The sequence below is a fragment of the Notechis scutatus genome, chromosome 1 (assembly GCF_049901735.1).
Source record: "Notechis scutatus isolate UNSWTSFEM ecotype Mainland chromosome 1, rNotScu1.2, whole genome shotgun sequence".
Classification (NCBI taxonomy): domain Eukaryota; kingdom Metazoa; phylum Chordata; class Lepidosauria; order Squamata; family Elapidae; genus Notechis; species Notechis scutatus.
Window position 1 is genome coordinate 23,079,071 of NC_142009.1, and position 116,190 is coordinate 23,195,260.

The window sequence follows — 116,190 nt, forward strand, 5'->3', positions numbered from 1 at the left end:
TCCTCTTGAGTGATTAAATCAATCCCAGCGCTACCGGCTGTGGCTGGGGAGGAGTGAGAGAGACTGCTGGAAGAGTCAGAGTGATGGGAAAGGCACGCTTTGGATTCTGGGTGGGTGCCACACCCATTGGCAAGTTTCCCAACCGAAACCGACATTGATTGGCCCAATGAAATCCGTTTTTACAAATTGGGCACTTCTTAGAAGGACGATTCTGAGGCATAGAAGGTGTAGAACGACAGTCCTTCTGAAAGTGGCCAGGCTTCTTACACTTAAAACAGTTACCAATTGGTCGCTGTCCTTTCTGAATAGCAGCTGCTAACATATGCATTTTATAACTTTGTGATCCAATATCCTGGCAGACTCGCAGCATATCTGCCAGTGTAATGAGCAGTAGTCTTTAACGGCTGTAAAGCTCTACAATCTGCATTAGCATTTTCAATAGCTAACTGGTGAAGAAGTTCACCAGCAGCTTCCTGATGATCAAACTGCTGTCTAATTGCTTTGGACAGACGCTCAACAAAGTCAGCATAAGGCTCACTGGCATTCTGTTGAATGTTTGAAAAATTTGCTCTAGGTTCTCCAGCTTGGGGTACCTTAAGAAAAGCACGAAAGGCACATTCAGAAACAATAGTTAACGTAGCTGGAGGAAGAACAACTTGAGTAGGAATTGTACCAAATGGTCCAGAACCAAATAGCTGCTCAACTGTATATGCTCCTCCTCCTCCTAAAGCAGCAGCTTGAGCATGTCTCATATATTCACTCTCCCAAACCACATATTGCATGGATGTTAAAATCATGCGAAATATTTGCTTCCAATCTTCAGGGATCATTGTATAACCATTTTTTATTCCTTCTACAAGTCCTCTTGTAAAATTACCACTAACCCCATAGTCTGTAACTGCCTTTTTTTAACTCTCTTAAGATCTGATAAGGCAGACCCTCCCATTCTGCTACTTGCAGTCCAAGCTGTGGCCCCTGACCAGGACGATATTGTACTGGACAAACAGACGGTAATTCTGCAAGTTCTGTTCCTGAGACAGAGGCATCCCTTTTACAAGTCTCAACCATTTTCTGAAAAGAAGACTGAACAATAGAGTCAGGAAGCTTTTGGCCTGTATCTGCAGGAGCTGAGGGAATTGAAGACATATATTCAGGTGAAGAAGGGGGACAAATGACAGCATTAGTATAACATGAAGGTGGAGGTGTTAAAAGAGAAAGTTCATTGTGACCAAATGTTTCAATTGCATGCCTACATAAATGCCACACATGCAAAACTTCTATTTTTGCTTGAGGTTCAGTATGCAATGTTTTCCCAATACGTTCCCAATCAGTTAATTTTAAAGACCCCTTTTCTGGGTACCATAGCCACTGAGCTGCAATCTCCTGGACCAGCCTTAAGAGATTTCTCTGTGGTACCTTGATATTATTTTTCTTCAACAAATAGCCTAATTCATCTACATGCTTCCTTTGTTCCTCAGAAAGCGAAGACCCCATACTTACAGAAACCAAAAGGTTGAAGAAACCACAAAGGGTTGAAGGTGCACCAAATCCTTGCTGGATAAAGTAAGAGGGTCCCTGTTCAGGTGCCACTTGTAATGACGAGGCAGTCGAGTTGTTTGATCATGAATAACTGAATTATGATTATCTTTATTGGAGTATAGTCTTGCATTTATATACATTTTTAATTATCCTCCATCATTGGTTAACTTTGGTTACTGCTTAACTTTCGTTACTGTTTAGTACAGTAATCCATACAATTAATTATCTCTAGTTAAAGTCTAACATATGTCTACTTCCCCTCTGTTATCCTCCTTTATCCATAGATTAGTGACTTTGTTTGCCTGAGTTGTATTTGCTTGGAAACATTCTTTATCTGAGGTTTGCCATCCGAGATTGGAACATTCCTGCAATTACAACTCTACAACTGATTAATTGTCCTCACTATGGGAAGTTTCTCCTTAATTCCAGGTTGCTTCTCTCCTTGATTAAGTTTCCATCCATTGTTTCTTGTCCTGCCCTCTGGTGCTTTGGAGAATAAATTGACTCCTTCCTCTTTGTGGCAGCCTCTCAAATACTAGAATACTGCTATCATGTCCCCTTAGTCCAGGCTTGTCCAACCCGCGGCCCGCGGGCCGCATGCGGCCCAGGTTGCCTCGTAATGCGGCCCAGTGCCGCTTCTGCCCCCCCGCCGCCGCTGCTTCTGCCCCCGCCGCCGCCCCCCCACCCCACCGCCACTGCCGCCGCCGCTGCCGCTTCTGCCCCGCCGCCACCACCGCCGCTTCTGCCCCCGCCGCCGCCCCCCCCCGCCGCCACCGCCGCCGCCCTCCCACCCCGCAAAATTTGGCCGGAAAATTAATAAAAAATTAATAATTTTTAATAAATAATTAATAATAAATAATAAAAATAATTTATAATTTATTATATAATTTTATAATATAATTATTTTATAATAATTTATTATATGTGCGGCCCAAACCAAATTTTCATCTTCTAATGTGGCCCAGGGAAGGTGAAAGGTTGGACACCCCTGCCTTAGTCCTTCTTTTTTCTAGTCTAGCCATACCCAAATCCTGCAACTGTTCTTCATATGTTTTTAGTCTCCAGGTCTTTAATTATCTTAGTTGTTCTTCTTTGCACTTTTTCGAAAGTCTCAACATCTTTTTTGTAATGTGGTAACCAAAACTGAATGTATTTATTTATTTATTTATTTATTTTTTGATTTGATTTGTCAATTGTTTACAAGATAATAAGTATAAGTGTATACATAGTTATGAATACATGAAATGGGTACATATAAGAAAAAGAAAAGAAAAATAAAAGAACCAATAGGACAGGGACGGTAGGCACGTTGGTGCGCTTATGCACGCCCCCTAGAGACCTCTTAGGAAAGGGGTGAGGTCAATAGTAGACAGTCTAAGGTTAAAGTTTTTGGGGTTTGGGGAAGAAACTACAGAGTCAGGTAGAGTATTCCAGACATTGACCACTCTGTTGCTGAAGTCGTATTTCCTGCAATCAAGTTTGGTGTGGTTAACCTTGAGTTTGTATCTATTGTGTGCTCTTGTGTTGTTATGGTTGAAGCTGAAGTATTCATTGGCAGGTAGGACATTGCAATGTATGATTTTATATACCATGCTTAAATCAGACCGAAGACGGCGTAATTCAAGATTTTCTAGTTCTAGAATTTCAAGTCTGGTGGCATAAGGTATTCTACAACGAGTAGAGGAGTGGAGGACTCTTCTTGTGAAATATTTCTGGACTTTCTCAATTGTGCTAATATCAGATACGTAATGTGGGTTCCAGACTGATGAGCTGTATTCGAGTATTGGTCTAGCAAATGTTTTGTATGCTCTAGTTCAGGGGTCCCCAACCACCGGTCCGCGAACCGGTACCGGTCCGTGGATCACTTTGCACCGGGCCGCAAAGAAAATAAAAATAAAAAATAAAATAAAAATGGCGGCTTTCTTCGCCTTCGGTGAATGCTGCTGGGATCAGGGATCAAGGACACAAATGAAAGAAGGGGAGGGAGGAAGCAACCAAAGCCTGTCCTACTCTCTGGCTCAGTGGCTTCGGTTTCCTCCCGCCTCGTTCCTCTCTCAGTCGCTCCCTCGCTCCTCCACCAGCCCAGGAAGAAACTGCTTCAAAGAAGCCGGAAGGGTGGCTTTTCCTGTCGGCGCAGCTCCCCCGAAGCGCCCGTTCACCCCCACCCCGCCACCAATCAATCCAGGTTCAATCCAGTGCTCCGTTCTGCCTGCCTGCCTGCCTTCGTTTCTGGTTGTTTTGGAGCAGCTTCGGCTGAGAATAATAACTATTCGCCTCTTTTACTCAGCCGAAGCTGCTCCGAAACAACCAGAAACGAAGGCAGGCAGGCAGAACGGAGCACTGGATTGAACCGTGGGCGGCGGGGTGGGGGTGAACGGGTGCTTCGGAGGAGCTGTGCCAACAGGAAAAGCCACCCTGCCGGCTTCTTTGAAGCAGTTTCTTCCTGGGCTGGTGGAGGAGCGAGAGAGCGACTGAGAGAGGAACGAGGCAGACATCTGAGGGATGAGGCTGAGGGAGGGAGGGAGACACCTGAGGGATGAGGCTGAGGGAGGCAGGGGCGAGAGGCGGGGCTTCTCAGCCGTCCTGCAGGGACTTGTCCTGAGCCGCGGAGACAGCCGTGGGTCGCCACCGCCCAGCACTCAGTTTTGAAGGCGCTCCTCAGCCAGGCGCAGTTCCTGAATCTGCAGCTGAAACCCTCCGTTTTAAATGTCCCAATAGAAGAGAATATCTGTCGCTCAGGGTTGCAATGAGGCGGCACTGGCGCTCCCTGAACTTGGTGGTTTGCTGGCAGACGTTTTATTACCTGACTAGGTAACAACATCAGATGTTACCTAGTCAGGTAATGAAACGTCTGCAAGCAAATCACCAAACTCGGACTCCTCCCCGGTCCTTGAAAAAGTGTTTCTGCGTGAAACTGGTCCCTGGTACAAAAAAGGCTGGGGACCACTGCTCTAGTTAGTAGTGTGATATTACCAGAGAAGAAGCTACGTAGGATTAGGTTAACAACTCTTAATGCCTTTTTGGCTATGTAGTTGCAGTGGGCTCTAGCACTTAGATCATTAGAGGTGAGTATTCCAAGGTCCTTTACAGAGCTTGGATCATCAACAAGATCTTGACTATTCAGCTTGTATTTTGTTTTCTGGTTTGTTTGTTTTTTGCCAATATGTAAGACAGAGCATTTATTTGTTGAGATTTGAAGTTGCCATTTGTTTGACCATTCTGATACATAGTCAAGATCTTTTTGAAGGGTAGCAGTATTATCTGTGGTATTGAACAGCTTTACATCATCAGCGAAAAGAACGCAGTTGCTCTTAATATGATCACAGAGGTCATTTATGTAGAGTATGAAGAGAGTTGGTCCTAGAACACTGCCTTGGGGGACACCACTATTGATAGGTACAGAATTTGATAGGACACTCCCAATTTTGACCATTTGTTGTCTGTTTGACAGGAATGCTTCTATCCAGTTATGCAGTTGTCCAGAGATACCATAGGATTTTATTTTTAGGAGTAGTTTGTCGTGTACCACTGAATCAAAGGCTTTACATAAGTCTATGTAGATTGCGTCTATTACTTTGCCCTGATCGAGTTGTGTCGTCCATATGTTTTTGCAGTGTAAGAGTTGCAGATTACAGGATAGCTTTTTTCTGAAACCAAATTGTTTATTGGAGAGTGGGTTGTTTGTCTCTAAGTGGAGGATGATGGATTGGTTAATAATTGATTCCATGACTTTACAGGTGATGCAGCATAAGGAGATTGGTCTGTAATTTTCAACTAGGCTGGGTTCTCCCTTTTTGAAGATGGGGATGACCATAGCTTGTGACCATAGGTTAGGCAAGGAGCTGGTCCTAAAAGATTTTTCAAAGATTATGCTTAGAGGTTTGGCTATGGCAGTGGGTAGCTTTTTAAAGAAGTAGACACATATTCCATCCGGTCCAATAGATAGAGATGGTTTTAGATTGCGAAGTGCTTTTTCAACATTGTCTTCTGTAAAATCGATATGTATTAGATCATTGTAGTTTCCAAGTCTGACCTTACTAAGGATTTATAAAGTGCTACTTCATGTGATTTTGATTCTGTGCCTGTTTATACAACCAAGGATTATATGAACTGAGCCGCTATGATTTTTACTTCTACATCCTCTTAAACTAAAAAACTTGGATTAAAGTACCCAGGCTATGTCCTATCTTTACATAAAGCATTATGTAAGACTTAGCAGAATTCTGTTTATGGATTTAGGCTGCAGATTTATTTTTCAGGAAAGAAGTTTCCTTAAACCCAAGAGACTTCAGTGTGGGCATATATGGATGCACTTTAAAAATATACTGATCCTGAATGTTGTTAAATACCTTCTGAATATGTTTCATATGTTTTTAAAGCTAAAGATTTCAGTTTAAGAATACAGGTAATCCTTGCTTAAGTATCACTTGTTCAAAGACTACTCAAAGGTATGACAGTGCTGAACTAGAATTACAACAGGTCTTCCACATTACAGCCATCAGTGTCCCCATGATTGCACTTGGCAACTTGGCTCACAGTTGCAATGGTCAGTATCCCACAGTCATGTGATTACTATTTATGACCTTCAATGCTGGTTTCTGACAAAGTCCATGGCAGAGCTGGCAGGTCGCAAACAGCAAGTGCATGACATTGTGCTTAACAGCCATGCAGAATTCACTTAACTGGAACTGCCAGATCTGCTGTCGTAGTCAATGCGATCCCCTATATCATATTTTATGACTGCATCGCTTTGTGAGAGATGCTGGTAATACCATCATTTACTAAGGATTACCTGTTTTGGCTCGCTTAAACGGTTACTTCATGAAGCCCTTCTTCAGGTCTTGGGGAACATCAAGAATATTCTTCACATCTCCCCTCTCTCCCAAATACACATTTATGGACACCAAATTACTGGCTGGCTTTCGTCATAACTGTACTGCATGATTTTATTCTTACATTTCTGCCCCTAGAATGTTGGCTTTAAAAAAATGTAGTACCAGGCAGATTGTTTTAATTCCAGCTCTGTGGAATTGGTCAGATTTAAAAAGATCACTGAAAATTAGATTAGGTAATGAGATAATTTATTGCACAATACTGACACAACGTATTTCAATACAGTTTACACATGAGGAGTTTGGAAGAATCATATTTTGTTTTAGCATTGTTTGCCATTTTGACATAAAGAGCAACATCCACATTCCAATTACATTTCACTCATTTTTTTCTTCCAGATGACATTTTGGCTGCAATTTTATACACATTTATTGAAACCCGCATTTATATATCGGACTGCACAAAAAGGTACCAATGCATCTGACTAAAATTATTTAACTGTCTAAACAATAATTATAACAGAAATTACTAAATTGATTTATTACACATTATTTATGTAAAGCATTTATATCCAGATTATATTTTTCTGCACGGTAATTTATTTGCATTGAAGGGCAGAGTGAGGAGAGGCTTTAAATTCACAAATCAACATAGTTTTAAGAAAATAATAATCCTATGTTTTCAAAAGTAAGTGTTCCACAGTGATGATTCTGTGCTTTTAGGATTGCAGCCTAAATAATTTCTGAGGATCGTGTTTTTCTGAATAATTCCTAATTGTAGCAATGTGCAGCATCCCACCTGTAAACACTGCATTGATTGTGGTATCAGTAATTTTAATAAGTATATTAAGATTCTTCTTAACAAATTTTAGATTGCTACATTGTCCAGCAGCTACCTAGGGTTGTTGCACCAACTACCTGGGAGGCCCAATACATCAGAAGATCATTAATCTCCCAGGAAACTGACTCCAAGCAAAAGATAGGCAGCTAGCATATTAACCCCTAACCATTAGCCTCACAGGTTTTATATATGTGCTACTTGTGCTATTGCTGGTACCCTATTCAATCTCTGCTCTAGAACTATGCACTGCATGGGAGCCCTTGCAATTAGCAACTGACAGTCACCCAAAGTGACAATAAAAATGTCAGAAAAGAAATACCTAATGGGACTATGTAAGTTTGATAGGGACTCATCCAATATTTGATGAACATCAGGATTCAAGAGACAGAAAAGCACATTTTTCTAAGTTTAATTATTCCTTTTTCTGAAAATTCTTCAGCCACTATATTTTCCTCCATGGTTCTCTGAAAGGATCCTTCCACCATCTATTTTCTATACTGTGCCCTTCGGTTAGATCAAATGGCACATTATACCAGAATAATTTTTGAATAAAGGTAAATCTGCTAAATTAAGGAGCGTATAAAATATGTGGGACCCATTAGTCCTGTGGAATTGAAATTTACCCATTGTTTATACCTGTCAGGCAAAAGCAATTGGAATCACTCATGAATAGGCCCAAGTAGAGTTTATTGTTGATCATCTATATTACAAGAATCTCACCAAACTCTTCTTTCCTTTGGGAAATGGCAACTACAGACCTAAGGGATTGACCTCACACATTTCCTCCTCCGGATTCTAAGTTGAAATGTCTCTTCACTCCTCTTAGAGGGCCCCTCTCCAATTCCACCAATGGTTCCACGACATTACCAGTTTTAGTTCCAAATTTCTGGCTGTTGTAGCATCCATGCAGTCATATCATGTACTCTTGAGATAATGATGATGGTGGGAACATCCAGCATGGGAATAAAATAAATATGGTTTAGCCTAATTATGGTGTGTGGAAAGAGGATATTAGGGTCAAGAGATGACACCAAATATCAGGAAACGGTAAAGGAGAACACAAATCAGATGGGAAAATCTACTGTTCATTCCGGCTACATCAGACTGCACTATCTTTCTTTCAAAAAATGACCCAACAGATAATAGGTTGTCTAATAGATCTCCAAAAGGATGGCAACTATTGGTCCAATCGAATACCTTAAGACCAATGTGAGACTTCACCTGTCAATCAAGAAGAAAGTGAGCATATGTGAGTGAGCAGTACATCCATCTTAATTTGGGTTAACCTAATGTATTATCTTACCATTACTGAAATTATGCATTCTGCTAAGCCACACTTTAATTATCACCTTTGAGTAAGCTGTGATTGGCTGAATTAGTGCAACATACTGATCCAAAACTGTCGTTTACAAACCATGGTAACTGAATCCACATTACAATAAGCCAAACTCAACAAATCGCACTGTAGCTCAGCAGTTGAAGAAGCAGACAGTATACTATCGGACCAGGAGATTTGAACTATTTTTCATGCCTCCTCTTCATCTTACCTTTATATTGGGACATAAACTACTCTGATTGGCTCAGTTTCAGAAAATAAACTGCAGACCCATCTCTGCAAGGAAACATGTATTTAAAAATTATCAACAGGTAAAGCTGTCGGTATAAAGAGCAGGCACAATTCGTTTTCGTAATAATTTCTTTTCATTTTTTATGAAGAATGCAATCCAGATAGTTTGAAGAAACCATGACACATCCAACAAATGAAATTATCATTCCTTAACAGAAAGGTGGAAATAAATTAATTTTCAACAGATCTATACATACATACCCCAGCACAGATTTAGAGTTAAAACAATAACTTTAAACACAGATTTAAGGAATTTTTCAGCCATTTTCTTCTTTAAAAAAACATCACAGTATTCAGATATACTTCATTCTTTTGATCTAAATGTTGTAACAATGAAATCATGAGCAGCAGAAATGGAAGTTGTACAAAATAAAGTGCTGCTATATTCTGCCACCAGATGGCTACTTCAACAGCCAACTGAGTCTCTGCAGAAAGAACCCTTTGTAACATTTCACCCCAGCAAGATCCATTTTTGCAAAGCAGTGCAAAGCAAGTGAGGCAGTTGGACAGTGGAGGTCAGCTGTGTGTAAGAGCCCTTTAAACACCTCTGCAAGCTGTGTAAGCAACATGACCCTCCATTCTTATCTATGGCTGTGACTTCTCTAGTATCCACATTAACATGCTTCCTTTTAGCAGGATTTTTCTTCTTTGAAGCAAAGAAGCATAGGGCATATTCCGGTGAGCTTTCACAGCTAGCTTTGGAGGACAAATTCTCCTGCAAGATAGACACATTCCAACACGTATCAGCAATACCACAGTTCACAGAACCCAGACTGGTAATACACAAAAAAGGTTACACACCAGCCTGCTCTCTTTCATGCTCCTTGTGCTAAGGGCCTACCACCACGTGATCTTGAATTCATAGATTGGGCGCTTGCAGTAGTAATGGTTAATCAAGTGTTTGTCACACACACCAATACATTGGTGGTCCACTGTGATGCCCCTATCGGAAAGGTCTGTCACAATGCAATGGAGGAGGTCGTACACATCTGCCACAGCTTCCCATGGCCCAAAGGACACATCCACCTCACAGTGGTGCTCAAAAAGCTTGGCCTCTCCTTCACTCCTCTCAAAACGGAGGGAGTTGAAAAGTGGGCACTCGTAGGGTGTGATGGGCATCTCTTCTTTGAAGACGCAGATCTTTAGCTTAGCAAATCGAGCTTTCCTTTGCATTGCCCGCAGCTTGGCTATTTCAATGATTCGTTCTAGATGCTCTAAAAAGCAAAAGAGAAACAATGACTGAAATGTGGTGAGAATGCCTTCCCAGACACAGTTTTGTCATTAAATAACTTATTTAAAGTGAAACAAAACAAAAACAAAATCCTCTTGCAATTGGTAGTGGGGAGAAACAAGATAATTATACAGTCAAACCACTGTCTTGATTCTTAAATGAACACCTCACCTAAATCCTTAGCACATCTTAGCACCTGGCCTAGCTTAAAATGGGGTTTACTGCATTTAGTAACTCATCTCTTCCTTGTGTCTCATTTAAAGTGCTATCCACCTATCCTTGAGCCCACAAGGAACTATTGGCATAAGCCTTGCTGCCAACCCCAATCCCATCCTGCCGCAAGTGTGCTATTACTGAATACTGATATCCTCATTCACTATGTTCAGCCCAGATTAAGGCAAGAGACTGAGTTGTTTCCTTTCCCTCTATCCAAAAGTCAACTACCTCTTTAAAATGGGCTGGAATAGGAAAGGTGGTAAGCTTTGACGGATGATGAGTAATCCATCTCCCTGCCCACCCCACCTGTAATTGGATGTTAATATTTGGTTTTATCTTATTTGTGTGTGTATACAATAGGTAACTAATCAATGGAATAGCAACTTAATTGTTTGATTTCTCTAGCCACCCATCTCAGCAAATGACTGTGGGCGGCTCATAATTCAAAACATGTTACAATTAACATCTTTAAAACATTTTAAAATAAGAAAAAAGAATACAAAACAGTAAACAGTAAAAAAACATTAACACATCTAATTCAAAATACACACCAAGCAACTCCATCACTGAGGTTTTCAAAAATAGACTGGAGAGCCATTTTGGCCTGGATGGTCTAAGACTCCTGTCTTGAGCAGGGAATTGGCCTAGAAGACCTCTGAGGTCCCTTCTAGCCTTATGATCCTGGACTAAGATACTTTAGTGTTAGGAAGACTGCAAAACAAAGCAGGAAGGAGTGTTGCCAATGTAGCACACAACTCCTTCCTCCATACAATATTTGTAATGAGTACAATACACCTGTTACAATAGTTTTAAACATGGGTTGAGCTTTCTTGCAGTAGAACACTAAACCTGTGGTTAAAAATAGCTTCTGCTAACAGTTGACAAGGACGCAGGAGAGTTGCCCATTGCAGTAGGAGTTACACAGCACACACCACTGTACATGCTTCTTAACTATAAGGAGGTACACACAAGTGTGCAGTGTGGCGAACAGAAGACTATCACTGCATCATAGGGTATCCCTCCATAATACCTGTCAACTGCTCTGAAGATGGATTTTTTAATATTGACTTTATGGCACTAAACACCTAAAACTTTATTGAACTGCACATGATAGGCTAGGAAGTGGCAGTGTGAAAGCCAGTTTGTACTCCTATTCTATACACAGTCACTACCAGCAGCAGCCAGCTGTCATTCAACCAATCCAAGTGTCTGAACAAGATCCTACCAAGCTAAAGGGGAAAGCACAATTTGAAAGAATTGAACTCTTACTGCCTACCAGGTAAACCAGACAGGAAACATGAGCAGATGAGCTAATTTTACTTTATCATAAGGCTACATTGAGTTTTGTAAGTCTGAAGGTACAAATCTCCTCTATGTATTCCTTCCTAAGTTTCTTCCTCTGACCCATTAAGCCACTGGGGGCTCCTCCCTAGCTTGTATGAAATTTCCTAGGCAGCATCTCTTCCTCTCATCACTTGAGATCATTCTCATACCATTACACTGCTGAAAGCAGAATGGTCCTTGGGGAACAGTGCCCTAGGATAGGGAGACACAGGTCTTCTCCAACCTAAAGGGGCCAATAGTTGCTGGGTTGATTCTACTCCCTACACTCATTTGACAGAACGATTACTTAAACATATCAGTTTGGACAATAAAGCTACTGTGGCTTGTTGCCTCCTTTAACGGCAATATACTACTTTGAAGCTTAAAGCCGTTTTAGGTCTGGATTTGGGATAAGATGAAACCAGAATCACGATACTGCAGAAAGCAAAGGGTATGTCTGAGATATGTACCATGACTAGGTACAAGTAGGGAAAGTTCCTAAATTCACTAAAATGAGCAAGAGCCAGAGAACAGATAAAATAATGTGTAAAAAACTACCTCAGTATGTATTGATTTTTCATTTTTAAACTTCTAAAATGGTGACTTGGCAGAAGGCAATAAACCACTACAATTGCTATATTCTCAATTTACCTTTGTAATAAGGCATTAAGCCCAGGAACGCCTGCCGGACTTTCTCTCCTTTGAGGGGCTGGAGCTCTTCTAGACTGTCTAGCAATGGTCCTATAGAATAATACTGAGCTTCCTTGTAAACAGACCTCACTCGTTCTCTTGGAGGTAAGTCACCAGATCGTAAAAAATTAAGTACATCACTAAAAACAAAAAGGAAACAAACAGAACCGCTGAAATAGTGGCCACCTCTTCTCTTGTGAGAGATGTTATTGAGTGTAGTGATTTTTTATTATTATTTTAAAAATGCAATACATTATTCAGGTAACTAAGAACTATAGAGTTTCATGAGAATAAATTGCATTGAAAGTTGCAGCCTAGCGTTGAATAAATAACCTGAACTGAAACTACAGCAATTGCACTTACTTAGACACCGCTTTATAGTGCTTTACAACCCTTTCTAAGCAGTTTTACAGAGTCAGCATATTACCCCCAACAATCTGGGCCTTGTTTTACTGACCTCAGAAGGATGGAAGGCTGAGTCAACCTTGAGCCTGGTGGGATTTGAACAGCCAATAGTCAGCAGAAGTGGCCTGCAGTACAGCACTGCGCCACTGAGGCTCTAGCAACTAGCAATATTAAGGAGCAAAAAATGGATTAGTGGAAATATATCTAAAACACTACTTTCTAAACACAATACCTGTTGCAACATGGATGTTACTTAATGAAGTAGCAATCCTTGGCATTCTACTTATTTTCTGTGTGCCTCTCTCTGAAGAAAATACGAGTGCAAAGGAAGAAGAGCTATAAGGACAGGATATGAACTTAACCTATTGGTCCAAGTACTTTATGAAAAAAATAGCACATTGTCAAATATTATGTACCCAAAATATGTTCCATCTCTGTCAATAAAATATCTGCCCTCAGCATCTGTTGGGATGTAATGCCGACCACTGAACATGGCTGACAACATGGTGTCTTCATGACGTCTCAGTGTTGACAGCCTGGTCATGAAATGGGTGCCTCCAACATTTAGTGGAACTACTTCAGGGAACTGGAAATAATAAATGGTGTTGAAAATTAGACATAGCATGGAAAAAATAGAAAAGTGTTTTCATTCTCACATAAAACCAGAATTTGGATCATTTAATGAACTAGAGGTAGTCCTCAACTTATAAAAGTTTGTTTAATGACCATTCAAAGTTACAACAGGCATTGAAAAAAATGACATGGCCATTTTTCCCACAACTGTTGCGGCATTCCCCAAGGTCATGTGATCAAAATTCAGGCACTTGGCAACTGACTCATATTTATGACTATTGCAATTCCCAGGGTCGTGTGATCACCTTTTGCAACCTGTTGACAAGCAAAGTCAATGGGGAAACCTGATTCATTTGACAGCCATGTTACTAACTTAACAACTATAGTGATTCACTTAACAAATATGGCCCCAAGGAAAATGAGGCAACGTTCACTTAACAAATGCCTCACCTAGCAACAGAAATATTGTGCTCAAATATGGTCGTAAGTTGAGGAGTCTCTAAATAAAGCCATCCAAGAAAAGTATATCTAACTCCAACGTTTTCTCTTAGACAATTGTGGATATACCTGCTTATCCATTCATAGGACATCAATATTTTTAGTGAGCAGGCTATTTCTTATGAATTTGTTGTTTTTCTCTTTTGAAAACAAATGTTGATTTAAAATTTTTATTTAAGGATTACAGATTTCATGATTGGACTGACCTTTGGAGGAAGAGTGTTATAGAAATTACTAATAACAATTGACAATAGAGGCAAGACTGCAATAAGAAGGTCCTTCTTAGGTGATTTCAAAAATAATTAGAGACAATTTTAGAGGGTTTCAATAATTACAAGTCAAACAGCTATATTTTATTTGAGATCATTTGTGGAATGTCTATTTTAATCACAATGCTGGAATAAACATTGTTGGCAGAGGTGGTATTCAGGAGGTTCTGATCAGTTCTGGAGAACCGGTAGCAGAAATTTTGAGTAGTTCGGAGAACCAGCAAATCCCACCTCTGACTGGCCCTGCCCCCATCTATACTCTACCTCCCAAGTCCCAGCTGATTGGCTGGGTCTTCTTTGGTTGCCCTGCACAGAGCTGGAAAGCAGTTTAGTGGGGTGGGGAGGGAATGGGATTTTACAGTAACCTTCCCCTGGAGTGGGGTGGGAATGGAGATCTTACAGTATCCTTGCTCTGCCACATCCACCAAGCCAAGCCCACCACGCCACGCCAACAGAACTGGTAGTAACATTTTTTGAATCCCACCGATTGTTGGAAACAAAAAGATAGGGAGTTCCTAATAAATCCTATTTCTATCACTCTTAGAAGCAAGTAGGCAGGCTGATGTGAGAAGAGATAATTGTTTAGGCAACTTGTGCCCAAACCATTTAATAAAATCATCACAATTTTGAATTGTGCTGAAACCAAACTGGTAATTAGTGCAGCTGCGGTACAGTTAATGCAAAATCAATCATGTCAATGTCTATTACTACCCATGCTGATGCAATATGGATAAATGATGTTTCTAGATAATTGGGGTCAAACTCGCCACATCATGTTGCCGTCACTTGACTTTCGTGACTTTTTCCCATTCATGGAGCTGGGATGGGTGTTGCTTGCGCGTGATGCATCTGGCCCAAGGGCCACCAGTTTAACACCCATTCTAGATAGTCCTCAAAATAGGTCCTTTATACAGCATTCTGCAGCAAAAACATCCACGTAACATATGTTTAACATGTTTCACCAAGGGCAGGTCTGACATTCCCAAGAGCCTAAGCAGGGTAAAAACATACTGTAATTGGGCAGTTGCTAACTGCATGAACGTTGAAACTTAACTCACAACCAATCCCTGGGTGACTGTAAACAGAAGAGACAGAGAAAGGGTACATACAGAAAGACCTTTACTAGGAACGACCAGTATACTCAAGCCAGACTGTCTATCTGCAATAGCAAACTTATCTGTGAATTTTAGGAATTTTCACCCATTCCAAATACTAATAAAATAGATTTGGTATTCACACCTTTCGAACTACTAAGAAAACTGATTAGGTCTGTAAACTGGTCTACTAAAGTTTGTACAGGCCTCCATCTGTGGCTTTTCTTGGATTCCAAATCCAAGAATATTGTTCAACATGTGGTAGGCTGGCAGCCATTCAGCTAAAATCAACTTCCTTGAAAACTCAGCTTAGCTTAGAACATACATTTAGAAGAATTATTCTTACATGCAAAGAGGCAGTGTAGCACAGTGGTTACACTGTTGGACTGGAACTAAGGAATTCACTCTCAGCCAAAGAAACTTATTTGGTGATTTTGAACCACTTATTTTCTGTCACCTCAGTGGACTGTTGTTGGAAAAAATGGAGTGCTATGTAAGTGCCTGGAGCTTCTGAACAAAAGGCAGGATAAAAGTTTAATTAAATAAAAATAAATACATTTGAAACCTAGATATGGATAACTTGAAAAATTCTTAATTGTCAGAATATTTAAAAGCCAGGACAAACATATTCTAAGGATTTGAATTTATTTTAAAGTATTGCTTTAGTGGAGTATTGTTATGCTAGCACAAACAGAATAATGCACAAGGATACAGCATGTATTAAATCACTCACCTGCTGAGGAAGCAGGGCCAGGGAGTGCTCTGCCTGGGTTGCTGTTGGAGTGGCAGGCTCTTGAAAATCATCCTCTGCATCTGAGCTCGACATGGCATCGCCCAGGTGTCCACAAGCTTTGGTCTGCCCTGTGACTACAACCATCCCTCTGACTGTTGTAACTGGGTTTGCTTGGCAGGCAGCTGTGGCAAGGCTAATGGGAAGTTAAAAGCCATGTTCATTCAAGAGCCTTTTTAAAAGAAATCTAATAAGAATGAACCACTATGGGGCAGCAGGCACTCAGAGATGCTCCACATTGGCTGTTTACAGGTGTCACTGCTATTCTCAGGAAGTGAATCACAATCAGTATAGTTATTGCATCTGCAATTATCTACAAGCTCTGAGGGACATGCTGTGCGAGGGCCCCCATTTGCACAAGAGCACTAGGAAACCTTCCTGTCGGATTTAATAGCCAACCAAATCCCCAGTGGAAATATGCTTCACTGACCGGTTGTTCAACTTGCTTTTAGTTGCAGGACTGTTATTTGCTTTTCCAAATTCAACTTGTTGGGAATACCTGGTGCTCAGTAGCCATTTGGTAATCCCCAAAGCTGTCAACCACATCTGCTCTCAGACTGGGCAGCCTGTTTTTGGACACTCCCCTTGCTGAAAGTGGTCCCAAAATCACAGTACACAAAAGGAAATATTCCTCAGCCAGTTTTTGCAATAATCAGCAATTCACAGAAATCAACTACCATTAAATAGAATTTTACTATCATAGTTTGACAGAAAATATTCCCCGGGAAGTTGCGGGGGGGTGTTTGTCATAACACCATGTATAAAAATGTGGGCTGCCAAATTTATGTAGCCGATTTCTCCAGTAGTGAGCAAGAAATGGAAACAGGAAAATAAAGGTGATTTTTTTTTAACCTGAATTTTTATCCCTTTCAGGGATTGGTGACATTGCTTTTAATTAGCGTTTCATTTTCCTGGTCACTTCAAACATCATGGCACACAGTGGAGAATAACATCTGGACTGCAAGTAAGCAGCCCTGGGGGGAAGGAGATTGTTCATGTTTGAAATAAAAAATAAATTAGCTTTATTTTGAAGATATATTTCTTGGACTAGGAATAATCTATGCTACAGAACACACTTTTTAAAGCTCTGATGCCTATAGAAACAATTTTTGTTCCTATTCTATAGCATCAAGGAATTATATACTCATCCTGAATAGCAGCATGAAAGAAAACCTAATGCAACTTTATTCTTACCCTAGGAGCAAGATAGATAGTACCTAAATTTGATTAAATAAATATACATAAATATAATGGGTAAAAGATACAGGAAGTTTACTCTTAGTACACATTTTCAGATTTTGGTCCAAATTTTATAGAAATGCAAAACATTTCATCAGCAGTGTTTTGGTAGTGTATTCTCCCATTTGATATTTGTCACAAAATATTTCTATTTACCATTTTCTAACTTCATCTCATTTTATTTTTTTGTAGATTTTTTGTACAATATTTTATATTGTAAATTGTAGACAAGCATACATCTGACACACCCTTTAATTACAAATTGTTCTAAACTGATTTTAAAATTATCTCATCTAATTACATGAAAAAAATGTTCTCCCAATTTGCAAGCCACATACCTATTTGCTTTGTCATATATTTTTTGACTGGTGCTTCATAATTTGTGTAAATGAATAAATCTGTCTGTATAATTTGCAAAGTGGATAGTCATATTAGTAGGAGAAACAGCAGAGTCTTTTGGCATTTCAAACTGTCTTATATTTACTATGACAGCAGCTTTAATGGGCTCAGCCAAGATCCTCTTTTCCTTTTTGCTCTTACTCAATCTTATTCAATTAGACAGAACTTACAAATCTCTTTTCCAATTCACAAAAAGATCTTCAAAAATCCATCCTACAATAAGCCCACTCCTATTCTTAATCTTATTGAATTAACCCAAAAGTATTAAGGGATTAAGAACTAAAATACAAAGACTGAATTTGTACCACCTTTTTCCATCTGGTAGATCTTCATCCTCTTTTGCTGCTTAAGGAAAGGCAAATGCAGAGCATAACACCCCTGCTGCTTTATCCTTAGGGACTTGAGCGCAGGTGGGCCTTTTTATCTTGTTGATGAGAAGAAGCCTAATGCTATTTCTCAACTGATGCTGCGTGAGGTGCAAATTACAATTACTGTAAGGCACAGCTTTCATGGTAGAATGGCACCCAAACTAAACCATAGGAGAAAAAAAAAGTATCTGAGCTGCAACCTTGTCTTTAGACCAGGCGTGTCCAACTCCAGGCCAATAAATCACATGCAGCCCTGGACAGCTAGCAATGCAACCTCACAAGATCCTAAACTTTTAACATTGATGTGCATTCATGTACATTATTATATGCTGTCCAAGATAATGCCTCTTCACTCATTGCTGCCCAGGCAAGCCAAAAGGTTGGACACACCTGCTTTAGACTCAAGTTCAAATTTCATACGAAAGCTAAACAAAAATTAAAAGCAGTGCAGCCAAATAAAGACAATTACCCTTTACAACAATTACCCATCCACACAGACAGGCCTCAACTTTACTGCTCCTTGTCCATTATACTGAAGTCCTAATAACAACAGAAACAGCCACCAGCTAGTCTGGCTCCAAGCTGGCCTTTCCCTGCCTGGAGCCCACTAGATATGGGGCTCTCTACAGCAGCCAACGAAGGTCAGGCTGCTTATAGTCGATGAGGATTGTAATCTGAAATATCTGGAAGGTTACAAAAGATCCCGCCAAAGAGAAGGGGCTTCCCTTTTCCTCTCTCGTCCTCCGTTCTCCCACCCGAATAAACAAAATAAGCTTTGCTTGGCAGAAAGCAATCAAAAAGAAAAAAGAATGGGCAAAACGTGACCCTTGCTAAGGGACCACACCCCAAAGGGAAAGGTCTGCCACTTCCACGCTCCCAAAGGGCCCAGAAAGAAACTGGACTTCTTCACCTGCTCCCCCCGCCCCGCATTTTGTTTTGGCCACGCTCCGAAAAGGGGCGGGGCATCAGGATCACTTAGTGATCGGGGCGGAGCCAAGCCGTAGGAGCTTCTAAGACTGGCCTCCCATCTGCTCACCTGTTGGTCTATTCGCCGATGGAAAATGGCGGCGATATTTGCCGTCGCCGAAGCTGCTCCTCGCTGCCTCCTGGATGAACTGGAATGATATATCGGCGCTCTTCAATCAAAGCCCGGCTCCCCAACCGCCTTTCCTTGCTCCGCAGGCCTCCGCCATCCGGGTACTTTGGGATTGACGAGAACAAGGCAGATTGTAGGCTGCCCAGTGGACGGAGTGAGGCCAAAAAAGCTCCGCCCCCCTTCTCTGCTACATCCTCTAACTGGCTCGAGCCGTTCTCCGTCTCCCATGGCGACGAGATGCAGCAACGGAAGGTCTCAGCTCTGACTCTCGCGCTTCTTCTAGTTGCCAGGGAGACGGAGGTTCACAAAGAGCAGCCGAAGTGATGTATGGAAAATTTAACTTGCTCCACCAATAAATAATGAATATGCTTTGTCTCTGTTGTTTGCTACCTCATATTATCATATCTCCCCCTTGAAATGAAGTAGAGCAATTGTCCTGTGGGGGAAAGGGAGATAAACGTTCCCAAGTGATGGATGTGTTCACACAATGCACTTGATTGTTGAATTAACCCATTTTCTGGATTTGCACAATATGCTGAATTTTTTTTTTTGAGGGGAGCAACTGGTAGTGGCTGCAGTCTGTCCACTGAAATGTAATTTAGTATTTGAAATTGCATTATTCAAAAAGTAATAGAATAACATAGTAGAAAGGGATCTTGGAGGTCTTCTTTTCCCCTTGCTCAAGCAGGAGATCCTATACAAATGGCTGTCCAGTCTCTTCTTAAAAGCCTCCAGAGATGGAGCACCCACACTTTCTGAAGGCAAGCTGTTCCATTGGTTGATTGTTCTCACTGTCAGAAAGTTTCTCCTGATTTCCAGGTTAACTCCTTCAGTTTCCATCCATTATTCCTTGTCTGGCCTTCAGGTGCCTTGGAAAATAGCTTGACCCCTTCCTCTCTGTGGCAGCCCCTCAAATATTGGAATACTGCTATGTCACTCCAGTCCTTTTCACTAGACTAGACAAACCCAATTCCTGCACTTCATAAGTACAAAAGTGGATAGTTAAAATGTCATCTTACTTCATTATTTCAAAGTACCTCAATAGACAAAACCAATAAAAAGAAATTGGACTTGACAACAGATCTATTTTAGAGATAATTGGGACTTTTCAAAAGAACTTGGTGCAGTCTGTTTTAAAAAGGCCTTGGCTTGAAACCATACATTTTCCTAATAAGTTGGGCTTGCACAACATATTAAACCACAAAAATAGTGAAGTTAAAAGTACAATGTTTAACACTGCTGTGTATATGCATCCGCTAAGACTTTATCAGACATAAAGGAAAAGGATAAACTAGGATATAGAGGTACTCTACTTCTATGAAATGAAATTATAAGCCAAAATGACAAACTAAAAAGAACCAAATGCTTGGTATAGATGATATCTACCCAAGTGGCCTTATAACAAGGATTTTTACTATTAAGCAAACATCAGGAATATGGAGCATAACCTCAAAGTGACAGGAGGGAAGTTCAAAAGCAATGTTAGAAAGTATTACTTCCTAGGAGGAGGAGTAGAGGCCTGGAACCAATTTCCAGTGGAGATAGTCGGCCAGTCATCACTAATTAAATTTAAATATGGTAGGGATAAACACTTGTCCATCATCTAACAAAAATATAAAAAGAAAAGAAAAACTCAAGGGTAGATGTGATGTATCACTTGGTCTTTTTTTTGCATTTTTCTATGTTTCTATGAGCATGCAAACATGAACAAGACCTGGATTTTCAAATAGAATGAAAGAATAAAAAACATTTGATGGCAATTAATTTTACTTCTATTTCAGGAATATTGTTGAAAATACTGTATTGTTAAAAAGAAAATAATCGTATAGAATAAAAAATTTCCTGAAATGGAACAACCATGGATTTCACAGAGGCAACTTTCATTAACTTTCTAAAACAACTCACCTCCCTGGAATAAATTGCAGTTGCTCTTGCAGATTGGCAACAGATTAAAAGACAGAAAGCAGTGGGATTAAATGGACTTTTTTTTCAAATGGGAGAGATACACATAGTAAAATTTCCTCTGTGAATAGTGATAGTACAATGTTTTTGAGCAGTGTATCACTAAAATTTATCACTTAAATTGTTCAGGGGATACCATTAGAAAGAAATACTGCAAAATAATCTTTCCAAACTGGGTAAATAGGCTTCAAAATGACAAATGCAGTTCAATATAAATACATGTAGTACTTGACTTACAACAGTTCATTTAGTGACCATTCAAAGTTACATTGGCACTGAAAAAAATGACTTATGACTGTTTTTTATACTTATGACCATTGTGGCAACCCCCTGGTCACATGATCAAAATTCAGACGCTTGGCAACTGTCTCATGTTTCTGATGGTTGCAGTGTCCCAGGATCATGTGATCATCTTTTGCAACCTTCTGACAAGCAAAGTCAATGGGGAAGCCAGATTCACTTATCATGTTACTAAATTAACAACTACAGTTATTCACTTAACCACCATGACAAGAAAGGTCCTAAAATGGGACAAAACTCACTTAACCATCTCAATTAGCAACAAAAATTTTGTGCTCAATTATGATCATAGGTCAAGGACTACCTATATCTATTAGCACAAAGAATCCATTTCTATATTAATGGAAAGGGATGCTAACTGATCAGGAATAGATATGACAGCCAAAGAAAGCTGTCAGTAGCCTTTTGGATAGTTCAATGAAAATATCAACACAGATTGTAGCTGCTGTAAAAAAGAAAAGAAAAACTAAGCAATTTCCATGCTTGGTGTCACTAAGAAAGAACCTGAAAATAGAAAGGTGCATAGGATTGAGATATTGGTCACTCTTGTGCATAACCTTTTTTGAAACTTGGATAGAAGTCCTGCACCTTTTCTAGTCCTTCTAAATCTTTCAGCCTTATTTAGTGCTAATGACAACAGTAGGTCTCTCAACTGCCTGCAAGGGCTGGGGATTAGCAACACTGTTAGTGCTGAAGGTCATGTATTGAAACTAAATTAACAGGGATCAAGCTGTCAGTAGGAAAAAAAAGACCAGGCTTTCACCTTACACCTGAAAACGGAGTCTGATCCAGATATTTTTCAGATAATGAATTCAATACTAGAAAGGTCACCTTAAAAGGGCATTCAAAGGGCGTTCAAACACAGGTAAACAATTTGTTCTCACAGGAAAGCCTTCTTTTTTATGTGCCAGACAGATTTATGGGCACACGGTTTTTGAAAAAAGTAAAAAAGTCATTTTCTTCTCGAGTTTTATTTATTTTTAAGTTTGTATAAATTTAATTAATAAATTTAATAATTTATTTATAAAACTTGTTGCTATTACTATTTTAATGTTAAATAGCCATATTTTAAATATGATTTTCATGAGTTGATTGGCAGAATAACTAACACACACACACATATATCCTCAAATTGCTTTTTCTTCCCTTTTTCCAACCTGTAAATCATTTTAATTCAGAAATCCAGATTCAAAAAATTGCCACATTTAAAGCTTTTATTTTGAAAAATAAAATACAAAAGGCTGTTGGATTGTAAATCTTCAAGTTCTTGCTTGCATCTCAGAAACCATTTTTAAATAATTAAAACATAATTTCATAAATCAGCTAAATTGGGTGTGGTGACAACAGGAACAAGCACCATTTTCCACAAATTAAAAATTGATTGCCTAAGAAAGGAAAAATAATACACAGAGAAACTGTCTTCTGTATGGTAATCTAATGATGGATATGAACTACGTGTGGAGAAAACAGTTCAAAGAAAGGTGTATTTAAAAATTAACATAGACATTCTGTGCAATGGTTCATTTCCTGTATTTTGTGAAGGAAAGCAAAGTCTAAACAGGCCATTCCTCATTTTTTCATCCTTGTGAAGCCATGACTGCCAATCATCCCTTTGGAAGATATGCACACAAAGGAACCAGCATGCATCAAAATAGACACACCCTGCAATTCACGCATGAGGACTAATGTGTTAAATTAGCAGTCTTATGGAAAGTATCTCAAAAGTTATATCTCACATCCTAAATCAATACTGAATTCAGTTTCTTCTGAGGTTTTTAAAACAATTGTGTAAATGGGAATAAATGCAATTTCTAATGGTTGAGATACAATCTGGCAATGTATCTTCTGTGTATTAGTGTCACAGAGACTAATAGGAGGCATACCACAACTGCATGACTCTTACAACTCCAAAATGTTTTATACAGGAGAAATTCCCACCTGGAGTCCTCCCACTTTAATGACTTGATCCCAGAACCATTTCCTATAAACACCTACAACATTTCAGTACAGCTGCTGTTGGAAGAAAGATAGAAATTTACATGTCATTATGAAATGGGGACATATTCTGAGGAAACAGATCTTTGTAGATTTTGCCATCGTGCTTTCTTTAAAATGACTCCAACATTCCTAGTCAAAATAGAAAACATAAGATTTCAGTACATCTCTTCAGGATAGGGCAATGTCCATAGTAGACGTACACTAATTTATGTAGTCTCCCAATCTTAGTACAGTACATAGTCATATGGAACATACGTATTTTGAATTAGGCCCAAGACTGTGTCCAAGGTAAAGAATCTAAACAAAACTTCCATGTATGCCAAGTCTAAGAATGTGCAAATTAATAATCTTATCTGTTTCACTGTCCTCAGGGCAGATTTGCACTAATAATTAATGTCTGAATGTTTATTAAATATTATTGCTCTGATTTCGAACTGATTACATTTTTTGCTAATTTCTGGAATTCTTAGGTGGCTGTGACTGTTGGCTTTTTATTTCTTTTAAGAGCATTAATTTCCACCTGGCCACTAAAGTGAGGCTCTTCTAGGAGGCCATTTTATCTTTATAGCTACTTATAGGACTGGTCCTGTAATTTGTCCAATTTACATGGCTAGTCCAGAAGATGATGCAAAGCAGAATCAGTCATAGAAGATACCGACTGAGTGGAGAGGATAGTTTTACTTCTCCAAAGAACCAAGACATTCAACCATCACCTATTTTCCAAAGTTAATAATATTTTGTTTCCGGGAAAGGAGAAATGCTATTGTGCTGTTGCACTTTTCAACCACCTTTGCCCCCAAAGAGCCTGATTGCTGCCTACAAAGCAGATCAATCTGCCATTAATAGCAATACAAACTAGTATTTTAACCAAATTATTTTATTTATCTTCCTTGCCTAGTAGTGATCCTCCAATTGTGGCAAGTAAGAACCCAAATAAGAGAGGTTCCACTTCAAAGGGTGTCAAAGCCTTTAACCAACTCACAATTTAGAAAGAGGGATTCTCACAAATTCAGAGTAGGAAGATTTATTGCAATGAGTAAAGGATTAGGTTGCAGAATCTTGAAAACTGGTTTTGTACACTTTGGCTCCCATTCATTAACATGAATGTCTATTATGCTTTATCTTTTTTCGAACTGACTCATTTATAGGGAAGGATTCTAATTATTTGATACCATTATTAATAATGGTATAATAATATTATTATTATACCATTATTAGTTCTTGTTTCTTAGATCCGGAAACAACTAGCATGTATGTGCGAGGGGAACCTTTTTACCTAATAATGATAATGATATCAATAATATATAACTGCTCTTATTCTGCAATATTTTGGAAATTTCCATTTTCATTGCCAGAGCCAGAAAATTCCACTGAAAAGGGTTTCCATCCAAGAAAGGCCACCATATTCAGCTTCCAAATAAATCAACATTCAAGGGTCTCTTCTTCACCAGCAAAGTTATGCTAGAATTCACATGTATTTGTGCACCCATTTCAAGAGGCCTTGTGACAGACCATTTCTAAATAGATTATGCTCAAAGAGCGAGAATAAGGTTGTGCTCAAAGTAAGTTACTCTAGTGATTATAGGTGGCGTATAAATTTAATAATTTAATTTAATAAATATTATATACACTATGAAATTGTTGCTAAATTAAAGTAAAGAGGATGATGAAACAATTACATACATTAAGTCACATCCATTCTTCTAGTTCACCGCATCAGTCTATGAAAAAAAGAGAGGAGGATAAAGTGTTATTTTTCAAATGTACATTTAAACTATACTTGAAATCAAAATATTTGTATCAACTTCTAATACTGGAACACCATTACATCACCTTGTGGAAATTAATGGTAGTACAGTGAACTCAGGATAAAGTAAACTACTTTCTACAATGCAAACAGACTTTCTCCACACATCAGGGTAATGCTAGTGCAGATGATTTTTAAAAAGGGGTAAGATAAATTCATGGAACATGAATCTGTGCCTACTTGTTCAGACACCTAAAGAAACTACAGTTCCATTTCCATTCCCATCTGTTCAAAGGCAGAATATCTTGGAATTTTAGGTCACTGGGACCAAAGAAACCTGCTTCAGCAGAGCAAGGGCCTATCTAACTTAGTTTTGGCTAGAATCAGACTTCAATTGTAACAGAACATTTATGGAAACCCGCCCCCCCCCTCCCCCAACTCTGCTCACATGAGGCAAGGGCAACTCCCTGGCCTTTTGGCAACTTATCCAAACTTAGTTGTTATGGATAGTTTTTGGAACTTTAGCACTTTAGAGTTGCCCCTACCATAATTATGTAGTTATGCAATTCAGTTATTGTACCTTATTGCAAATAATTGTTACTGCAATGGCTGCACATGTAATCTGCTTTGAGCTAAACTTAGCTAAACAGTTTAAAATCTTTGAAATGAAATTCATTACAAGGCAAAAACAAGTTTGCCAAAATGCCAACTTGGGTTGAGATAACACTAGCAATAAAGACCTGGTTGATGGCAATAAAGTACAAAGGACTCATAGTCGTATATCATATGTAAATATCAATACATGATACTACACTGCATTGTGGTATAAGGCTGTTTATATCTGAATGTTTAATTTGTGGTGGATTAAAAACTAAACATGAGGATTAGAGGGAAAAATCCATGGAATGTGGCATTCTATTTTCAACAGTGGTCAGCCATATTTCTAGGAATGTCACAGACCTGAAGAAGATGAGCCTTCCTTGGTAGCTCTCATCCTTTTGACATAAGAGGCTCTTTTGCTAATGCTTTCTGATTCCTTCAATTAATGGAACATGTAGAGCTTGTGGCCAAAGGTTGTAAGGTGAAAGTCTCTTCAGAGTGCCTGTCAAGCAACAATGCCTTTATCCAAATATTCTACCCCTTCATATTCTTTTTTTAATTCCATAATCAACATTCTACAGAGGCTGAGCATATTCAGGTTTTCACTGAATTGTTCAGCATCTGAATTTTTATTTTATTCTTGCCCCATGTTTTTTTTTCCAATCACTGTTTCCCAGAAATAATTAGTACTCTTACAACTTTTCTAATCAAACACAACAAATAATGGAAATAATCTCTTTTAACTGGTTGGCAACTTAAAATGCAAAATTTGTAGAACATTTTGGGGGGGTATGAGACACAAGAATTCAGAATTAAGCATTGGAGAGAAGGAACACCACACAAACCCGAGCAGGAATAAATCCTTTACAACTGCAAATTAGTCAAGCACTGGCCAGCCAAGCCAAAGCATAAATTGATCAAAAAGAATTGAAGAGCTAAGGCAAATAGCTCTTTTGCACATGAGACAGAACAGATGCAGGTCCATACGCAACAGCAGCTTATCAGTAGGAATTCTGGTGCCTGCAGCCAAGAAAGCGGCTGTGTTCTAAAAAAAGACAAATAGCACATACTACTCTACTTTATCAACTCCTTCTTCACTTTAGCTTGATATGGGATTTCCTTTCTACTGTCTTCCTTAGCTGCAATGAGAAGAAAGTCAATATTCACTGGGGATAAAATTGTTCTCTCATTGATTGTTTCAGAGGCTATTCCCCCCACTGATGAAACTAGTGTGTTATTCCACAAAATGTGGGTGTATAATCTGAGTTTTCAAAGCCACATGTGGTCCTCATGTTTTCTACCAAAGTTGCCAATGAAAGCTAACTTAATATTTTTTTCTTTGGCCACACTAAAAGGCTTCAACTCCCCTTTAGCCATGCCAGCTGGAGATTATTGACAATTGCAGTCCAACATTTTTGGACTATGACATATATCTTAATACACTAAAATAGTTCAATAAATCTGGTGGGTACCAGCTTGGGGGAAGATGAAATAAATGGTAACTGGACTTCCGGTTTGAGTTCCTTCGCCGACAGACCGAAACCGCGATTGTGCGCGGTTTCGATCCATTCTCGCCACCAGAGCAGCCCGAGCTGGCTGGTTTTGGGGCTAAGCCACCCCACAGAGGTGGTGAAGAGGGGGGAGACCGCCAGCAGGGTTGAGGAGAGCCGCATCTCTCCTCCTCAGCTGGCCATTACTTCCTTTCCCGAAGGCAATTGCAGCGATGGTCAGAAATGGCCACCCTCAAAGAAGAACTCGACCAGAAAAGAATGTGCAGGAGGAAGATAAGAAGTGAAAGTTTTGGTTGACTGGGTTAAACTGCAAAAGCAACAATGTAAGGTATCCTGGAATTTAAACTATAAAAAAAATAACATTGTTCCCAAAGAAGATTTTGAAGCAGTGAAGGAGAGAGGGAAGGGAAAGGATTTGGTTTTTTTTTTCTTCCCTTCCCTATACTGACAGCTAAGAGACTTAAGCAAGAAATTGAAAAAAAATCCACTTTGACATCAATAGGCATTTAAGCTGAAAATAAAATGTCAAAGGGATAATAAATATTTCTGGATACTTAAAAGCTTTTAAAAGCAGGAAAGGAGAGAAAAAGAATAAAAGGGCAGGATCTGGAAAAATGGAGGAGACTGCGTGGAACTAAAAGGAATTTACAGTGAAACCTCAACAAGATTCAAAAAAGATACATTTTAACTGAAACTTGACAACAAAATAGTAGAACCCCAGGAAGAGAAAGTGGAAAAAAGAAGCAAGAAGAAACAGCTTTGGATTATTTGGATTACTTGGTGATCTTTGGATTTTTTGGTTATTGCATTTAAATGACTAAAATCAATCGGGTGGTTGTTTAAAAGTGTTTAAAATGGCACCACTTTTAGAAGAACTGAAAATGGAACTTTAAAAGTATAAAGAAGATGCACAAGAAGGGAGAGGTTCTTTTGGCTTCGTATTTCAACTCTTAGAAATGGAGATCTGGAAACTATGAGAAACAACAAGAAACGCTTGCAGAACAAGAAGATTGGGACAAAGAAGAAGCCATCTTTAATGATCAAGTAATTTTATGTGGGGGGAAGGAAAGGGGGGAAAGAGAATGAAAAGTTTAAGATTTGAAAAAACGACCAAAAAAAAAGAATAGTTTGAAAAATAAGTATAATATTAGAAAGCAACAGAAGAGGGGATTACAGAAGAGAGAATTAAAAGTAGAGAGACAAGGGGGTAAAAAGGGGAGGGAGAAGAAGAGGGGGAAGAAGGAAAGGAAATGAAGTTATAAAGGACAGAAACAAGATATAGAAAAACAGGGAAAAGGTATAAGAATTGAAAGTATAAGCCTGTTTAGAGATAATGGGTGAAAACTTAATTGTAAAAGGGATTCTGCAAAGGTACATAAGATAGTATTGTTATATTACAAATAGAAATAATTTTAGAAAATATGATTAAAATGATGGATAAAATATTTATCGTAATCTAGTGGAATGTTTGTTAATAAATAAATGAAATAAAGTGAATGAGAGAATTAAATTAGGAAAAGATGGGAACATTTTATATTAATGATTTATAAAATATAAGTGAAGAGAAATATGGGGGGAGAATTAATTATGGAAAGTTTATAAGTGTTCCCAATGACGTATGATATTTAATTGAAAAGAAATGTTAAAGATGTTAAGATTTTAATGAATATTAATGATAGAATTGAATTGGAATGGAATGAGTGCTATATATATATATATATATAAGACCAGAAAGACCAGAAAAGACCAGAAAGCATGAATAGAAGAGATGATTCCACCAGGCTGTCAATCATTTGGAAGCCTGCACTCACAAACAAAAAAATCTCCACACCACAAGCCAGGCAAACACCTGGGCACAAACAGATCCCCCTGATACCTCCAGCTCAAACACATCCCAACCAGGCACCCAGATGAAACCCAGCTTCCTAACTAATGATAGCCGTCCATTTATATCTATATCTATATCTATATCTATATCTATATCTATATCTATATCTATATCTATATATATATATATATATATATATATGGCATTCAGCTTAGTTCGGTATTTTCCCACGTCATTGTAGTTGTGTTTTTAAAGTTGTAGCAACGTTTTGGCAGAATCTCATCTGCCATCATCAGGCTTCTGTATAGTGTTCATCTGTGAGTCAGACTTTTACAGTGGTTTCAGATTTAAATTTGGGGCAGCCTATTGCTGTGCCAGAACTCATACCACTTCTTGGAAATGATCAAAGATCTACATGTGGAGCAAGAAGATCTGCTTGTAAGTTTCGACGTGGTTTCACTATTCACTCAAGTCCCGATAAAAGAGACCCTTGAAATCATCAAAAATAAATACCAACCAGCTAAACACCTCGTGGAACTAACAGAACACTGCTTAACCAACACATATTTCATATACAAAGGACAAAGATACAAACAAATTGAAGGAGCCCCTATGGGATCACCACTGTCACCCGTCATTGCAAACCTGTTCATGGAAGAATTCGAATCCAGAGCCCTGGCCAATGCCATCCACAAACCCAAACTATGGTTAAGATACATCGATGACACATTTGTGATTTGGCCCCATGGAAAAGAAAACCTAAACAATTTCCTAACACACCTAAACAGCACACACCCCAAAATCAAGTTCACCATGGAAACGGAAACAAACAAACAACTACCATTCCTAGATGTACTAATCTACAAAAAAACAGATGGCACACTAGGACACACCGTATACCAGAAGAAAACACACACTAACCGCTACCTCAACGCCCAATCCCACCACCACCCAGCACAGATAAACTCCGTGGCTAAAACACTAATTACTAGAACCAAATGCCTGGCAGACAAGACACACATTAAGACTGAACTATGCACCCTGACTAAAGTACTGACAGCCAACGGCTTCCACAAAAGCAAAATCACCGGCTTGATCCACAAAAACACACTGAGACATAATAGAGACCCAGAAGATGAACAGACCTATGGAACAGCTGTCCTGCCTTACATAAGAGGTATTACAGACAAAATTAGTAAGATACTACACAGACATCACATCAAGACTGCCTTCAAAACAGACAGAAAAATAGCAGCCATCCTTAGAAACCCCAAAGATAAAATTGACCTGGAAAACCAAGGCATATACGAAGTCCCCTGTGCATCATGCCCGGCCACATACATTGGACAGACCAATAGAAGAATAAGTACCCGCCTGGATGAACACAAAAATGCAGTAAAAAGCTGGAACACACTTCCTCACTAGTCCAATACATGGAAGCCACAGGTCATAGCATCAACTTCAATGGCACCAAAACGCTAGCCACTATAGAAAACCCCAGCCACAGAATCATCAGAGAAGCCATAGAGATTGAAAAAAGACCAGAAAGCATGAATAGAAGAGATGATTCAACCAGACTGTCAATCATTTGGAAGCCTGCACTCACAAACAAAAAAATCTCCACACCACAAGCCAGGCAAACACCTGGGCACAAACAGATCCCCCTGATACCTCCGGCTCAAACACACCCCAACCAGGCACCCAGATGAAACCTAGCTTCCTAACTAATGATAGCCGTCCATTTACCGGAGCCAAGCTGCACTAAAGGCCTCCAATAAAGTAACACAATGTTGCCAGCCAATCAAGATACAAAAAGAGCCCAAAAAACAGACAGAAGATATTAGAAACACCAATCAAGCAGAACACAGCAAACTCCAAGACCAATAAACACAGACCAAGACTCCCAACCAATCAGGATGAAGAAAAAACCATTCTGGCACAGCAATAGGCTGCCCCAAATTTAAATCTGAAACTACTGTAAAAGTCTGACTCACAGATGAACACTATACAGAAGCCTGATGATGGCAGATGAGATTCTGCCGAAATGTTGCTACAACTTTAAAAGCACAACTACAATGACGTGGGAAAATACCCGAACAAAGCTGAATGCCATACATGTAAGTACCCGCGAAAACTTAAGAAAACATATATATACATACATACATACATACATACATACATACATACATATATATATAAAATCTTTTTTTAAGAATATAGTGTGTATTTTAAGAATGTACCAAGCAGAATTCAATTGGAAGTTATGTATTATATTGAATATTATAATCTTAAAGGTATACATTGAAGCTTAAATAAGAGTTGAATGGATAAAATTAAAGATATAAAGGTGTCATACTCCAATTAGTAACTACAGGGGAAAATTTGTTTAATGAGAAAAGATAATATGAAATTGAAACAGGACAGACAAAAGTATAAATATAATGATTTGAATTGAGATGAGAAAATCCAAATAAAGTTGAGAAAATTAAAAGAGGGGAAAAACTATGTAGAAAATGTAAAACAATAAGATATGGAACAAAACACAAAAATGAACATGAAATTGAGTTTGTGTCTGTATGAAGAAGTGATAACCCAGGACCATGCTATTTTCAAAAAGATGTTTTATTTGTATTATGATTTTTTTTTTTGTGAAAACCCAAATAAAATTTTCAAAAAAAAAAGAAATAAATGGTAACTGAGTAATATACAAAAGGAGTGCTTGTTAAATATTTTTGTACATTTATAAAAACAAACTTGGGTGTGAAAACAATTCAATCCTGCAAGTTGAGGCAGAACCTGCTAGAGATCATTGTTTCTTATAACTCAACATTACTTCACAGGTGAATTCAACTTACAATTCTGACTGTATTCATCTGCATGGCCTTGACTTACTTAGAAGGTCATTGATGTCAATATTACCCTAGATCCTTCCTGAGATGAGGGCTCCAAGAATCCTTACCTGTGATATTTCTTTTAGGAAGTCAGGAAGTTGAAATTCACCTTTATAAACCTGGGAGGAAAGAAAACAAACTTTGAAACAGAAATCATGCTCCAAATATTAATACTTTTCCAGGGCCCATTATACTCAATACCTGGTTGTGATCCAAAATATCTAATAGAAATCTGATTATTGTATTGCACTGAGTATTAAGCTGATACAGAGAGGCTGTAGGAAAAGAGAACAGCCTACATATATGATTCAAACCACCTCACATGCTTTCTATTGGTCTTTTGAAGTTCAGGAGAGGCTTTTATAAAGAAGGAAGTCCTACAAAGAGTTGTTTTTAAGGAAAAATAAAGTATCATCAAGCTGGGGGGAGAGAGGGAGTCAATAGATGTAGAGATTCTAGCAAGGGAAAGGAGGAAAGCTGCCATGAGTAAACCAGTCATCCAATTTCTATAGAGTGGTAACAGCACATCATGGCCTCTGAGTGAACTAAGATGGATAGCCCAAAAGACTTCCTAAAAAGCTAAAGCAGACCACTACCTTGTGGTTACCAGAGTAACACCTGAGATGGATATATTTATAAAGTCACTAAGAGCTGAGCTCAACTCATTTTTCTTAACTACAGGAGAGATGCTGTTACAAAACCAGGCAGAGTACTTTTACTTGCATATTTCATTCATTCTCTTTCCAGGTTAATGCCCAACTGTTGGATAAGCCAAAATATTTTGTGCATTGCATGTAATTTTTACAATGCATTTACAGTACATTACTGTTACTTCTGATACTGTTTGAAATATTGCATTTATCATGGTTCTTTTAGTTGCAAGACCATAGAGGAAACACAGAGGACATATCCAACCTCTAAAGAATTGGATCTTAAATCCCAGAACAGTTAGGCAGCAAGGCAAAAGAGAGTTAATATCCCAATGCACATCATATAGAGCAGGGGTATCAAACTCACGTCATAGCAGTGTCACATGACATATCTGGACTTTTTCCCCTTTGCTAAATTGGGCATGGGTGTGGCCAGCAGGTGAGGCATCTGGCCCACTGGCCGCGAGTTTGATAGAGGGGAAAACTGTGCTATGCCAGACCTATTTGAATGGGAGGGTGCTAAAAAGACCTTTATCAAATGCACTCCTTTGAAGGACATAGCAGTGGCTTGCACATTGTTACCTTCTTGACTTTAATCCCCAACCCCTAGATTATATATTTCCAAAAACAGTTGTCTTTTTTTTTGCCCACATTCTATAAAGCACCTGCCTCATTTTTTCAATGAAAATGAGATACACATACACATGCGTACACAAATATAACTTAGCAATTTACCCTTCTGGTGTTTTCAAGGACTTTCTGATCCGGTTTCCCATAATTGGGTGGGTTGGCATAGGGGTCGTAGCCAAGCTTCCCCAACATTGGTGCGATCACTGGCATATCCTGAAGGACGTCTGTGGGGATCTTTCCAACCCATTTTGACAAGGCTTCCACATTAACTGGCTTAATAACTTGGTCTGTAGATCTTTCAACTCTGCTCCAAAATATATGCATGAATATATTAATTGATATAGTTGCATGAAAGTTATCCTCACAAAACAATGGGATGCAAGCTCTACCTGCTTTTTTGTTAATCTTTGTATTTTGATATGTTCATGCATCTTTGAGTTGGAGAAAACTGAACCAGCCTGTATAGAATCTATGATCCCCATTGCTATTTATTTTATTGCTTTTGTTTCCAGTCATTGCCAATCCCCAGCATAGCTCTATAAATTATGTGAAGTTTGAAAAGTCTTTGGATAAGTTCAGAATGGGGGAGAAGAAATCCTATGATGACCTGAAGCCATCGCATTCATGGACTGGACATGAGAAGAAAGCAATGTCATTGGGTCACAACAGAAGAAGGATGTTGCCAGAATGGGCGTTGGTAGAAGTTACCCTGAATGCCCTTTCTATCTATGCTGCGAGAGAGCCCAGGATGGGTTGACTCCTTCCTATGACGTCATTTAGCTAAGTCTGTACTAAGATATAAAAGCCAGCCCCCGGAAGAGACCCCAGCTTTGGCGAAGGTACTTGACAGACTGAAAGGTGTCTCTGAAAGCACAAATGAATACAGAAATATGACTTACCCTCTCCAGGCGAATCAAGGGAGGGGCTGGGCTCCCTCGCAGCATAGATAGAAAGGGCGTTCAGGGTAACTTCTACCAATGCCCATTTTCCTCCATGCTGCTTCGAGAGCCCAGGATGGGACATACCAAAGCTTGCATGTCCACAGGTGGGTCCTTGTCCGGCTCATCACACTGACTGTTGAACCACTCGTTGAAGCACCCGTCTGCCGAAGGCTGCAGTTGCTGAGGCAAAGACATCCAGACGGTAGTATCTGATGAAAGGAGACGGAGATGTCCATGTGGCCGCACGACAGATCTCCTCCAAGGGTGCTTGGGTCGCCCAGGCAGCCGAAGTGGCCGCATTTCTGGTAGAGTGCGCCGTCAGACCTTGAGGAACCGGAAAGGCGGCAGCTTTGTAGGCCTGCTCAATGCAAGATCTGACCCACCTGCTAATAGGAGAAGAGGCCTTGTGCCCCAAGTGAGAAGGGAAAAGGAAACAAAATGGCTTCAGACTTCCTGAAGGAGGAAGTGCGCTTAATGTATATTCTAAGAGCCCTACCTACGTCTAGCGAGTGCCACTGCTGCTCTAAGTCATGGTGCGGGAGGGGGCAGAAGCCAGGCAACATAATGTCCTGGGACCTGTGAAACAGGTGTTAACCCTTGGAATAAATGAGGGGCCCAGACTGAGGACAACCCTATCATCGTGAAAGGAACAAAGGTCCTGTCTGATAGAAAGAGCAGCGAGCTCAGATACCCGCCTGGCTGAAGTGATGGAAATGGGGAACACTACCTTCAGAGTCAGGAAACGGAGAGACAATGTTCTAAGGGGTTCAAAAGGGGGCTTTGTAAGGGCAAAGGCTGCCAATTTCTGAGCCATAACAGTCTTCTTGCTGCTACTGAAGATGCCATGGCCCTAGATGCAAATTTGGCGGAATTGAGAGTGGCATCTGCAGTGAATTCCGCCGCTGCGATAATCTTATTAAGGCCTTGGTGAGACCGAAGGTAGGCAATCTAATCTGGAGTTGGTGCAGCTACCGTATGGATGCCCACGTGAGAGTGCCAGAAAATGGAAATGAGGCCAGAACCGGAATGTCAACAGAAGGCACTGCCAGGGAATTGTCCAGGGCTACACTGACGTTGTAGAAATGCTTATCCAGAGAAGATGGGCGAGGACCTGCCGAAGGGGAAGCACACTGTTCCTTGACCATGTCCAGGAACAAAGTGGAGAAGGCAAAACCCCTGCATGCACTACAGGCTTGCAGAAGAATGAGTCTCCCTGGCTAGAAGGAATTCCTTGTGGTTCAGGAGCCACTTCCTCTGGTGACAGCTTGGCAGTGACCAAGGCCATGCTGAGTAATGGCCTGAAGAAAGAAGGATTGAAGACCAATGCAGAGGATGTCTGCTCTGGGCGAGAGTCCTCTTCCTCTGAAAAATTTTGGTCAAAGGTCTCGCCCTCTTCACGTTCTGAACGAGAGGAGTAACTGTGTTCAGATGGTGAAGCCCTTCCCTCCTCATCAACCTCCTCCCATTCTGGTAGAGAAGAATGGACCCTGAGGTCCTGGGGCCTGTGTAAATCAGAGTGATGAGGCAACTTATAGATTGAGAAGGGAGAAGGGCCTGAACCCTTTCCGGAGGTTGAAGGATTTGCTTGAAGCCTTCAGCCAATCCCTGCCTAATGGCCAAAGAAACATCTTGGATATCCCCTGGTCTATGCTGAAAGGTAGGGGCAGAAGGCCAAAGGCCCGCTGCTGAGGGAGTGAAGGTGGCTTCAGGCCTAGATTGAGAAGAGGTTCGAGGCCTGGAGGGAGGGGGAGGAGCATAGGGCCCAGAAGCCTGTTGGAAATAAGGCCCAGATCTGCTTAGATCCTGAAGATCATTGTACTGCAAAAGCCTCAGGAGACTAGGATGGAGGATGGAAAGGCTCATAGATAACTTCTCCTCCCCTGGGAGGGCTTGGCTGGGGCCCACAGGTATCACCTGAAACGTGCTGTAGTTGCACTCCCTTCTGTTGAATAGTTCTGTTGAACTGCCTCTCTAGGGCTGCATGTCTGAGCTTTTCTGCCCTCAACTCAGCCTGAGTTGCCTGAGTTGCCTTCTTAGGGGCTAGAGCCTTAGCTCTGATTTTAGCAGCCACTTCCCTCTGGACTGATTGGGTGCATTGCCTACAACTTTTTCTCTTATTGGCTTAAGAGATTGTTCCACTGGCGGGGGGGACACACCTCTGCCTGACCCTTATCTTGCTCCATTTGAAGAATAAAGGCTCTTACGATGGAAAGAAATTGTTTGTAAATTTTTTGTATTAAGCCCCTTAGGGTATAAATTGGCCCCTGGGCTTACAAAATGGCTGCTCACCTCGTGGTGGAAGGCTTCAATCCAAGATGGCCACTGACTATGGGAAACAGGCTCCGAGATCGAAGAATTTTTCCTTAGGCTATAAAGAGCCCCGAGTGAAGTCAGCAAAGGAAAGGGCAGCCGCTGGCCACACGATCAGCTGGCTGACACTGGTATCGGTTTTTACGACTGCTCAAACCGCAGGCATGGGGGAGGTCTACAGATGCTGCCCAACTTGCCTGAACAGCACTCTGGCAACGCTGCTCCCAAGGCTGCAGGAGAGAGAGAGCCCTGCTCTCCTGGAAGAGCAGCTGCCCAGATCCAGGAGCTGCCGAAGCGAGGAAAAAAGATACTGAAGATCGCTGGTGAGTTCTATCTACAGAACCTCAGCTGGCTGAAGCTGTTATCGGTTTGCCAATCGCTTTTTACAACCGCTCAAACCGCAGGCGTGGGGGGAGGTCTACAGACGCTGCCCAACTTGCCTGAATAGCACTCTGGCAACGCTGCTCCCAAGGCTGCAGGAGAGAGAGAGCCCTGCTCTCCTGGAAGAGCAGCTGCCCAGATCCAGGAGCTGCCGAAGCGAGGAAAAAAGATACTGAAGATCGCTGGTGAGTTCTATCTACAGAACCTCAGCTGGCTGAAGCTGTTATCGGTTTGCCGATCACTTTTTACAACCGCTCAAACCGCAGGCGTGGGGGAGGTCTACAGGCGCTGCCCAACTTGCCTGAACAGCGTTCTGGCAACGCTGCTCACAACCTTGCTTGAAACGAGGAAAAACGGCACTGAAGATCGCTGGTGAATGTTATCTAACAGAAGCTTTCAGAGACACAGCTACTGACTGAAAGGAGCTGAGTCAAAAGCTGGGGTCTCTTCCCGGGGCTGGCTTTTATATCTTAGTACAGACTCAGCTAAATGACATCATAGGAAGGAGTCAACCCATCCTGGGCTCTCGATGCAGCATGGAGGAGAACATGTTTGTTACATGTTGTTTGCAATATGTGCACCATGTTAAGTGCAAGTCAAGAAAGGCCTTTAGATTTAAAAAAGGACCTTCCAGATCAGAGCATGTCACATATGTATATTGAGGGAAATTAATGTATTTTCCCCCACGTAGAATAATGAAGTTTTATAGGATAAAAATGGCATAAAAATGAAAAAAAAATGCTTGGAGTTTATTCGTACTTTTTCTCCCTTTGTTTCCCCACCCCCCAAGGAATAAAAGTCTTTTAAAAAACCTTAATGAAATATTTTCTTTTAAAATATTTATGCAGTAAAACAATGCTTATTGATAACTACAGGTAGTCCTCAACTTATGACCACAATTGAGCCCAAAATTTCGGTTGTTAAATGAGGTATTTGTTAAATGAGTTTTGCCTCATTTTACGACCTTTCTTGCCACGGATGTTAAATGAATCCTTGCAGCTGATAGGTTAACAACCTGGTTGTTAAGTGAATCTAGCAGGTTAATAACCCAGTTGTTAAGTGAATCTAGGTTAATAACCCGGTTAAGTGAATCTAGCAGGTTAATAACCCGGTTGTTAAGTGAATCTAGCTTTCTTATTGCCTTTGCTTCTCAGATCGCAAAAGGTGAACACGTGACCTTGGGACACAGCAATGGTCATAAGTATGAACCACTTGCCAAGCTTCTGAATTTTGATCATATGGCATGGGGATACTACAAAGGTTGTAACTGTGAAAAATGATCATAAGACACATTTTTCAATGCCATTGTAACTTTGAACGGTCACTAAATAAACTGTCGTAAGTCAAGGACTACCTGTGCTCTATATTTTGCTCCAGACCTAATACTTGTAATTTACCTACAGAAGCAAACAATTATAATTATGATGCATAAATGACTACAGATAGTCCCCTTAATGAATGTATCTTTTCTTTTATGTATACTGAGAGTATTTGCACCAAGACAAATTCCTTGTGTGTCCAACCACACTTGGCCAATAAAGAATTCTATTCTATTGTATTCTATTGTATTGTATTCTATTCTATTCTATTCTATTCTATTAACTTACTAACACAATGTAGCCCAACATTTCAGTTGCTAAGCAAGACAGTTAAGTGTGTTGTGCCTCATTTTACAGCCTTTGGGGCCACAGTTGTCAACAATTAACAAGTAGTTAAGTGAATCATGCTGTTGTTAAGTGAATCTGGCTTCCCCCATTGACTTTGCTTGTCAGAAGTCAGCTGGGAAAGTTACAAATGGTGATCATCACTTGACTCCAGGATACTGCAACTGTCATAAATTCCCGTCCACTGCCAAATGTCCGGATTTTGATCATGTGACTATGGGGATGCTGCAATGGTTGTGAAGTATGAAAAACAGTCATAAGTCACTTTTCTGAATAGTTGTAAGTTGAGGAACCACCTGTAGCAAATAAAAGAGTATGAAGATTGCCACCTCTTATTTTAAGAATTTGAAGGCCATCAGGAGGGTAGCTCAGAAACTAGAAATAATAGCTCAGAAACTAAAAGCAACATGTTTATGTGAAGTATCTTTTTCCTGACTTCCACAGCTGTTTTTCTAAAATGTAAACCCATGAAAAATGTAAGAGAATATATAATCCTATTTAAATGTTGTGTTGTTCTTGTTTTCTCTTCTCAGTCTTATTTATGTGACCAAATCAAACTGAAAAAATTAAGTTCCCAGCTTTCTTAAGAGTTCAGTAGTTTATACCTTCATTTGTAACAAAGATTTTAAAAAAATTAAAACTGAATAAATGTACATTATTGTGCAATTAGAATTTTACATTTAATAAATATGCAGAAATGGTAGTTTCTAATGAGTAAAGCAAGATATACATAAGACAGTTTATATTCCTAAAGCAGATATGTTTAGGATAAAATGGATACAATTATTGCACATATTTCCATTTTTCTTCCAGAAAAAAATGAGAAAAATTGTCTTTTTTACAGCAACAAATCCAGAAATTTTATATCTCTACTGCATTACCTCTAAATGATCTTATCTCTATTTAGCAGGAGAGTGTAACCTGAGGCCTCAGCAGGTCATTTCAGCATCAAGAATATGGCTCCAGGGGTACAATTCAACCGGTGTAATAACTGGTTCGGTGAGAGTGCACTTCGCATGCGCATAGTGTTTGAAAAACACTGCTTTTTCCGTTCTAAACTTACCTTCTGCTGCAGTCCCAGTGAATAAATTAGCTGAGGAGCAGCAATCTGCTGTGCCATGCCGAACAGCTGAACGGAAACCCCAGAAATAAAGGACAGAATAGGGCAGGGGTGGGTGGGCAGGGCCAAATCATCGCTGTAACTAGAATCCCACCCCTGCATGGCTCTTACTTCATCTCAAAATCATCATTAATTGTAATTTTTGAAGCAATAGGAGGACAAAATTATTAAATCATTAAAGAATGATCCTGTTAATTGGATTGGCCAACATGATTTTAACTACATTTTAAATAATTTTGTTTTGTTCAATTTAGATATCAAGCCTTTTTTTAAGAAGTTGAAGGCAACCTACAAGGACTGTCCATTTTATTCCCTGACCATCAACTCTGTGAGATGGGCTGAGATGAAAGAAAGCAACCAGGGTTACTTAATGAGTTTCCATGGCAGAGCATGGATTTGAACAGGATCCAATATTTTAACTGTAAACATTGGTCCATATTAACTTCAGTTAACAGTAATCAAATGCAGCTTGTTGCACAATGCATGCTAAGTCTTTAATTGACCTGGTGACAGAAGTTACGTAAACATACTCTGGCTTGTCATTGAGAAAGGACAGACTAATGGCCTGATTGAATCTGCATCAATATACCAAATATTCAGGATTACCTAATGAAATAAATTGTCATATGTTTTGGACAGATGGAAGAAAACTCTTCATCTCAGTGTTTCATTACACCCTGGAAGTTAACCACCAAAAGTTTTTAATGGACCACCAACCTCGACAATTTTAATGGACAATGAGGCATGTTCACAATAAAAGAAAGAAAAATATGTAACTATGGCCAATAGCCATGATGGACTAATTAAACCTCCATGTTTAGAGGCAGTTTTATTTCTGAATACAGCTCCCACAGTATCTGGTATGCTGGCTATAGAAGCAGAGGTGCCTGGTATTTGGATCCAAAGAAAGATTCTTCAGATTCAGCAGCTCATTAAAAAAAAGACCATGGAAACTCTGGAAAAAACACAACATCTTGAAGGAGGCTCCAACAAGCACATCACAGCATCTTTCCAGCTTCAGATCCACACCTGAGTTAGCTGAATTTCAGATTCTCTGCTGCCAGCAAGGAGGAAAAGACCAATCAAGCATCAAGTAAGGCTGGGAAAAATTCTATCTGAAATCCAGGAAGTCTACAGCCAAATCCCTGATTTTGAGCCAGGCAAGCCAAAAACATGACTTGGCATTAAGCTTCTTTCTCGAAGAAGCCTTCACTCTCTCGACTTCAAACACAGGACAGCAACTAATATTCTCTCCCACCTCACAAAAAAACCCACCCTCTACATTCATCTTCAAATTGCTCGTCTGAGGCTCTGCTGACAATAATAAAGGGGGAAAAATCCGGTGCTGGCTGCTTCCTTTAAAAAAATGATGTTCTCCCCACTAGCTCCAGCTGTTTTTTATTAAGAAGAGGGCAAATGCCAGAGTTACAGTGCTAGTTATGGCAAGACTCCATGCACCCAGCCTCTCCGCCAAAAGCCACGTTGGCAATGTGTTTCAGCCACAGCGCATCTCGAGGTATCTTGAGTTATTGCCAGATTAGGCAGCCTCTTTCCACATCAATGTCAATCCAGATTTGTTTTCTGGGGGGCGGGGGCTTTGGAGGGGTTGAAATGAAATTGTACAGGACTGGCCTCGTCACCCAAACCATAATAAACGGAAGCTAGGCAGCAGGGATCCACTGTGGAGGTTCAAAACTCCTTTGAGTAAGGCTTGGACAATCTCTGGGTACTACTCTAAGTAAATATTGCTCCATAAGAGTGTGGGGGGAGCAACTGAGTCCAATGAAACGAGAGGATAAACCAATTGGACTACTAAGTTTATGAAACATTTCTCCTTACCCTATGTGTGCACGTATACACACCCACAGCACAACGAGGGTGCAAACAATTTTCATTTGCTAAGCATTCTTTTTAATGGTCTGCACAGCAAGCTTTAAATCAGTAGATTAATTGAGTTTATCAATTTTTCTCTTTTCATCTAAAAAGAGGGGGAAACATATCCAGGGAGGCCTAATTTTAGGGAAAAGGGAAAGAGAAAGGGGAGGATTATGTGTTACAAACTTGCACATAGAAATATGTATGCAACCAATAAGAATTCCAGCTAAAAGGATAATGGCTTAGAACAGTCACACACGATACAGCGCTACCATGATACAGCGCTGTAGGGAGTTCTGGTGCCTTTCAGATCATGAATAATTGAATTATCCAAATAGAGCTAATGACATTGAAAAATTACTCCTACCCAGAAGAACTTGATCAACACAGAGTAACCAATTACACAGAGCTACAATTTTCCTGCGTGTCTGACTGAATGATCCAATTAGACTCAATCAAGAAATCTGTAGCCCTAGAGCTGCAGGCTGCCCCTAGACATTCTTTCTGTAGCCCTTAGGGTTCCCTGATACCATGACTGGTTGCACCTGGTGGTCTAATTGCCTGCTGTTGTGCAAAACACCCAAACAAAAAAATCACTGTAGTGACACATACAGAGATGCAGCAGGAATTCCCTTTGCCATTTTGGTCGAGTATACACATTCCTTATGACCAGCTGTTATTTTCTTCTCACCAGTACCACATTGTGGCATGTAAGTTGGGACTGATCAGTGGCTTCAATGCCATAAACAGTATTTACAGTTAGCATCTAAACCAGCAGTAAACCACCAGGATCAATTTTTACCAATAGGGCAAACTCTTCCTACCTCTCTAAGAAAATCAATCAAAATACTCTTGTTTGGTCCAGCAATATAGATTAATGATTTTAAGGATTTTTTAAAAGGATTTAAATTGTTTTGTGTTTTCTTTTCTTTTTACTGTGAGCTGCCAAGTACTAATTAGGTAGGAAAAAAACCAAGGAGCAATTCCTCTGTTAGACTAATTCAAATTTCACAAAATCCCTGCAAGTTTTCATGCTTCAAACTTGAAATGATTTTGTAAAATTTTAGTTTGTTTAACAGAAGGAATTTTGTTTTCCTTGTGATTGATGTTATTATTATTACTGCTATTATTTTCTATAAGTAAAACCGTTGATGTGAATGTTTAAAACTACTCCCCATCTCCTTTTAAAAAGCAGCACTGTGAAGAGGAGAAATAACGTTTGAGATCCACTACTTTGGTACTTAACTATCAGGATGTCTCTCCTGTTTTCTTTTGCTCTAGTCTGCTGCATATTTGCACTGCTGAAGACAAATAACTACAAAGAAATCAAAATGTTCTCTCTCTCTTTCTGCACAGCACCAGCATTTCATATTCTGTTTTAGGACTGCATATAAAAATCAGAAAGTAAAAGGAGGCTTGTTTGTCCTTCAGTCTTGATCCGACTATTGAAAAAATGATTCTGCTGGTTTATCTTACCAACAATAAATATTTATAGACTTGAAGCCAGTCATCCCAACCTGCATGCTACAGGGTGGTAATTGTTGATCATAAGGAATGTCATGCACTGAAATGATGAAAAGCCCCATGAGTTTCATCTACATCTCTGCTACATCTCTGCCTGAATTACTGCCCTTGTTCTTCTATTTAGCTTCCACTCGGGCAGGAGAACAGTAGGCAATTTTCAAATTGCTAAGCCCAAGTCTCAAGGGAGCCAATTCCATAACAACAACCATTCCTTTCCTTCAAGAGCTCAAGGCAGTCTCTCCTCCATTCTTCTCCCCCCACCCCCACATACACACCAACCCTGTGAAGAAGGTTGGACTAATGGGTACCCTTTTACCTAATTTGTATATAATTTTAAAATAATGCCATTTGAGAAACAGAGAATTTTTCCGCAATTGAAAATGTAACAACAGAAAAATGTTCCATCCCACATCCCTATCCTTTCTGCAGTGAAGGGTAATTCCTGGCATCTGTACATGAGAATTTTTCATGTACAGATTTCAGAAATGTTTGGTAATGACCATAATTGGGGGGGTGGGGGGATGGCTGAAAAGTATTTGTATTTCTCTGAATTTTTCAGGATGCATTTTTGTTATTGTTATCTGTAACCCTGACTATAAACAAAATATACCAATCCTTATTGAGTATTTTAGAGGAAACAAACAGCTGGACAAACTATGTCCAACTCAAGACTTTCTAAAAACCACACTCAGGAAGAAGCAGACTCACTTTGATAGGGACACTCCCCCAGCTTTCCCAATCATTTCTTCATGATGCAAAACTGCAGGATTCCACGGGATGTGGAGGAACTTGAAGAGCCTCCTGAGCCACTGCTCGGGGTGCAAGACCAGCTGCTCATAATACACCAACATGCAATGGTCAAGGCCAGCCTCCAAGCACTGGTTATACATGATCTCAATGGCACGATTCCATTTGGTCAGGCAATCCCTGTAGCTACTCAGATCAAAGCCAGCAATGGTGACCTTCCTGGAGATCATGGAATGAACGGAGGCTCGACCATCTCTGATCATCAAAATAAACTTGGCATTGGGGAAAATCCTGGCAAGGTAAGTTAAAGACTTGAGGGAAAAGGGGTCCTTGTTGCACAGGTAAGGTGCTGGCTCCCCGTGCTTCACGATAATTTCCAAGAGGAAGGCCTGCATGGCTGAGTCCAACACCTCGTCTGTGACACCTGCTTCATTGAGCCGCATTTTCTCTTTGCTTGACCGGGCCCACATCTGCTTGAGAGCCAAAATCCGAGGGATGACCCGTGTCTCTTCTCCACAGCGGATGTCCGGGTGAGCATCTAGCATCGCCCGCATCAAGGTGGTGCCACTCCGGGGTACTCCCCCAATAAATATTAAAGGCATATCTTTGTTATAAGCCAGTGTGGCATTTTTCTTCGTGCTCTGGCTGGTTCTTGTGGTTGCTTTGGCTGGCTCTAGTCGGGTCTGTTGGCTTCGCTCCTCTATTTGGTGATGGCATTCCATAGCATGTTGCCCCAAGTAGAAGACAGTCACTGAACTAATCACCAGACACACCAACAAGAGGTTCTGCTTGAGTTTCCCTACCATCTTTTGTAGAGAAGCCACTTCATGCGGTTAGAGGTGGCTGGCTGGCCCAAGTCACTGCCTGTGTTTCATGCCATAGAGAATGTGGTCCCAAGAGATCAAGACTTGCTGGAACAGAGAAACAAATAAAGGAGACAAAATGACTCAGAGTACTGTGATTAAATTTAAAGAGCTTCTCTCCTCCCAAGCAACATTCCAGCTATTAAAAATGATAACACTTGCAATCATCAATGATCGAGAGTTAATGGGATCCAGTAGTTACAACACAAGATCGTAATTTTGAATGTCTATGGAGATTCTCAGTCATCCAGGTCATGGTTGCCGCAAAGGTGCTTTTCCAAGACACAACTGGACTTTGTTTTTCCTTGAGGACCTTTCGCTTCTCATTCAAGAAGCTTCCTCAGTTCTTGGATGAGAAGCGAAACGTCTTCAAGGAAAAACAAAGAAGGTCCAGTTTGCCTTTTGGAAAAGCGCCTTTGTAATTGTAATTGGGAAGACCCCGATTCAAGCACACATACACACACACACAAAACCATGAAAAGACCCAACCCAGTCATGAGGTTGTTGTGGGAATAAAAATGAAAGGCAGGGGGGATATAGAGGAAACATTTACATATTATCTTGAGCTTGTTGGAAAAGTCAGAATACAAAGACAAGAATAAACATTTACAGTGGTATCTCTAGGTACTCGGCTGCTTCAAAAGTTGTCAAATTTGGTACTCAACACATTTTGACATAAAAATGTCCCGGTACTCATTGTTTGCTTGGTCTTGATGCACTGTGACAAGAAAAGGCGGACTGCCATGGAGCATAGACAGGAAATTGGCCATGTAGGGAAGGTCACTGCAGAGAGCGGATAGGAAGTCAGCCATGCTGGGAAGGTCACCGACACAGGAAAAGAGACAGACAGAATGTCCTTTCTGGCCAAAACAAAGGATCATGTGTAAATCACATAGTTTGTTTGGCATTCATCGTTTTTAATACTCATCATGTCTCCCAGAATCAATTAATGAGAAGTACCGACGTACCACAGTAAATAATTTTCAGGAAGTTCTGGACAATAAGAGATGATCACAGCTCAAGGGCACAGCATGTGGTTTAAAATGAGGTCAAGGAACCTATACCCCAACAAAGTTCATAGAGCTACAATCCTCATCATTGCAATTAGGACATGCTGGCTAAGCATTCTGGAAAGAGAATCTCATCTATTTTTCTCAAGACAAGAAAGCCACAAGTTTCTACATTCTGGTAGCAAGAACTGTAAGAGTAGAGAATGCTGGCTTAGATCATGATCCAATTCAATATACGCAGGACCACAATTTAACCAAATAATAAGGGTACACAATTTAATTAGAACTACAATTTAACCAAATAATATGGGTATACACAATAGAATGAACCACAACAAACATAATCAAGCTTAATACCAATTAAATTTAGCATGTTATTGAATATCACCCTAAAATTCTCTGCAGTTGAATCTATGGAGATAGTTTAGTGCATCTACATAACCTGTGTGTCAGGACACTAATATATCTCTGAGTTGATAAGATACAGGCAACAATATGTTGATTTGCAAGATATTCTGTAGATTACCATTCTTATCCACTTACAGAGGATAACATAAACATGATTGGAGTAAAACTTGTTGCACTTGTAGTTCACCAGCCCAAATTGACAGACTAGAACATTGTTCCATATCTAACAAAATGAAATTCAATGTAGAGAAAAGTAAAGTCCTACACTTAGGCAAGAAAAACCCAAAGTACACATATAGACTGGGTGAAACCAGGCTCAATAGCAGTAACTGTGAGAGGGATCTTGGAGTCTTAGTGGACAACCAGCTAAATATGAGCCAGCAGTGTGTAGCAGCAGCCAAAAAAAACTAATGCAATCCTAAATTGTATTAACAGAGGGATACAATCAAGATCAATACTAATACCATTCTATAAAGCCTTAGTAAGACCACACCTAGAGTACTGCATCCAGTTTTGGTCACCACATTATAAAAAAGATGTTGAGACTAGGAAAAGTACAGAGAAGAGTAACCAGGATGATTAGGGGACTGGAGGCTAAAACATACAACGAACAGTTGCAGGAACTGGGCTTGGCTAGTCTAGTAAAGAGAAGGATCAGGGGAGACATGATAGCAGTCTTCTAATATTTGAGGGGCTGCCACAGGGAGGAAGGGGTCAAGCTGTTTTCTAAAGCACCTATAGGCCAGACAAGGAATAATGGATGGAAACTGAACAAGGAGAGATTTAATCTGGAAATAAGGAGAAACTTTCTGATAGTGAGAACAATCAACCAATGGAACAGCTTGCCCTCGGAAGTTGTGGGAGCGTCATCACTTGAGACTTTCAAGAAGAGATTGGACTGCCATTTGTCAAAAATGGTGTAGGGTCTCTCGCTTGGGCGGGGGGTTGGACTAGATGACCTACAAGGGCCCTTCCAACTCTGATTATCTGTTATCTGTAAGGAAAGTCATAAAATGGGCAAAATTCACTTAACAAATGTCTTGCTTTGCAACAGAAATTTTGGGCTCAATTGAGGTTGTAAGTCAAGGACTACCTGTACATGTCCTTTGGTATGTATGTGATATTGCTTTGTTGGATGAAACTGAATTATCTACAGCTTATGCTAACTAATTATACAATGCAATGAGGGAAAAATGGATCTGAAAAGTACTGTATCAGATCAAAATTGCTGCATTTACCACAGGTAATGTAGGGGGGTGTGATTGCAAGTAAATGACAACAAACTACAGCAAGTGGATGAATTTGTGTATCTCCTCAAAATGTTTATTAAATGTGGGAAATAGATAGGGAAAAGTGTATATGTACCCAAATGATGGGCAGCACAAATCTTTTGTGGGAATTGAATATTTGTCAAAAGAAGCAAAATGTATCTTATATATACTTTCTTATATGGGTTCACTAGGTGGGTTCTCTAGGACAGAAGTCCCCAACTCCTAGTTGTGAACCGGCACCAGTCCACAGCATGCCAAAAGTTGGGCCAGGCAGACAGCATATGAAATCACACATCTTCCAGTCGACAGAAAAATGTCTGTCCACGGAATCAGTTCCCTAGTGCCCAAAAGGTTGGGAAGTGCTGCTCTAGGAGGAAAAAAAAAGTAAATTGTAATGGAAATGGGCTACTCAAGAAGTATGTTGTGCAAAACAAGAAGAGACAGAAGCAAAAATGAACGAGTGATGAATGAATGTGAACTGAATACAAGAATATGTAAAAGCATGCTTCACAAATTTGCGTATCTGAGGTGATTTGATTTGATTTGAATTTGATGCTGAGCTGGTTTCATCAGAGAGAGAGAATGAATTAGTCTACAACTGCAAAACAAATATATGAAAAACGGGAAAGGAAAAACCAATTGAAGTTAACTGGTATTGTGAAATTGGCAAAAAGAGAGAGGCAATAAGTTTAAAGAACAAGAAGCAGTGTACAGAGCAGTAGATGGATATGGGAGAAACAAAAAGGATTTTGCAAAGATAGAAAGGCATGGAGGACTGTAGTGGGGGGTATGGGTATACATTGGACTATTTGTATTTATTTTTATTTTCTCAGTTGTTTAATTTCTTTGGCCTGCTATGTCTAACTCCTTTTCTGTTCTATGCATAATTTTTTTAACTGTGGAAAGGTACAGCTGAAAGGGGTATGAACAAATGTTTATTCCCTGTGCTTTGCCACCTTATTAGATTGAAATGTGTCCCCAGATCACATTTGATCACTCTCCTTACACATAATTGTAAATAAGGCCTAGACTAGAGGATACATTTTGCCTTTGATGCAGTTTACAAGTCTCTGAGCAGTCCAGTTATAACAGAAAATTAATAACTGGTTCCAAACCAACAGCTGTATCATTGCTCCCAAAAACAAATTAAAAATCTAGTCTTTTTATCTTCCATTTAGAAGCAGCCTTCTCCGGTTACACATAGGTTACAATCCAATGTTCCGGGATGATGTGCAGGAAACCATAAATTCAGTCAGATTTTCCCTCTGAAGAGTAGAGTTGGGGCTCTAGCCTCCCAAGGGAAAACTCAGTAACCAAATTTTGGGCGGCCTCCATGGGAGGCTCAGTAACTCCATCATCAGGAAGGCCAAAACGGAGGGTGTGGCAAAAGCTGAGTTAGGAGCATTCCAGGAAAGGATGTGGTTTTGTTTGTTTGCCCCCTAAGCCAGCAAAGATGTATATATCTGTTATTTTTATTTTATTTATTTATGCATATGTATAAACATGTTCCTCAATCCCAAACAAGGTTTTAAACAGTTCCCAAATATTGCAAAAAAGGAAATAAAAACAAAATCCAAATAACCATTAATAAAAATATAAATCTTCCTATTTCACAACATGCCAAGAAAAAAAAAACAGTAGTATCTATTCTTTTTGAACTTTGGTATTGGAAAAGACTGCTAAGAATACAGGTAAGAAAACAAATCAATAGATCATTGAACAAATCAATCCAGAGTTCTCATTCAGGACATAAATGGCCAGGCTATTATTCTATTTCAGACATATTATGCAAAGACCTCTCTGGGAAAACATCTGATGCTAGAAAAAGTGGAAAGAATGAGAAGAGGATAGACCCTGTTAGTGGTGTAACCATTAGGAGACCTAAAAGAATAAGACAGATCTAGATCATCATGGAGAAAAATCTATCTATGTGGTCACTAGGAGTCAAAAATAACTTAATGGCACATAATCAATCAAACTATCAGTAACTATTGTTGATGACCCAAGCTCTGTAAAGGACCTTGGAATACTCACCTCTAATGATCTAAGTACTAGAGCCCACTGCAACTACATAGCCAAAAAGGCATTAAGAGTTGTTAACCTAATCCTACGTAGCTTTTTCTCTGGTAATATCACACTACTAACCAGAGCATACAAAACATTTGCTAGACCAATACTCGAATACAGTTCATCAGTCTGGAACCCACATTACGTATCTGATATTAGCACAATTGAGAAAGTCCAGAAATATTTCACAAGAAGAGTTCTCCACTCCTCTACTCGTTGTAGAATACCTTATGCCACCAGACTTGAAATTCTAGAACTAGAAAACCTTGAATTACGCCGTCTTTGGTCTGATTTAAGCATGGTATATAAAATCATACATTGCAATGTCCTACCTGTCAATGAATACTTCAGCTTCAACCATAACAACACAAGAGCACACAATAGATACAAACTCAAAGTTAACCGCACCAAACTTGATTGCAGGAAATACGACTTCAGCAATAGAGTGGTCAATGTCTGGAATACTCTACCCGACTCTGTAGTTTCTTCCCCAAACCCCAAAAACTTTAACCTTAGACTGTCTACTATTGACCTCACCCCTTTCCTAAGAGGTCTGTAGGGGGCGTGCATAAGCGCACCAACGTGCCTACCGTCCCTGTCCTATTGTTTCTCTTATTCTTCTTTTATTTTTCTTATATGTACCCATTTCATGTATTCACAACTATGTATACACTTATACTTATTATCTTGTAAACAATTGGCAAATCAAATAAAATAAATAAATAAATAAATAAACTACAAGGAGGGGACCTAGCTGTCAAGTGCCAGGAGAATCAGGACAGACAGTTCAAATGGGTATAAAGATTTATTGTAAGCCTGAGTTCTTTACAAGAATCTGAAATTAGCGGGAGATAAAAGTAGAAGGAAATCAAGGTGAGCTGGACTTAGATCTCTTGTGGGCATGAAAGGATACATGACTGATGATATATATGACCCCCTCCTGGTCTCATGAACTCAGCCTGGTCACCTCCTACACCAGCATGCTATCAATCCCTAAAGTATTTCCTCCACAGCTGAACACATCCTTGAAGTCACCAGGGCTATAATTTAATTCAAAGAAGTATTCATCACCTGGCTGTCAAAATTAATGTCCTCTTAATGTTTGCAAAGGAGAAGGGGGAATGCTATCAGAGGGACCATCAGACTCACATCCTCATTTCCATCCTGCAGCTGAAAAAAGGAGAACCCCGAATTCCAATATCAGGACCTTTCAAAGTGAAACACAGATCCGCACTTTTAGAAGATGAAGGACTAAAGCATTAAGGGCACAACACAGAGATGAACTGTCTCGTTTCTTGGATCACCCCACTAGCATGTTTTCATTCCTCATTCTGAAATTACACTTAATGGAATACAGACCAATAATTTCTAGGATACAATAAACAGTTATCAGAAATGTGTGAATCAAGAAACAAAATAAAACAAACAAGACACCACACATAAATGGGTCTGATCATTTAGAGAATATTCACCTGGGGAAGATAAGGATACTAGATTACTATCTTATAGATGGCTGTTGTAAAAAGCCCTGGAAAAAATCACAAAGATGGAGATATTTATCCTTAGCTGTGAATTAAATGTTATCTAGTCAACAACTGTCCCAAGATAACAGTGGAATGATGTAGACTTTTGCAATAATCCGAGACAGTATTTTAACATTTTAGTAGCTTTCAGTTGTATGGACTTCAATTCTCCATGCTGGCTGGAGAATTCTAGGAATTGAAGTCCACACATCTAAAAGCTGGCACTGGAGACACACTGAACAGGAAGAACACTGAAAGGTGTAGGGGGCTATTGGATCTATCTTAATCTCACTCAAGAATATACTTTGCACTTGAAAGCTGCTGATAGATATTTAATTGGCAACTATAGCTTTTTAAAGAGAGCATCCCTGCTCAGAAGCAGCATGTTAAGGACTGGAGGCTATGGTCCCCATTCTGCATGCCAGCCAACAGAAGCATCTGGCTGGGGGAAGAAGGCGGAACCTCCTCGCTGACGGACCGTAGATCATGACTCTCTGCAGCTATGGTCCATGCTCTTCCGTTGGAGAGGCCCAATCATTACGATTAGGGGCTGAAGCTGTCTTGGAGGGGCGGCGGAGTAAGGGGAAGCCGCAAGCCAGGGTGAGGGGAGCCGCATCTCCCCTCCTGGGTTTGGTCTTTTCCCCCCCAAAGACGACTGCAGCAGTGGTTCAAAATGGCCACCCCGAAGAGGAGGACTCAGCTGGATTAAGCTTTGTGCAGGAGGGAAGAAAGAGGTGGATAACATCTGAACTGGGACAACTGGGCAATACAACTAAACAAAAGTACCCCAGGATTAAGGTAACATGGAATTTTTAAGAAAAGAAAAGTGAGCGGCGAAATTACAAAGAGACAGGAAAAAAAAATAAGAAAATATTTTTGACAGCTAAGCGGGGCTTCAAACCGGGAAAGGAAGAAGCCGGAACTAAAGATTTAACTAAATTGGACTAAAATATTTTGGCAATAAACAGGCATAAAATAAAGCTGACTTAAGATTGTCAAAAAATAATAATAATAAAGTTTACAAATTGGAGACTGGACTGTGCTGGAATATTGAGGTTCGAAAAACCCTAAACAAAAAAATAGGGGAAAAAGGTGAAGACTTTGTACAATGGAGTGCCACCTTTTGACAAAAACTTGAGCTCAAACAAAAGGGAAAGCATCCTGTTTCTGAATGAACTTGTGTGGATATAACACTAAAGAAATATTGAAACAAAGTAAGAATCTTAGAAAGTGAAAGCAGAACCAGAATAAAGAACAAAAGCAAGGAAAGACTGACTGTGGGATAAGAAGAAAGAAGGAAAGTAAAAGTGTTTTTTTTTTTGTGGACTTTAATGATCATAAAATACAAGAGTCGGGTTGATATCTCTTCGGGAATTAAAAGTGGAACTTAAAAATATGAGAGAATTACTACAGGAAAGAGGCGAATCACTTTGCTCTGTGTTAGAAAAAATGGAAATGGCGATTGAAGAGCAAGAAGAAAGAGCTTCAGAGGAGGAAGAGTTGACTCAAGGAGAAGACATTTTAAATAGACAATTAACACAAAGAACACTACAAAGAAGTGGGGAAAGGAAGGTTAAAAAGTTGAGATTTAAGAAGGCAATCAAAAGGGGGAACACCTGTGAAGTCGGGAAAGGCAGAAAGACCCAGCAGAAAAGGGGAAAGGAAGATATTAAGAAAGAGAGGGATATAAACTGGAATGAGAAAAGATATGGGGAAAAGAGGGGGAGGAGAAGCAGTAAGAAACAGGTGCATGAAATACGGAAATAGTAAAACATTGAAAAGAAATTGTTTTTTCAGAGATAATGGTTGATGAATTAAAAAGGGGATTCTGCAGGGTGACAAGGGGTAATAAGAATATTTCTGCAATTAAAAATATTTAGAAAATAGGGTAATATAGATACTAATAACTTTTATTAAAAATTAAATGGGGAAAATATGCTGCGGAATCCAAATGAAAAGATGTAATGATTATTATTGTAACTTCTTAAAAATAATGGTTTATTGGGAATCAAGATGAGGGAATAAAGGTATATTTTAAACATTGAGGTGTCACACTCAAAGCAGTAAAAGGGGGGAAACCTATACTTTTTTTTTTCTTTAGTGTTAAAATTTGTATTAATCTAGAATTTATAAAAAGAATGTGTAATGGAAAGGAAATGTGACAGACTAAAGAACCAACTAAATTAATAAGTTAATATAGACTATTAAAAGCAAGGAGAGACATTGGTAACCTTTTTATTATAATCATTATCATTATTATTAGGCAAACACATATTGTTTATCTTTATTTTTAAAATAAATATTAAAGGATTATATTTGAAATAATTGAAATGAAACAAAAAGATGTTTCGATTGAGATTAATGAAAGAGGCTAGAATTAATGTGTTTGTTTCTCTCCTTACTGAAAATTTGGAATGGAAAAGGTAATAATAGAATTAAGTATGCATATATGAATGTATAATTGCTGTCATATTTGTATGTAAAGATGATGACCCGGAAATATGTTGTCCACTAAAAAGAGATTTTTGTTTTTAATGTGAAAAACTGAATAAAATTTGTTTAAAAAAAAAAAGGGAAGCATCTGGCTGGCTACTCCTGAAAACAGAGCAGCCCAATATCCTGATTAGCTGCAGGAGTCAAGAAATATCCATTCAGGCACAATCCAAATTCAATACCATTTGTTGAAAAAAATACAGCCTGGGAGAAGGTGATTTTTAAGCCAGCTTGAAAGATTATTTATGGCTTCTATTTATTAGGGGTGGGAGGGAAGAGTGCAGGTAAAATGTTTTTGAGTTGTTGGCCCCTTTTGAGATGTCAGTGGGCACCGGTTGTACCTTATCACACACTCCTTTCCCAAAGTAGAAACAGACTTGATATCAAAACAGATAATCAAATTAAATTTCCCTGGCACAGAATGCTCTAAACTTCCTGTACTATAACAGAGTACAAGCCATCCTGGTCACAGGAGCCATTCAAGCCCCAGGGAACAAAATTGCCCCACAGAGCTAAGCCGGCAGTTTGACATTAAACTTGAAGAGTCATTTGTACAGAAACAGCAGATGGAGAAGGGAAAGCAGGCTTGAACTTGCCACTCTAACAAAGCAGAGGCAGCAGAAAGCCTTCCTCAGTCATCTTGGGGAATGGATGCCTCGGATCAGTGAACCTCAGCAACTGTACTTTTAACTCTTTCTGCAAAGAATTTCTGAGTGATTTGACAGCAAATATCAACGCTGCTACTTTGCTCAATCAGACTAAGGAATCCCAAGCAAATATTGTGCTTTTAAAAGCAGCCAGTTGGGAGTGCTCCAGGAGGCCCAGAAAACAGCATTAAGATTTTGTTTTCTGTCCTCAGAACCTGGTATTTCAATATAATGTCTCAGAACATAGAGGTTTCTTTGTACTTTTGATCCATGGAAGGGAATGAGTCTAATAGCCACCCTTACAAGATAGGAATAGGGGTTTATTTATCCACACCATCCATTTTCTTTTTTTAAAAAACAAACTTTATTGATTATACAACTAAAATGTCAAACAAACACATACACAACACACAGAAAAAAAGGAAAAAAATGATTAGAAACTAGCAATTCTATTATCGACAGCCTATGGTTCCTTGTCTGTTATCAATATTTTGATATATGTACAATACATCTTATTGCAAATATATAATTACTACCTCTTTTACATTTTACGTTGTTACTAATATATTTTCTATTTTTGTTCTATCCAGTCATACCAGCATTCCCAGCTTCTATAATATTCTGATGTTTCTTTTTCCTTAAGTGCTAAGGTTAACTTATCCATCTCTGCACAGGCTGTTATCTTCTGAATGACCATTTCCTCTGTTGGAATATCTGCTTGTTTCCAACACTGTGCAAAGGTTATACTGGCTGCAGTAAGAATGTGCAGTATTATATATTTGACTTTTTTAGAAATTTGTCTATTAAATATCCCCAATAAGAATAATTCTGGTTTTAATTCAATTTGCTCCGCCGTTATTTCCTCTAACCATTTTTTTATTCTATGCCAATATCTTTGGGTTTCAGTACAGGACCACCACATGTGAGAGAATGTTCCGTGTTTCTTTTTACATTTCCAGCAATTCGGATTCATGTTAAGAGACATTTTCGCTATTCTCGAGGTACACCATCCATTTTCTAAAAGACAGCTGTAGATCAGGGGCAGGGGGCATGGGCTCAATCTAGAAAAGGTGGGAAAGATCATAGACAAGCAACCTTTCTCAGCTGAGGGGCACTGTTCACTTTACAGATCAATCTTAGCAGTCCCTGGCCTTTCCCCAGAAGGACAGGCTAACATGGTTCATCCCAACTCATTATGTTTTTGGTTTGGGTGTGATAGTGTTAGCTTGGGAATGGGCATGGTTCAAGAACCACAAATGAAGGCCAAGGGCAAACATGAAACCAGAGATTATCCCACTTCAGTTTGGGTCACTCTATGTTTTTTGGTGTCCCCATTGTTGCCAGCCAATAGTTTCCAGGATGCTCTTAAAAAGATATGAAGATGATGTTTGTATTTTTCTCTTTTGATTTCCATGCCTTTAATTTGTATTTATTTTTATTTTCTCAGTTGTTTAATTTCTTTGTTCTGTTATGTCTAACTCCTTTTCTGTTCTATGCAATTTTTCTAACTGTGGAAAGGTACAGTTGAAAGGGGTATGAACAAATATTTATTTGTTGTGCTTTGCCATCTTACTAGATTGAAATGTGTCCCCAAATCGCATTTGATCACTCTCCTTACACATAATTGGAAATAAAGCCTAGACTAGGGGATACATTTTGCCTTTGATGCAGTTTAGAAGTCTCTGAGCAGCCCAGTTATAACAGAAGATTAATAACTGGTTCCAAACCAACCAAATATCTTACCTGATATTTCTAGTTATGACATAATCTTGCCTATATCTGGGGAGAGCCAGAGATGAGAAACACTTAATGTAAGACAGATCCAGAGGGGCAAAAGAAAAGCAAGCTGTATTACAGGAAGTCCTCCATTTACATTTAACAATATTCAAAATTACTATGGCACTGAAAAAAATGGCTTATGACCAGTCCCTCTGTCATGCCTCCAGCATATAATATAGTTGCTTATTTTTATTGCTTTTGTTGTTCCTTAATGTGTGTTGAGCTCCATCTGGTAGCCAAACACAATCTTTCATTGTTTGGAAATTAGTTTGATGAAGTTTGACCCTATAGAGCACCCATATTCCCATTATCTTTCATTCTGGAAAAAAAAGGTGCATCCTGAGAAGCGAGACTCCATTTTGTAATGTTCTGAGGTAACAGAAACCTCTAGAAGAATCCAGCTTAATTTTCCACATGTTCTTCTGAAAACAAAATCTATCACATACGTAGCATCACTGTTTCACCTTATCCTGTTCTTTAATAAAATATCAAGATTTACGTTTACGGTCTAGCTTATTAAAAAATAGCAGAGTTTAGGTGCATGTCGAGCTACCCACAGGGTAATAATGTGTAATGAGAACAGAACACCTTGCACCTACAACCATTGCAATGGCCCTCAGATCACAGGAACAAAATCTAGGCGTTTAGTAACTGGAACATATTTAAGACAACTGTAGCCATTTGCAACTTTCTCAGGGGGCTTCCAACAAGCAAAGTCAAGGGAAAGTTCCGGTCCCAACTATGTAAATCAAGAACTAACTGTATAATGCCTTTATTATAAATATTATAAATAAAAATAAATATTCTGTTTATGAGCCATGTGTGGAATTGGCAATCTTTTTCACAAAGTCCACAGGAGGGGGAAAAAAATTGGAAGTGTGCATTGAGCAAATTTTTTTAATAAACACTGTTTCAGGCCAACTTCCTTTTTCGTTTTCGCAGTAACCAGTACAATTATTAGGATCCACCTCAAAGAAGGGCATAAGGACATCAACCCTTCTTTGTACATTTACCTTAAGGTATTTAGTATTCCATAACTCCACTGTAGAGCAGCATAAAAATGCAATGTGTTCTAATACAATAATCCATTGGGCACGAACACAAATCCTTTTGCCTTCTTTGTTAAAAGCATATCCTGCTATCTTTATGGATATAAAGACAAACCTGAAAGTGGGCATACCTAACCCAAACTTTGAAAGCCACAAGTGCACCACAATAGATTGTTCGGGTTCAGTTAAAGGGGTTAGTGCATTTAAATGCTTGATTTTATGGTTATTCAGAGCAGAATCTATTTTACCATATACCAAGATACTCCAAAAGCAAACTGTTTATACAGAATTGCACAGTATATACAATGTCAAAATTCAGCCAAGGCTTATTCTGGCACAAAGTCTGGATACCTTTATCTGTAAATTTCAGGACACGCGCTGAAAACATTCCTTAAAATTTTACTTAAGCTTTAAGCAGCTAATCTAGGGTAGTGCTCATCAATAACAGTTATTTTATAAAACTCTTTTTCTGTAGAAAAATATTTTAAAATTCTGTAACAGACCCAGGTTTATTAACCTGATCTGGATTTTTCCTTCCAACATCCCATGACCAACTCTGTTCCACCACTAAATTTGGAGTTCAGAAATTCAGACATCCAAACCCAAACATTGAGACCACCAGGAAGCAAAGAACCAAGAAACTAATTTTGAAAATTAAGAAACAGTTTCCGCCTGTATTTCTCACCTTGGATTTACCGAAAAGAATTAACAATTTGGGGATGGAGGGGGGAGGCCTGGATGTAGGAAGGGGAGGGAGTAAACTCTCTTCTTTGAATCAGACCAAAATGCTTTCTATCTGGATTATTACTGACGACTTTGTGTCAATCAGTTAGTCTGAATATATTTCTAAAACTGTTGGACATTTTTTTCTTAACTGACAACTGCATTTAATATATTTGAGGAATTAAAAGATATAAGGTAGTTAAGAGCATATCATGTTTAGGCCCCACAAATGATTTTTTTTCAGCTTTTGATTCCTTTTTTCTATTTTGGATAACAACAGTTTCAACAGTCAAGTTTCTTTTTCAAATAAGCATGTTGATCTAAAATCCATATATATCACTTCATGCAATAATTTTTATACTAAATCCTGCCAATTCAAACCATCTACCACCCCCCACTCCCCAAAAGGAGGTTGATTTATATTGCATCAAATACCAGGAAATTTGACTTTTCATCTAAATTCTGTCAAGATATTTCTTTACAATTCAACTCCTCCCCTAGCCTTATGTAATGTGAACATATCAGTATTATAACTTTAAATGAATCACATCATTATCCACAAAGAAATATAAGTTCAAACCATTAGCAGGATTTTTAGCACCTTCTCCCCCCAAAAAACCCTCCCATAACTATTTGAAACAACAGAGAGTTCAATAATTATTATTATGATTATAAACCTGGCCTAACTCTGTATCACAAGTGTATAATTCCTTATAGAAGGAAAGGCTATACAGGTCACTTACAACAGTTTGTTTAGTGACCGTTCAAAGTTACACAGGCACTGAAAAAAATAACTTAAAAAAAAAACTTTTCACACTTACAACCTTGCAGCATCCCTGTGGTCACATGATCAAAATGAGGGCGCATGGTAACTGGTTCATATTTATGATGGCTGGAGTGCCCCAACATCATGTGATCAGCTTTTGTGACCTTCTGACAAGCAAAGTCAATGGGAAAATCAGATTCACTTAACAACTGTGCTATTACCTTAACTGTAGTTATCCACTTAACAACTGTGACAAGAAAGACAATAAAATGGGGCAAAATTCACTTAACAAAAATCTTGCTTAGCAACAGAAATGTTGGGCTCAATTGTGGTTGTAAGTCAAGGGCTACCTATACGCAGCCTTGAAACAAGGAGAAAAGATGGATCATGAATCTAATGAGTAAACCGGGCACTGAACTAAAAAGTTTAGTTTGGTCTCAGATGGTTTTCGCTATAATAAGTGTATTACAGCATTGAGCAGGTGGTTGGACTATGTAATTTCCAAGATCCCTCCTAAACATAAAATGATCACTAGGGCTATAACTAGACAGCTAAATGTTATTATTGTACTTTTAACCCTGAAAATGGGTTCATTCCTTAACTACCACACCCTTAAGCTAGTTCTTAAATTAATTCACTTTCTGGACTCATACAGGCAGACAAAACTAGCCAAAGCCTAGGAACAAACTAACCAGAGGTTCATGAAACCTGCTAAGCTATAAAAAAACAACAACCAAGGTTTACATAAACCAGGAATCACCCTTTTATTAAAAATGTATGTTTGATTTGTAATTGAGCATATTCTATGAACATAGTTGGTCTCTGTCAAAAATCTGCAGCAATTCACCATCCAGCAAGGCACATGTTTTTTTAAAAGATCCACACTGTACATCTTGATGTGAAATACATAAATACTTGATACATCTGTAGAATTGAATTTAATGGGTTTGCCTTCTGAAAAACCCATGAAATTACAGTATCAAAACAGAAAGAATAAAATTCTAAGCTGTTTAGCCCCTAGTTAGAGTTTAGTCTTTAACATACTTTGTCCTGTTGCAGATTTGCAAGTCCATATTATAGAAAATAACCAATAAAAATTAAGTACATACCAGATCTTGTTTTTCTGACTCAGCAATCTTCCAGAAAGATTTGAAGATAAATTTGAAGTACAAAGTCTGGAACTAATATATTAAGTAAAGGCTATTTTTAAAAGAGTAAGCATACCATGCCACAGAGCACTAGCGAAGTACAATTTCTATCTATCAAGGTACAGATTTTCTGGTGAAAATTGATATGAGGACAGGGTAAAAGTGGACTTCTTTTCCACTTTCATCAGAAAAGTTTTAGTTTGCTTTTTTTAAAAAAATGGAGGAATGTTATGCATGCCAACTCAATACCAATCTCCCCCCCACACACACACAGTTAAAGCTAGCCAACAGAAAGGAAAACATCAAGGGAAATAAGCAATTTATTTTTCTGCCTTTCCACCCTTCATCTTCTGGACTTTAGCTAAAACCTAACTAGTTAATGGCTTTTAAAAAGTGGCTGCGGGGACGGAAAGAATGTTCCCGAGCATAAGCAAAGAAACCTCACCCTTAGAACAATTGATCAGTGGAACGGCTTGTCTCCAGAAGTTGTGAATGCTCCAACACTGGAAGTTTTGAAGAAGAGATGGGACAACCGTTTGTCTGAAATGGTATAGGGTTTCCCTCCTGAGCGGGGAGGGGGTCGGACTAGAAGACCTCCAAGGTCCCTTCCAACTCAAGTTATTCTGACAGCAAAAGGCTGCCTTCTGCTAAACCGGAGCACGTGCAGCGCGCGATTCCTCTCCGTGCGCAGAAATCATGAATTGAGAGCTCTCCTCCTGATGTTGCTTTTCCTTCCCCGATGCATAGGCGAGCAAAAGCGGCAGAAAAAAAAAGGCAACGCAGTTCTTTTCCACTGGCAATTAGGGAGGGAAAAAGAGAAAGACGGGAAACTACCAGCTTCTGTTGTTGCCGCCGCTGCTCAGCCCCGGGAAGAGCTCTTCTGCCCGGTGTAAACCCCGCCTGCGAAGCCCAGGGATCGCTTCCTTACCTACCAGAGAGCTTCGCACGGGCCCCATCGCCCCGCAGAACGACCGACCGCCGGCCGTAGCTCGCTCGCTCCCTCCCTCCGCTTTGCTTCGCCTCTTCTCTCTTCCTCCAAGGCTCACCAAGACCCTCGTCCGCTCGGTCGGCAGAGGCGCTGCCATGGAAATCACAAGCATTCCCGGATAGGCCGATGTGTCGTCGCGCCCTATTGGCCGCCTCCGAGAGACGGACAGCAAAAGGGGGCGGGGTTCTCCCGCCTAGGTCTTCCCCCGGTTCCTTTCAAGGGGGAGCGGCGGGGAGGTGTTGGTGTCCCCCACGTGGAACCCCCAGGGAGGAAGGATGGACTGAGTCCCTGGCTTGGTCTTGCCTGCGCGACGTGCAGCGTTTCTTACGATGGGGGAAAGGAAGTACTGGTTAGCTTTGGTCTATATGGGTCAACCAGCGCCCGGTTTCTCCCCAACTTATGCTTCAGCAACAAAACCAGCGCCCAAGGAATAATGTGGGAAGCGAATGTTGGACTTTAAAGAAGTAGGTGAGAAAAAGTATTGGCGTTTCTGAACTTTGACGCTGGAGAAGTCCTGAGCCAAGGACTCTCGGTAGAGAGCCAAGAACAAAGCAATGGGTGGTTGCAGAAATCATCTCCTACTGGAGTTATCATATTTTGGTCATATGAGCAGAACTGCCTTTTGAGAAGTTTTTAATGCTGGACAATTAGAAGAAAAGAGAAGAAAAGTGATGACCTTCAACAAGGTGGATGGATTTAGTTACAGTGGCAATGAGGAGCACTTCTGGAAGACCTGAATGAGGTTAGGGACAAACAGATCATCCTGAAGAAAATATATCTAAGAAGTTGCTAAAAATAAACACTGACTTAAGAGGCACATCATCACAATGCTTGTGGAAGTCAGTGTCATAATCTCAAGGTGCTGTGGGATATGGATGGGGTATCATGGAGTAAAAAAAAAGTTAAAATGGAGGCTGCAATCTTGGCAACCAATGCTCTGCCCTTTTTTCACGTGTTCTACATGAGACACATGTTAAAGAGAGATGAGGCTTCAATTGCACAATCACAACCATCATTTTTTATTTTTTTGAGACCTCTACTTTTTGAGACCCACTTTATACTTTACCTGGGACAGATTGCAGTCTGAAGGATTCTATGTGGCAGATGGATCTAGAGGCTACTGGTGATTCTTGCTGGTAGATTCTTCAGAACCTTCTTGTACCAGCTAAGAGCCTATTTAGTCTCATTCTGCTACCCACCAGATATTTTGGCTAGCCCATAACTTCTTCCCCATTGTGATATTGCAGAGTAAACACTGGAAAATCTATTTTTTGTAGCAACAATCTCTCCTTGTGATTGGAGTGAGCCTGAAACCCTTGCCCTCATTTTCTTCCCTTGCCCCATCTGTGACAGCATGTACTCCTATCTTTTAACACTCCTTCTCAATAAAATTCATTCCACTTTGAGTCAGATGCTGAAATCCTTCTTTTGCCGGATCATAATTAACTCTTACAGAAAATGGCTCAGTTTTTATCAGCTGCTGTCTCAGAGATTACTACACTTCCCCTGGACTGCAAAAATCACAAACAAAGAATCCTAGACCAAGTCTAGGTCTAGAAGCCAAGATTGCTAAACAAAGGGTATTACACTTTGGCCGTGTCATGCAAGCTGATACGTGCTGGGAATGACCAGCAGAAAAAGGAGAAGGGGCTGCTCTAGTACCCATGGCCTTCTTTCTACCCTCTCACCTCTGCTCCCATTCTGGATATCTGTTTGGGCAGAGATTGTACATGCACAAAATATCTTAAGTTCAAGCAAGAAGATAGTTTGACATATCTACGCTTGGCAACTGATCCTGAGACGTGGCACAGCACAGAGTTCGCTCTGTGTATATATTCATAAAAACAGTTGCTGTCATATTGAGGCTAAGACAGTTACACGTATGTATATATTCATACCCACATGCAGAGCAATTCTTTTTAAATTCTCAAATGATTCCAACAAAGTTGCTATGCTTCTAGCAGCAGCTGTCTAGAAAAGAAGACTGCAACTGAGATTTTGTTTTACTTCCTGCCATGGAAATGCAATTTTCTGCCTGAGTTTCTGACCCATGCATTTGTTGACATGCTCTGCACCCAACTAGCAGGAACATAAAGGGGCGATAAAATGTATACGTATATCAGAGAGAGAAAGAACTTTCAAAGAAATTGCTTGTCATCTAATAGGCGAGGTAAACCAAAGGACACTGGGGAGTTTCCAAAATAAACACATTTTATAGATAATGTGAAAAGTAAGCAAGGGAACAAGGAGATCAAATAAATGGGCCTTTCTAGAAAATGCAGAAAAAGTTTGTGTTTCAGAAGGCAAGGAAAAGCAAGGTCTCTCAAGTTTTGACTACAGGTAGTCTTTGACTTACAACCATTCATTTAGTGACAATTCAAAGATACAAAGCACTAAAAAGACTTACATCTGGTCCTCACGTTTATGACTTACAGCATCACATGATCAAAATTTGGGTGTTTGGCAATTCTTCAGTTTGCAGCATCTGAAAGTCACGTGATTGCCATCTGCCACCTTCCCAGTCAGCTTCCAACAAGCAAAGTAAATGGGGAATGCCAGATTTACTTAATGACCATGTGATCCATTTAATAATTACAGTGATGCATTTAGGACTCTGACAAAAATGATTGTAAAATTGAATAGACTCACTTAACAACCATCTTGCTTAGCAAGGGAAATTTTGATCCCAATTGTAGTAAGTCTGCATCTGGAAATGAATAGCATATTTATCCTTCTTACTTCAGGAAACATGTAACTGATACACATCTGACTGTCATCTCACATCTCCAGCTTGATAATATTGCAGTCATATATTTTATAAGGATATAATACTTGCTGCCATCCTTCCATTTTTTTTCCTTGAAATAAGACAAATGCTACCTGTATGACAGAACTGGTTGTACACAACGGCAAGATCCCCTGTCAGGATGATTGAGCATCATTCTAGAATTGCCAGGAAGAAAAAAAGAGTTCAGACCTAAACTAGGAGTGGATCTGAGAAAACAAAGGTTACTGTATTAAGAAACATCAGAGGATAATTACTTGGTTGGAAAATATGAGTAGGAAGGCCATTTTAAAAGCATGAATAGGGAGGAGGTTGGAAAGGAGGAAAAGAAGGGAAAAATACAAACAAATGAATTAAAAAGGGATGAGATAAAGAAGAATGTAAATACTGAGGCAAGCAGAGAATGCAAGAGGTGTCTAAAGCTGGGGAATTTTGAGAGTTGAAATCTACACAGTTTAACATTGTTGAGGCTGAGAAACACTGCTTTAAAAGGTCAGGTCACAACAACAAGTCAAGGATATAAACTCACACAGCTCAGTTCAGGATCACACAGGTGCAGTTAACTGAGTTACTTTTTAATGCATTACTTATTATATTATGGAACATTAATCTGTTTGGTTAGTTTATGGTATAAGATACTGCACAAAAAAACAATTCAGTAACTGGGTTAAGTGTTGGTACAGGCTGAGATGGCATTTGGGAAGAACAGTTGTTTAAGAAGACATTAAGTGGACAAGAATTCATAGCAATGAACAGACTACCCTGTTTCTCCAACAATACGGCCTCCCCCAATAGGAAGTCCCAGCATGTTTTATAGGCATGAAATGAAATTAAGCCCCTCCCCCCAAATTAAGGCCTATATTAAAACATGCGAAATGGGGGGAATGGTGGGGGGGCTTGCCATTAGGAAGTACTTTTGTTGCACACCCGGATATGATGCTGCCTGCGTTGACCCCGATACGAAGTGCCCCACCAACGCCGAGGTCAACATCCAAGCCGTCACCGCCTGCTTGCCCGAAGATGCAAGGGGGGAATTAAGTCACCCCCGAAAAGACGGCCTAGCCATTTTTTCGGGGCTCAAAAAAAAATAAGACCCGGCCTTATTATATGAGAAACACGGTAGAATTAGAATCCATTTGGGAAAAGCAAGAGAAACTATCTACTAAGACAGATATTAAAAAAACATTAAGGGATTTTCTTTTTCTTTTTGAGTGTGGAAATGAAAAGGAGTTGATGGGAAACCTGTCCCATAAAATCCAAATACTGTATGTAGTTCTTGGTAAAGCCAAATCAGTGACTATATTCTTTCTCAAAGAGGGATGTAAATTTACATTATGTCATATCTCCATGTTTTGAGGTTTATAAGGTTTCTATCTCTACCCCTTGGAGAGGGGAATTTCTGTATTTTTATACAGGGAATATCCTGTGTGATGTTTTCAGCCACATTGATTGCAAGGAGGTATATAGCAACAGCAATAGCACTTAGACTTATATACTGCTTCCCAGTTGTTACAGCCCCTCTCTAAGCGGTTTAAGCATCACATTGCCCCCAACAATCTGGGTCTCCATTTTACCGACCTTGGAAGGATGGAAGGCTGAGTCAACCTTGAGCCGGTGAGAATTAGTTTGCAATACTGCATTCTAACCACTGCACCATCACAGCTCTATGCTTCACTCATGTATAGCTTTGATCCAGCTACTTCTGTGACTTGTGCCTCACCTATTTCCCTGAAAGAACAGGCTGAGGAAATCACTACCCATCTCTTTTCACCCCTTTTCTTGGCAAACAATATTAGGCTTCCATGTGCATTTTAGGTGGTGATTTTCTCCCATACTGTATATCCCTTGATCTTTAGTATGTGCTCCTTACTTTCCCCCTGTCCTTGGAGCTATTATATTTACCTATCTAAGATAGAAAAGCAAGTTGGTCCAATACATGACTTAAATTGAATACTTCAATTCTTTTGAAGTCCTTCCTGGCATTCCTTGTGTAAAATGGAACCAGATCTCCACTAAAATTTTAAGTAGGCATGGCATCGCCATAAAGAGGCAAAGGGGAAAAGTAGTAACTTTTTGTCTGTTTCAAGTCATGGCTGAACATGTTTATGCCCTCTCATAGTATAAATGTTGGCTCCTTGTACTGCTAATGTTTTAAGTCTCTATTCCTATAGCTCTCCTTGTTTTCCAGATTCCCTAGTGAAAGGAAATATCTCTCTGAAAAAGCTGTTAATATGTATATGATGACATCCTTAAGGCACTATAATTATAATGTAATTTTATATGATTATCTGATTCTTGCTTCCACATTCCATCTACTTTTAACATTAAATCTTATTATTATACAGTAGATCATCATGTGCACTTTGAAGAAAACAAGCCCAGGTGTTCTCAACTTGTTAATTTAGACCAGGGTTAGGCTGATCTTTGCTGAGACCTGAAGATCTAACCATCAAAGACATGTGCAAAAATGTGCTTAGAATTGCTGTACCTACCGAGGAATTAGTTTTCAGATGAGAAACAACTGAGTTCATAGCCTTTTCCACACAAAATTCTACTCTTAGTACCCCAATAGGTTTTTTTTAAAAAATCATCCTTGTTGAAGTGAAAAAAGCCTTTGAATGTTGCTATTGATTAACAGCATTTGTCTATGCAATAAATTTCACAGAAGATTACTGTATACACATTTGTACTGTATTTGAGTCTCAGAAATATTCCAAACCGAATAGTGGTGTTGGTGGCATTCCTTGTTTAATCATCACAATTAGGACCTGGAACCTGGTTGCTAAGCAAACTGGGTCAATAAGTGAAACAGCAATTGTGCTTCTGATTTTACTTCAGCGTACCTTGGCTTTCCAGACCTGTGAAGATTGTAAATGCATGGACTGGAAGCAAAATAGCTTTTACATCACTGTCATAACTGCAAATGGTCACTGTATGAAAGCTGCTCAACAAGGACTACAGTACCTGTATTTTGTTCCCTGAACCAGAACATAAAATGAAATTCTGTGCATGGCTAATCAGCATGCCGAAAAACAGCATGCACAGATGCTGTTAAATTATGCATCCCTTCTGACCTGTCTTCTGGTTTTGCATGCTAAGCTAAAGCTAGGTTGAGGGGTTTGTGATTCAGCCTATTGTAAGAAACCCATCGACAGGTAATGCTTTACTTACGACCAGAGGTGGTATTCAGCAGGTTCTGACCAGTTCTGGAGAACTAGTTGGTAGCAGAAAATTTGAGTAGTTCAGAGAACCAGCAAACACCACCTCTGACTGGCCCCGCTTCCATCTATTCTCTGCCTCCCGAGTCCCAGCTGATTGGCTGGGTCTTCTTTTGTTGCCTTGCACAGGAGAACAGAGCTGGAAAGCAGGTTATGGGGGTGGGGAGGGAATGGGGATTTTGCAGTATCCTTCCCCTGCCACACCCACCAAGCCACGCCATGCCCACAGAACCGGTAGTAAAAAATGTTGAATCCCACCATTTATGACCCCCAATTGAGCTCAAAATTTCTGTTGTTAAGTGAGACATTTTTAAGTGAGTTTTGCCCCATTTTATGACATTTCTTGCCACAGTTGTTAAGTGAATCATTGCAGTTGATAAGTTAGTAACATGGTTGTTAAATGAATCTGCCTACCCCATTGACTTGGCGTCAGAAGTTTGCAAAAAATGATGACCCCAGGACACTGCAACTATCATAAATATCAACCAGTTGCCATGCATCTGAATTTTGATCATTTGACCATGGGGATGATGAAGTGGTCATAAATGAGAAAAACTGTTATAAGTCACTTTTTTTCCGTGCTGTTGTAACTTTGAATGGTCACTGTTGTAAGTCAAGTACTGTCTTAGCAAGTTGTCTGAACCAGACCATCATATTAAATTACAGATAGCTGCATATTTTATTACAGTCATAGACCAACTCAGAAACACAAATAAAATGAAGTCTGAGATAGGAAGGAAAAATCATGGTCAAGATATGAAATATATTATATAAATGGTAAAATAAAACTCAGCCATGTTAATAAAGTCACATTAATCAAAAAGTCGCAACTATGTTCTATTAATATGGGTATTACTTCTGTGTCTGTAAACCACCTTGATAATTTTTAAATAAATTTCATGTTTCTTTCTATACATTTTTTTCACTTCTTAGGTTGCTGACATGGTGGTGGGGAATAAATTAGAAATAAAAAGCATGGGCAGAAAAAAAAAGCATGGATAGCTGAAATGGTATAGGGCAGGGGTCGCCAACCTTTTGGACCTCAGGGACCATCAAATTCTTAATTTTAAATCCCACGGACCAGAGACCCTGGGAAAATCCCCAAAAAAGTCTGCAGGAAAATTCCCCACCCTGTTTTCCTACCAATTGATCATTCTTTATTTGGGATCACAGGATACCATCTCCAGCTCCGTTCTCAGGGGGAGAGAGAGAGAGAGAGAGAGAAACTTTTGGCTTCATGCAAGGAAAACAGCAGAAGCAGCAGAAGTCTTTCTTTCTCTCCCCCAAACTCCACTAGAAATGAGCCTCTGTGAGACTTGTTGCGCCGGCGCAGCCTCTTGGAGCAGGATGCCTTGCAGGGTCCCAAAGACTCATTTCTGGCAGAGTTTGGGGGAGAGAAAGAAAGACTTTTGCTGCTTTCCTTGCATGCAGCCAAAAGCAGAAGAGGAAAGAAGAGGAAAGAAGCAAGCCAGTGGCCAAGCCAGGCGTGTGGGGCGAGTGGAGCAAGTTCCCCCCTCTGCCCTTTCCCCCCTCCCCTCACTACCTCATGTTGTTCGCAATACAAACGATGCAAATCTTCTGTTCCTGCAGGCCATGTGGGTGGCGCAGCCTTGTGTTCCTGCACAGCCTGGATTTAGAAGATGCTTTGGGGGGTGACATTTCTCTGCGGACCACCAAAATTTTCTCATGGACCACCAGTGGTCCCCAGCCCATTGGTGGGCAACCACAGGTATAGGGTCTCCTGGTTGAGCAGGGGGCTGGATTAGAAGACCCCCAAGGTCCCTTCCAGCTCTATTCGATTCTAAGCTCAACAGTAATCAGCCCACCCATAAAATGAGGGAGAAGAATTCTCAAGAGGCCCAAATGATAACTACTGTATAAGAAGAAAATTACAATACAAAGTGCCTGTTTCCCCTGAAAAATAATGCTGATAGTAAGGGTTTTACATAGCTTAACAATGTCAAAATTGGCAGTGCAGTCTGAATCTGAGCAATGAGTCAGAGGCTGAACGTATTTGCTGAGATTTCTCTTAATCCCCAGAACAAGTAGTTCACATCCTCCAGGCAAAGAAAGGCAAGGGGAGAGCCAAATATTCTTTGAAAAAGAGATGCCTAATGCTCAATGCACAAGCATCTTAATTTTCACTTCATCTCAGTGGGTTCGTCTCAATTACTTCAAAAGACTGGGGTATCTTGTTCCCTCAACACCCACAATTAAAAAAAAAAAGGATTGACAAAAGCACATGTATAGAATGATTTCCACAAACCTTTGCCATTTGCTCAGAGAGAGGGGGAGAGAAAGAGAGAGAGAGATAGGAGTGGTGCTATGGCCTAGAGGGGGAGCTCTCATCTCACAATCAGAGAAAAACCTCGTATAGTATCTGGACAGTTGGGTATTAAGGGATGAGGCAAATAGATCTACCTAAGGGGAACCAAAAATCCGGGAGATCCGGTGAAAAAGGGAAGGATGCAATTGCCATTCTGCATGGTCAATGATCGTCCTGCTGAGCAAATCTGCCTGTGTATTATCAGACCCAAAATTTGCTCAGCCCTGATGTTTAGCCCATGTAACCAGAGATTCCGCCTCTATCATAAGGCAGGGGTCCCCAACCACTGGGCCCCGGACCAGTACCGGTCCGTGGAACATTTTCTACCGGGCCACCGGTTTGCTGGGCGCCGCCATTTTGTTTCGATGAGAAAGTGCTTCCGGGTGAGCTTTTCCGGTTGGAAAGCGGCGTTTGGGTCCTGAAGGAATCCTCACGCCTTAGTTTCATCGAAGGGGGGGCAGCTTCGAACAAAACTAAGGCGTGAGGATTCTTTCAGCACCCAAGGCAAGGCGAGCTGAGCGACCGTCCCGAAGCCGTCCCGAAGCCCATCGACAAAGGTACAAAGGAGGAGTTGAAGGTGGCGAGGAGAAGCGGGGGACGGCTGGCTGGCCGGTTGCTCGGCTCGCCTTGCCTTGTCATGTGTGCTGATGCCGGTACCAGGCCGCGGATCAATTTGTGATGCCGGTACCGGGCCGTGGCATAAAAAAGGTTGGGGGCCACTGTCATAAGGGACCACCTTGCCTGTTGATGTGAGCCTTAGTGGCCACATTGTCTGTTATGTCCAAGACATTGGACCCCGCCACCTGCCCAAGGAATTTCCTCAAGGCCAAATGAACCGCTCTGACCTCCAGCCAGTTAATGCTGTGAGCCTGTTCCTGGTGAGAGCACAACCCCTGGACCCATAGAGAACCTAGATGGGCCCCCAACCAGATAGGGAAGCATCTGTAGTAAGAATCAGACAGGATTCCAGCTTGAAAGACTGAACTCTAGACATGGCCTTGGACAGCACCAATGAAAGGAAATTAATACTTGGCTAGGCAGCTTAACTTTCCTCGGTGAGTGACTGGACCCTGCTTTCTGAAACGGAAGCAGAAACCACTGAAGGGCTCTGGCGTGAAACCTGGCCCAGGGAACAATTCCAATACAAGAGATCATCTTGCCCAACAATTGAGAAAGAAGGTCCAACGGGACTGAACTTTTGGTCTGAACATGCCTAATCATCCCTTGAAGGCCAGACAGCTGCTCTTGGGATAGGAATACCTGACACACCCCAGTGTCAATAATGGCCCCCAAATGAAGGAGGCGTCTCATGAGGGAGAAATAACTCTTTTTCTGGTTGATGGAAAACCCCAGCTTCTGCAGCACTGAAATGGTAGTCTGCAGATCCTGTTGAGCACTCTGAAAAGAAGGACATTATTAATATGTCATCCAGATAAGAAGTACCAGAACGGTGTGCAGGCGCACTGCCAAAGCGGCAAGAATTTTGGTAAACACCAGGGGGGCAGAAGATAACCCCAAGGGAAGAGCCCTGTATTGGAAATGTTTACCCTGATAACAGAACCGAAGAAATCTCCTGTGGGAGGAACAAATAGGAACATGTAAATATGCTTCCGTCAAGTCTATTGATGTGAGGAAGTCCCCCTGCCGAACACTCTCCAGAATGGAAAAAAGAGTATGCATTTTGAAATGCCTGTAAACTACATATTTATTTAGTCTTTTCAAATCGAGAATGGTCCTCCACCCTCCCGAGGCCTTAGGGATTACAAAAATTCTGGAGTAGAATCCCAACCCCTGCTGATCAAGGGGAATCTCCTGAATGGCGTCTAGTTCCAGCAAGTGCTGGATGGCTGACTCCATCAAACTCCGCCTCCCAGCATCTCTAGATACTGGGCAGGAAATAAAGAACCTCGGAGGAGTAGAGTAGAACTCGAGTAAAAGACCCGATCTAATGGTAGATCGAACCTAGGCGGCTGAAGTAATACCCTCCTATTGATCAGCAAACCACGCTAAACAACCACCAAGGGGAACGGAGATAGCACTAGCGCTGGCAACGGAACGGGTGACTTCCTTCTCCTCAAAAGGGCCATTTAGAGGCAAACTGCTGCCTGCCCTTGCCTGAGCGATCAGGAGGTGGATCTTGATGCTGATAAACAGGTCTTGACTGATGATGGAACCCGGAAGAAGACTCTCCTCTGGGCTGAGGACGCTTGAAATAGGGCGCGGCCCGATGTTCCACCCACTTCAGAAGGGAAGGCAGGATTTTCCTTTTGTCCTTGGTCTCAATCAAAAGGGGATCAAGGACTTCCCTGAAAAGCTTCTCCCTTTGGACTGGGGCAGACACTAATTTCCACTTGCGTCTGCCATCCACCTGCCAGTTGTGAAGCCAGCACATTCGCCTGGCTGCTACGGAGGCAGCAATAGCTTTTGAGGCAAAACTGGCGATTTGAAGGGTGGCATCAGCAGTAAACTCTGCTGCCGCCATGATTTTGTTAATGTCCTGGTGGGCCCGGACATCCGATGGAGGAATTCTTTGTCACAGTTGCTTCAGCCATTTTATCGAGGTCCTCGTGAAGAAGGAAGCCGCTGAGGAAGCCTTGACAGCCCAAGCAGCAGCTAGATGGGATCTCTGCAGCGACTGTTCCACTTTCTTTTCTTCTGCCTTGAGGACTTCCTCTGGATCTGAGGGGGCAGATGAGGATGAGGCCAAAGCTGCGATCGGAGCATCCACTGTAGGGACCTGAAGTGTCTTGGTAAGCTCAGGTCCCACATTGAAGAACCTGCGATCAGCGGCCAAAGGATTAGGCCCTGTGGCAGGGGCTTCGAACTGCTTCTTAATTACCTTTAGAAACAGCTTGGGCGAGGAAACCACCTCCTTCCTGGCTTCTGGTTGGGCAAACAGCACATCTGACTCCTCAGGAGGAAGAATGGGAGTGGCCACATCATCCACGTTCTTTAAATTGGCGGTGTTTTGAACCTTGAATAACAAGGGACTAAAGAGAACATATTTAAAACAACCAGAAAAAACAGGAAATTCCTGTGAAGGACCTTCATCCGCAGACATATCGGATTCAGGTCGATCAGGGTCCCCCACCAATGCAGGAGCCACTGATTCTGCAGAAGCCAGGCCTTCAGCCAATGCAGACACAGGTCCTTGGCTAAAAGAACCACATCCTGACAACAACCACGTCTGCACCCTGGATCTTCTCTCTGAAAGATCAGAGGCAGCCGAAGAGTGAAAGGTTGCTCTCTGTAAACCCTCTGATATGCCCTTCCTGATCGCCCTGTCTATCAGGAGTTGAAGATTCATTGGGACATCAGTCTCAAAAGGGTCCATAGGCTGGGATGTTGATGCAGTAGAAGTGAATGGGAGTTCCACCCCCTGATCACTACATCCATGTGCCTGCCAAGGTGCTGCATCTCCCCAAAGATCCTCAGCATGACTGTCGCCTTCAGAATAGATTGGAGATGCGCCTCGTCTGGATACATTAGGGGACCAAGTTTGGAACTCAGGTCTGGAAGAAGGTCCCGCTTCTTCCAAATCTATTTCATTGAGTGCAGCAGGAGAAGAAGGGTGTGCTGAAGTTGCCCGAGCAGAGGCCTGATGCACTTTGGCAATGTGCTTCTCGATGGCTAGATGGTGCCTGGAAGCACCTTTTTCCTCTGCCTTTGAGGCCTTCTTCACAGGTTGTTTCCCCTTGGTGGAAGCAGCTGGAGCCACCTTTTGAGGCTTGGCTGCTTTAGAAGCTCTGGTCTCCCTTAGGACTTCAGACATCGTGATCAGCAAGGCCAATCTGTGGCAGGAGAACACACAAAGGGTTTTATGAGATTTTCTTCAGGGGAAAACTCTATCCCCACACCAACCACCACTTTCTTCTGCCCAAACACACTTCAGTAGAAAGATTTCTCTTCCTACTGGGACTCAAACCCTCCTGGGTCAGTTAGGGCAATATGAATAGACCAGACCCTGCCGGGGACCCAAGGGTCCTGGTCTACCTCAGAATAGGAAAACCAATCCCTACCGGGAAATCAATAGATTTTTAGCGCCTACCCTTCGATGTAGTCCACCGCTGTCACAGCAACTGATGATGAACAAAGGCGCAGGAGTGGTGGGAAGATGAAGAAGATGAAGAAGCCAGTTCAAAATGGCCACTGAATCTTCAAAATGGCCACCTGTGTGTCCAAAATGGCCACTGGCCACAAGGAGTCTTCAAAATGGCCACCTATCACAAGGCTTCTATCTTCATCCAGGGAGCATCAGTGCTCTCCCTGGATTCTTAAAGACTTTCAGCAGGCTGAGGAAGGTGAAGAATAAAGCAGCCACCGGCTATGTGGCTGCCTGCTTCACTGCAGGGGGAAAGCTTCCAGCCCTGCAGCAATAAGAGAAGCGTGGCCAACGCCCATGCTCTCAACAAAAAAATGGCCATCCGGCCAAGCAAACTCCTTATCTTGCCGCGATTGGTGAAAAAGCGGCTTCACGGCTCCTGGAACAGCCGTGGAAGCCTCCTCTCTTCAAAAACGACCCTCCGGTCGTTGGAAGGGCAATATTCGCCCGGGAGGGCTGAAAACGGCCTCCATGGCCTCTTCAGGCAGCTCCAGATCCCCGGAGCAGTCTTCAGCTGTTTGGCAGCTCCAATCACCAGCTGAGAAGCAGAGCGCCAATTTTGAAAGTAAAAGACAAATGGAGGCTTTTTTTCCCTTAAAGGGAAATCCACACTAAAAGGTTGCCTTTGGAATTGAAAAACTCCAAAGACAGGAGAGGTAAAACCCACGCCCTTAGCTGCTAAGGACTGAGCATAAACTGGGGAGGAGTCACCTGGAGTGAGTGGAGTTAGGCTAATAAGCCTTTTGCACAGACTCAGTCCTAAGCAGCCAAGGAAGAGAACTGCCCATCTTGACCTGTCGATGCCTTACAAGGGAAAATGGTTGAATTCAGTTTCCTTCTTATGCAAAATAACTACAGTATATTTGATTGTTCTCTAGCTCATTCTTGTTCACTTTCTTCTAGGATAAATGACTGAGTGATCACAACATTCCAACCTTATTAAATGAAGTTGATATTAAACCAATGACAAAAATAAATAGAATGTCATGCCCCTGGTGGAGACTGACTCTGAGGAAGAGGAGGAACAGCCAACAGGGAGTTGGAGTGTGGCTCCAGGAGTGGAGGAGGAGGCTGGGGAAGGGCAGAGGCCAGCTGAGCAATCAGAGGAGGATCCAGGCCCATCCCCTATCCATCCCAGGTCACGCAGGGAGGAGAGGATCAGGGAAAAGCGAGGTCTACTCAGGAGATTACCATGATCCTCCTCGTGGCTTGCAGCTGGGAGCTATGTATATAAGTTTGTAACTGCGTCGTCAGAATTGCTGGAGTCAAAGTTTGGGGAAAATGTCCAGGAAAAAATAATGAGAAACAAGGCGTTACTTTGCAATAAAATGGAGGAGGCCAATAAATGTAGTACATAAATAAATAAATATTCCCAAGAAACCTTTGAAAGAGGTTTATCTTTGCTGGTGTTCTTCCCATGGACTCTCCTCAGTTATCTTCCTGGAATGTATGATTAATTATCTTGGCTTGCTTTGGAACTCTCATCAATGCGGTTTGTTTTGGTTTTCTTTTTGCCACATTATTTACTTTTGTGACTTTAAACTGTGCCTAATAAAACAGTGAAGTTAAGTTGAAGGCCTTACCGGACTTTAATGTATGTTTTGGGTTTTGGGTTATTTTGAGACACTACGGGTCATCACACAGAATGATTGTTGATGAATGTTCAACATGTTCAACATTTATATGTCGCATATAGATTGTTTTTGTTGTGCATTGATTTGTGAGATACCTTCCACATTTGTGTGAGAAGCCATTCTGAAGTCCCAAGGCTATATAACCCACTCAGAAATTTGGGGAAAATGTCCAGGAAAAAATAATGAGAAACAAGGCGTTACTTTGCAATAAAATGGAGGAGGCCAATAAATGTAATACATAAATAAATAAATATTCCCAAGAAAATAACTTTTACATAGGCATAGCCATAACTGAGCTCAATTTAAGATTTTTTTTTCACGTTTAGCTGATCCCACTCTGCAGAGAAATCACTGTGTAGTTACAATATAAGGCAATAATTTAAAAGTAGTTTTCAAATGTTACTTTTTAACAATGGACATCTTAACTTTGGAATTGCTAGGAATTTCCTAGGAGTCATCTTAAGAATTTTTGCAAGCTTTTTAATTCGTGTTTTTATTTCAGCTATGAGATTTCTTTAAAAAGTTTATTAAATTTCAAAAAATAAAAGCCTAAAATAGAAAATTAGAAGAAGACAAAAGGTGGGAGAGGGGAACAAGAGGGAATGTTTAAAAAGTGACAAGAAAACAAAGAATAGCAAGATAAATGTTAAACTTCCAATTTTTTCAACATATAGTTATAAAATAAAATATACACTTGTTTTATTTTAAGAAAAGAAAAAAGTATAAAACTAAATATATAAAGATATACATACAAAAACAATCAAGTAACAGTAACAGTATATATCATATCTTAATTTGATAAAATATATAACCCATAAATGCAGATTATTAGCTCTAAAATATACATATTGTTAGATATGTCTATAATTTAAAAAAATCTATAATTGAAAATTCTCTGCTTTCAGACTAGACAAATACATATCTTCATAATCAAAAGATATCAAATCCCAAAATCAGAATTTCATTTTTCTCTTTATTGAGTAAAAATTCCAAAAGTGGTTTCTATGTAGATCAATTGTGACGTTTCTGTGAATATAATATTTTCAAAAATTATCTGTATATTCTCACGGATAAGCCTATTCATAAATAAACTGACCCTCAAAATTTTTATACATTTTAATCTTCATAACTGGTTTATCTGCACATGGCACATTTCTTCATGGCATTTTCATTAAAAAATTTGAGGATTGGTTTGTCTGTGCATGGGCTTATCCATGAATATATATGAGTATATCATGTACTACGCTATGCTCTGGAAGCTTTGAATAACTTTTTGCCCCAAATAAATATCAAATGGTGTAATAAAATATTGACTTGGCAGTAGTTTCAATGAATACGATGACAAATTTCTAAGTAAACATCCATGAGGCTTAGCAGTTAATCACTTCCAAGTACTTAAACTTAACATTTGGTATCCTAGATGTATAAAAAATATAATTATTAGGTTTAATTGACAAGAACTTGCCACAATTAAATGGTATTATAACATTGAAAAGCATTCAAGTACATCCAAAAAACTTATTATTGGTTTATAAAATATGAACAAAGAGAAAGAAAAGAAACCAAATAGGAGATTAATCATCTAACAGAGATTATTGCTAACAGAGTCAAATGGTTTTTCAAACGTTTGTAGGGAGGGAACATAAATGCCATCCCTAAAGATATAAAGAATTTTGTCAATTTGAACTGAGTTATACCAGTGTTAAAGCCAGGGGTGGGATTCAAAAATTTTAACAACCGGTTCTGTGGGCGTGGCTTAGGTGGTGGGCGTGGCTTGGTGGTCATGTGACTGGGTGGACATGGCTTGGTGGTCATGTTGTCTGGGTGTGGCCAACTCAATATCACTCACATCGAGGCATGCATCTCTTTGCCTGGCCTCTCATGACTGTGGGGATGCTGCAACAGTCATAATTGTGAAAAATGGTCATATGTCACTTTTTTCAGTGCCATTGTAACTTTAAATGGTCACTCCACACAAGCAAAGTACCAGCAAAGGAGGGGAAAAAAGCTCCAGAGAAGTTCCTGAGACAGGAAGTCTAGTCCTGCCAAGAATGTAATAAGGGTTAACAGAGAGGCAATTTCTGTAAGCAACACCAGAATGTTTCCTTCCTGCCTTCCTTACAGGATTAGGCCAGTAATTTCTTCTAACAACCGGTTCTCCGAACTGCTTAGAATGTTAACAACTGGTTCCAGCGAATAGGTGCAAACTGGTAGAATCCCACCCCTGGTTAAAGTCATTAGTCATGAGAATGGATGTCTATTCGATAGAGGTGGGCTTTTTTTGTAGGGAAAAATCTGTTTGAAATATAAGGCTTTCAGCCAAGAATCTGATAAACAATTGAGTCGGTTCACAGATGATGTTAAATGTGTATGGCTTTAAAAGAGAAGCAATATGGTATAGTGGTCATTATACTGGAAAAATTCATCTTTAGCCATGGAAACTCAGAATGAGTTTAGGCCAATCACTATTTCAAGCCCAGCCTATTTCACAAATACTACCGGTAATTATATCAGCAGGATTTTTGTACAGTACTTTACTTGCTTATATTCCAACTTTCTTTCAGGAGCTCAAGGTAATGTATACTTCCTTCTTCAATTTTTCCCAACAAGCTCATGAACTAGAAGTAGTAATAATTCAGTGAGGGTATCAATCTAATTTATAAATGCATATGTTATTGACTTAACCTTAACCTTATTGACTTAACCTTAACCTTATTGACTTAACCTTAACCTTAACTGAATTGGTAAAGTATCTTAGAAGCCACAATGGCAAAAAAAAAAAAAAAATCAGGAGCCCACAAAACAGCTTTTCTAACAAGCAGATTTGTATTAAAAGGTATAACCTTTTATGAGCTGCAGTCTAAGTATACAGATGGTCTTTGACTTACACTCATTCATTTAGCAATTGTTTGAAATTATAGTGGCACTGAAAAATGTGATTTACAACCAGTCTTCTTACTTACATCCTTTGCAGCATCCTCCTGGTCATGTGATCAAAATTTGGGCACTTGGCCAATATGTATTTATGATGGTTGGAATGTAGCCAGGATCCCGTGATTGCCATTTGTGATCTTCCCAGTTGGTTTTTAACAAGCAAAGTCAATAGGGAAAATGGATTCACTTAACTGCATGATTTGCTTAACAATCAATTGCAGTGATTCACTTATCAATCATGGCAAAAATCATAAAACTGAACTCAACTCACTTAACAATCACCTTGCTTTGCAATGGAAATTCTGCTCCCAGTTGTGGTCATAAGCCAAGAACTACCGGTATCTCTTAATAAAAACTATTATCAGGCTTTTGTTTTGGGAGGGTCACCATAGATTTACAAGTGTGCAAGGAGCAGAGCTTCAAACCAGAGGTTCTGACCAATTCTGGAGAACCGGTAGCAGAAATTTTGAGTACTTCAGAGAACCGGCAAATATCTCCTCTGACTGGAGATTTTACAGTATCCTTCATCTGCCATGCCCACCAAGCCACTCCCACAGAACCGGTAGTAAAAAAATTTGAATCCCACCACTGCTTCAAACATAGTCTTGGCTGTCCTCTTTTGACTTTTTAAACAACCTCCCCCCCACCAATAAATCAGGATTTACAATGTTTTCCTTTGTCTTGACTTAAATGGTCAACCACACCACTTATTTCTGGCTATTGTGGTCAGAGGTGGACTCAAGGGTTTCATGTATTCTCCCACTAACACTTAGCAAGATTTATCAATCAAGTCATTGTGCGTGTGTTGTTTGAATCTGCCCAATTTAAATTAACAAACCCTGAAGTCTCTGTGGATTTGAAACCCTGACCTGGTGATTTCCGGACACTCTTCTCCATATGCACATTTCTAAGCTAACAGAACAGGAAGCAAGAATGGAACTCCTTATGAACAAATCTCTTCATCTTCTGGGACATCTGCCAAAGAGCAAATAGGAGTTTTGAACAAGGATTATTAGTTATTTTAGAAACTTGCTTGCCTGCAGCTGTAATCATTCACCACCCAGTTTTCTGTTAAGGAGTATTCAGCACCTGAAAGTATTGCCTGCATAAAAAAAGAATACATATCTCAAACTAAAACCCACTTCTGCTTATTTTTCCCTATGTGTTTCTTTCTTTGTATACTTTTCACAAACCTAAAACACACATGTTCCAATAAATTAATGCTATTCTACCGGTAATGCAGAGGATTTAAGTAGATGGTGAGCACTGCATTGGAAAGGTTGGCCAGACACTCCCATTTTATTTATAAATTATACACCATATACCAGAGTAATATTCATGTTGCACAGAATATAACATACATATGGAAATGTATGACTAGTTTTTTTTCCTAACTACTCATATAAGGATTATTCTTTATATTATTCATGTTGTCTTGTATTCTTGTATGGACTGCACCAGTAGAGGCTAAACCAATTTCATTGTATATATGATGTACATTGACAACAAAGGCTTTGAAATATAAAGTAATGCAGTGTAAAGCAGGTCTCTTGTTCTTTAGACTTATTGATATGTCCAAGCAAGCAAGGAATCCAGGTGTCAGCGTTCCAACCATTTGGAAAATCTATGGAGGAAGGTGCCCAGGACAGTCAGAAAGTGTTTGATTACTGGATTCTTTCAGACTCCCAAATACTGGGAAGATACAAGACTACTAGACAGATGTTTAGAGGTAGAACAATGAAAATGAGGGAGGAAGATAGAGGGGCACTGACTAAACAATATGACTTAGCAATTGGATGTGTTTGCCCAACAAACTGATCCCAGACCATGGTTTACATCTGCCAAAAGGATAGTGGACATGTTATGGCCAAGAACTAAGTGTGAGTCGACCCAATGAAGAGTGAAGGCCTCAGCTGAGGAACAAAGGAAAGAAAAACAGAAAGGCAGTCCTTGACTTATGACAGGTTGCATAGCAACCATTCAAAATTATGACCAACCTGAAAAGGGGACTTAACAACCCAAATTCAAAGTTCCAATGGTTGAGCCCCCCACCCCTGTGATCACATGACAACTTTGGCAGTATGGCCGTATTCATGGCCACTTGCAGCATCCTGTGGTCACATGACCGGTTTTATAAGTTTTGCCAAAAATTGGCACTTCTGGTTTTTGCACGCCCATAGTGAACCATTGGTTTGTTTAATGACCATGGATTAACTTAATTATCATATATTTGCTTAATGAATATTGTTGCTTTGCTTAACAACTGCTGCAAAAAGGTTGCAAAATCAGATCAGTTATGTGACTGGCCCATTTTGTGACTATTATGACATACCACTATAATGAATAATCTGCTACTTTATATGTGATACCTTTTAGTAATAACAGGAAAATTGGAATGCACTTTTCTAATAAATGAACAAGTCCATAACGCCAACATCTGTGCTATTCATGTGTAAAACTTTCCAGGTAGATAAGCATGAAAATTGTGACGCCAATTGTAGCATCCGCCTTGGGATGAACTCAGATTCATATTGCAGTAGAGAAGCATGAAAATTGTGAAGTCAATAGTAGCATTTGCCCCGGCATAAACCTCAATTCACGTTGCATTTACAATAGATAAAACATAAAGGCAAGAGTTATTTTTTTCCCTTTAAAAGTTTATGCTGTAAATAATAATTCTCCTGTGGTGTACAAACAACGGAAAAACATATAGTGACAACACTGCTTAGTCATCATGGAAACCGTGGGAAATCTGCAGATTCTCATAGCAAATGAAGAGTTTGGCCAACCCTTCCTGATGCTAAAATGGGGAAGGCGGTCTCCTGCAGTTCAAGTCATTTATACTTCTCCTATGTCTGGCTCCCCTCCTCTTCCACAACCATGGATTGCTGCTCTTGCTCTTTTTCTGGGTCTCCCGGAAGCATGCTGGTGACTGTCTGGAGAAGGGATTGAATTTGCTCTTCTGTAAGCCTCTCTTCACTTTCTTCCACAATCTGCAAAGGACAATGATTTAGTGTCTACCGGTATGTCCTGATCACCCTTTTACATGCTAACTTCCAAGCTCCTTAGGACAGACCTAACCAGGGGTGGGCTGCTGGGGGTTTGCAGGGGTTCAGGAGAGCCCCTAGCTAAGATTCTGTGCAGTTCGGAGAACCCTCAAATCCCACTCCTGGCTGGCCCCGCCCAGCCCCACCCAGGAGTCCCCACGTGGCCTGTTTTAAATGCAAGTAAGTGCAAGGCACACATGGAGGCTCGGGGAGTGAAAAACGGGCCTCTTGGAAGTTCGGGAAGGCCAGAAATGGGCGCGTTTCCGGTTTCCAGAGAGCGTCCAAAGCTTGGGGAGGCCGTTTTCACCCTCCCGGAGGCTCGAGGGAAGCCTCCAGAGCCCAGGGAGGGCAAAAACGCCCTACTGTGGTGCAGGAGGCTAGGCCACGCCCACCATGGCCACGCCCACCCAGCAACTGGGCAGAGAACCCTTTGCTAAAACCCTTTGAAGCCCACCCCTGGACATAACTCTCCAAATTCCCAGCTGGTAGAGGAAGAGATTGCCCTAAAACAATAAAGCTGACATTATGCAGCAGATGAACTAAAACTGACCAACTTTAACATTTAGGGAGGCTCAGCAAAACTAGGATAAAATGAAGCCAATCACTACGAAACAGAAAACGACCAACTAATCCAGTTTTCTAAGGAACTGGAGCAGAGGTCTTTCCTTCCCTGATAAGGAAGGGCATTTCTACAGATAACATTGTTGGCATTGATAAGAGCTTTCTCCATCTAAGCGCTGATTGAATGCATTAGTCAAAGTTAGGCACTGTCAATATCTGGATACACCCTGGACTCAAATCTTGTAACTGAACCATTTATCCTAATTTCTGGGCCTCCCATCAGCTCTATTGGCAGGAAGGCTGCACTGGATTACTTACTTGCAGACAATTTGCCCTTGTGGATACAGGGAGGTAGAAACTCTTGCTCATGTCCTCATATGGTGCCCTTTTTATCATGCCCCAAGATGTGCTGTGATTGCCTCAGTCATCTTCAAATTTGAAGGTAACACTGACAAATTTTATGTTTATTACTGTTTAAGGCAGGGATGTCCAACCTTGGCAACTTTAAGACTTGTGGACTTCAACTCCCAGAATTCCTCAGCCAGCAATGCTGGCTGAGGAATTCTGGGAGTTGAAGTCCACAAGTCTTAAAGTTGCCAAGGTTGGACACCCCTGGTTTAAGGGATGCTAGACCCACACTCACATATCACATACCCTCATCAAGTCATGCAACCATGCAAAGCCTTTAATTTGATATATCATTTTTGCCCCAATAATGAATTGTTATATCAAACTATTTCTCTTTTTCACTGTAAAAGCTGGTCAAAGATCGTAATAAAAGTATTTGATTTGATCCTAATTTCTGGAACTCCTTTGCTTTTTCCCATCTCCTACTTTTTAATATCCTGTCCAACGGAGAGTTCTAGAGAATTCAAGAACTTCTTTGCCCGTTGAACTATTCAGGTTCAGCCTTACTCTACTTGGGATGAAGGGTGAATTTACAATGAAGCATCGTTTCTTTCATGGAGCTTGATCTTGTCGTGATAAAACAGCTTAGATTTCCCAATGATGTTATAAACTATAGAATATTCTCCCAGAAACTTCACCCATGACAGGCAATCCACTGATGAGGATTCTGACTAAATACCATCCACCCAAGAAAAAAAAAGAGCTATGTCCACAGCCAAGACAGCATCAACATGATTTTGAAGCTTAGCCTTAGAAGGCATGAAACAAGCTACTGGGCAAGAGCTAAGAGCAAGAGCACTGGTGCTTATTATGTGTTGAATTAAAGCCAAAGGGAAGCCCAGCTGCTGACTGCCCAGAAGCAAAAGGAAAGGTTGAAGCTGCAAAGATACATTGGTACATGGAATGTCAGACCATGAACTAAGGCAAAGCTGATGTCAGAACAGAAATGTCAAGAGTGAATATTCACATTCTGGAAATCAGCGAATTGAAGTGGACTGAAAAAGGTCCCTTCACATCAGAAAAGCAATCAATTGTGGATTAAAATCTCATTGAAGAAATAAGGCTAGCTATTATGATTAACAAAATAGCATCAAAGTCAGTGCTTGGATACAACCCTTCCCCAAATGAGAGATGATCTTAATCTGAGTCAAAGGTACGCCAATTATCATATGATAAATCCAGATGTGAGGGCGATCTGGCTGCGACATCTGTTACCCCATTGATTGCCAGGGTTGATTCGGCTGATCTGTCTGGCTAGGCAGGTGTCCCTTTCCTCCCTCACCGCTCCATGTGCGTCCCCCCCGAAGCTGCGCACTCAGTGGAAGAGGACGACCATCCCAGATAGAAAGAGTGTATCGATCTTCGGTCAAAGGTATACGATAGCTGCGCTCCCCTGCTAGAACCTCCAAACAATAAATCCAGTATACTCTGTACTCTAACCAGAGGTGTCAAACTCAAGGCCCATGGAGCTGGCCTGGAATTAGCAAAGGACCGGCCCACGGTGCCTCTGCTAGCAAAAATGGGGCATGAGGTGAGCCCCCGTGCAGTCCGTTTTTGGCCTGGACTGCCTCCTGCAGCACCCTGTTGGCCACAACGGGGTATAGGGGGGCTCCCTGCAGCCCCCACCCACAGCCCATTTTGGACAGCAGGATGCTGCAGGAGGGTGTCTGTCCCATCTCCTTCCCCCTGGCCGGCCTGCGGAGGACAACTACAACGCTGAACTGACCCTCCAAGAAATCCAGTTTGACACCCCTGCTCTAAACCAACAGGGAGTGGAAATGGAAATTGAACAGTTCTATGGCAATTTGCAACACCACATTAAAAAAAAGACAGGCATAATTCTAATTACAGTATAAGATGAGATACTAAAGCTGCAAAGACTGTAGCATCTCACTTGATGGGAAATTTGGTCACATATGAATGAAAGAGGCAGATAGTTCTGCTAAGAAAATTAAATGTTTACAGCACGTGCCTTATTCCAAGAACCTAAAACATAACTCCACAGATGGCCATCATCAGATGGACAAGGCTGAAATCAAACTGACAATATATTCTAAAGGCAAAATGTAAAGAAATTCTATGCTGTCAGCAAGAACACGTTGTGGTGCTCACTATGGCTCAGATCACACACTTCTTGTTGCACAGTTGCATCTTAATCGAAGAAAACAAATAAAACATCTGACTGGTACGTCAGTCTATTTGTTTTGATATCGTGAGGGAAGGAAAAGAATAAATTTAATGGATTAGGTTTGGTAACAAGAGTGCCTGAAAAAAATCCATGGCATTATTAACGATGAAGCAAAAAAAAAAAAAACCCAATCCAAGAAATGCAAAAACAGTTGTCTGTTATGCAATGAAAATAACTGAAGGCAGAAATAAACAGTACAAAAAATCTGAGAATAATTAAATAGGAAGGAGAAGAGATATTTACAAAACGTAGAGAATTAAATATATTTGACAGACAATCCTAATAAAATGATGTCCCTCCCAAAGGTTAAAAAGCAACTGAATGACTGAGCAACATATCACTGTTCAAGAAGTTTTATTTTCTCCTAAGCATGCATATTGTTTCGCTAAAAACAATAAGAAATTTTTGATGCAAACACTCACCCATCAGATCTGCCTAAGAATAGCAAATGGAAATTTTTAGTTGTACCATAAAACCAAATAAAATCCCTTCCTCTTTAAACAAACAACTTCGGTCACAGCTAATGCTCTTAATGGAGCCACTGCTCTTATCTCAGAGAAAAACAAACCTCCTCAAATACAGGCAATAGTTTTGTGATCTTTAGCTTTTTGTTTCTAAGCTATCAAAACAACTTAATATTGGATCCCAGAAGAGGACATTTTATATCTTTGGCTTCAGTAGAGCTGTTCTTTCTTACTCTTGACTGTGCGCAGTCTGAAATCTTCTTGGATTCATAGCTCCTTTTCAATAAACAGGTGGCAGCTGTGGCCCTTGTACAATACAGGTAGTCCTGAACTTATGATCATAATTGAGCCCAAAATTTATATTGCTAAGCAAGACAATTGTTAAGTGAATTTCCTCCCATTTTACAACTTTCTTGACACAGTTGTTAAATGAATCACTGCAGTTCTTTGGTTAGTTCAAGATCAGCACATCTCAGTACAAGCACATAATTGAACAGAGAGATTGAGCTGTCTAGTTAGTACCTGTTTATCATCTGGACATTCTATCAATCCTCTGCTGCAGTTCAAAAAGTACAGATTTTTCATGAAAGAGGTTTGCAAACTTCATGCTTTTATTCTAAAGAGATGAAAGAAATCTGCCCTGGTTTTAATATGATATATAAATCGTTTTTGGGTTTAATCATCAAAAAAGCATGAAATTTGTAAACATCTTTCATGAAAACAGTGAATAGAATAGAATAGGAATAGAATAGGAACAGAACAGAATAGAATAACAGAGTTGGAAGGGACCTTGGAGGTCTTCTAGTCTAACCCCTTTCTTAGGCAGGAAACCCTATACCATTTCAGACAAATGGTTATCCAATCTCTTCTTAAAAACCTCCAGTGTTGGAGCATTCACTATCTCTGGAGGCGAGTTGTTCCACTGGCTAATTGTCCTAACTGGTAGGAAATTTCTCCTTAGTTCTAGGTTGCTTCTCTCCTAGATTAGTTTCCACCCATTGCTTCTTGTCCTGCTCCCAGGTACTTTGGAGAACAGCTTGACTCCATTTTCTTTCTGGCAGCCCCTGAGATATTGGAACACTGCTATCATGTCACTCCTAGTCCTTCTTTTCATCAAACTAGACATACCCAATTCCAGCAACAGTTAGTAACATGGTTGTTCAGTGAATCTGTCTCCCCATTGCTTTTGCTTGTCAGAAGATTGCAAGGTGATCACAGGACGCTGGGACGCAAACTGTCTGAAATTTGATCATGTGACCACGGGGGTGTTGCAACAGCCGTAAGTGTGAAAAATGATCATCAGTCACTTTTTTCACTGATGTTGTACCTTTGTGTGAAACAGCTTGCATGCTGTGATACCTTTAATACAGGTAGTGCTCGACTTACAACTGTTCATTTAGTGATCATTCAAAGTTACGATGGCACTGAAAAAAGTGACTTATGTTCATTTTTCATACTTACGACCGTTGCAGCATTCCCATAGTCACATGATCAACCTTCTGACAAGCAAAGTCAATGGAGAAGCCAGATTCATTTAACAGAGATGTTACTAATTTAACAACTGCAGTGATTCACTTAACAACTGTGGCAAGAAAGGTTGTAAACTGGGTCAAAATTCATTTAACAATGGTCTCACTTAGCAACAGAAATTTTGGGCTCAATTATATGCCAAGAACTTCCTGTATTATTGAACAACAACTTCTGCCTATCCCAGGACCTTGGGAAGAATTCAAAAGGTGGATAAAAGTGCCAAATTCAATCTAAACATCTGTACAACAAAGGATAACAACAACAGTATCAAACTCTTTGGTAAGGTAAAAATTATTTTTGAACTAAGCAGATAGAAATAATTGTTTTCCCTACTTAACTTTTAAATATTTCAAAGAGAGGCAAAACAGATACAATAATTACAAAAACTAAGTTACACAGGTGAAACATATTGTAACATTGAATTATTTTCACCTGTTTCAGTTAAAGTCAGCAGCCTTGACCATGTACCTAGGAACTATTTTGGAATCAAAATATTTTTATGGAGGTGATTAAGCTGAGAGTGATATTTTGTTTTATTTTCTATCTCCCGTAAACTAATAAGACTTCCTTAAATGTGGAATAAAGCAGATGGAGAGCTTGCCTTTTTGCTAAATGACCTAAGAACTCCCACATCTTCCAGCAGGCGCCACCTCAGAACATTTGCTTCAGCTATTCATTTTCTTCTAAAATGAACATTTTATTTGCTCAGGGAATCAGCAGCTCTCAAGGATGTATCAGTCAATATTCATTTATTATGCGGCTCTCAGAGGTTTGTTAGCAGGGAATGATGCAGCCTGGAGAGAGAGTGGAAGGGGGCGGAAGAGATAGAAAATAAGCAGAGAATATTAAGAGAAAGTGACCATTTAATGTTGGAGATTTTGATTAAAGGAACGGAAATTTATCTTGTTGACTGGGTGTTTCAAACTTTGCACATTTTAATAATTCAGAATAATGGTAAGTAGGAATCTGTGGTCAGAGAAGCTAATGGGAAAAGGAACTGTATGAATTTCTGAAAAAGAAAGTGTTTAAAAATGGGGATTGCTGGAAAAGCATAAAGTGTCTATTTCCCCCCTCAGAGCTGGTAGATGCAAGTTCAGTGTAGAGAAGAGCAATAAAAATGATGAGGGGCTTGGAAGCTAAAGTTTAGGAAGAATAGATGATGGAACTTGTTATGTTTAGCCTAAGTGAAGATGGAATAACAGGTAACACAGGAACAGCAGAGCTAAAGTCATATTTTTTCTCACGCTTCTTCAATGACAAAAGAACTAGATAACTGTTCAGGACAACGTAAAAGGCCAGAGTAGGACCATATTTATATTTACTTTGCATAAGTTTAAAGCTCCTGGATCAGACAAAATGCAGAGCATGAAATAACTTTCTGATGGTCTGGTCAAATCTTTATGAATTACCTTGAGAAAACTGGGAGAACCAGTGAAATACCAAGAGGATAAGACTCCCATCTTCAAAAAAGGAACAAAGGGGAATCTAGGAAATTACAGACCAGGTAGCGGAACATCAAAATTAGACAGGTTATAGAGTCAATAATGAAGAGATCATTCAGCAGAAATTTTAAAATGTGCTAGCCACCAGAAAATAAAATAACACTATCTCATTTTTATCAGACAACTTTCAGAGATTGTAGAGAATGCTGTACATAGAGTATATCTTGATTTCAACAAAAAAATGTGACAAAACACACCCACAAAATTTGGATCGTTAGTAAAGTGTGGACTTGATGGCATGTTAATTAATTGAACACATAGGTGGTTTAAAAACTAGTTGTCAAAACCAACCTGGTGTCTAGATATATTGCACTCCATGACGACCTGATTTTATTGTACATATTTCCTGTCTTCTGTCCTATTTCCTGTCTTCTGTTGGGTATCAGATGCAAATCTCTCCTTACAAAACTAAGTAGCTATTTTATGTGTGTTGGCACAAATGTCCAAAAAACACACTCTGCTCCTGACCATTTTTTTTGTACAATTAACCTGGATATAATTACTTTGGACTAGATGACCTACAACAGGGGTGTCCAACCTTGGCAACTTTAAGACTTGTGGACTTCAACTCCCAGAATTCCTCAGCCAGCAAAGCTGGCTGAGGAATTCTGGGAGTTGAAGTCCACAACTCTTAAAGTTGCCAAGGTTGGACACCCTGACCTACAATGTCCCTTCCAACTCGGTTAATCTGTATCTGTATCTAACTTACATTTCAGTCTTCTAATACATTTCCAGGGCAGTTTACAATACATAATAAAAAGAATAACAATTTTTTTATAATAAAATGAATACAAAACAACAGATTTCCAAAGTCTAGTAGTAACTCCTCCTTGCAGCTGCTGTTCCTTGTTGGCTTGTCCCTCTTTTGCTAGCCTTTCCACTGCATCTGTACAGGTGAGGCTCACATGATCTGGATCCTACTGTCCATGATTTCATCCCATCAAATGTATCTTTGTGCAGTTGCTGATGCAACCGTTTCACAAACCAGAGTAAGCAATAAAACAGGCTGAGGATAAGAACAAAGGCAAGAAAATAGATACCCAGACAAGAATTGTACTATTATATACTATTATACAATCCCTACTGGAAAATTGAGAGATCCCTTGACTGATTTTCTATATTGAAAGCAATGTTTCAGAAGGCAGCTTTATAACTTACCAGCTGGATTTCAACAGCAGTTGCAGGCCTGTGGTTGAGTAGTTGCAATTTTTCTGCCCTGTACCCAAGCAAAGGACATAAATATATATAATTTAGGGATTCTGGTCACAGGAATGAGTCCACATCATAATAAAAGCTTGTCTATAGAACATTCAACTTACTCCAGTGTCTTACTTACAGCCTGGCCTTAGAACTTCAGCAGTCAGAAATGAAATAATATGGGAGCTTGAAAATTGCCATTCCCACATCTGTAATCCATTGGCATTTACTGGTTTGTAGGTTTTAAAACCCTCAATGACCCTTTGTTCAAAAACATTTACAACCCACGGCTCTTTCTGAACCCAGATTTCAAAAGCTTGTTTCTTTAGATAGTCCCAAAGGGCTGAAAATGTATTTCAAAATCCTGTGCGGCACAATAAACCATTAAATGTCAGTTTCACATCCTTGGCTACGAAGACAGGCAGAAAACAGGGATGTCAAATTTAATTGGTATCAGCAGCTGGGTGAAATTGTATCACTTTTACAAAAAACAATTACCTAAACCAGTTAAATTTTTTTCAACTATGAGTCAGTTATAAAATTAAGTTTTTGTGGACAACATTTAAACTAAATGAAAACATAACTGAGGACAGTGGTTGTATTCTGCCCGGTTCTGCCCGGTTCTGGAGAGCCGGTAAGAGCGATGAGCAGCGGAGACCGAACCGGTTCTCTCCGTTGCTTTAATGGTTTTGCTGTTGGGCCCACCCACCCGCCTGGGTTCCCATACTCACCTTTATCCGCTGAATTTGAAGCGCAGCTGCTTTGCGCGGCACAGAATAGCTTGCGCAGGCTTGCGCGAGGCGAGTTAGAACACCTCTGCGCCTGCGCAAATGCCTCTGCACCTGCACAAAGTGCACGTTTAGCATGCGCATGCACACAAAGCACGCCCACCAAACCATGCCCACCAAGCCAGTGGCAACAATATTTGAATCCCACCACTGACTCAGGATGAATTTATAATTATTACTATACTTGTATATGTCTGGGCTTTTTTAAAAGACAGAAAGGGAGTTCAGGAATTTAAATTATGGTGTAACAACCCAGAATAGAGATGAAATAGCAGAAAGAAATGCCTACCGGGCTGCTGGAAAAAGATGAAGGGCCTAATGAAACATGCGGAAGAGTGTTTATTAAGGTACATACAATAAAAAGGGGGCAAAATATAATTATTTTCCCTCATTTTATTGTGTCCATGGATTGCTTTCTAGGAGCCCTGTGCAAAGTGATTCAATCCCTCTTAGGGAGAGATGGATCAGAAGATCTTTTGATAGGCTGTTCTGAAGATTAGTCAAAGCATCTGTTAAGGGAAATCATTCAAACCCACCCTGAGATGAATTCCACCTTTTCAAGTCCTACTGAGTTAAGTATAGTCTGTGTTCATCTGAAAGAAGTTTTACTTTCTTGGTCCTAAGGAAGCAGAAAGAGTCTTCAGGGTTGTGAAGGAAGTCACATGTATATTAGATCCACATTCTTCTAAATTGATTAAGGTCTGTGGGAAGACAATGTATGGTTGAAGCTAAGAGGTGGTACATTGAGTGAAGTGATACTTATGCCTGGGGTTAGGGATGCAATGGTACATTTTCTTCTCAAGTACTCATTGCTGGACCAAATTATGTTGGGTAATTTCTGATACATCTCCAACTTTCCTTTTCTAGGAAAGGCATTTGAGACAGAAGTTGGACTGCAGGGAAGATTATTTGTATCCCTTCCAGTCAGGTTCCAGGCCTTGGCATAGTACTGAAATAGCATGATTACACATATGAATGACCTATGATAGGAACATGATTCGGGATCTGCATTCCATCCCATCCAACCTTGATCTTTCAACAACCTTAGGTACCATCCCAGAGTAACCTTTCTAGAATTATTTGATTAAATAAATTGTATCGTTCCGCACTGGTTTTGAGGCTGACAGTAGGAGTTATCGAAGGGGTTCTCCTTCTAAACCTGGTTCTATTCTTCAGAGCTCAATTTTTTTCTCTGTTCTTGAGTGGGGTCAACTTTGACATGAACATACAATCAGTATGCTGATGCTACCTAGTTACATAACTCATCCTAGGCTGGCGAGATAATGCTTTTCAGATTCTATTTCAATTTCTGCAGCTTATGGGGGTTGAATGGGCATTTAGGCTTATCAAGTGGCTTAGGATTTTAGGGCTACTGGTTTTGGCAATCTTTCATCTTTGGTTCTAGATGGGGTTGCAGTGGCTAGGCAAAACCAGTCATGGTTCCTACTTGAAGAGTAACTCAGAGGGCCTTTGCACACATCCATTTTGTGTATCAGTTGCACTCATTCCTGGATTAGGAAGCTGAAATAGTCATTCACGGCTTGGTTATCTCAAATCTGAATTGCTGTACCATATCCTACTTGGGATTGCCCTTAAAGACCATTTGAAAGAAACAGCTAGTTCAGAAGGCAGCAGCATTGGTAGTAATGAGGACACTTTGATCCATGAAACACTGCTACTAAATGAATTGCACAGTAGACTTTTGGATGCCATTCAAAGTACTGGTCATCGCCCATAAAATCCTTTATTGCGTAGGGCCTGGCTTGGATGATCTTTTTTCATCAATAACATTTGACAGGATTGTCATGTTCAGGGTTCCCATCATTCAAGCAGTGTTACTTGGTGGGACCCAGGAAATGTGCCTTTTCTATCACTATTCCTGTCTCTAGAACAGAATCCCCCCCCCTCCCCCCGCAAATATGGATCCAATCCTGCTTATCTCTGAAAATGCCTCTTCCTTCCGCACAGGATTAGGAGATTATGAACTCTTCTCAGTGCAATATGTTTTAATTTTTTAGATTATTATTTGCTGTTTTAAATTTTTTGTTAGCCAGCCTGAGTCACGTGGCAAGTGGGTGGCCATATATATGGAATGTATAAATAATAAAATCACCCCCTCTACTCAGTTCAGGATCTCTTCTAGCATCTTTAATAGATGAGCATCCAGCCTGTTTGAAGACTTCTAGCAAAGGAGAAGTAACCTTCTCACATGGCAGCTAAAGTTTAGTCTAAATCTACATTTTTGTAATTTTGTTCTAATGGTTCTGGTCATGCTCTCCGGGGCAATACAGAGTAAGTTCATTCCTTTTTTTCTTTCATATATTTTAAGAATGCTACTGAACAATATTTCTCCTCACTTGTCTTTTCCATAGGCCACACCCACACAGATTCTTTAACTGTGTAGTTTTGGTTCCAAACCTCTCATTATCTAGGCATCTTCGGAACTCATTCCAATCTGTTTCTATCCTATACAATGTCAAGACAGTGCCAAGCACATGGGATCTGACCAAGGCAACACAGAATGGAACAGTTATATCCTCTCTTCTGGACCCTGTGCTCCTCTTATTGCAGTCAAAAATACAGTAGCTTTTGCTTTTTTTTAGCAGCTGCTTCACATTGCAATTTCCTTCTCACTAATATTGTGAGCGCTACTTCATTTTAGTGCTCCATTTCGGCCATCACTATATAACAAAACTTGAGTCGGTATAGGAAGCTACTCCTCCTTATATCTGTTTTCTGATTTCTAAGATGTTGTTAGATGAAGGTGTCAAAACTATATGAACCTGGACATCTGGATTACTTTTGAAATGCTGCAAGAACTGGTAAACGTGACATGACAACTGAAGGCACAATGGTCCTTTCCCCACCACCCACTTATATCAACTATCTGGGGGGAAATTATTGATAGAAGAGAATTTCTGTAGCTCAGGGTTGACCTGTGGGATAGTATCATCATATCCTAGTTTGGTAATGAAATGCCTGCAAGAAAATAACCAAGCTCAGAAAACAACAAGGACCCCACAAAAAATTACTTGCATATCATCAAGAGTTGCTAAATAATATAAAGCACTATATACATCAATCTTCTTCAATCTCATCTCCTCCAGACGTATAGAGATTGCAATGCCCCATATTGCTAGCCAGCAAATAAAAATATATATAAAAATATTTTTTTAAAAAAGGAACAAAATGATATTTTTAAAGATCTCATGAGAGGTGGCCTTCCTATAATAATTATATTGTCAATGGGCGCCATCTAGAGGTACCAACTACTAATTTATGCTCTATATAGAACCTGGATGACAGCCTTACATGTAGTAACTGAGCACTATAAACACAGATGGAGAATTTGCAGCCTCCAGATATGATTCTCTGTAGCTCTTACTATCACTCAGCATTGGCCAAGCAAGCTGATGCTTCTGGGAGTTTTTGTTTTAGCAACACAAGTAGAACCACAGATATCTAACTCTGCAAACATGAAGGGATAACATGATATGCTCTTAGAGAGCATAGAATGCAAATTGAAAGCCGCCAATTTCAGCCATGCGTTCTCTGGATGTCTTTATGCAGGCACCTCCATCTGCTGCAAAGGTCAGAAGGATAAGAAATGGCAATGTGTGTGATGATACAACCACGCAAATATCATGATTACTTATAAGCATCAAGATGTCTGAGGCAGGTACTGAATCACAGCATAAATGTGATTATATTAAATTACATATTATTTTAAATTAATGTCATTTTGGTGGCATCACGGTTTGCTGCAGACATTATTGGGGAAATGGTAATAAGGATTATCAATAATAGGGGTGTCAAGCTCAAGGCCCATGGGCCAGATCCAGCCCACAGGGTGCTAAGATCTGGCTTGTGGGGTGTTGGAATAAACTTTGGCCTGAGCTTGAGCAATGATTAATATAATGCTTTATACATACATGCCTGTTTAAAGGTCACTAAGGTAATGCAAAGAAAAGAGAACAATAAGAACAAATACAAACAAGGAGACAGCTTAAACAATTGCAAGCAAACCTTTACTATATCTAATTATTAAGCCATAATGTAATTATGCTGACTATGTAGAAAAATCTCAATAAAAAGAACCACTAGAATTTATTCTGGGCTTCCATCCCGAGAACACCAGCCTGTGTCTCATTCTTTCCATGGAAGACCACCACAGTGGGGCTGCCCCGGAAACAGTGAAGGACTAGCCTGCAGTGCCTCTGCCAGCAAAAATGGAGTTCGGGAGAGCCGCACAAGCTCCATTTTCACTGGCAGAGAGCTGCAGGAGGCCATCACAACCGAAAACGGAGCCCAGAAGGACCACATGTGGCCCTCCCAGACTCCATTTTCACTGGCAGAAGGCTGCAGGATGTTGAACTGGCCACGCCCACCCTGCCACACCCTTCCCTGCCACGCCCCCTCAGTCCCCCAAGGTCAAACACAACCCTGATGTGGCCCTCAATGAAATCGAGTTTGACACCCCTGATCAAGAACAATTACACAGATCAAGTGAACGCTCAGAAAGACAGCATTGTTTATCACTGGAAAACTACTGTGACAATTCTAACAATTCTCTTCACAGCTTTTTATTTTGTTATAATAATTTTAGGTCAAACAATTAACATCAAACTAAATTAACTACAAATGGTCCTCACTTAATAACTAGTCACTTGGCAACTGTTCAAAAGTTACGATGAACTCCCCAAAAGGTACTTAACAACCCAGATTTGAAGTTCCAATGTCCGTGATAATATTTGGGTACCCGGCAACCCTCCTACATTGACGGCAGTTTGCAGTGTCCTGGGGTCATGTGACTGCATTTTACAACTTTTTTTTTTTTGCCAGAAACTGCTGTTTACTTCTGTTTTCCAGCAGAAAATGCCCATTTCAAACAATGAGTTCGTTTAACGATTGTGGCTTAATCACAGCCAGAAGAAGGCCCAATCACTTAATGACATCACAAAAAATGTGGCAAAATCTGACTGGTCACATGACGACTTGTTAATGACCAGCACAACTTATGACGTTAATGCAGCCTCAATTATGGTCATAAATCAAGGTTACCTATTTTTTGAAGGATTGATGACAGAAATTGATTAATGTATTTAGGAATAGAAAACAAATCTGTGAGAGGATTATTATATGTTGAAGGGAGTTTTGCAGAGAGAAGTGTCAAAGAAAAGTTTCCAGATCTATACATATTGTCTAAATGCTTAACTGGTATTTCCAATACTTGTCTAAGTAGTGAGAGAACATTTTCCTCAGCTTTTAAAATGTAAATTTCTGAATATTTATTCATTTAATTTAAAAAAAGCTGTTGGGCATGTAGTGCCCTGCAGTCAGCAGAAAATAAATATTCCTGATAATGTGCAGACTGCCACCATTCCCAATGCACATTTTCTTCAAGGAGAAATGTTCTTTGTTACATATGCAAAGATTGATAACCCCAGTCCCTCTCTCTATTGATAATCTGTAATATTAATTTAAACCAATCAATTTTGTTTACAGCCAGAAGGCCCAAGAGCAAGTTACAAACACAAATTAAACTTGTGATTGGATAAAAGTTTAACAAGTAAAATATTTAATAAACATTACATAACAGACTTTAAGCCCCAGCTCGATATCAAGTACAGTTAGTCCTCCAGTTACAACAGTTTGTTTAATGACCATTCAAAGTTACAGCAGCATTGAAAAATGTGACTTGTGACCATTTTTCATAGTTATGATCTTTGCAGCCTCCCCGTGATCAAAATTCAGATGCTTGGCAAATGATTCACATTTATGACCTTTGCTATGTCCCAGGATCATGTGATCACATTTTGCGACTTTCTGACAAGCAAAATCAATGGGGAACACAGATTCATTTAACAACCAAGTTATTAACTGGTCAACTGCAATGATTCACTTAACAACAGTGGCAAGAAAAGTCATAAAATGGGACAAAACTCACAACAAGTGAGTCAAGTGAGTTAACAACAGAAATGTTGGGCTCAATCATGGTCATAAGTCGAGGACTATCTGTAATTTCATAAATATTTCCATTGCTAAGTAATGAAGTCATAAAGTGTAACAGCATTACTTAGTGATGGCAGTCCTGTCATTAACTGAATCCACAATCTAGAAAAATTGATTTTGGTTCCTTCATACAATATCTTTCAGATACAGCAATTATTACTTTTGCCACAGTTAATTAACAAATAACGACTTATACTGTCTTATATTTGAAAGTATTGAGTATTTACTTAGGGTCCTTGAATGTAATCTTCAGCTTAGATATAATATACAGTGCTCAAAAAAATAAAGGGAACACAAAAATAAGACATCCTAGATCTGAATGAATGAAATATTCTTATCAAATACTTTGTTCATTACATAGTTGAATGTGCTGTCAACAAAATCACACAAAATTTATCAATGGAAATCAAATTTAGCAACCCATGGAGGTCTGGATTTGGAGTTACACTCAAAATTAAAGCGGAAAAAAACACTACAGGCTGATCCAACTTTGATGTAATGTCCTTAAAACAAGTCAAAATGTGGCTCAGTAGTGTGTGTGGTCTCCAAGTGCCTGTATGATCTCCCTACAATGCCTGGGCATGCTTCTGATGAGGTGGCGGATGGTCTCCTGAGGGATCTCCTCCCACACCTGGACTAAAGCATCCCCCAACTCCTGGACAGTCTGTGGTGCAACGTGGCGTTGGTGGATGGAGCGAGACATGATGTCCCAGATGTGCTCAATTGGATTCAGGTCTGGGGAATGGGCGGGCCAGTCCATAGCATCAATGCCTTTGTCTTGCAGGAACTGCTGACACACTCCACCCACATGAGGTCTAGCATTGTCTTGCATTAGGAGGAACCCAGGGCCAACCGCACCAGCATATGGTCTCACAAGGGGTCTGAGGATCTCATCTCGGTACCTAATGGCAGTCAGGCTACCTATGGTGAGCACATGGAGGGCTGTGCGCCCCCCTAAAGAAATGCCATTCCATACAATTACTGACCCACTGCCAAACCGGTCATGCTGGAGGATGTTGCAGGCAGCAGAATGTTCTCCATGGCGTCTCCAGACCCTGTCACGTCTGTCACATGTGCTCAGTGTGAACCTGCTTTCATCTGTGAAGAGCACAGGGCACCAGTGGGGAATTTGCCAATCTTGGTGTTCTCTGGCAAATGCCAAATGTCCTGCACGGTGTTGGGCTGTAAGCACAACCCCCACCTGTGGACGTCGGGCCCTCATACCACCCTCATGGAGTCTGTTTCTGACCATTTGAGCAGCCACATGCACATTTGTGGCCCGCTGGAGGTTATTTTGCAGGGCTCTGGCAGTGTTCCTCCTGTCCCTCCTTGCACAAAGGTGGAGGTAGCGGTCCTGATGCTGGGTTGTTGCCCTCCTACAGCCTCTTCCATGTCTCCTGATGTAGTGGCCTGTCTCCTGGTAGCGCCTCCATGCTCTGGACACTACGCTGACAGACACAGCAAACCTTCTTGCCACAGCTCGCATTGATGTACCATCCTGGATGAGCTGTACTACCTGAGCCACTTGTGTGGGTTGTAGATTCCGTCTCATGCTACCACTAGAGTGAAAGCACCGCCAGCATTCAAAAGTGACCAAACCATCAGCCAGAAAGCATAGGAACTGAGAAGTGGTTTGTGGTCACCACCTGCAGAACCACTCCTTTATTGGGGATGTCTTGCTAGCTGCCTATGCTTTCCACCTGTTGTCTATTCCATTTGCACAACAGCATGTGAAATTGATTGTCAATCAGTGTTGCTACCTAAGTGGACAGTTTGATTTCATAGAAGTGTGATTGACTTGGAGTTACATTGTGTTGTTTAAGTGTTCCCTTTATTTTTTTGAGCAGTGTATTTTTGTGTATAGTTTTACTTGAAATATTCTGACAGTAAATTGTTACCGTATTTGCCGGCTTATAAGACGACTTTTTTGCCCTGAAAAACATGCCTCCAATTGGGGGGTCGTCTTATACGCCAGGTCATCTTATACGCCGGCAAATAGTAATTGGGAAGCACTGCGGCTGCCCGCGGCTGAGGCACTTTGCGCACCGTGGAAGCGAATCCCGTGAAGCCGAAAGGAGCAGCCAGCCTTCTCCCAGCTCCCAAGGAAGCGAGGCTCGCACCGCCCGAGCTCCGCTGAGGTATCTGGCTGGGGCTGTCAGGAGTTGTTACCGCTGGCGCGGCTCCGCGCAGCTCCAGTTCCGCATTGCCTCGGGAAGGAAAGGCAAAACCAGGAGCCGCTGCTGCCATTGCAAGCGCCGCTGCGGCTCTTCCTTTTGCCTTTCCTTCCCGAGGCAACGCGGGACTGGGCGCGCGGAGCCGCGCCAGCGGTAACTCCTGACAGCCCCAGCCGGATACCTCAGCGGAGCTCGGGCGGTGCGAGCCTGCTTTCCTTGGGAGCTGGGAGAAGGCTGGCTGCTCCTTTCGGCTTCACAGGATTCCGTTCCACGGTGCACAAAAGTGCCTCAAAAAAAAAAAAGTGCAAAGTGGAAGGTGTGCGGAAGAGGGGCGAGTATATAACAAACTATATTTTGAGTGGAAATGTTGGGGGGTCGTCTTATACACCGGGTCGCCTTATACGCCGGCATATACGGTACTTGGGATTTCCCATAAATAAATAATTTATCACATTTATATGGCCACCTATTTCACACAAAGTAACTTTATGTGGGCAATAACATCTCCTATTAAAACATACTACAAAGCCAATGAAAATTGTAAACATGGATAAAACCAAATCACCAATAGGAGAATATCACACTTAATACAGCTGACTTTCTTGCTCGCTACCACCAGGGGATTTCCTGCTCTGAGCTGGAAGTATTTTTTTTGAACACCAATAATTCAACAATATTATTATGAATAGTTGGGATAAATGTAATACAAAGCAAACATTTCTAATCCACTGTTGCATGGTGTAATTTTTAACTTACTTTGTTAGCTTTTGATTTTTCAGTGCTATGAGGAAATCTCTAACAATCTCAGGACTCTGGAACTTACATGGTGTCTTTGATATGTATTTCAGTGTCTAGAAGGGCAGAAACAGAAATTTTCCATATTATTCCCGCTGCAATGAAGCAGGTCATCTTCAGTCGGGGGTGACACTTTTTTTCCCTGGTTTCAAATGCTGCAAATATTACTATTACTGTGTATGTGTAAAGCCAAAATGTTTTGCTTTGTGGTTCTTTTTGCAGCAAGAGCAATGAGCTTCCCAAAGGTCCTATTTATTTAACGTAAGAGGTCATGTTGCTATGTGTTAACATTTTGCAACCAGATTTTAGTAGTGTGATTTGATTGGGGGTCTGGAGGTGGAAGGAGGCTCCATTGTCATCTGATTTTTTTTTTTAAAGTCCTAATGACAATTGGATAAAATTCACAGAAAATTTTTCAAACACATTAGGAATTCAGGCAATCCAAGGATGAACAGTTTTAGGATGGCAAAATAATAATCTAATAATGCATATCATTAGAGCTGAAGGAAATACAAAAAGGACAAGAGAAATTATCAGAGAATATGAAATGTTGTAATGCATGGATGTAATAGATCTATAGGACATTATTATGATCCATTGCAGAGTTGGCCAATATTCAGACTGGATTTGGTATTTTTATCCATTTATTAAGTAATTACAAGTAGTCCTTGTCTTATAACCATTCATTTAATGACCATTCAAAGTTAGAGAGGCACTGAAAAAAGTGACCTATAACCATGCTGTTGCAGCATCCCAACAGTCATGTAATTAAAATTTGGATGCTTGGCAACTGTATTTATGACAATTGCAGTGTCCCCGAGGTTATGTCATCACCATTTGCAACCTTCTGACAAGTAAAGTCAATAGGGAAGCCAGACTCATTTAACAACCATGTTACTAACTTAACAACTGCAGTGATTCACTTAACAACTGTGGCAAGAATGGTGGTAAAATGGGGCCAAACTCATTTAACAGATCTCTCAGTTAACAACAGAAATGTTGGGCTCAATGTATGTCGAGGATTACCTGTATTATTATTGTTATATTGCTAGATATAGTATTGCAGTAGTATTAAAGAGATCTTTTATTTTTAAAAAATGTTTCACTGATATATCTCTGTTTTCAGGGATATATTTATTTGTATCCCGCCTTTATTTAATTTTTAAAAATAATGCAAGGCAGTGAACATATCCACCATGTCTTCCTCCTCCTATTTTCCTCAAAATAAAAACCCTGTGAGGGGAGTTGGGCTGAGAGAGTTAGTGGCCCAAAATCATCCAGCTGACTTTCATGTTATATAAAAACAGGAAAACATGAATTGTGCTACTTCTTTGAATTTTTCTTTTTCTTTTAGTAGATAGCAGGATTACAAAAGATTTCTGTTCATGGAAATAGGCAAGTGGGATAGGGAAGGAAAATTCAACAAAGCACACAATTTTTCTTTATGTCTTTACTTAACTTACTTCATACGTGATTGTGTTCAGATTCTGCTGGCCAACACTCTGCTTGCTCTTCCCAGGCTCTTTGCACTGCTGCTTCAGATCAGTCAACAATTTGTAGACCTGGGAAGGAAGGAACAGCTTTAAACATCTCCAGAACTTTGCAGTAACATGTGGCAGAAGACCACTTTACAGTAGCAATGTAAAAGGCCCTCTTGAGGACTTTATGGTAAAATTACATTAACAGAACCTTGCAAGCCTGAAAGAATATCTCTTCCCCCTTGTTGAGGTAATTCCCCGTTAGGAGAATGAGCACATACAGGGAGACGTAGTGAGAGTAGTGAAGAATAATACACAAACAGCACACAGATACACTGTACAGTAAATGTAGGTTTTTACTTCCAATAAAACGTTTAAGCACAATCCAAGATAAGCAGTCCAAGTCAATTAACAGGTAAAGCAGTCAGTGTTCAGTTCAGGGATAATCCAAGTATCAAAGTACAGTATCAAAAAACAGTTCAGTAACAGACTTACATCAACAATCAGTAACAGTCATTAGGAGGAACGGCAAAACTCTCCAACAGAAGGAAAAAGAGACTCACTCACTTCTGAGTCTGAGACTAAACAACCCAGGTTTCTGGCTCCATCTTATGGCCGTTTGAGAAACCACCCCCAATTACAGTTTTTGCATTTTCTTAAAGATACAGTATTAAAATGTCTATCCTAGTTTATATATTTCTAACCCAAATAACTGTTAGGTGACTTACACTCCTAACACCCCTCATCTTTAAAATCCAAGAAACCTAGTAGGGTCATTTCTAAGATGTATGGCATGTCCTCATTCCTCCTGCTGCCTCTGCTGCTTCTTATTTGACAGCTGCCAAGTCAGGTACTCTTCCTCCTGTCTCTGAAGATCATTCCTACATACTATTTCATGCTGAGAAAGATTGAGGGCAACGGAAGAAGGGGATGACAGAGAATGAGGTGGCTGGATGGATTCACTGAAGCAGTAGAGCTTAAATGGACTCCAGAAGATGGTAGAGGACAGGAAGGCCTGGAGGAACGCTGTCCATGGGGTCGCAATAGGTTGGACACAATTTCGCAACGAACAATAACTAAGTGTCATTGTATATAAGATGGAAAGCCATATAAGTTTTTTCATATAAATTAAATACCTATATATAAATATTAGGAGACACTGGAAAATCCTTTCCAATAAATCAGTTAGTTTCCAAATATTTAAACTCGAATTACAAATTACATTCCCTATAAATCAGTTAAATGTATCCCGAATAGCTCCTCAAAAATGGACAGAAAAACTACAAAAAAGAAGCCTTAAGAATGTATTCAGCTCAAGATTTTCTTTTAGTAGTATAATTGGAGCTTGCACATTGCTATATTCTGTTGCTAATATTTTTAAGAATTCTTGATTTCAGCTAATTTGAAGGAGCTTTTTTCTTAGCATTATTAATGCAGATCTGTAATTCATCTGGCACAATCTAGCAACCCTCCATTACGGCTACAGTTTAAATTATGGCCACCCTTCTTTATGGCTACCCTTTAAATCAATTATTTATTATTGGAGATAGATATATTTTGAATGTTCTATTTTAACATTACGAAAGTACATTTTATTTACTGAACCTATTTTCATTCAACAGTAACAGTAAACCCCAAGGTGCTTTATAATTCTCATTATGTAAGAGTAACTCTATGGTTTCCATTTTTGCAATTATTAAACACAGGGCAGAGAGAGATGTCCGTCTTTTAAGAAGGAAATAAATGAAAAGCGGAGACACCAATTAAGGAAATACATGAACAAACATAAAAGGATTGGCCAGTCCAGAACACTTACACTACTAACCTAGGTTCCATCATAAGGGAGGTGGTATCCTCATGCCCATTATACTGGAGCCTCAGATAATGGTAGAAGGACATAGGCCAAGTTCACTTCTATAAAAAAAATCTTCCCTAACTTGAATCCAGATCTACTGAATTGCAATATCGTCATGAAAATTCAGCTTATATGTAGCTTTTCAGAACATGACAAATCACATTACCTCATAATTGCTGAGAAGGGCTGCATTTCCATCCTTCCTATGGAAAAAAAAATCCAAAGAGATTGTAAGTACAATGATTTAACAGGACAAGTATGGAGAAGCCCCTTTAAAAAGCCATAACTTTCTCCTAACAGTTGAAAGGAACATGGGCACGGAGCTAAGCTTAATTTGAGGAAGGATTTTACTTACAAATCATTTTTAAAACTGCACTTAACCTGGAACAAAAAATAAGTGTACCACAACTTGCAAAGACTATTGAAACCAAATCTATGGGCTTGCCTGAGACCTGCCTGCTCTTGTTTTCTATTGAAGTGCATTCCTATTAACAGCAAATAAACTCATTTTATTTTCAGAAAATGAATTAGAAACATCAATATTTCTTTTTTTTTAAATAACATTCACTTATCACAAATTAGCTATACATCCTAGGGACAATGAGTACAGCTGGATAGATAAGCAGCAGAAAATATCACTAGCATTTACAACAGAAGAGAATGAAACTGTTTTTAGGTCCCCTGTTGCAACATACTTAAAAAATACAATGCATTATGTCAAGCAAAGCGGACTGTTTGAATAGAACCACCACACTCATCACTTTCAAACAAGTTCAACAACTTCCATAGGCTCTAATGTTGTCTTTACAATGTACTGGTTGAGTGGACGAGAAAATATGCTGAGTTGGAGTTCTCATTGTATTGTGTGGATAAAAGAAAAGCTACAGCAATTATGTTCATATACACACGAACACAATCATTTCATGAAAAGTGTTTTTGTTGTTATTGACGGACATATATCCCCTTTCGCTGATGGAGATATTTAATTCTTCTGAAGGTCTCTGCATTCCATATGCATCTGGAGAAATCTGAGTCTCCGGGCCCAACAACTATTGTAAGAAAAAATAATCAAAAAGGGTAACAGATCCATAGAGAATTATTCTCAGTTGACCCAAAACATGGGAGATGAGTAAATTGGCTCACTTTAGAACAAATGTTGCATGGTTTCAGAGGATTTGAGGAGGTAATTTGGCCCATTGTCTGTTGGATAGAACCACTGCCCATGTGAATTTTTTAAAAAAAGTTTTGCCATCTTTATCACTGCATCAAAAGTCAGCATGATGCTAGTTCATATTTTCCTCTCTTTGGCTACAATGTAATATACACCTACTAGGGAAATAAACAAAGAATTGTGGGATTTTTAAAGAACTATTCATAGTTAAAGATAAGTCTGTAAGAAATAGTAGTTCCCCTCCATTTGTAGCATAGATCTCATTCTTTTTACTATACAGATATGATGAAGAGCTTTAGATTTAGGATAATTCAAATTAATATTCCCAAACATGCTCCAATACATCTTTCAAATTAAATAAGTGCAATTTATTTATTTTTAAGTATTATATTTAGAGAGAAGGCTGTGGAAATTTGTAACACTGACACCAACTCTAAGACCAGCTGCAACATCAAGGGCTCAACAGTCTACAGTTAACAGAGGTGTCTAGGGCATCAGAACTATCACTGAGGCCAGGAACATGGTCAGCTAGAACACAGGATGAAGGCCCTCCTCATCTAAAGGGGGGTGCGAGCCCTGAGCCCTGAGGCATACATTAGAGGCCTCAGCCACAATCTCTTTCCCCAAATCAGCACTGACTGGAATGCCTCCAGGGAAAGAATGGTGCCCCGGCTAGTAATCTTCATTGGTGGTCCAAAAGGATACCATTAATCAAACATTATGATATCAAAAGGCAGCTGAGAGATCAACCAGGATGGTATACACTTCGTGTCTAGAAGTAGAGTGACCATTGTTGTCTTAACTCTAATTGAAAAGGCTTCACATAATCTGTTCCCTCATGGGCCTCTTGGAGCTGCAATTCCATTTCTCAGCAATCTTCCCCAAAAGGGATGATTGAAGTGTGCCCATATCCACTATGTCCAGCAATGTCTTTTTGAGGAGGGAGCATAATCTTTCCTCTTTCAAAACTGGTGGACCACTGCTTTCCCTCAAGGAGGATGACATAATCACATAGACCCAAGAACAGGTCACTTCCTAAGTAACCTTCACAAGCCAGGAGGGTCAACCCAAAGACTATGTCCACTTCCTTGGAGTCACAAGCTCGTCTCATCTAAACCCACAAGACAATGTCTCAGGCATCTCAAAAGTCAGAATCCAACTCCAAGCAAAAGCAGTGACTTTATCAATCAGATAGCTAGAATGTTCTTCAAAGTGGCCCTGTAAATGGCCCAATAGCTTGTCTTTCCCCAGCAGGAAACAATCCTTTAAATAGGGTTGCCAGGAAGGCTATTTCAGACATAATAAGACAGGGGTCTTCAAATTTAACAGCTTTAAGACTTGTGGACTTCAACTCCCAGAATTCCTCCTCCAGTCATGTTAGCTCAGGAATTCTGGGAGTTGAAGTCCACAAGTCTTAAACTTGCCAAGTTTGAAGACCCTTGTAATAAGAGCATAGAAATAAAGTTTTGCCATTCTCAATGCCACAATATAATCCCCAACATACTGATGATGCTACCTAGTTTGGGTAAAGTGCCTTACTGATGCCCTATTCTAGGAAACCAAATCCATCTTTTAATTTTTTTACTCTTAAAAAAATTATTTGAAATAATCAAATAAAACAATAATAACATATATATCTTTCTGCTTGCATAATTACCAATGATGTCTATAAATGGCTTATGGGTAACTTATCGATCAGGACATTCTTATCAAACTGCACTGAAATCCCATGAATATTTATTTTTATTGGCTCTTATTCCCCCAGAAGCCTGGCTATCAATACAATGCTGCAAGGGAGCAAGCAACCTCCACTAAATTAACTGGGATTTACTTTTGGATATATAGTAATTACTTTTTAAAGTGTGAACTGCATACTATTGCAAGATTTTTTTTAGTTTTACTGTATTTATGTGTATTTTCATTAATGCACAGAAAAGCAGTGTATACCTATTTAAATATACAAATATGATTACACATACAGAAAACTGTTTTCCTCCTATATACCCTCCCAAACTTCTCAAGTGATAAAATAGATCACAAATCTGGATTCAGAGATAGTGTCAAAAAAAAAGCAATGCAGACAAAAAATAGTTAGAATAGAATAACAGAGTTGGAAGGGACCTTGGAGGTCTTCTAGTCCAACCCCTGCATAGGCAGGAAACCCTACACCACTTCAGACAATTGGTTATCCAACATCTTTTTAAAAACTTCCAGTATTGAGAGCATTCACAACTTCTGGAGGCAAGTTGTTATGTGTATTCCCAGCAAGAGTTTCTTCATCACAGCAGGCAGAAGTAAGCAACTGAATTTGGCTTAATGCAAAAAAAAAAAAAAAACCTAAGCAGGGCCAAACCTGGATTTGGATTGGAGACCATAGGAAATGTTAGGGTTGTAGACAACACCAAGAAGTAATAATAAAAAAAGGTCAGAAAGCCATGACAATCTACCCTACTGTGGCCAAACCCTCTCTGGGGCTATTTCCATGAAAGCCATCAATATTGAGGCTCGACTCAAGCCTTTAATTTACTCCACCTTCTCGCAATATTGAACGACGAGCCAATAGCTGGATTCATCGATATACATGAACTGGTTCCCTAACGATCTCATTTCCAGGACTTGCACAAGGAAGGTGAATCGTGAGCCACATTCGCACAACCTGCTGAACCACTTAAACAAACAAACAAACAAAAAAACAGCCAGAGGAAGAGGAGGAGCCACGTCTGCAGGAGGTCGAAGCAACCGCGAGGGCTTTAAAACGAGCCAGGGAAACGCGTGTGCGTGCATGACCGAAAAGCACCGAAAGCAGTTCAAACCCACGCCCGGTGCTTCTCTTTCCTCCCTGCCTTTGAGTCTAATCCCGCCTCTCCCGTTTTTAACCCTTCATGGGGTGGGGGGGAGAGCAGGTCTGACTGGCCGAAAGAAGCCAAGCTCGCTCGCCATCTTACACTTCCATGTTGCCCTTGCTTTCCACGGTCGGACTTGCACCGCCGTCGCCGCCACAGCGGCCTCCTTGCGCACCAAGAGGCCGCGCGCGTCTTCTTTGCACCGTCCGGGTCCGCCGGCACCGCCCCTTCCTTCTCAGGCGCAGCAGCTCCTCCCCCGCGGCAAGGCTCCGTTTGGGAACTGCCCTCTTCCAGATGTTAATGTCAACTCGCTTGAGGGAAAAGAGAACCCTCTTTCTAGCAAGAATTGACCCTTTAAAAATATGTGTATGTAAATGTATGTGTATATGTTACAACATCTTACCAGTTAATAAATATTTCAGCTTTAACAACAACAATACTAGAGTGCATAACAGATGTAAACTAAATGTAAACCACTCCAAACTCGATTGTAGGAAGTATGATTTCAGTAACAGAGTGGTAAATGTCTGGAAGTCACTACCTGATTCTGTTGTCACCTGCTCAAACCCCCACTCCTTTACCCTCAAACTAACCTCTATTGACCTCACCCCATTCCTAAGAGGTCTCTAAGGGGTGTGCATAAGTGCACAATCGTGCCTACCATCCCTGTCCTATTGTCCCCATTTATTTATTTATTTATTTATTTGTATTCAAACTTACATTTGTTTACTATTAAGTATAAGTTACATTTGACAAAATAAATAAATGGTTATATATACCTGAATATTAAAAGAATAAGAAAGTGCTGCTCCCAGAACTGGTGCCCCATAGATCCTTTTCCTTGGACTAGTTTATGCAATTTATCTTTTAATAATGGCTTTGAAGGGTGTATATAATATAAAGTAACAAAGTATAATAATAATAATGTAATATAATGTAATAATTCATTACTTTATATAATTTTATTTATATAATTATAAATTATATGATGTAAAGTAATGTAATATAATAATGTTACGCTATGTTACATTATTAATCAAATTTGTATAGCTGCCCATTGCATAAGTGTCTGGGTGGTGTACAAAAATCAACGATAATTATATAAATACAATCATAAAAATATAAAATAATCATTATTTACAATTGGAACATTAAAAACAAATATAAAAACTGCAGGGATGAAAAGAGTAGAGTAATTACACGTAGTTCTCCACTGATGACCACAATTGAGCCCAACATTTCTATTCCTAAGCAAAAGACATCTGTTAAGTTAATTTTGTCCCATTTTACGACCTCCCTTGCCATAGTTCTTAAGTAAATCACTGCAGTTGTTAAGCTAGTAACATGGTTGTTAAATGAATCTGGCTTCCCCATTGCTTGTCAGAAGTTGATCATATGACCATGGGACACTGCAACTTGTCATAAATATGAGTCAGTTGCCAAGCGTCTGAATTTGGATCACGGGGATGTTGCAGCAGTTGTAAATGTGATAAATGGTCATATAAGTCACTTTTTCAATGTCGTAACTTTGAACAGTCACTAAATGAACTGTTGGAAGTAGAGGACTACATAATAGGTGGTCAAGATGTCCAAAACTACTTTAATTTCACCCATACTGTAATCTGATTCAAGACTGAAGAAGAGAAGATGAAAACCTACGCGCAAATTCCCCCCGTGCTTTCTACAATTTTGTAAACAACAAACTAAAAGACTCAAGGTCCATCCCACCCCTGAAAGGACTTAATGGCAAAGACTGCAACGACGATACCATCAAAGCAAACCTCTTTAACACATTCTTCGGCTCAGTATTTGTAAACAACAATGGATCATGTCCAGTACTTCCTAGTCGAGCCACAGACAACTACAATGATCTAATACATATCGATTTTACAGAAGACATTGTTGAAAAAGCACTGCGCAATCTAAAACCATCCCTATCTATTGGACCGGATGGAATATGTGCCTACTTCTTAAAAAAGCTATCCACTGCCATAGCCGAACATCTAAGCATAATCTTTGAAAAATCTTTCAGGACCAGCTCCTTGCCTAACCTATGGTCACAAGCCACGGTCATCCCCATCTTCAAAAAGGGAGACCCCAGCCTAGTTGAAAATTACAGACCAATCTCCTTACTCTGCGTCACCTGTAAAGTCATGGAATCAATTATTAACCAATCCATTATCCTCCACTTAGAGACAAACAACCTACTCTCCAATAAACAATTTGGTTTCAGGAAAAAACTATCCTGTAATCTGCAACTCTTACACTGCAAAAACATATGGACTGCACAACTCGATCAGGGCAAAGCAATAGACGCAATCTACATAGACTTCTGTAAAGCCTTTGATTCAGTGATACACGACAAACTACTACTAAAACTAAAATCTTTTTTTTAAAACAAATTTTATTAATTTTACAATTAAAAACAAATCAACAATACATAGACGAATAGAAAACGCAAAAAGAGCAAAGAAAAAAGAGAGAAAAGCAAAAGAGAAGAAAAGGAAAGAAAAAGAAAGAAAGAAAAGGAAAAAAAAGAACAGTTAAAAACATTCTCATTTTCGACAGTTGTAAGATCTTTTCTTTTCTTAATTTATACCATATACGCACATCTTATCCATATCTGTTTTTATATTACACTCATATAAGTTTATCCCATTCTTTTTTACCTTATGATATAAAGTCTATCTTTGGTCTAAGCATTTATACCAGCAATTCCAATTGTCATAATATATTGAAGAATCTTTGTTTTTTAGGGCTAAGGTTAGTTTGTACTAAAACTAAAATCTTATGGTATCTCTGGACACCTACATAACTGGATAGAAGCATTCCTGTCAAACAGACAACAAATGGTCAAAATTGGGAACGTCCTATCAAATTCTGTACCTGTCAACAGTGGTGTCCCCCAAGGCAGTGTTTTAGGAACAACTCTCTTCATACTTTACATAAATGATCTCTGTGATCATATTAAGAGCAACTGCGTTCTCTTCACTGATGATGTAAAGCTATTCAACACCACAGACAATACTACTACCCTCCAAAAAGACCTTGACTATGTATCAGAATGGTCAATCAAATGGCAACTTCAAATCTCAACAAATAAATGCTCTGTCCTACATATTGGCAGAAAAAAATCAGAAAATAAAATATAAGCTAAATAGTCAAGACCTTGTTGAAGATCCAAACTTTGTCAGGGACCTTGGAGTACTCATCTCTAATGATCTAAGTGCTAGAGCCCACTGTAACTACATAGCCAAAAAGGCATTAAGAGTTGTTAATCTAATCCTACGTAGCTTCTTCTCGAATACTCCAGCTTCAAATCATAACAACACAAGAGCAAACAATAGATACAAACTCAAGGTTAACCGCACCAAACTTGGCTGCAGAAAATACGACTTCAGCAACAGAGTGGTCAGTGTTTGGAATACTCTACCTCAGGGGTCCCCAACCACCGGGCCGCGGACGGTACCGGGCCGTGGAGCACTCTTTACCGGGCCGCAAAGAAAAAAAAAAAAAAAAATGGCGGCTTTCTTCGCCTTCGGTGAATGCTGCTGGGATCGGGGATCAAGGACACAAATGAAAGAAGGGGAGGGAGGAAGCAACCGAAGCCTGTCCTGCTCTCTGGCTCAGCTCTCTCAGTCACTCTGTTGCTCCTCCACCAGCACAGGAAGAAACTGCTTCAAAGAAGCCGGGGGTGGCTTTTCCTGTAGCCGCAGCTTCCCGAAGCGCCCGTTCACCCCCACCCGCCCGTCCGCTCGCTCGCGGTTCAATCCACAGTGCTCCGTTCTGCCTGCCTGCCTGCCTGTCTGTTTGTTTGGGAGCAGCTTCGGCTGAGAATAATAACTATTAGCCTCTTTTTATCAGCGAAGCTGCTCCGAAGCGAAGAAGGCAGGCAGGCAGGCAGGTAAACGGAGCACTGTTGATTGAACGCGGCAGCGGCGGGGTGGGGTGAAACGGGCGCGGGAAGCTGTGGCGACAGGAAAAGCCACCCCACCCCCACCCCGGCTTCTTTGAAGCAGTTTCTTCCTGGGCTGCTGTAGAAGCGATAGAGTGACTGAGAGAGAACGAGGCAGGCACCTGAGGGAGGAGGGAGGCAGACACCTGAGGATGGGGCTGGGGAGGCAGGGCCGGCGCTCCTGAACTTGGTGGTTTGCTGGCAGCGTTTTATTACCCGACTAGGTAACAACATCAGATGTTACCTAGTCAGGTAATGAAACGTCTGCAAGCAAACTACCAAACTCGGATTCTCCCCGGTCCTTGAAAAAATGTTTCTGCTTGAAACCGGTCCCTGGTACAAAAAAGGTTGGGGACCACTGCTCTACCTGACTCTGTGATTTATTCCCCAAACCCCGAAAACTTTAACCTTAGACTGTCTACTATTGACCTCACCCCCTTCCTAAGAGGCCTGTAGGGGCGTACATAAGTGCACCAATTGTGCCTACCATCCCTGTCCTATTGTATTTTTATTTTTCTTAAAGGTATCTATCTCATGTATTCAAAACTATATTTATTCTTATACCTGTATCTTGTAAGCAATTGACATATCAAATAAAATAAATAAAGAATAAGATTAAAGAGAGATGCACTGTCTGTTTTTTCAGTATCCGAAGGATTGTCACACACAAGATGCAACAGAGGGTTAAAAATGAAATTTACAAAGAAGAAACTTTAGCAGAACATCAGTAACTATTGTTGGATAATGTTGGCAGTCTCTGCTGCTGGATGTATTAGAGAAGGAATGATGTAGTTGGATCCTGCTCCATAAATTATGTACTAAATGTCATAGAGGGTCCTTTTCAACTCTTGCATTCTGTTCTTGTCTATAGTAGTTTCTCATCTCTAAATTAAGATATTACTCATTCGGGCTTTGAAAACACAAGATAATTTCTTTGCCAATTGTAACTGGTCACTGTGGAGAAATCAATGAAAGACAACTAGAATATCCCTATCAATCTTCCGCTTTTTCACATACATTTAAGTATCTAATGCATTCTAGGACATACAGTTAGGTCATATCAACAATTGTAACCAACCCCATGCTACTAAATGACCTTGCCTAGCAATTCATGGAGGTGTTCAGAGGACCAGTGAGTGACCCAAACCCACACAAGTGAGGTTTATCCTTGGCCCTCTCCCCTGCTACCAACACCAACTGGAATTGGTGCTACAGGGGTGATTTGTGTGGGAAGAGATGGCAATCTTTTTTTATGGAACTAGGATAGGAGAATGCTGAATCCTTGAAAAATAAGGAATGCAGTTCCCTATTTTTAATTCTGTATTTTTCTTTTCATGGCTCCAGCAACTGTTTTGCCTCTCGTAATAAAACAAACAAGTTTGCCAAAGTTGAAGGCTGTCTTCTCTGAACTACAGCAAATGAGAAAGCAATTTCTGCCCTGCATTCATGACAAAAAAGGTGGAGCCGGGCCAGTGATCCTTGGCAGGAGAACAAGAGCGTTTTACTATGCAATGCTGGAGCCTGTGCCGTCTTGGCCATACCCTGCAATTTTGCCAATGTTGGAAGTGTAGCTTCTATATTTGCACCACAGCAAATGAGAGAACGTTGGCTTAAAGCTGCATTTGAGAAATCCTGATTGGTAGAAAATGCAATACAGCCGCAAGAACAAAAACCCACTGTTCTCTCTTCATCCCTCCAGCAAAAAAAACAAAAACAAAAAACCAGTATGCTCAGCATAGTAACCAGTATGCTCAGCATTACTGAAAATGCAAAGGGGCCAGGGTTGCTGTGTGCATGTTGGTATTGACTATTGAAAGCAGAGGGGCCTAGGCAGTGCCATTGTGAAGAGAATTGCTGTGTGCTTGGATTCTTTGTCAGGGAAGGTATTTACTATGCTTAACGTTTTGCTGATTACTTCAAAGTGTCTTTTTAAAAAAAGAAAAACTCATAGACATTCCCCAGTCATTAACAAGGATGTTTTAAAATACATAAAACATTTCTACAATTTTCCAAATCAATTCAAACTTCTTTAACAGATTCAGAACATATGCATAATTCTTCTTTCCTTCTGTCCTTCCTTCCTTCCTCTCACCCTCCCTCCCTTCCTCATAAAAGATGGGTATCTGCAGCAAAGTTATGACAAACTTTATCTGCAGTAATGTCACCTCACAAGCCTTCTTTTATCTTCATTTGCCTGTGTTATAAGGATTACAACACCGAGCTTGAGTACTGACATCCTTGCAGAATGCAGATGCTCAAATGGCACAAAAATGTATCTTGTTCTTTGCATGCCAACAAAAAAACAGGCCAGATGCTCTGGAGGGCTTGTTTTCTGCCAGTAACTGCCATATACTGGCCAAGAGCAGATTAGATGCAGCCTGCTGCTGTTGTGTTTTTATGCTGGCAAGAATTAATAATGGTGGGTTTTTTTTTGCCCTCTGCTTGAATTAAAAAAAAAATCTGAGAATCAAGTTGTATCAATAGACATCATTGGCAGAGAAAAAAAACACCCTATTATTTTCCAGTGGTTTACAAGCATATTACTGTCTCTGCACCGTTTTAAAAGGAGGTTTATTTTCTCTGAATTAAAGAAAAAGTAGATTCCTGGATTCTGCATTTTCTATCGAGAGAAAGCATGTCCTGAAAAACTCCTTTTAATCATCCAGTTATTATAGAGTCAGTTTGGTGAAGTGCAGAGGTCTCCAAACTTGGCAACTTTAAGACTTGTGGACTTCAACTCCCAGAATTCTCCAGCCAGCATAGCTGGCTGAGGAATTCTGGAAGCTGAAGTCCACAAGTCTTAAAGATGCCAAGTTTTGGGAACCCCTGGTGTAGTGGTTAAGACTGAAAAGTGTGAGACCCATGAGCAAGTCCTGCCTTAGCCATGAAACTCAGCTGGGTGATCTTGGGCCAGTCATTTTCTTTCATCCCAACCCACCTCACAAGGTTGTTGTGGGGAAAATAGGAGGAGGAAAATGTGTTGGATATGTTCTCCTCCTTGAGTTATTTGATAGCATAATAAAGGTGGGACACAAACAAATAAATCCTTAAAAATGACACATTTGTGGAAAAATGTTCATACCTTTTGTTCTGTTTCACCTTTCCTCTTTCCCAAAAGATGAAAGAGTACAAACTCACACAAACACAGGCAGGCAAGCTGGCTCGGACTTCACAGAGTTAATTCTTTGGAACTGATAATATTCTTGGCATTCTAACACGTCCTGCCTGCCAAGTCCAAACTGATAGTAAATAAAATTTTACTCACAGAAAATCACAAGGCAGTCCACAAAGAAAATCTGAAGTAAGGTTAAACTTTGTCCCATACAAAGTTTCAGGAGAAAACACACCCACTTTTATCCCCTGTGGGGTGTGGCTCAATGACTCAGCTCGCTCTCTGACCCTCCCACGCCTCCTACGTTGCTGCTCACGTTTCTCCCTACGACGCTGCTTAGGATCGAGCCAACACTCTTCCTCTTTCCTCCCTGTCAGGGGCTGCTCTGATATGCCTTCCTCCTGATTAATCTCAGGCTGTTCCTCTTGGTTGTCTGATGGAACCTGAGGCATTATCAGGGAGGAAGGTCCTGGGAAGGAAGGCATTGCCAGAGAGGAAGGTCCTGGGGAGGAAGGCATTCCCAGTTCCTCCTCTCATCTTCCAGGTCCTCTTCCTCTGACAGCATAGGCTCGGGAATCGGGGCCACAACACCTTTAAAAAATATATTATCTCTGTAATACTGCCTCAGTACTATATCTAGCAGTGTATCTATGTAACAGTTTCAGGAAGTATGCAGATAAGCTTTTCCACTTCTTTCCTTTTTAATGTTTTTTAAGCTTTTAATGTTCTTTTATACTTTTCCTTATTTATTCAATCTTTGTGCAATGTATCCTGTATATTGAGAGAAGCTGGGTTGAAAGAGAATGAAAATGTTTTTTTATACTATGCAGTATGGTGAAGACCATACTCTGACAATGTAAGTCATCTATATGCTTTACTAACAAAAGTCAGGGAACACAGTGAACAAATGACACTAAAATTAAACACAACGAAACTCAAACTAATCAAAATGGTAGAACAACCAGCCTCAGAATTGACAATGAAAATACCGATTCTTTTAGAATAAACTATCAACAGTAAAGGAGCAAGCAAGAAATATGCTATTTTCTAGATATTGGTGGAGCGGCACTGAAGAAATTGGGAAAGATATTTTAGATGCTGGGATGTGTCCATAAAGGTTAGAATCATGCAGGCAATGTTTTTCCCTGCAACTCTATGGAAGCAAAAGTTGGACTTCGAAAATAAAATAGAATAAGTATTTGCACTTTTGAACTTTGGTGCCAGAGACAACTGTTGAGAATATGGATAGTCCTTGACTTATGATCACAATTGAAACCAGAATTTCCATTGCTAAGCAAGGTGGTTGTTAAACGAGTTGCAACCAATTTTATAATCATTTTTGCCATGGTTGTTAAGCAAATCACTGCAATTGTTAAGTAAATCATGTGATCATTAATCAAATCTGGCTTCCCTCACTGACTTTGCTTGTCAGAAGCTGCTGGGAAGGTCACAAATGACAATCACATGACCCTGGGACACTGCAACTGCCATAAATACATGCCAGTTTGCCAATTGCCTAAATTTTGATTATGTGACCTTGGGGATGCTGTGATAGTTGTAAGTGCAGGACCAGTCATAAATCACTTGTTTTCAGTGTCACTGTGACTTTGAACAGTCACTAAACTTATGGTTGTAAGTTGAGGACTACCTGTATTATGGTTAGCCAAGAAAATGGATCATCAAGCAAATCAACTTGACAACTCACTTAACAAATTAATAGGCTCAAGGTGTCATGCTTTGGACACATAATATGAAAACCTAGCTCTTGGAGAAGTTTATAATATGGCCACGTCATGCGGGGGAATTCACCAGAGAAAGCAATTTTATTTGGAAGAAAACCAGACCATCAATGAACATGGTGGCTGGACACTATCAGGGCATAGAAAAACTAAAAGAATTAGTACAAGATTGGAAGATGTGGAGAGACATGGCCCATATAATTGCCAAAGCTGGACTTGACTGAATGGATAACATCATCATCATCATCATCATATTGGGGAAGGAAAAAGATGAGAATGACAGGCAGCAAAATGGATGAATTCAGTTATAACACTGATGACTGCACCATTGGAGGACTTGAGGAACTGTAATGGGACCAAGGAATAACTTTGACGAACAGGAAAAAGACAACAGTCAGATAAAAGACATCTGAGTCTGGGGCAGAAATGTAATTTGAGAAAGTGTCTCAAACATGACCCTCCCTAGTCCTCATGAAGATGAAGGGAGAGAGGAGGCACATTCAAAGCTATAAGATTTTGCTACTCCAAGTTTGGTCTATATGGGAGGACTGCTGTGGTGGGATTCAAGAAATTTTACTACCGGTTCTGTGGGTGTGGCTTGGTGGGTGTGGTGTGGCTTGGTGGGTGTGGCTTGATGGGTGTGGCAGGGAAAGGATATTGCAAAATCCCCATTCCACCCCCACCCCAATAACCTGCTTTCCAGCTCTGTTCTCCTGTGCAGGGCAACAAAAGAAGACTCAGCCAATCAGCTGGAACTCAGGAGGCAGAGAATAGATGGGGGCGGGGCCAGAGGATCAGAGGTGGCATTTGCTGGTTCTCCAAACTACTCAAAATTTCTGCTACCAGTTCTCCACACCTGGTCAGAACCTGCTGAATACCACCTCTGGAGGACTGGTATCAATCTTGCAAGTCCAAATGTACTCAATTTTCTATAACCGTTTATTAATGGTATTTATGTAGTGCCAGACATCTAAAGACTCCTCATGAGTAAAATATAGCCAAATAAAATCTACACAAGAACCCTAGTAGCACTCATAAAACCTAGAACCGTCAAGACATACACTCCAGTGTCTGTTATTGTACTCACAAGCTTCTTGGAAAGCACTGTAGCCCCCACAAGATTGGTGTCATTGGCTGTAAATGATTTCATTCTTCAACAGGCAACCTGCAGCCTTCTGTACCAATTGCAGTTTTCGAACAGTCTTCTATCAATGCATCATCATCAATGCACTGATTCCATTATTTTAAAATTTGTTACCTAAACGCTGCCTCCAAATTTCTGCCTCTATATTCTTTTGCTTTCAGGAGCTGTGTTCAACCTCCTCCCTTCATTGTTTCACTTGGACAATAAAGCAGAAAGATAGCCAAGGTTTCCAAATAGATACAGAGATGTTCAATTTTGGTACCCGAATTGTAGTTCTAGGACAGATGTGAAAAATCCAGGATTCCCCCTCTAATGTTTCACTGCAACACTTGTCAACAACCTTAATTGCTGTGGTGATGTTAAAAATGGAGCCCAGAATAGTATGCAAAAATAACATTTTCAAATAAAAAGGCCGGTTTTTTTTTTTTCTCCCCCCCCAACAAGGCGACCGCCCCCCCCCCCGCCGCCCCCCCCCCCCCCCCCCCCCCCCCCGGGCGGGCGGCCCGTGTCCCCCCCCCCGCCCCGCCCCGCCCCCCCCCCCCCCCCCCCCCCCCCCCCCCCCCCCCCCACCCCCACCCCCCCCCCCCCCCCCCCCCCCCCCCCCCCCCCCCCCCCCCCCCCCCCCCCCCCCCCACGCCCCCCCCCCCCCACCCCCCCCCCCCCCCCCCCCCCCCCCCCCCCCCCCCCCGGGCCCCCCCTATTGGGGGGCCGGGGTAAATACAAAAGACTGGATCCTGCAACTGAAGTATGCATTAGCATCTTTAAAATTATATCTCATGAAATA

General features: G+C 40.3%; 3 protein-coding genes across 16 annotated transcripts; all 3 read right to left on the reverse strand.

Moving 5' to 3' along the window:
• Positions 1–6,603: 6,603 nt before the first annotated feature.
• KCTD7 (potassium channel tetramerization domain containing 7) lies at positions 6,604–19,171 on the reverse strand. Of its 6 annotated transcripts, none has more exons than XM_087958373.1 (6): positions 16,359–16,574; positions 15,872–16,064; positions 13,121–13,290; positions 12,261–12,439; positions 9,641–10,053; positions 6,604–8,433 (listed from the first exon to the last, which is right to left on the reverse strand). In XM_087958373.1, the coding sequence occupies exons 1-5, from the start codon at positions 16,472–16,474 to the stop codon at positions 9,677–9,679; spliced, it is 1,035 nt and encodes a 344-aa protein (XP_087814499.1). In that variant the 5' UTR covers positions 16,475–16,574; the 3' UTR covers positions 6,604–8,433; positions 9,641–9,676. The 6 variants fall into 6 exon arrangements, with proteins under 6 accessions (XP_087814499.1, XP_087814516.1, XP_087814506.1 ...); XM_087958368.1 differs by lacking the exon at positions 6,604–8,433 and adding an exon at positions 9,465–9,554; XM_087958390.1 differs by lacking the exon at positions 16,359–16,574 and adding an exon at positions 18,971–19,171 and having other exon boundaries at positions 6,604–10,053.
• A 3,317-nt stretch (positions 19,172–22,488) lies between these two features.
• TPST1 (tyrosylprotein sulfotransferase 1) lies at positions 22,489–60,582 on the reverse strand. Of its 4 annotated transcripts, none has more exons than XM_087958339.1 (7): positions 60,389–60,582; positions 43,671–44,620; positions 33,253–33,451; positions 31,936–31,986; positions 26,708–26,776; positions 24,974–25,011; positions 22,489–23,419 (listed from the first exon to the last, which is right to left on the reverse strand). In XM_087958339.1, exons 2-5 carry the CDS (start codon positions 44,513–44,515, stop codon positions 26,732–26,734), a joined length of 1,140 nt encoding a protein of 379 aa, XP_087814465.1. In that variant the 5' UTR covers positions 44,516–44,620; positions 60,389–60,582; the 3' UTR covers positions 22,489–23,419; positions 24,974–25,011; positions 26,708–26,731. The 4 variants fall into 4 exon arrangements, with proteins under 4 accessions (XP_087814465.1, XP_087814473.1, XP_026527489.1 ...); XM_087958347.1 differs by having other exon boundaries at positions 60,385–60,560; XM_026671704.2 differs by lacking the exon at positions 26,708–26,776.
• An 18,132-nt stretch (positions 60,583–78,714) lies between these two features.
• CRCP (CGRP receptor component) lies at positions 78,715–105,699 on the reverse strand. 6 transcript variants are annotated; one of them, XM_087958438.1, is made up of 7 exons: positions 105,559–105,686; positions 101,609–101,645; positions 99,573–99,671; positions 98,071–98,165; positions 88,302–88,359; positions 84,634–84,727; positions 78,715–80,436 (listed from the first exon to the last, which is right to left on the reverse strand). In XM_087958438.1, exons 1-6 carry the CDS (start codon positions 105,564–105,566, stop codon positions 84,641–84,643), a joined length of 384 nt encoding a protein of 127 aa, XP_087814564.1. In that variant the 5' UTR covers positions 105,567–105,686; the 3' UTR covers positions 78,715–80,436; positions 84,634–84,640. The 6 variants fall into 6 exon arrangements, with proteins under 6 accessions (XP_087814564.1, XP_087814552.1, XP_026527488.1 ...); XM_087958426.1 differs by lacking the exon at positions 105,559–105,686 and adding an exon at positions 105,146–105,252; XM_087958431.1 differs by lacking the exons at positions 78,715–80,436; positions 84,634–84,727 and adding exons at positions 86,332–86,435; positions 87,051–87,126 and having other exon boundaries at positions 105,559–105,685.
• Positions 105,700–116,190: the final 10,491 nt, after the last annotated feature.

Coding starts and splice junctions, on each gene's coding strand:
- KCTD7 (XM_087958373.1), bottom strand. CDS start 16,474: ATGTGGTTGACAGCTTTGGGGATTACCAAATGGCTACTGAGCACCAGG. Junction 12,440..13,120: donor AGAGATGGAACATATTTTGG/GTACATAATATT, acceptor TTTTGTTTTTAG/TGATGTACTTAATTTTTTAC. Junction 10,054..12,260: donor CTTAATGCCTTATTACAAAG/GTAAATTGAGAA, acceptor TTTGCTTTTTAG/AGCATCTAGAACGAATCATT.
- TPST1 (XM_087958339.1), bottom strand. CDS start 44,515: ATGGTAGGGAAACTCAAGCAGAACCTCTTGTTGGTGTGTCTGGTGATT. Junction 33,452..43,670: donor GGGGGAGTGTCCCTATCAAA/GTGAGTCTGCTT, acceptor ATTTTGGAGCAG/AGTTGAAAGATCTACAGACC. Junction 31,987..33,252: donor TCCTTGAAAACACCAGAAGG/GTAAATTGCTAA, acceptor CTTTCCTCCCAG/GTTTATAAAGGTGAATTTCA.
- CRCP (XM_087958424.1), bottom strand. CDS start 105,186: ATGAATCCAGCTATTGGCTCGTCGTTCAATATTGCGAGAAG. Junction 99,672..101,608: donor CCCTTCTCAGCAATTATGAG/GTAATGTGATTT, acceptor CTTCCTTCCCAG/GTCTACAAATTGTTGACTGA. Junction 80,437..88,301: donor CTGCTGTTGAAATCCAGCTG/GTAAGTTATAAA, acceptor TGTCCTTTGCAG/ATTGTGGAAGAAAGTGAAGA.